We start from the raw sequence: 144,179 nt of genomic DNA on the forward strand, positions 1-144,179 counted from the left end.
TGGATATACAACTGTTGCCATTTGTCAAAACTCATAAACTAAAAAGAGTAAATTGTACTTTATTTATATTATACTTCAATTATAAAACCACCAAAAGAATCCAATTTAGCACTCTGTGGTTATCTTATGATCAGCACAGTGATAAAGCACAAAGTCCATTCCTTCAAGATAGTGTAGTGAATACAATCCATAAAAGACTGAAGTATAGGATATGGTTTTTCCAGAACCATAACAGGCTAACCTGGAGTTGAAATCCCTGGTTGGGACCAGGACCAGTAATGTATTCTTCAGGAATTTAACTTTTTTAAATTAACTCTTTTACCTTTTAGAAGGGCTGACAATACTAACAGTTCTTATTTTGCACGTCCAGTCAGCACCTCCTTTCAGCAGCAATCTGTCTTGGGGGCAAGGGGCAGTCAAAATTGTCTCCCTAGAGTTCAGTTTTCTGAAAAGTTTTTTTCCTAATTCTACATCTTCCCTGTGCCTGTGGCCAGACTCTTCTTTAACCCCTGGAGCTGAAAAGTGCAGCTTCTTTTCTACCAGGTCTTGTCTGAGCTTCTTTGCCTGTCTGACACATCTTTTACTTCAGCTGGCTCTGGCTGTGCATGCAGGCGGAGGAACGCACAGTGACATGGCAGGGTGGAGAGGTAGAAGTTCTCAGATATCTTGCTGGATTTTCTCCCATACTCTCTCCTCTCCTGTGTACTCACTGTCAGAACTACTTACTACTGCATGGCAAACACAATAGATTTCCACCCTGTCCAATACTGTCTATTTAACACTCCTCTCATCTATTAAATCTGCATTTCCTCAACATTTATTAAAGGTATAATACAAATTTTCTATTTGCCAGCTCAGATACCTCAGCATCAAGCTAATATTTTAAAATATCTAAGAGGAAGAAAACAAAAAGAAGGCAAACAAACTATTCTTTTCCTAAAATTTGCAATCTTAGAGAGAACTATTAAATAATTCTCTGGGTTTACTACAGTAACTGCCCCCTCCCTTCATCTCAGTTACATCCCACTCCAGCAGGATCATCTTCTCCCTTAAAGAAAATCATGCCTAAAGTAAAATAAAATGCTTAACTTTCAGAAGTTATACATATTTTAATCCTTTAGGTAAATTGTCTCAAGACTATTTCCATTAAGTACACTTTGAAAGAAGAGATCATCATGGCAATGGTGAATTTTAGAAATCAACTGCTCAGACCCATTAAAAGTCCATTGTCTGATCTACCTGTCTCAAATGCATGTATACACTTATTCATCTTTTTAAGCAAAATGTCAGACAGATTTTTTTGTACTATTAACCAATGGAAGTTGCAATTCTCATTTACATACAGTTGTTTTAGAGGTTCACATTCCATGTAGAAAATCATTTTGAAATTTTTATCCTCTGACCATTCATTAAAAACAAAAGAATTTACTTACCTTTAAAGGGCAAAAGTTTAGTATATATTTTAAAACAATTACTTCAAATAAAAACTTTAACTTGAAGCCTATTTCCTCCTTAGTCACTTTTTCAAGTAAAGTTAATAAAAATTTTTTAAGTTAATTGGCACTACTATTATCCTTCCCTACATTTAAAAATTCAGGTATCTATTTAAATCACACTGGTTTTGTAAAATCTGTAAATTTACACATTTTCTACAAGGAACATTAGCTCCAAGAACATTAAAGCTTTTTCATCTCTGCTGTTACCACTTTCCACTTCTAAAAGCCCTGGTTGCTATAAAATGCTTGCCTGGCAATTTAGCAACTGCTCATATATTGAGGATTCAAGGCAATTTTCAAGATATCCCGAATTTGGTATGTTATAATCTTCAGGGCAACCATTTGAGACACCTATCCAGGCCTCTGTGTGAATATCAGACTTCCCCTCCCTTCAGGGTTCCAACTCCATTTTGCTGATAATAAAGAGAAATAATAAATAAACTAGACTAAAACAACAAAAAAAGAGGCAAGAAACATAAGATACTACCATGTTCCCAAAATGGGCAAAAACTACAAAGGTTTGGTAAACAGCACTAATGCTAGCACAGTATGGGAGAAGATGCAGCATTATTTGCAGAGGCTTTTCACTTGCTTCTAAGTTCCATCTAGGGGTGCAGTTGCTGGTGGCACTTTCCATGCAGGTAGGATCCCCCTATACCAGAGAAAGTACCTGAATTGTTGCTAAAATACTGCACTTTTATTCTCAAACTCACATCACCTTTTGGGAAATTTGAATAATGTGGGTGTTTTCCATGAAGGCAATGTTTACAAACATTGAGCCCTCTCAGTTCTTAACCAGAACTTGCCACAAGTCAGGACAGGGAGCAGAGTCAGTGTCCTGGTGTTTCTGGGTAGTAGTACTTCATCCTCTCATGTTCTGGTGTCCTGGAAACCCCATCTCCCCTTGGTGACTCTTCCCACCACCTTGGTGGGAAACTTGGTGACCTCCTTCAACCTACAGACTCTGATATTTTTTTCTCTCATTTCTTTATTCTGGATTCTTCTTTGCCTGCTTCTTTTCTTCTTCTTAGAATGCTTATTAATTTGCATACTAAACCTCTGTCTGATGCCACTCCAGTAAAATTCTGGGGAAATGTTGGCCTCTTCTATTTCTCAAAAATACTTCTGGTGACTCCCCTAGTTGTGCTTCATATATTCTCCTACAATCAACTTTCTTGGCTCTTATAGCATTTTGTATTCCCCCCTTCTCCTATATACTGATATCTCCTATCACAAAAACTATGCTATCATTGCCAACAGGAAGCATCTCTGCTAACATCACTGCCTTCCAATTAGATCATGCTCAGACCCATTGCTGAAGGTCTTGTGACGAGCAAACTGAAGATGTGCACTTCCTTCACTGCTAAAGCAGCCAATGTGATTGCTTGGAGAAAATCTTGGGCTCACTTCAGTTAATATCTGACATTCTCAGTAGTCCACCTTTATGAGCTCCTTTAGTGCTTCTCTTATATCTACAACTCTAGCATGATGTCAGTGGTTCCAGAGCCAAGACATAATCTGAATGGCTGATATCACACTATACTTATATTCAGTCCTGTCCTAAGTTGGCCTCAGTCCTTGACACATTTCCTTGATCTCTCTACTCCAAATATAAGTTCTTTGCTAATAGGCTTCTCATCCATCATGAAAAACAGAATCATGGTGGATCTTCTTCCCATCAGTCTTCTGGACATGTCTAAATTCCAGCTGTAAAAATACCTTAGGCTCATACCAGTATATCCGGATGCAATTCATACTAATTAGAAGCACTGTTAAGTGTAAACACTTGAGGATGCTGGGAAGATAGCGACGGAGTAAGATGGAGCGGATACTAGCTCCTGTACTCATGGGTGAAAATCCTGGCAGATCTATGGAGAAACAGCACAATAAACCATCGGTTACCCAGCATTTATGAAATTAAAAGACCAGAGATTGTGACCGACGCTGAAACACCAGACGGCAGCAGAGTCAGCTACCGGAGCTGGGTCTCACGCGGCCCCTGTACTGCCGCCAGAGCAACAGGCCTGGGAGCCGGGGCCTCAGGTACGGAAGCCGGACACTCCAAGCCCCTGTGACGGTCCTGGGAGACAGAGGAGTCAGGAACCAGAGCGGGGACACCCTTGTGCCGATGCCATAGCTACTAGCCTGGGCAACGGAAGGGTCAGTTGCAGGAGCTGGGACATCAAAGGCCCCTGGGACGCCGCCATAGAGACAGGCCTGGACCCTGAGGAGCCAGCTACGGGAGCCGGGAAGCTCTCAAATCCTGTGTCGCTGCCATAGCAACAGGACTGGACGCCTGGGAGTCGGGTACGGAAGCCGGGACTCTCCAAACCCCTGTGACGCAGCTGAGGAGCCAGCTACGGGAGCCGGGAAGCTCTCAAATCCTGTGCCGCTGCCATAGCGACGGGACTGGACTCCGGGGAGTCAGGTACGGAAACTGGGACTCTCCAAACCCCTGTGACGCAGCTGAGGAGACAGCTACGGGAGCCGGGAAGATCTCAAATCCTGGGCCGCTGCCATAGCGACAGGACTGGACGCCGGGGAGTCAGGTACAGAAGCCTGGACACTCCAAACCCCTGAGACAGCCCGGGGTGGCAGAGGATCCCTCTACGGGAACTGGGAGGGTCACAACCCCTGTGCTGCTGCCATAGCAAGGGGATTGGACACTGGGGAATCAGGTACGGGAGTTGGGACTTTCTAAGCCTCTGTGCCACTGCCATAGAGACAGGACTAGACGCCGGGGAGTCAGGTACGGAAACCAGGACACTCAAAGCCCCTGTGACGGCCCTGGGCGGCAGAGAGAGCCAGATACGGGAGCCAGGACATTCCCAGCCTCTGTGCCACTGCCCTAGTAACGGGCCTGGGTGCTTGAGGAGGCGGCTACTAGAGCCGGGACATTCAGCAGTGATAGGCGACCAACACAGAGACCAGTGCGAGGACCAGCGTGAGTGTAGGTGGAGACGAAGAACATCAAGAAACTTCAAGGAGTCTGTACCACTGAACTTCACAAGGAACATACCACAGAAGTTTACACCATAAAACCAGTGTTTCAGAACAGATCAATTTTGGAAGCAGAGACTAACAAGAAGAGTCTCAAACAATGAGAAGACAAAGAAACAATCCCCAAATGAAAGAAAAAGCAGAAACTTCAGAAAGAATGTTAGATGAAATAGACGCTGATCAACTATCAGACAGGGAATTCAAAGCACTGGTTATTACGAAGTTCAAAGAGCTCAAAGAGCTCACAGTGAGCTACCAGAAACTACAGGGAAATTATAATGATCTCTCTGCAAACTACAGCAACATCAAAAAGGAAATGGAAACCATCAGCAAGAGACAAGAGGAAATGAAGAATACAATTTCCGAATTGAAGTACACAGTAGAAAGTTTCCAAAGTAGGATAGATGAAGCGGAGGATAGGATTAGTGAGTTGGAGGACAGGGTAGAAAGCATCTCACAGAAAGAGCAAGAAAATGAAAAGAGGCTCAGAAAGAATGAAGAGGGATTAAGAGAAATGCAAGACAATATGAAACGTAATAATATACGAATAATAGGAATACCAGAAGGAGAAGAAGAAGAACAAGGGATAGAAAACGTATTTGAACGAGTAATGAGAGAAAATTTTCCTAATTTGATAAGAGAAAAAGTCTCACAAATCCAGGAATCACAGAGAGTCCCAATCAAGAGGAACCCAAGGAGGCCCACCTCAAGACACATCATCATCAAAATGGCAAAATTCCAAGACAAAGAGAGAATCTTAAAGGCAGCAAGGGAGAAAAAAGAAATAACATACAAGGGAGCCCCAATAAAGTTAGCTACCGACTTCTCAATGGAAACACTTCAAGCAAGAAGAGAATGGCAAGAAATATTTCAAGTAATGAGAACCAGAGGCCTACAACCAAGGCTACTTTACCCAGCAAGGCTCTCAATCAAGATAGAAGGCCAAATAAAGAGCTTCCAAGACAAAAGAAGTCTAAAAGAATATGCCTCCACCAAACCAGCTCTACAAGAAATACTAAAAGGACTGCTTTAAGGGAAGGAAGGATAAGAGGGAGACAGAGAGGAACACAGGTACAAAAATGGCAATGAATAAGTACCTATCAATAATAACCTTAAACGTAAATGGATTAAATTCTCCAATCAAAAGACACAGAATAGCTCAATGGATAAGAAAGCATGACCCACACATATGCTGCCTACAAGAGACTCACCTCAGGACAAAAGACCATCACAGACTAAAAGTGAAAGGCTGGAAACAAGTTTTCCAAGCAAACAGACAAGAAAAAAAGCTGGGGTAGCAATTCTCATATCAGAAAAAATAGACTTCAAAAAAAGGCTGTAAAGAGAGACCCAGAAGGTCACTTCATTATACTCAAGGGAAGAATCCACCAAGAAGACATTAACATTGTAAACATATATGCACCAAACATAGGGGCACCCAAATATATCAAGAAAATCTTAGAGGACTTCAAGAAAGATATTGACAGCAACACAATCATAGTAGGGGATTTGAACACCCCACTATCAAAAATGGACAGATCTTCCAAACAAATTATCAAAAAAGATATTGTGGCATTAAACAACACCCTAGATGAAATGGACTTAACTGATATATATAGAGCCCTTCATCCCAAAGAAGCTAAATACACATTCTTTTCAAATGTACATGGAACATTCTCAAAGATAGACCACATGATAGGACACAAAAGGAGCCTCAACAAATTCAAGAAAATTGAAATCATACCAAGCATCTTCTCTGACCACAAGGCACTGAAATTAGAAACCAACCCCAAAGAAAAAAACCCAAAACACCCAAAAACATGGAGACTGAATGGTATGCTATTAAACAATGAATGGGTCAAGAATGAAATTAGGGAAGAAATCAAAACATTTCTGGAAACAAATGAAAATGATCGCACAACAACCCAAAACTTATGGGACACAGCGAAGGCAGTCCTGAGAGGGAAGTTTATAGCAATACAGGCCTACCTAAAGAATATAGAAACATTTCAAACAAACAACCTAACCCTACGCCTGCAAGAACTTGAGGAACAACAACAAAGACAGCCCAGAGCAAGCAGAAGGAAGGAAATAACCAAGATTAGAGCAGAATTAAATGACATAGAAACTAAAAGCACAATTTTAAGGATCAATGAATCCAGGAGTTGGTTCTTTGAGAAGATAAACAAAATAGACAAGCCTTTAAGTAGGCTCATCAAGAAAAGAAGAGAGAGGACACAAATAAACACAATCAGAAATGAAAAAGGAGAGATTACAACTGATACCACAGAAATAGAAGAGATTGTAAGAAATTACTATGAAGAACTGTATGCCAAGAAATTTGAAAACCTAGGGGAAATGGACACATTTCTAGAAAAATACAATCTTCCAAAACTCAGTGAAAAAGAAGCAGAAAATCTAAATTCACCAATAACAGCAAAAGAAATTGAAGCAGTAATCAAAAAACTCCCATCACACAAAAGCCCCGGACCAGATGGTTTCACAGGAGAATTCTACAAAGCATTTAAGGAAGAGCTAACCCCTATTCTCCACAGACTATTTCAAAAAATTCAGAAGAATGGAAAACTCCCAAATTCTTTTTATGAAGCCAGCATCATCTTAATTCCAAAACCAGATAGAGACACAACAAAGAAAGAAAACTTCAGGCCAATATCGCTGATGAACATAGATGCTAAAATCCTCAACAAAATATTGGCAAATCGCATCCAACAACATATCAAAAAGATCATACACCATGATCAAGTAGGATTCATCCCAGGAATGCAAGGATGGTTCAATATTCGCAAATCAGTAAATGTAATACATCACATAAACAAAAGCAAAGACAAAAATCACATGGTCATATCAATAGATGCAGAAAAAGCTTTCGATAAGGTACAACACCCATTTATGATAAAAACACTCAGCAAAGTGGGAATACAAGGAGCATTTCTCAAAATAATAAAGGCCATATATGAGAGACCTACAGCCAATATCATACTCAACGGGAAAAAACTAAAAGCTTTTCCACTAAGATCAGGAACAAGACAAGGTTGTCCACTTTCACCACTTCTATTCAATATAGTATTGGAAGTTTTAGCCACAGCGATCAGGCAAGAAAAGGAAATAAAAGGCATCCAAATAGGAAAGGAGGAAACAAAACTGTCACTGTTTGCAGATGACATGATAGTGTACATGGAAAATCCTATAGACTCTACCCAAAAACTCCTCAAACTAATTGATGAGTTTGGCAAAACAGCTGGTTATAAAGCCAATATCCAGAAATCAAAGGCATTTTTGTATACCAACAGTGAATCAGCAGAAGCAGAAATAAAGAGAAAAATCCCATTTGATATAGCAAAAAGAAAAATAAAATATCTGGGAATAAACCTAACCAAGGAGGTAAAAAACCTGTATGCAGAAAACTACACAGCCCTGAAGAACGAAATCAAGGAAGACACAAACAAATGGAAACATATACCTTGTTCATGGATTGGAAGAATTAACATTATCAAAATGTCCATACTACCCAAAGCAATATACAGATTCAATGCAATACCTATTAAAGTACCAATGGCATATTTCACAGACATAGAACAAACACTTCGAAAATTTATATGGAACCATAAACGAGCTCGAATAGCAGCTGCTCTTTTGAGAAAGAAGAACAAAGTAGGGGGGATCACAATACCTGATATCAAACTGTATTACAAGGCCACTGTAATCAAAACAGCCTGGTACTGGCATAAAAACAGGCACATAGACCAATGGAACAGAACAGAGAGCCCAGAAATCAACCCAACTCTCTACAGTCAATTAATATTCGACAAAGGGGGGCAGTAACATAAAATGGAGTAAAGATAGCCTCTTCAACAAATGGTGTTGGGAGAACTGGACAGGTACATGCAAAAAAATGAAACTTGAGCACAGACTTACACCATACACCAAAATAAATTCAAGGTGGATAAAAGACTTAAATGTAAGTCATAATACCATTAAAGTCCTAGAGGAGAACATTGGCAAGAAAATCTCAGATATTTCACGCAGCAACTTCTTTACTGATATGTCCCCTAGAGCAAGGAATGTAAAGGAAAGAATAAACAAATGGGATCTCATCAAAATAAAAAGCTTCTGCATGGCTAAAGAAAACAGTATTAAATTAGCAAGACAACCAACTGTATGGGAAAACATATTTGCCAATGATACCTCAGACAAAGGTTTAATCTCCAAAATATACAAAGAACTTACACGACTCCACTCTAAGAAGACACCCAACCCAATTAGAAAATGGGAAAAGGACTTGAACAAACACTTCTCCAAGGAGGACATACAGAACATTCAGAGACACATGAAGAGATGCTCAATATCATTAGCTATCAGAGAGATGCAAATTAAAACCACAATGAGATACCACTTTACACCAGTCAGGATGGCTATCATAAACAAAGCAACAAACAACAAATGTTGGAGGGGTTGTGGGGAAACGGGGTCCTTAGTTCACTGTTGGTGGGAGTGCAGACTGGTACAACCATTATGGAAAACAGTATGGATTTTTCTCAGAAAAATAAAAATCGACCTGCCTTTTGACCCAGCAATTCCACTGCTAGGATTATATCCTAAGAATCCTAAAACATCAATATCAAAGAACCTATGCACCACAATGTTCATAGCAGCACAATTTACAATAGCCAAGAGTTGGAAGCAACCTAGGTGCCCATCAGTAAATGAATGGATCAAAAAATTGTGGTACATATACACAATGGAATTCTATGCTGCAGAGAGAAAGAAGGAGCTACTACCCTTTGCAACAACATGGATGGAACTGGAAAGCATTATGCTGAGTGAAATAGGCCAGGTGCTGAAAGACAAATACCATATGATCTCACCTTTAACAGGAAGCTAAACAACAAAACAAACAAGTAAGCAGAAAAAAAAACCCCAAAAAACAAAGACACTGAAATAGAGAACAAGGGGATAGCGACCAGAGGGGAGAAGGAAGGGGAAGTTAAGGGGAAAAAGGGGGAGGGATTTGGAGGAACAAATAGGAAGGACACAGGGACGAGAACTAAGGGGGGGGGGAGGAAATGGGAGGGAGGTGGGGAGCAAGGGGCAGGGGAGGCTGGGATGGGAAAAATAGACAAAAAACTGTACTTGAAAAATAACTAAATAAAATTAAAAAAAAAGTGTAAACACTTAATTTGTTCTGTAAAAATTTTGCCTTCAACATTTCCTTAATTCTTTAAATTTTTTGTTGGAATATTTTTTAACTGGCAGAAAAGATGATATACTACATCCTAAAATAACATTGTTTCCTTCTGTGTCATTTCATTCATGAGAAAAAAATTAATTCCTGGTCAGGGCCACTGTTTGTGTGATTTGCAATTTCTCATGTCTGCATGGATTGTTTAGGGACTCTGGTGTCCTCTCACATCCCAAAGATTTACATGTTCAGTTAACTGGTGTGTCTACATTGTCCCAATCTAAATGAGTGTAGGTGTGTGTGAGAGGTCCTGTGTTGGAAGGGTGTACTGTCTAAGGTGGATCCCACCTTGTGCCCTGAGCTCCCAGATAAAGTTTCAGTTGCCCATGACCCTGCACTACAATAAGCAGGTTAGAAAGTTGCCATCTGACTTGCTTATATCAATCTTTCTTAAATGTATATACTGCTCACATTTATTTTAGTGGTTAATATTAGAAGGTTATTTAGGTCTTTATTTAGCAGTTTGATGATGTTTTGTGATCAGAAATATGCTGTAGGAATTTAACTTTTTTACATAAATTAACTTATGATAAAATTGATGTTGTTAAGTCATTTTGCTTAAACTCAGCTTCCAAGAACATATTGACAATGTTAAGTGAGGACTTATTGTATAGGGTTCCCATATAACCCCCACCCAGTTTCCCCTGGTGTTAACATATCACATTACCTTGTTATATTTGTCACAACTAAGAAACCAACTTATATATTTTACTATTCACTAAAAAAAGATTTCATTCAGATATCACTAATTTTTTCTACTACCTTACTTTTTCTCTTCAAGGACCTAACGAAGAGTTGTCTCCTTTGGTCTGTCATCATTCCTCAGTCTTTCATTGTCCCTTTAATATTTTTAAAGATTTTCAAATTTATTTTTAGAGAAAGGGAGGGAGGGAGAGGGAGAGAAACATCAATGTGTGGTTGCCTCTTGTGCACCCCCCAGTTGGACACCTGGCCCAGAACCCAGGCATGTGCCTTGACTGGGAATCAAACTGGTGACCCTTTGGTTTGCAGGCTGGCACTCAATCCACTGAGCCACACCAGCCAGGGTTGTCCCTTTTATTTTAAATGGCTGAAATATTTTATGGCAGTTTTATGGAAATAGTCTGAGTCTAGATACTAAAGGTTATTGGAACTAAAGGTCATTGGAACTATATCTTCCCACTAATTCTTAAAAGAAAGGTTTCCCAATAAAGAGAGGAGCAAGAAAGCTCCAGAATGTTGCTTTATAGTAAAACAAAAACACATTATAAACGTATTTCTGAGGTTAGACTCCCTGCTACCAGTAGACAGTCTGTCCACAATGCTGGGGAGTCTCCCCCATTGGCCAAAACAGTGGTGGGGGAGATTCTTACACTGAGCATGCAGAAGGCTAGAAATATCGATGGATAGGACCTCAGCAGGAACCACTAGCAAGATAATTGGATAAAGATAAAAGCCCTTTGCCCCCATTCCAGTACCAGATTGGGGGTGGGAGCAGGGGAAGGCAGGCACATGCAACTTAGAAGTCAAAATGGCACAGGGGGAGGTGCTGGACCAGAGGGACCTGTCAGTCTAGCCTAGGGAATGAAGGGATAGGTTGGGTAATGGTACAACCTGGAAAGTGTGGAAGTGTGGGAACTTGGTCATTTTAAGAAAGTACCTGGCCCATCCCATGCACAAGCACATATAATTCCAGGGAAACACAGAGGCTTTCTCTTACTTGTGGCTGATTTGGGCTCCTGACTTGCTGTCTTGTGATCTGTACTCACCTCTTCTCTCCATGGGCCACATGGCCTTAGTAACCAATGGCCTGAGGAGGGAGTCTCTCACCTGATGATATGCTAGCTGTTGCATTCACATGCTCTCCAGGAGTACATGACCTTGTGGCCCTAGGAGCTGCATTGCCCATGCCATGCAGGCTCCACACATAGGTTCCAGGAAGGAGCATGAAATGAATAGCAGCTGATAACAAGCTAAGCTAACTGGATGAGGATCATGACTGCCTTGCAGTCACCTGCGGACTCCAAAGGATTATACTTTACATTGGAACGGGAACTCTGGACACTGATTTTGTCATGGCCTTGCTGAGGATAGTTGGATATTTTCCATAGCAGAAAGAGGAGATGGGCTTTGAGACAGAAGTCCACCATTCTTCCAGATTGCACAACACCTGAATAAAACCTCTTTCCTTTTGCACAATCATCTGGCACATGAGTTTGACTTTCATAGCAACAGGCAGCCAGACCTCTGTTTTTTCTCTGTTAATATTCAGTACATTTCCTTACTACTTGAAAACAGGCAACCTTTTCAGAGGCCACAAACAAATATCTCTATACTTTATTTATACCCTTTGGTCTGTTGACTAGCTTGTAATTGTGAGCCAGGGGCTCCCCAGATATTACTGTTTTGCAGTCAGTACTGTGGATGCAAAGTGCAACATCCATACCTAGCTGTGTACCCAACACTATTCTGAACTTCCCACACCATCCCAGTTCTGATTAAAGTGGCAATATGTCTGGTTGAAAAAGGCAACCCTCAGGCTTCCTTGCAGATATGTGTGGCCAAGTAACATCATTCTGGCCAATTAGATGTAAGCAGAAGTCTACTAGATGAGGTTTCTGAGAAAGCTAGCACTTTCCTGATTTTAAAAAAAAATGAGGATCCCTGGCTGTTGTGGCTCAGTGGACTGAGTACCAGCCTGTGAACCAAAGGGTCACTGGTTCTATTCCTACTCAGGGCATATGCCTGGGTTACTGGCCAGGTCCCCAAGTAGGGGGTGTGCAAGAGGCAACCACACATTGATGTTTCCCTCCCTCTCTTTCTCCCCCCCTTCCCTTCTCTCTAAAAATAATAAAATCTTTAAAAAGAGGAGCAGCTGCCATGTGGCTTGCATACACAATTCCCTCTCTTTTCTGCATAAAACGTAAACTAGAAAAAGTACAATAAATTAGGAGCAAAGTTATCCAACATATGCATAATGGGATTTTCTGAAGAAGAAAATTAATGGAAAAGAACAGAAGTATAAAGATATAATTGGCAACCATCAAAATGCTCTCCATATACATGATTCTGTTTCTGATGGTTGCCAGATGGGAAGGGGGTGTAGGGGAATGAGTGAAGAGGTAAGGGAATTAAGACGTACAAATTGGTAATTACAGAATAGCCATGGGGATGTAAAGTGCAGTATAGGAAATGAGGTAGCCAAAGAACCTACATATGACCCGTGGACATGAACAATGGTATGGGCATTGCTTAAGGGAGTGGTGGGTGCTGCATGGAGGGGGGCAAAGGGAGAAAAATTGGGACAACTGCAATAGCAAAATCAATAAAATATAATTTCAAAAAGAAAAAATGTAAACTCAAGGCTTGGAGAAAAAGCAGTCAATTTGTAAGCACAAGGATATTAAAGGACAGTAAGCAGGAAGCAGAAGCAGCACCTCACATCAGCTCCAGAGTGCCTATCTCCAGACTTCTTGTTACATGAGAATAACACATAAAGTAACATAAAAATAAAACACTTTACTTAAGTCTATATTTGTCAGGTTTAAGTGACATGTAATCAATGTAATCATATGAATAAACACAGCCATACTTGCAACTGACCCAGTACTACCACAGACAGTGATAGTTAATAACCACTCTAAATAATCTCTGAGAAATCAAGATGAGAAAAAAAGCCAGAATGTTGGAGACAGACAATATTTCACATTTGAAAATGGACATAAGGACCTCCAAGAATTCTAAACCCAATTCTCACTAAATAAATTCACATTTCTAAAGGACTTTGCTTGATGCTCTTCAGGTTGAAAACTTCACATAATTTTAGCAACTTACTGAGCCAAATGAATGATTAAAACCAAGGTACACTGCAGCTTAGAAACACTCTCTCTTCTGGTATTGACAGCCATTCTTGAAGCACACTGTTGTTGTGGGAAGAACAAGTCTGCCATGTGTAATGCTCTCCAAAGTGAAAAAAGTTCTGTGTGAGTTTGTGGCTTGTGATGGCAACAGAAATAGAAGGCTAGATCCGTGATCCAGCTGATAACAATACTTTCAGTGTGCAGGCATTGGTTAAATTCTTTTAAGTACATTATCTCATTTGATGCTCACAATGTCCCAGTGAGGTGAATATTATAATTATACCCATTTTACAGATAAGGAAACTGAAGCACAGAGAAATCAAATAACTTGCTCAAGAAGACTGGCTTAGGAAGAGCTTCTTATCCCTAATTCAGAAAACTTTAGAAATTTATCCTTTGATTGGTTCCCTCTTTGCAGCACTAGGACACTGCTACAAACCCTAACTCCTTAAAAATTGTCTTCTCATGCTAGTGGTCACTGGCATTTTGAACTTATACAGAATCAACATTCCCTCCACATCTCATGTAACAAATGTGTATACAAAATGGAAATCAGCAAAGCTCTAGTCCTTGATATTTCAACATTAAGACAAATAATTTTTGCTTTCATTCTTTGAATAGGTGGGTACCAGCATCATTCTTTCAGTGTAGTCAAACTTATTTCTGTTCTTCCTAGTATTTATCTATTAGACTGTTATCTTTGTTTTCTGCCTCAGATCCCAAATAGGTTAGATGCAATAAGTAAGAGGGGTATATGGCTGTAGGTTGTAAAAAATCATCCTTAGAAAGGCTTAATCAAATAGAGGTTTATGTTTTTCACACAAGAATTCTGGTGGTAGGTGGCTGCTAACAATCTTTCACTGATGCCATTGTGATTCTCTTGAACACACGACCCATGGTTTCTCTAGCTTCAGGTATCATGTCCACAATCAAGGCAGGCATTAGAGAGGAAGAGGCAACATCAGCCAAATTTGTCCCCTTTTCTCAAAAAAGCAAAACATTTCCTAGAAACTTCCCAATAAGCTTGTGTTTACATCTTATTTGAAAAAAGTCACAATTGCCACTCTAGCTCAGCATGATTGGAAATATGCATATTTAGGTTTACCAGCCTCTGAGGAAGAAGCAGGCAAGGGAGAATAAGGTTGGAAATAAAAGTGGAGGTAACCAACCCAGTGTCTGACACAGACTGCATGCTTATTTGTTCTTAATGAATACCATGAAAATAATATGATTCTCTCATAATGAAGTAGATAACTGAACTGACCTTGAAAGTCAATACTTCTACTTATGCACATTTACTGGTGATGTTTGGGCCATGAATATGAGTCCTGACATTCAACCCCAAAGTACAAGAGAAACGCCAACTCAAATGTCTAGTATCAAGCAAGCTCTGACACAGGCAGAGCTTGGAAGAAGTCTCTCCCAAATTCACAATAAGGAAAAACATTGAGAGAACAAAAGTGCAATATTTTTTCTTAGCCTTACAGAACAAACTGCTAGCAAAAATGTGAAGAGTCAAGTGAGTATAAAGAATCACAGCAGAGATCAGAATAACTAAGGCAGAAACTGCTGGAGACAATTATTTGTAGGAATACTTAAAGGTGTTGATGAATTGCTTGTGGCTGGGTGTGACCTAGGCTAGGGGTTGAAAACTCCTGGGGGACCAGTCTTGGGGGCAGGCCTACACTATCTTGGGTTTTGCCTCCAGAAATCCCACCAAGTTCTCACAGTGAAGATCTGAGAAAAATTCCCTCTCATTCCTTCTAGAAGGTGGGAAAAGCAACGCTTTTGAAATATACCCTGTGTTTTGCATAATAAAGACCTGTTTTCCAAAAGAAATATATTACCAGAGCCCTTCATGAGAGAATTTGTAACAAGTAGATCTACTTTGCAAGAAATATTCAAAGTTATTCCAAGAGAAGTAAAATGGCATAAATCATAAACTCAAATCTAGGCCCAGGCTGGGTAGTTACACTGGTTAGAGCATCATCCTGATATGTCAAGGCCGTGGGTTTGATACCTGGCCAAGGTAGCACATACTAGAACCAATCAATGAATACATAAATAAGTAGAACAAAAATTGCCATTTCTCTCTTTCCTCCCTCCCTTCCTATCTCACTCTCAATAATCAATAAATAAAAATTTTGAAAAGAAATTCAAATCTAATAGATAAAGTAAATGCTTTGAGAAGGGCTAAATGAAGGTAAAATAAAGTCTTACTTTCTTAATCTTAATTGACCTAATAGATATAATAGCAACAATGTATTGGTGACTATAGTATATGTATAAATGAAATTAAATGACAGGAGAAACAGGAGAGAGGAATCAGCAACATTCTGTTATGAGCTACATGCACTACCAATGAAGCAGTATAGTCTTATTTGAAAAGAAACTTAAATTATCCTAAGAGAAGATAGAACACAGAATCATATTAAAACCAAAGAAGGCAGGAAAGAAAGATTATCAATAACTTTAAACGTGAATAGAATAGTCTAAACACGTGAGTTAAAAGATAAAGACTGTCAAGAATTAGTTAGGGGACTTCTGGTCAAGATGGTGGCATAGGTAAACATGGCTCACTTCACACAACTACATCAAAATCACAACTAAAGTATAGAACAACCATCCCTCAGGACCATCAGAAATCAAATTGAATGGAATTTTGACAATTATGGAACTAAACAAACCACATCCACACAGACTGGTAAGAGGGGCAGAGGCATGAAATGGGCTGGTCCCACACCCATGTGTAGTGGATAAAAATTCAAGAGGGATATCTCAGGAGCAAGGAATCCCAGCCCCACACCAGGCCACCCATCCTAGGGTTTCAGTGCCAGGAAGATAAGTCTCCACAACTTCTGGCTGCCGAAAAACAGCAGGGATTTAGTCAGTGGAAGTGTAACCAGAAAAGACACCAGTGTTCTGGCTGCGTGTCACTATCAAACCCAATAAGCAATGACAGCAATTGAATCTTTATGGGTGCTTTATTCAGATGGCCGGCAATCTGAGAAGACGGTGGGTTCATAACCTAACAGACCATCTTGCCTTCTCTTTCCAGGCCAGACATTTTATACCAGGGAATAAACAAGGTGTGGTGAGGGCTTTGAGATTCAGGGGGGATTAGGTGATAGAAGCTGCAACATTCCTGTCCTGGGCAGTCACCTGTTCCCAGGGGTGGTGGTCATCTGTCTTTCTCTGGAACACAAAGGCCCAGATGCCTCCAATTGTCCCTAGGAGGTAATCTTTAGCAATACCAGAGGAGGTCAGCTGTTTTCCCAGGAGCCAGAATGGGCCTTATCTTTGGTTTCTGAAACAAAAGCTTTAATATACATATTACTTGCAAGACATAACTTTTTACCTTAAGCTAAATTTTTCTAAGTCTTGAGTCCCCTATCAGAAGAAACTTCCAGAGTCCTAAGCAGTTCCCCTTATCAAACCCACACATGAACTTACTCAGACTCACTTCCTCTGAGCCCCAGAACTGGGATAGTAGATTGAAAGGTACCAGAGGCACACAGGGAAAAACTGAAGTGTCTGGTACTAAGGTGAGAGATGAGGGATAGCTTTCTTGCAAACAGAAAGGTGGACAGAGGCCATTGTTCCCTTTCCAAACATGCTTCCCACAGGAACACAGAGCCAGATGGCCTGTGCCATACCTGAGACTCCATCAACCTGGCTGCTCTCTTTGCCCCACCCTGGAGATTCCCTGAGGGTCTGCCCCACCCAACTTATGGGACTACCCAAGCTGTTAACAGTGGCTTCTCCATGTGAATGGCTGATCTTGTCTCATGCTTCACAGCTTCCTAAATTCTCTCAAACAAGCAACAGCCAACCTCAGTGAGCCCCAACTCCCCAGTGTCTCTTGCTAAGTGCTAGCCCAGGCCCAGTACTAGCAGTAGCCAGCCTAGATTCACAGGCTTTGCCTGGAAATCTCTTAGCCCTGCACGAGTAGCAGCCATCTCAAATTGCTTTATTTTAGGCAGGGTGGCCATGGGCAGAACACAGGTTGGTGTTGACCTTGGCCTGCACCATCCAGGAAACCCCAGAGTCTGCACACCCAGTGGACAGCTACTGACCATGTTGGAGCAACACTACCCTGCCCCTGCACAGGTGATCCTCCATGGCAGGCAGAGGTTGATGGTCAACAGTGACAGCTAGTCTTTGCAGCTGAGTGGTCTGGCTAAATTCTTCCCATTGACCTGCTAACAGGAATCAGGACTCAACTACAGGAGGAAGGTATACTTAGCCCCCATGAAGGGTGCACCTTGGGTACCTAGCTTGGGTGATAGGAGAGGCTGTGCCACTGGGCCCTACAGGACGTCTACTATATTAGGCTATACAACCTAGACTGGGAGTCAAAGCAGCTCTGCCTAATACATAGAAACACACACAAGGAGGTTGTCAAAATGGGGAGACAAGGAAACATGGCCCAAATGAAAGAAAAGAAGAAAATTCCAGAAAAAGAACTAAACAAAATGGGGATGAGAAATGAAAGAATAGATCAAACTTCAGAAAAATAAATAAACAAGATGGAGATAAGCAATCATTCAGTTGCAGAACTCAAAACCCTGGTTATAAGGATGCTCAAGAACTTTGTGAGGATCTCAACAGCATAAAAAAGATCCATTCAGAAATTAAGGATACACTAATCGAAATAAAGAACAATTTACAGGGAAACAATAGTAGAGTGGATGAAGCCAAGAATCAAATCAATTATTTGGAACATAAGGAAGCAAAAACAACCAATGAGAACAACAAGAAGAAAAAAGAATCCAAAACATGAGGATAGTGTAAGCAACCTCTGGGACAATTTCAAGAGGTCCAAGACTCATATCGTAGGGGTGTTAGAAGGAGAAAAAGCAAGAAATTGGAAATCTATTTCAAAAAATAATGAAAGAAAATTTCTCTAATTTGGTGAAGGAAATAGACATGCAAGTCCAGGAAGCACAGAGATTCCCAAACAAGATGGATGCAAGGAGGCTCACTCCACGACATATCGTAATTAAAATGCCAAAGGTTAAAGATAAAAAGAGATTCTTAGAGGCAGTGTGAGAAAAGCAGTGAGGTACCTACAGGAGAGTTCCTATAAGACTGTCAGCTGATTTCTCAAAAGAAACTTTGCAGTTTAGAAGGGATTGGCAAGAAATATTCTAAGTCATGAAAAATGGGGACTTAGAGCCATGATTGCTGTACCCAGTAAAGCTATCATTTAGAATAGAAGAACAGATAAAGAGCTTCCCAGAGAATAAAAAAAACTAAAGGAGTTCATCATTACCAAACCATTATTATATGAAATGTTAAAGGGAATTACTTAAGAAAAATAAGATTAAAACTATGAACAATAAATTGGCAGTAAATACATATCTATAAACAACTGAATCTGAAAAACAAACTAAGCAAACAAGAATAGGGACAGAATCATGGACACGGAGAGAATTTTGATGCTTGCCAGATTGGGGGGATGTGCTGGGGTAATGGGTGAAGAAGTGAGGGTATTGAAAGGTACAAATTGGTAGTTACAGAACAGCTATGGGGATGTAATACAGTGTAGGAAATGGAGTAGCCAATGAACTTATATGCATGACCTATGGACATGAACAAAGGTGTGGGGATTGGATGAGGGAGGGTGGGATGTTGGGTAGAGGGAAGCAAAGCAGGAAAAATTGGGACAACTGTAATAGTATGATTAATAAAATATAATTTTAAAAAATTAACAACTTAGTTAAGAAAGAGTCCTAGCTGGTGTAGCTCAGTGGATTGAGTGCTCACCTGTGAAACAAAGTGTCACTGGTTCAATTCCCAGTCAGGGTACATGCCTGGGTTGCAGGACAGGTCCCCAGGAGGTGGCACATGTGAGGCAACCACACATTCACGTTTCTCTCCCTCTCTTTCTCTCTCCCTCCACCTCTGTCTAAAACTAAATAAATAAATAAAATCAGTTAAGAAGAAAGGTGGAGACTGTGAAAATGGATTTAAAAATAAGACAAAACTATATCTTGTTTCTAAGAAACTCACTTTAAATATAAAGGCAGGTTAAAAATTAAAAGACAGAGATAAACCATGCTAACCTTAATCAAAAGAAAGCTGGAGTAGTTATATTCATTTTAGATGAAGCAGACTTCAGTGAAACAAAAATTATCAGGGATTACTGGCTGGTGTAGCTCAGTGGATTGAGCGCGGGCTTGCGAACCAAACAATCGTGGTTCGATTCCCAGTCAGGGCACATTCCTGGGTTGCAGGCCGGTTCCCTGCAGGCCAGTTCCCAGCAGGGGATGCACAAAAGGCAACCATACATTGATGTTTCTCTCCCTCTCTTCTTCCCTTCCCCTCTAAAGATAAATAAATAAAATCTTAAAAAAAAGAAAAATTATCAGGGATTAAAGTGGGGCATTACATTACAATAAAGAGGTCAATTCTCTAAGAAGATATAAAAATGCTTACTGTACATGCAGCCAGCAACAGAGTATGAAAATACATGAGGCAAAAGCTGATAGAACTACAAGGAGAAATAGAGAACTCTATTGTTATGTTTGGAGAGTTCAATACCCCTCTTTCAGTAATTGATAAATTGAGCAGGAAGAAAATCAGTAAGAATACAGTTAAACTGAACAGTTCTAGCAATCAACTTATCTGAGTGACACTTATATAGTATTTAATCCAACATCAACAGTATACATATTTCTCTTATATTCACATAAAACATTCATCAAGATAGACCACATTCTGGTCTATAAAACATACCTTAAAACTGAAGCAATAGAAATCATACAATGTCCACTTTAAGACCACAGTGGAATTAAACTAGAAATAAATAACAGAAAGATAACTAGGAAATCCCCAAATATTTGGAGATTAAACAGTGTATTTCTAAAAGCACATGGATCAAAGGAGAAGTTTTCAAAAATTAAAATAGTTTAAAATAGATTGAAAATACAACTTATTACATTTTGTGGGGTGCAGAAAAATCATTGGTTAAAAGGGGATTTATATGTCAGCAAAGAACAATTGGAATTTGAAATTAAAAACAGGATACCTTTCCTAGCAGCACCAAAAAAAGGAGATATTTAGACATGAACTTCACAAAATATGTACAGATTCTATACGAGGAACACTAAAAAACCTTGATGAAAGAAATAAAAGAAAATCTAAATGGAGAGATAGTTCATATTCATAGATAGGAAGAGTCAATATTGTTAAGATGTCACTTCTTCCCAACTTGAGCTATAGATTCAATTTAGTCTCAGTCAGTAGCCCAGAAAGTTATTTTGTGGATATTGACAAACTGATTCTAAAGTTTACACAGAAACACAGAAGACTCAGAATAGCAAACACAATATTGAAGAAGAACAAAGTCAGAGCACTGACACTACCCAATTTTAAGATTTATTTTAAAGCTACAATAACCAAGACAGTGTAGTATTAATGAAGGAAAAGGAATAGACAAATAGATCAATGAACAGAATAGATAAACCAGAATTAGACCCATAGAAATATAGCCAAATGATATTTTCCAAAGGAGCAAGGACAATTCAATGAAGAAATAACAGTCTTTTTTTAAAAATGGAACTGGAATGATTGGATATCCATATGCAAAAGAAGAAGAAGAATAAGAAGAAGAAGAAGGAGGAGGAGGAGGAGGAGGAGGAGGAGGAGGAGAAGAAGAAGAAGGAGGAGGAGGAGGAGAATAAGAATAATCTAGACATAAATCTTATATTTTCTTAAAAATTAACTTGAAATGGATCATAGACCTATATGTAAAATATAAAGCTATAAATTTCTAAGAGATAATACATGAGGAAGTCTAGGTTAACTTAGGTTACAGGTAATTTTTTGGATATAATACAAAGAGTATAATCCAGAAAGTAGAAAATGGATAAGTTGGACTTTAATTAAAAGTAAAAACTTCTGCTCGTGAATCAAAAGACTAGCTAGAGTCTGAAAGAAAATATTTACCAAACACAACATAATAAAGGGCTGGTGTCCAAAATATACAAAGAACTATTAAAACTCATCAATAAGAAAATAATCCAATTAAAAAGTGGGAAAAAATCTGGACGGTAAAGAAAAGGAACTATCAGAAATAGAAACAAAGAAAACAATCCAATTTACAATAATAATAATAATAATAATAATAATCCTAGGAATAAATTTAACCAAGGAGGTAAAAGACCTGTACTCAAAAACTTAGAAGACGCTGAAGAAAAAAAATTAAAGAAGATGCAAATTAGTGGAAGTATATGCTGTGTCCATGGAAAGAAAGAATTAACATGTTTAAAATGCCCATATTACCCAAAGCAATGTATACATTCAATGCAATTCCTATAAAAATACCAATGGTGCATTTCACAGAACTAGGAAAAATATTCCAAAAATTTATATGGAACCACAAAAGACCCTGAAATAGCCTCAGCAATCTTGAGAAAGAAGAACAAAATTAGAGTTATCATGCTACCTGACATCAAACTATACTACTAGACCATGGTAATCACAACAGCATGATACTGGCATTAAAACAGATCTACAGATAAATGGAACAAAATAGAGCATCCAGAAATTAATCCACGCTTTTATGGTTAATTAATATTTGACAAAAGAGGCAAGAACATACAATGGGGTACAGATAGTCTCTTCAATAAATGGTGTTGGAAAAATTGGACAGATATGTGCAAAAAATGAAAGGAGACCACCTCCTTACACCATACAAAAAATAAACCCCAAATGGATTAAAAACTTAAATATTAGACCTAGAAGAAACCATAAAAATCCTAGAAGAAAATAGGGACAGTAAAATCTTTGGCATTTGTCATAGCAATATTCTTTCTGATATATTTCCTTGGGTAAGAGAAAAAAAGAAAAAATAAACATATGGGATTACATCAAACTAAAAAGTTTCGCACAACAAAAGTAAACATCAACAAAACAAAAGACTACCTACTGAATGGGAGAACATATTCGCCAGTAATACATCCCTTAAGGATTTAATATCCAAAATATATAAAGGACTTAAATGACTCAAACCAAGAATGAGAAACCCTATTTAAAAAGTGGGTAAAGGAACTGAATAGACAATTCTCTAAAGAGGAAACACAGATGGTCAATAGACATATAAAAAGATGCTGAATATTGTTATAAAACACACCCGGGGAAGGGTGAATGATATACTAATACAGAATGGACCCATGCCTTGTGCTCCGGGGGTCCCCCCCTCCACCATACTATCTTCACCTTTCCTGCCACCAGGGAAAGACGTCTCTCAGTGACAGACACTGGTGAAAAAGAAAGGGATTACTTATTTAAAAAGTTATACAGACTTAGAGCAATGACTTGATGTCCTCATTAAAGTACTAAAGTCCTTTAGAATATCCACAAACACACACAGTCCTTCCTTCTCCCTTTGCCCAGTCCAGGGTACTGTATCTCAGGAAAAAAAGTAGAAGTCCATGGCTCAGGTAGCCCCTCGATTCCTGGCACCATCAACTGTATCACCGCTGCAATCTCCAGTTATTCCAAACCATGTGGCACCTTCTCATGGCCCACCAACAGAGTCCTTTCACCCCTTTTCTTTCCAGCAAGATCTCTCCCGCTTCCTAAGCCACATGGCAAGAGAGAGCACCCCAAAGCTGCTGGTCTGACTTTCACCAAAGCCACATAATCCCCACCCTCCAGCATCGCTGCTGCGCCTGGGTTTAAAGCCCAGGGCAAACCTTCCTCTGTAGTCCCATTTCTGACTCCTCCCACAATCAGTTGCACCTGCCAGCATTCCCATATTTTTCCAGCCTTTCTTGGCTGCCAAAGTAAGTCCGGGCAGTTGTGGCCCCATGGCGTGAAGCCCATAATCTCCAAACTCATACAGCCATGCTGTACCTGTTACATCCTGGGTGGAAGTCACTCCCATCCTCCTGGCTCAAAGCATGGCCACAGCTATTTAACATATCCATGAAACCAGTTAAAACTTACAGATATTTTAAATGACCATGTCTGAGGTTAGTTGCACAACTGTTGCTATGCAAAACAACTCTCAATGGCTCTGCTCCATGTGTCCCATCCCCCAGTTCAGACCTGCGGGGGTGAGGACATCCCATATATTTTTAATATTTCCTGGACACCCTGAGTCCTGGATCCCATTACAAATTCCTACTTGGGGCCCCCCTGGCTGCACCCTGTTATAATGTCACTAATCATAAGACAAATGCACATGAAAACCACAATAAGATATCACCTCACGCCTGTCAGAATGGCTATCATCAATAAGTCCACAAATGACAAGTGTTGGTGAGAATGTGTAGAAAAGGGGACCCTTGTACACTCTTGGTGGGAATGCAGACCGGTGCAGCCACTGTGGAAAACAGTATAAAGTCCTCAACATATTAAAAATGTAACTGCCTTATGACCCAGTGGTTTCACTTTTGAGAATATAGTTGAACAAATCCAAAAGCACTGACTTGAAAGAATATATGCACACCTATGTTCATTGTGGTGCTATTTACAATAGCCAAGATTTGGAAGCAGCCCAAGTGCCTGCCCATAAGCAGATGAGTGGACAAAAAGCTGTGATACGTTTATACAATGATATATTACTCAGCTAGAAAAAAGAACGAAATCTTACCTTTCATGACAGCATGGATAGACCTTGAGGGTATTATGCTAAGTGAAATAAACCAGTGAGAGAAAGACAAATACCATATGATTTCACTTATATGTGGAAGCTAATGAACAAAATAAACACTCATAGAAACAGAGAACAGGCTGACAGCTGTCAGAGGGGAGGAGATTCTGGAGCTGGGTTAAGTACGTAACTGGATTAGGAAAAAAATTTAAAGGCACAGACAACAGTATGGTGATTACCAGAGCAAAAGAGGGGTGGGGGCAGGTAGAAGAGGATAAATGAGGGATAACTGGTGATGGAAAGAGACTAGACTTTGGATGGTAAACATACTATATATAGATGATGTATTATAGAATTGTATACTTGAAACTTACAAAATTCTATTAACCAATGTCACCCCAATAAATTTAATTAAAATGATCTGAACAGAGACTATATAAAATAAGACATGTAGATGGCTAATAAGCATATAATAATGTTCAACATAATAAGTCATTAGGAAGTTGCAAATTAAAGCACCAATCAGATTGTACTACACACCAAAAGAACTGCCAAAATTCAAAACACTGACAACACAAAATGCTTATGAGGATATGGAACAACATGAACTCTCACTCACTGTTGGTAGAAATGCAAAACAGTACAGTAACTTTGAAAGACAGTTTGCAGGTTCTTATAGAACTAAACATACTGTTACCATATGACCCAGCAACCATTTTCCTTGGCATTTACCCAATGGAATTGAACACTTATGTTCACAGGCACGTTCATAGCAGCTTTATTCATAATTGACAAAAACTGGAGGCAACCAAAATGTTCTTCAATAGGTGAATGGATAAACAAACCATGATACATCAGACAACATAATATCATTCCTCAATAAAATTAAATGCACTATCAAATAATGAAAAGACATGGGGAAACGTTAAATGCATATTATTAAGTGAAAGAAGCCAATATTAAACTGTTATGTACTGTATGATTCCAGCTTATATGATATTATGGAAAAGGCAAATCTATGGAGGCAGAAAAAACTCATTGGTTGCCATGGATTAGGGGGTTGAGCTAACAACAAAATAGGTGGAATACAGGGGATTTTTAGGGTGATGGAAGGATTCTATATGATCCTGTAAGGTAGATGCATGACAAAGCTTTCGTCCAAACCCATACACTATACAACACAAGGAAGGAAACTTAACATAAACTATGGACTTTGGTTAATGATAATATATCAATATTAGCTTATCAATGGTAACAACTGTACCACAACAATGCAAGATACTAACGATAGATGAAATAGGGAGGGAGGTGACAGGGAACTGACCTGGGGGCTCTATCTTTTCAATTTTTCTGTAAGTCTAAAATTGTTCTAAAACATAAAGACAATTTCTTTTTTTTCTTTTTAAATTGATTTAAAAGAGAGGAAGGGAAAGAGATAAACAGACAAAAATAAACATCAACTTATGTTCCACCCATATATGCATTCATTGATTGCTTCTTCTATGTGCCCTGATCAGGGCAACCTTGGCATATTGGGACAATGCTCCAACTAACTGAGTTACCTGTCCAGGGCCTATTTTTCTAATATCTAGTTAAAAGGAGAGGTCACAGTGAGGCAAAATTATCATAGAATATGTCATAAAACAAGTGAGGCTTTAGCTGTGTCCTAGAGGGTATATGTACGACTTCTGGAGTTAGAAAGGACAAGATATTTCAGATAGGATTGAGGCCTGAAAAAGATTCGGAGGGCTCAACTTGAGAAGGAGCAGGGAATATAACACAGAACAAATCAATGCAAAGACAACAGGCAGCAATTTGATGATTGCTAAAAGCCATGTCAAGGCTAGAATTGCTGAAGCATCATTTCAATATAGATAAATATAAGCATGGAAGTGGACTTGACCAGGGCTGTGTCCTCTATACATATTCATTCCTTCAATAAATATTGAAATATTGCACAAGCACCTACTATGTCCCAAACATTGTGTTGTAGTAGGCATTGGGGACAATTACTAACCAAAAGAAACAAAAATTTCTATTCTCATTAAGCTTACATTCCAGCAAGAGGAAACAGACAGAACCTGCCTTGGTCTTTTCAAGAAACAGCAAAGAAGCCAGTATGGTTAGAATGGAATGAAGGAGAGAGGTAGAAGATGAGATAGAGGAGAAAATAGAGGCCAGTATGTGAAGGGCATAGAGGCCAAAATAGATCAAAACTTAGAGTTTTACCGTAAGACATTCAGGGAACAATTAGAGGGTTTTGAGTGGCAAAGTGACTTGATTAACACCTGAGTTAGGTCACTCTCTCTTCTGTGTTGAGAATAGATTAAGAGTGATTGCAGGTAGACCAGAGAGGTTGGTACAGTAACACAGATAAGAGACGATGGGGTCTCAAACCATAGCTTTAGCAGTTCAACTAATGAGAAATAAATTGCAGACTCTAAAAGGGTTTGCTGATGGATTAGATGTGTGAGAGAAAGACAGGGTCAAAATGAATCCATTTTTCCTGGCTGGTGTAGCTCCATGGATTGAGTGTGGGCCTGCAAAGAAAAGGATCGCGGTTCAATTCCCTGTCAGGGCATATGCTTGGGTTGCAGGCCAGTTCCCAGCAGGTGACACACTAAAGGCAACTATACATTGATATTTCTCTCCCTCTTTCCTTCCCTTCCCCTCTAAAGATAAATAAATAATATCTTAAAAAAAAGAATCCGTTTTAGGCCTGAGCAAGTAATTCAAAGAAGGAGTTTCCTGTAACTGAAAGAAAAATATGGGAAGAGCAGGCTCACAAGCAGGAATGTGCCCATGTCTGAATTCAGTGGAGCTGTCTTAAAAGGGGGCATTTCAAGAGCTAAAGATCAAAGAGAGACTGAGATGCAAAGGTAAGGGGGGAAGACCAAGTCACAGTACATGCAGGTACCAAGGATAGGCACGTTGATTCACCAAACAGTTCCTAAAATCAACCACTTTGTATGTGCCAGTTACACAAAGGTAAATAAGACATCTTTCTTGCCTGGAAGGAAAACACAATCCAGTGAGGAAAACAGAAATATAAATAAGTGATTCAATACATTAAGCATCATAGTAGAGGTATTCAACATTTACTGAGTCCCTGCTATATCAAGCAGTATGGTGAGGAAGCAGGGGTTAAGACTAAAGTTCTATAAGAGCACAAAAGAAATTCTTGCAAAAATGTTTGTAAAGACATTTGCAAGGGTTTTCACCATGGTGTGACATCAGGGAGTTAGTAACCTAGACACCCATCCCTAGGATAATGTATCAGTAAAAACTATGGAATATTCAGCAGCAGTTAGAAGTGAAAAACCAGGTATAAACACAGCAATGTGGATTATTAGCTCAAGGACATAGTGTTGAGTGGAAACAGATTTACAGTATAATGTCATCTCTGTAAATGTAAAAGGCATACATAAAACACTGCATGTCTTAAATTATCAAGAATATGTATCAAGTTGCAGTTTGTGTCTAGAAAAAGAATGAGAGTGGAGAATAGAAAAGTCAAGGAAAGATAATATTAACAACATAAAATAATATAAATAAGAGAAGGGCCTTGCAGGGCCCGATGATGACAATGTTCTGAGAATTGAAAAGCAAAGTTAACCCATCTCTCTGCACCTGGGGTAAAATAATGAACTAACAGGAATCCAGCTGATAATCCTCAGGAGAAGCGTATTTCTGGGGGGGCCAGGAAGGGAGAGGAGAAATAGGAAGTCATGAAAGTGCATTAAAGTGTCAGGGAACAACACCCGGTTTAATGGGGCTTGTGGTTGTGAAAACCTGATAATCGAAATCCTTGGGTAAAGTGAACACATCCAAAAGGGGAGGGATTTGGAGGAACAAGTATGAAGGACACAAGGACAAGAACTAAGTGGGGTGGAAATGGGAGGGAGGTGGGGAGCACAGGGCAGGTTGGGCTGGGCTGGGAGAAATAGACAGAAAACTGTACTTGAAAAATAAGTAAATAAATTTTTTTAAAAAGTGAACACATCCTACACTTGGAAAGTATTATCATTCTCATTGATCTAGCCCCTTTTATACCATTGGGGTTAAAGATCATGCTGTGCTCCCATTCAACCTATTGTAAGATTTGTCTAGGTCAGTCTTGTCTAGGTCTCTACATCTCGTGATTATTCCAGAAACGCTAGTCCAACAAGTCATTCCTGCTTACTATGGTCTCAAGGATTGTAGCCCTTGATCCACTACTATTAAAGTAACAGTGCTGCTCTGGCTAGGAATGGGGTAGAAAGGAAACTGGAGGTTGAAGGATGCTTCTCATTCTGGGGCACCTGCCTGGGACTGTTCACCTTGTTGCCACGAACTCAGTGCTGCCAGTTCACTCTCACTGGTCATATTCCAGGTGGAGTCTATTTCAGCTCTGACCACCCCCCCCCATGCTGGATCCTGTCCCACTATCATAGGTGTACCTATCCTTCATAGCTCTTATTACAGTTGCAATTTCACATTAACTTTTCTGATCATTTGATTTATGTCCATGTAGGCCTCTGAGATTCAAGTTCAATGCTGACAGTCTTTTTTTCCCCTCTTGTTCACCAAGGTTTCATTAGCACTTAGCAGTGCCTGGCATATGATAGTGGCTCAATAACATCTCGGTTGGATACAAGCTTCCAAGAAAAACCTAGGTTAAAGTGGGTACAATTACACTGCAGAAGCGAGGAGAAAGTTGGGGTTTTCTGTGGAGGGGAAGGGGAAAGAGCTGCAAGGAAAGAGATGCATGGAACCCTATGGGTCACATGACTGCTATAAAAATTGCCCCCCTCACTGTTTGGTACAGGGTGGGCATAAGTAAAACAGTAGGGAAATAAACTGATCAACTGTATGTAAATTAACAAATGTTTAACACATTCTTTTTTTTTTTTTGGTATGTCAAGTAAAACTATGAAACTAAATTGATGGAAGGGAAGAATATGAGTCAATGCTGGGTCTGCGGAAGGACTAACATTTCCAGAGGTCACAATCCACTGCCCCTCAGAGGGTATAGGATATATCCACAGGACAGCCTAAAATATCTTGGGGAGGGGCGGCATTACTCTCACCTTTCGCTTGTAAGAAGCACAAAAGCCTGGGTCACTTAGGTTGCCACTGTTACTAGTTCATAGTCTTCAATATAATTCCTCACCTTTATTCCTGTACCCACACTCCACCTCCACCTCAATTAGGCTTGGTCTCACTTACAAAACAAAACAACAAAAATCCTCGAAACCAAGCCAGCCAGAACTCTGAGAAGTGAATGCTTATGATCGCTCTGGCAGGCCCCTTCCCACGCCTCCTTTTGCCCTTCTACAAGAATGGGCACTCTAGCCTTCGCCCGGGAACGCAGGCGGCCCGACCTCCACCAGCCGTAGGACTTGTCGGCGACCTTCCCGCCATCCCGAATTCCTAGTGATCAGAGCACCCAAGCCCACACGCCTAGGGCCGGACCTACCCACCCTACCCGATTCTCCGGAGAGCGCACGCGTGCGCTCCACGACCCGGGAGGAGAGAGGGGGCGGGGCTGAGCTGGGTCCAAAGCCTTGGGGGTGGGGCGGCGTCCCTCACGTGATGCAGTTTCACTGTTTACACGCGGAACCGCTAGAGGAATTGGCCTCAGCTAGGCGTTCTGCTCCGTTTCGGTTTCACTTCCGGTGAAGGGTAGTCTCAGAGCTGGCGGTGAGCCGACGTTTAGAGCAGGAGGTGGCGGCGGCGGCGGCGGCGGCGGCGGCAGCGGCGGCGGCGGCGGCGGCGGCGGCGGCTGGGCCTTGAGCTCCCGCAGCCCACCTCTCCTGGGCGGGCTCCTGGCGCCAGCAGGGCTGTCGAGAAGATGGAGGAGCTGGTGGTGGAAGTGCGGGGCTCCAATGGTGCTTTCTACAAGGTACTTCGGTCTAGGGCAGGCCCCATCTTCTCTCTTTCCCTCCCTTTTCTTGTTGGCCTCGGTGGGAGGCAGGCCTGAGGCCCTGTTCCCCAGCGCTGCGCCAGGGGAGCCAGGGCGCGCTAGGCGGGATGTTGTTTGGGAGGGAAGGACTAGACCTGGGGCCTGTAGGAAAGCACTGGAGCCCCTCTTCTTCCTGCTAGAGACCCTGGATCCTACCAGAATGGGAAGCGGGAAAGGAGAGGGCAACCTTTCGGGGGCCGAGACTCTCCAGAAAGAGCTGGGGATAGACGAGGGCCAGCTGCAGGTTGGATATCTCTGAAAGGAGGGCCCGTATCGGCCGGAAGTGACTGCGAGGGCTTATTTGTCTTTTCCTAAATATCCTCTCCCAGTGGTATCCAGGCCCGACATGTGGGTAGTTGCTTAGGAGCGGGGTCGCATCTGTCCCTGCCTCCTGCCTTGCAAAGAGGGTTTGAGATCTCCTTTGGCTTCTTTTTCTGTCCAGCATTGGGACTTCCGAGAGCTCCACTGTTTTGGTAGTAAAAAGCTGTAATCAATATCACATTACAATGGAAACTGATTTTTAGTGGTTTCTCTTTATCTATTTCAGACATTTTAGATCGAAAAGTTGCAGGAAGACACTGACATATCTGAGTAATGCATTAAGAACTTGGTAATCTTGAATATTCTTGTACCACCTCCCTTGTTATAAGATGTGGGAAAATTCAGGAATAAAGGTGCTTCAGCTTCTAAAATCATTAGCAACTTTACTACTTAAAAAACAAATTTTTAACCCTCCAAAGACCTGAATATATGCCATGAAACTTCAGAAAATCAACTGAATGTTATTACTGGGGAATTTTTTTTAAGTGAGTGAAAATTATTGTTTTCTGCTCTCAAGTACTTAACTCTGCTCTGAAAGCACAGTGTTGCAGTGGACTATTGTTGAAGTTTTAAATAGGCCTGATGGTTTTACTGTTTTTCTTTTTTAAGTTATACCACTGCATATCAACTAATATCTTACATTTTCAAAAGAAGATTAAAAATATTTTGATGTATCAGTAGTGCATTTGTTGGTACATACTAACTCTAGATCTGGTAATCTATAAATTATTGTTTCCTGTTCAGTGCCCCTCCATAACTTCTGCAAGTAATGTCTCACCTTACTACAGTCTTGGCAATAGAAGGTGTGTGTGTCAGGAAGCATGGAAATTAGCTGTTGCCATTGTCCAACAAGATTCTTAAATTTATTATAGAAGAACTTAAATGTTTCAGATGAGACTGGTTTGGCTGAAGGAAAATAAACAATTGATTTAACTCTATATGTGTTTACCAATTATAATGGAAATATTTGAAGATCAATATATTTTGTAAGTGAGTAAAGTATATAAACTTCTACACTTTTGGCAAAAAGATTAAACCTTTTGCTATAAAAAGAGGAAGAAATAACCCAGCATTTATGTTCATTTTTAAGTTTCACCAGTATAAAATTTTTTCCGTTGACCCTGCAGTCATAATTTTGGTTGCATTTATTTTGGTGATCCTTAATTTCTGCTAGTTTGTGTAGTATCATTCTGGTTCCAAGATTGGTAGTTTGTTGGGGTTTTTTTGTTATTGTTGTTTTGTTTTTACCAGATTTGTGGTGCTAAGCATTAATAAATAACAGCAGGGGCTAATGGTTGCACAGTAGTCTAACCTTGATAATTAGCTTAGATTGGATGCCAGTCTTTGTCTTGTAGTGGAGTTTGCTTCCTATAGAGTGCAGATAGCACATCCTGCTCTTGAAGGATTTATCCACCTCTTGCAGCAACCTATGCTTTGTTCCTGTGATTTTGCTTTCAAAGTGATTGAAATATAAGAAATGCTATCAATCCCTCTGCTTGTTGCTTAACAAAGTTGCTTAATTTGAAGTTAAATAAAAAGTATATGTTGTCCTGTACTTCCCTGAGGGGAAATATGAACAAAATGTGTGTAAGGAAATTGCTGTTATATTTATTTAAATAGATTTAATTTTAAGAAAACCTCAAATGCTCTGTATTGGTGAAAAAATACCTTCTATAATAAAAAACATTTGAACTTTTACAGGACTCATTGCTATGAGCTACAAAAGTAAAGCAAAACTGAATTAAGTTGCTTGTCCAGTGGGAATTAGCAGACAAGATGGAAAATAAAGACCAATAAAAAATGAACTATAGTGGCAAAATGATAGAAAAGTCTTTAAAAATTAACTCAAACGACTTCAGTGTAACTGAATTCAGACTTTGATTTGTCTAACAGAACCATGATATTGCAAGGGACAATTCTTCATCTTCTGGGCCCATGATACAGTGTTGCCATATACACTGGATAGAGTATGTACTGGGAACAGTTGAATTATTCTTCTAAAAAATAAGCTTAGATTGCAGAATTAACAGAACCATGAAGCCTAAACCCTAAGATTGTAACAGTTCATTTCTGTTTTTCACTCTGGTGTTTGTTCTTAAAAACTGGGAAGTTAGAATTATTAATTGTCAAAGTCACTACTATTATGCTTAGGTATTTGACTTAGAAAAATTAGTCACAAGTACAATTTATAGAGCCTTATGTTATTTAAAACATGAAAACACTTGAATAATACCTAGCAAAATCTTTTCAAAGCAGCTCCTAAATAAGTAATGCTGAAATAAGGTCTTTATTCTAGGGGCATCTGCCTAAAATAGTATAGTGGGGATTTTATTGTTATTGTTGATATTTTTTTGACTCAGTTATGTGTTTAGAATGGTAATGAATTAACTCCATTTTAGATGTAGAATGTAAGTCATTCCAATGTAAAAAAGATTCCTAGGTTTTGTATACTAGTATGAAAATTACTAAAGAAGTGTAAGTCATATGTTAGAAACATAAGATACAATACCTTGCCCTGGCCAGTGTGGCTCAATTGGGTGTGGTTCCACAAACCGAAAAGTTGCCAGTTCAATTCCCAGTCAGTCCACATGCCTGGGTGGCAGGTTCAGTCCCTGGTCAGGATGTGTACGGAAGGCAGCCAGTCAATGTTTCTCTTTCACATCAGTGTTTCTCTCCCATTCTTTCTCCTTCCCTTCCCCCTCTCTAAAATAAAAAATAAAATTGAATTTTAAAAATAATACAAAAAATTTTTGTTTTCTGAACATATACTAATATATGTAATATATAAATATATTACATTTTTATTGTTAGATTATATTTTAATATATTTTGTGTTTTTAGATTTGGTATCTGAGGATAGACTTTAATTTAGTGAGTAGTAATATGGAACTAGCAGCTAAATATGAGAAAATCTACAATCAAAATTTTTTAATGAAGACATAAGTAATCCAAAATGTTATATCAACTACATAGCCTGCTAGAAATCACTGTTTTACTAAACTTGTATAAGGCACTGTTCATATTTCCTCTGAAGTCATTAGACCTAACTTTGCATACAGGTGATATTCTGTACTTTGAGGAAGTGCATTATTCAGGTCAACCACATGTTCTTTTTCCGCAGATTCTAAATGACCTTTTTAGTGTTTAGTACGTTTGTAGAAGTATTATTTTTCCCCTTCTAAAATATGCATTTTCCAAGTTCATACACAAATATTCTGAAAATCTCCAGATAATTAAACACAGAATTCAGTGATATACCGCTGGCTGGGATGTTCATTTGGTTAAAGTGTTGTCCCATGCACCAAAAGGTTGAGGGGTTGATCCCCATCTGGGCACATACCTAGGTAGCAGATTCAGTTCCTTGTCAGGGTGGTACAAGAGCCTGATCCATGTTTTTCTTATATTGACATTTATCTCTCCCCTTCCTCTCTCCCTAAAAAAAAAATTTAATCAACATATCCTTGGGTGAAGGTTTAATTTTAAAAATTCGGTGATATAGCCCTGACTGGGTTGGCTCAGTGGATTGAGCACTGGGTTGCAAAGCAGTGGGTCACTGGTTTGATTCCCAGTCAGGGCACATGCCCGGGTTGTAGGCCAGGTCCCCAGGAGCTGCACAAGAGGTGGTAACCACACGGTGATGTTTTTCTCCCTCTCTTCCCCTATCTCTGTAAAAATAAATAAATAAACTTTTTTAAAAAAATCAGTGATAATAATATTTGGGTTTCTCATTCCTGCCCACTATGGGAATGTAGTCCTGAGATGATTACAGTCATGTTTATCATAGCTATTAACAGGTGCTGAGAGCCTTTTAGGTACCAGGCACTGTTTTAGGCACATTCCCTCTGTTAATCTAATCTTCTCCCACATCCTAAGGTACTGTCATTATTCCCATTTTACAGATGAGTATGTAGATATACAGACAGATCAGGTAAGTGACTTACTGTTGTGTGTCAGAGCTAGTAAGGATCAGATCCATGATTTGAGATCAGGTAGTCTGATTTCCTGAAATGATGAAATTTAGCTTGAAGAAATGAGTTGGATTTGATTCCCTGCCCATTTTTGACTTCATTGTAATCTTTAATTGCATTTATTATTGTATCACTTCCTTAGTGCTCTATAAGTGCAATTACAGTTATTTGCCATTTTTTACTGTTGGTACAATGATGTGAAATATAATAAAATGGTTAACTAATGTATCAGCCTCCTCTTTATTTTTTTAAAGATTTTATTTATTTTTAGAGAGAGGGGAAGGGAGGGAGAAAGAGGGGGAGAGATTTTGTCATTGTCTGGTTGCCTCTCGCACACCTCATACTGGGGACCCAGTCTGCATCCCAGGCATGTGCCCTGACTGGGAATTGAACCAACGACCCTGTGGTTTGCAGGCCAGTGCTCAGCCCACTGAGCCACACTAGCCAGGGCTCTCAGCAGGCTTTTTATTAACTGTTGCACTTTGACATATGTTATACTGTAATTCTTCATATGAATGCCTATTAAGGAAAGGTAAAGTTAGAAATTTTTGACCCTGTTCTGAAATTGACTTTTGTTACATTGGGAGCACACAAGAACTGAAATATTCAAAAGTTAGAATATATACACAAAGAAAAATTAATAATCCTTTTAATGTTCTCTCTGCACTTGTGTGTTGTCTTTGGTTCAGGGTGAACCAGAAAGACTCTTTTCCTCAAAATTTATGGTAAATGCCCAGGTGAAGTCAAGTATTCCTAGATACACAATGTAGTTGGAAGGGCTGTTGATGAGGTTTATTGTACTTTTCTTTTTTTTTTTTTTAAGATTTTACTTATTTATCTTTAGAGGGGAAGGGAAGGAGATAGGGAGAGAAATATCAATGTATGGTTGGTTGCCTCTCGGGAGTCCCCTGCTGGGAACTGGCCTGCAAACTAGTCATGTGCCCTGACTGGGAATCGAACCGTGGTACTCTGGTTCGCAGGCCAGCACTCAATCCACTGAGCTACACCAGCCAGGGCCTTGCTTTTCTGTTTTCATTGTTCATTCCCTTATTTGGTTAGTTTCCATATACAGAGGGTGACAAAGCAGTAACTCATTTTATATATGAGGTCTTGGGTTTAAATCACATTTTATACCATATGTCTCTCTTCTCTATATCTTACAGGTTTTTTTCTGAAGGATTATTTTGCAATGCTTTAAGTTTTCTCTAATGAGAATAATCATTGCACTACGTGTGCTGTCTTAAGTGATAATGTAGCGGTTGTGTTTATTGGTGGTCAGGGGCTTATTTTGAAATTTCTATGACAGCCTCTCTTGTGATCAGTGACTCATATTTATAAGAGAGTTTACTATAAACTAAAGGATGTGACATAGTAGAGGAGGAAGAGTTCACCAAAAAAGGGATGGATTTTCTTTTTAGTTTCATCAATCTGGTAATGTAATGTTTTAATTGGGTTTCTAGTCATTATACACTTTAGTAAGTATGGTTTTTCTGATTGCCTTTTTGGGCCAGTTACCAATAAGTTGGGAATCTCATAATTACTTTTGGTGTCCCGTTTATTCCCCCAGATAAGGAGCCTGTGTCTGTGTTTAGCTACACTTTAGCATCTTTCTAAGACCCCAAAGATTTGCATTACATTTTTCTTTTCTCAGAGTCAAAATAATGTTTCAGTTTGTAGTATCGTTGAGGAAACAGTAATTTCTTTTTATATTTCAATTTTTTTAATTTTTAAAAATGATTTTATTGACATACAATTTCCTCAAATGCAAGAGCCTTTATGGTTCTGTATTTTTTATAAAAATATGCTCCTCTGGGCTTTATTTCTGTTATTTAATGCCAACTATGTGCCAGGCATTGTGCTAGGCAGGGGACATGTGTGATTTCATTATAGCAACCTTAGAATGTAGATCCAGTCCCCCTGTATCCATTTGTTACCTGCAGATGAGGAATCTGAGGACCAAAGACCACTTCTTGGAGAGCCCCATAGCTGTGCTGTGGTAAAACCAAGATTTTGAACCTAGGTCTCATTCACAGCACAATTCTTAACCACTAAGTTTATTGACCTTTACAAGAAGAGCCCTAGCTCTCATTCAGTACAGCTTCCTTTGTGTATTCATTGAAACCCCTTCAATTTGCCTTCTTCGGTAACCTCTCAGAAGTCCCCTCCCCAAAACCAGCTTGACTGACTTCTCCCCAAATGCCAACTTTGCTTGTTACAGATAGGTAGGGATCACAACAAAATGTAGTTCTCCAAGTTGGTGATGGGTGGGGTGATAGTGCTCTGGAAGTGGTCAGGAATGAAGAGTATGAATGTTGGGGTAATGAAGGGGCTGAGACAAAAGGAAGGGTATTGGAGAAAGTATAATAAGAAATAAGAAGATGGGACCCTTGTTGGAAGTGACAGTTTAGTAAAAGGCCTTAGAAGTCATAGGAGACAGTTGTTCTTGGTGTAAGTACATGCCAGGAGAAGCCAATAAGTTTTTTTTTTTATTCCATGTATTACAAAAACAATGAGAAGGTATTACGTGCCTTCTGTATTTACTTAATATGCACTGACTCAAAAAAGACTGATTTTGGAGCAGCCATGCAAACATCCATATACACATAAGCCTCATTTACTCAAAGGCAGTGGCCCTGGTAGGCTGTGATGATTACTCAAACCATTTCTGACACTGTGTCCAGAATTGGTTTCAGAGCCTTCAAAAGTTTTTTTGTTTGTTTAGTTTAAATAGTCACAAGAGTTGTAGATCTTCCTCCTTTGAGGGAATGTTTGATTTAGGAAATGGACAAATGTGGTAAATGAGTATGATTAAACTGTGCAGTAACTTCTTGGCAAATAAAAAATATAGCACTGAAGTTATGAGACTAATTTTCAGAGTACTTTTAAGGTTATTTTGAAAACAGTCCCTGGCATCTGTAAATATTTTAAATCAGTGTCATCCATTGGAACTTTCTGAGATGATGGAAATAGTTTCTGCTCGCACTGTCCACTACAGTAGGCACTAAGCCATGTGTGACCAGTAAGCACTTGAAATGGGGCAAGTATGAGTGGGAGACTGATTTTTAATTTAATTTAATTCAGTTTATTTAAATATAGTCACATATGGCCAGTGGCTGCTTTGGTGGACAGCACAGTTTTACACAAGGGGAGTACTATTGGCAAGATACCTGATTTAACAACAGTAGTTCTTCACCCAGCTGTAATAGGTTCTGTTAACTAACTAGTGGGTTTCTATATCCGGACTCTCCAGTATGGATTGAAAACAGTACAGATACTGATATGAAAAAAATCTGTGTAAGTGGACCCATGCAATTAAAATCTATGCTTTTTTTAAATTAAAGATTTCATTTATTTTTAGTGAGAGGGAAAGGGAGAGAAAGATAGGGAGAGAAATATCAATGTGTGGTTGCTCTTCATGCATCCCCTGTTGGGGACCTGGCCTGCAACCCAGGCATGTGCCCTGACTAACAGTCGAGCTGGCAACCCTTTGCTTTGCAGTCCGGTGCTCAATCCACAGAGCCACATCATCCAGGGCTAAAATCTATGTTGTTTAAGGGTCAACTGTACTTCCAAGACATGCAAACAAAATTTGAGAGAAGGGTGAGGATGGAGGCAGTATCCCTTCTTGGTAAATAAGAGATCAACTCCCAATAAGAGTTTTGATTTTAGTTCTTATCCCACCCATCAAAAGCAGATTGTTAATTTGTTATTAGTGTCATGTGAATAGAGAAAAATGGGGGAGAGGGATCTGTTCTTCCCATTTTCCATAATTTTGGGGATTTACTTGATAAATCTAAGAGCAACCACTTCCTGCAGAATTAACTCTGAATCAAGCCATTCTGTTCCTGAAATAATAGAAGGAAAAGAACCCCTTAAAACACTGAGGCCGTGAACCCTTATGAAGTCTAGTATATCCTGAAAAGTCATGATCACTCTCAGTATGCTGTAGAAATTGTTCATGATTTAAATATCTCAGGGTAAACATAAGCAAGATCAAAGTAATAGGAAGAAAATATGGATCCCCCCTTAAACTGGCAACTATAAACCTTTACGCATGTGTTTAAGTTAGAAATAATAATATAACCATGTTGGGTATAGCAGAGCACCTAGATTCCATTTTAAGTCCATCTTGGACTCACAAGAAAACTTCCTTTAGTATAGCTTTGCATTTATTTTTTAAAAAAACATAATTGCAGGAGTTTGGTATCTCTATTTATGTATCTTCAATATAAATGTTTTCCAGGGCCCTGCCTCACTTGCCATTATTTTTGTTAGGAGCAGCTAATTAATACTTGCCTGATAAGTTTTCGTTTTGTGTATTTGGTTGTTTCAGTTTCTTTTTTTTAATATATTTTATTAATTATGCCATTACAGTTCTATTTCCCCCTTCAATCCCTTCCACCCTGCACACCCCCTGCCCCAACATCCCCCCCTTTAGTTTATGACCACGTGTCTCAAGTTCTTTAGATTCTATATTTCCCATACTATTCTTGCCCTCCCCCCTATTTTCTACCTACCACTATGCTACTTATTTTCTGTACCTTCTCCCCCCTTCTCCTTCTCCCACTCCCCTGTTGCTAACCCTCCATGTGATCTTCATTTCTATGGTTCTGCTCCTGGTCTAGCTGTTCTCTTAGTTTGCTTTTGTTTTAGGTGTGGTTCTTAATAACTGTTGAGTTTGCTGTCCTTTCACTGTTCATCTTTTTAATCTTCTTTTCCTTAGGTAAGTCCCTTTAACATTTCATATAATAAGGGCTTGGTGATGATGAACTCCTTGAATTTGATCTTATCTGAGAAGCAGTTTATCTGTCCTTCCATTCTAAATGAAAGTTTTGCTGGATAGAATTCTTAAAAAACATTCTCTAACTTCCAGCCTTTAAAGATATTTGCATTGAATCACTTGTTTTGTACATTTATTGTGCACCTACTATATACCAGAAATCGTGCCGGTTAGTGAGGATACAGAAGTTAAAGAATGGTCTTAATCTAAACTAGTTATGTTCCCAATATCCAAATTAATCAGGGTTTACCACTGTTTTCTTCTAAGATTTTCACACTTCTTTCTTTTTAAATTTTTTATTGTTGTTCAAGTACACTTGTCTCTATTTTCTCTTCCCTCTACTACTTTCCCTTGCCCCATTCACATATACCTCCCACACTCAATCCTACTCTCCTTTGGCTTTGTCCATGGGTCCTTTATATATGTTCCTTGACAACCCTGCCCCTTCTCTCCCCTTTATCTCCCTCAAAATAAATAACTGACAGTAACCAGAGTCAAAGGGGAGGCCCTTTGACTCTGGTTACTGTCAGTTATTTATTACAATGCCTGTGGTTTTATTTTACTTCTTCGTTTTGTTGATTAAGTTCCACTTACAGGTGAGATCATATGGTATTTGTCTTTCACTGAGTGGCTATTTCACTTAGCATGATACTCTCCAGTTCCATCCATGCTGTCGTGAAGGGTAGGAGCTCCTTTCTTTCTGCTGCATAGTATTTCATCATGTAAATGTACCACAGTTTTCTGATCCATTCATTTACTGATGGGCACTTAGGTTTCTTCCAGCACTTGGCTTTAACAAATTCTGCTGTTATGAAGATTGGGGTGCATAGGTTCTTTTGAATTGGTGTTTCAGGACTCTTAGTATAATCCCGGCAGTGGAGTTGCTGAGTCAAAAGGAGTTCCATTTTCAGTTTTTTGAGGGAATTTCATACTATTTTCCACAGTGGTTGCACCAGTCTGCATTCCCACCAACACTGCACTAAGGTTCCCTTTTCTCCACGACTTAATCAGCACTTGTTTGTTGATTTGTTTATGATGGCCATTCTGACCAGTGTGAGGGGGTATCTCATTGTGATTTTAATTTGCATCTATCTAATGGCTAGAGATGCTGAGCTTCATTTCATATGTCTCTGGGCCCTCTGTATGTTCTTGGAAAAGTGTCTTTTCAGGTCTTTGCCCATTTTTCAATTGGATTGTTTGTCTTCCTGGAGTGGAGTGGTGGGAATTCTCTATATATTTTGGAGATCAAACCCTTGTCTGAGGTAACATTGGCAAGTATATTTTCCCATATGTTTGGTTCCCTTTTCATTTCACTGATGTTTTCTTTAGCTGTATTGAAGCTTTTAATTTTGATGCAGTCCCATTTGTTTATTCTTTCCTTTATGTCCCTTGCTTTAGGGACATATTGAAGAAGATATTGGTGCATGGAATATTTGGGATTTTCCTGCCCATGTTCTCTTCTAGGACTTTTATGGTGTCACAGGTTATATTTAAGTCTTTTATCCATCTTGAGTTTGTTTTGGTGTATGGTGTAAGTTTGTGGTTGAATCTCATTTTTTTGCATATACCGTATTTTTCGAACAGCAAGACACACTCCCCCTTCCCAAATTTTGGAGGAAAATGGAGGTGCGTCTTGTAGTCCAGTTGTAGCTTTATATTAACATTGGTGAAATATTATGTTATTTATGTTATTGATGTGGACACCTGCTTGCAGTGCCCGCGGCATCATGGATGAGATATAAGACAAATTCACATGGACTACTGAGTCCTGTGGAGGAAAAGGGATGGCACAGCTACTCCCTCAAGGGGAGAGCACTGCACTCGCTTACCTAGACAGACTTTTATTGGGTTTAATTTGCGCAGGAATACAGGTACATCCCTTTAATCATTGTCAGGTAGTAAGGATCAAACAGTAGATAGCATACAAAGAACTATTAGGGCTTCTTCTGAGTCAGGGTCTATCAGCTAAAAGGCTACAAAACTTTGGGAAACAAATTCATTTCCTGCTCTAACCTTTTTCATTTAACTAAGGGCATTCTTAGCAAAGCAGGTTCCATAGGATTTTACATCTTCTTTCTCAGGCCTGATCTCCCGGGGAGCCCGCCCTGTTCTAGGACAGGGCTGCACTGCCCTCTGTCATTGTTTCAGGCTTAAGTCAAGCAGAGGAGGCAGGATAGCCAAGAAATTAGGAGACTTCTTGCAGACAGAATGAGGACTCAGGCTTTGCCAAAGTTGAGGGGCGAGGGTCCATCACCCCCTTTCTCCATAGCCCCCCAAGTCCTTCCCTGGGGCCTCCATATGATCATGCCTGTCTTAGGTCGTTCCCCCCCTTGGGGAATCTTACCCATCATTGGCAACTGATCGAGCATCTTTCAAGGATGAAGGAACAGAAGCTGCGCTTCTGCCAGGGAGATAAGCTTGGTCTCCTTAGTGGCTTATGGTCCAAAGGTTGCTCACTCAGCCTTAGCCATGGGTGGGGGGGTTACAGCTCCTGAAACCAGGCAGGGCTGTTCCCAACATATTATTAAATATTTTGCCACATTTTTTGCTTCAATTTGTTCTTCTATTTTCCTCTAAAACCTAGGTGCATGTTATGGTCCAAAAAATACGGTTGCTATCCAGCTCTCCCAACACCATTTGTTGAAGAGACTATTTTTACTCCATTTTATGCTCTGCCTACTTTGCAGCATATAAATTTACCATAAAAATATGGGTTTATTTCTGGGCTCTCTATTCTGTTCTATTAATCTATGCGTCTGTTCTCATGCCAGGATCAGACTGCTTTGAATATTGTGGCCTTGTAATACAGTTTGAGCTCAGGTATTGTAAAATCCTCCTACTTTGTCCTTCTTTCTCAAAATTGCTTAAGCTATTCAGGGTCGTTTATGGTTGCATATAAACTTCTGAAATATTTTTTCTATATCTGTAAAATATGTCCTTGACATTTTAATAGGAATTACCTTGAATGGATAAACTGCTTTGGGTAATATGGACAGTTCGATTATGTTAACTCTTCCAATCCATGAACATGGTATAAGCTTCCATTTATTTGTCTCTTCCTTAATTTTTTTCACTGTTGTGTAGTTTTCTGAGGACAGGTCTTTTACTTCCTTGGTTAGCTTTATTCCTAGGTAATTTTTTTCTTTGTTGATATAGCAAATGAGAGTTTTTTTCTGATTTCTGTTTTTGATATTTTGTTGTTGGTGTACAAAAATGCCTCTGATTTCTAAATATTGACTATGTATCCTGCTGTTTTGCCAAATTCACTTATTAGGTCGAGTACTTTTTAGGTGGAGTCCATAGGGTTTTCAATGTATGCTATCGTGTCACCTGCAAACAATAACAGTTTTCCTTCCCCTTTCCATTTTGGATGCTTTTATTTCTTTTTCTTGTCTGATTGCTGTTGCTAGGACTTCCAATACTATGTTGAATAGAAGTGGTGAGAGTGGACATGCTTGTTTTGTTGTCATCTTAGTGGGAAATCATTTAGTTTTTGCCTGTTGAGTATGATGTTGGCTGTAAGTTTCTCATATGTGGCCCTTATTATGTTGTGGCATGCTCCCTACTTTGCTGAGTCTTTTCATCATAAATGGGTGCTATACCTTTTCAAATGGTTTTTCTGCATCTATTGATATGATCATGTGGTTTTTGTCTTTCCTTTTGTTTATGTGATGTATTATGTTTATTGATTTGTGAATATTGGACCATCCTTGCATCTCTGGAACCAGTGCCACTGGATCATGTTGTATGAGCTTTTTAATGTATTGCTGGATATGGTTTATCAATAATTTGCTGTGAATTTTAGCGTTTAGGTTCATCAGAGATATTGGCCTGTAGTTTTCTTTCTTTGTTGTGTCTTTATCTGATTTTGGGTTTAGGATAATGCTGACTTCATAAAAAGAGTTTGGGAGTCTTCCATCTTTTTGGATTTTTTGGAATAGTCAGAAGGCTAGCTATCAACATTTCATTAAATATTTTGTGAAATTCTCCTGTGAAACCATCTCTTTTGGAGTTTTTGTGTACCAGGAATTTTTTTTTTTATGACTGCCTCAATTTTACCAGCTGTTATCAGTCTGGTCCTTCTTTCTGCATCTTCTTGATTCAATTTTGGAAGATAGCATTTTTCTAGAAATTTGTCCATTTCACTTAGGTTTTCAAATTTTGTGGCATATAGTTGTTTGTACTAATTTCTTACAATGCTTTGTATTTCTGTGATATCAGTTATAATCTCTCCTCTTCCATTTCTGATTTTATTTATTTGGGTTCTCTTTTTTCCTTGATGAGTGAAAGGCTTGTAGAATTTGTTTGTTTGTTTGTTTGTTTGTTTGTTTTTTTACCCTTATTGAAGAACCACCTCCTGGATTTATTGATCCTTTGAGTTGTTCTTTTAGTCTTTATGTCATTTAAATCTGCTCTCATATTGATTATTTTCTTCTACTAGCTCTGGGCTTTGTTTGTTGTTGTTCCTTCAGTTCTAGTAGATGTAGGGTTAGGTTGCTTATTTGAAATGTTTCTATCTTTTTCAGATAGGCCTGTAGTGCTGTGAATTTCACTCTCAGATCTTCTTTTGCTATGACCCATCGGGTTTTTTTTTAATATATATTTTTTAAATTTAATTTATTTACCTTTAGAAGGGAAGGGAAGGGAAGGAGAGAAATATCAATGTATGGTTGCTTCTGGTGCATTCCCTGCTGGGAACTGGCCCCTGCTGGGAACTGCCCTGCAACCCAGGCACGTGCCCTGACTGGGAATCAAACTGCGATCTTTTAGTTCGTAGGCCTGCGCTCAATCCACTGAGCTACACCAGCCAGGGCTGTCCCATAGGTTTTGGATTGTTGTGTGTTCATTCTCATTCGTTTCCAGAAACTTTTGACTTCTTCCTTTATCTCATTATTAAATGATTCATTGTTTAATAGCATGCTTTTCAGTCTCCATGAGTCTGAACTTTTATGTGTTTCTTTTCCTTTAGGCTTGTTTTTAGTTTCAAGACCTTATGCTTGACATGATTTCAATTTTCTTGAATTTTTGAGATTTGTTTTGTGTCCTAGCATGTGGTCTATCTTTGAAAATGTTCCATGTGGATTTGAAAAGAATGTCTATATTACTTTTTTGGGATGAAAGCTTCTATATATTTGTATTAGTTAAGTCCATTAAATCTAATGCATCATTCAGTTCCACAGTATCCTCGTCGATATTGTGGTGAAAGATCTATGGATTGTTGATAGTGGGGTGTTAAAATCCTCTTCTATAATTTTGTTGCTATCTGTATCTTTCTTGATGTTCTCCAAGAATTTCCTTATATATTTGGGTGCTCCAGTGTTAGCTGCATATATGTTTACAATATGTATGTATGTCTTGATGGATTCTTTCCTTGAGTATCATGAAGTTTTCTTCTGTGTCTCTCTTTTTTTTCAAAAGATTTTATTTATTTATTTTTAGAGGGGAAAGGAGGGAGAGGGGGAGAGAAATAGCAATGTACGGTTGCTTCCTATGTGTCCCCTGATGGGAACTGACCAGCAACCCAGGCATGTGCCCTGACTGGGAATCAAACCGTGGTTGTTTGGTTCCCAGGCCTGCGCTCAATCCACTGAGCTACACCATCCAGGGCTCTTCTGTGTCTCTTTTTATAGCCTTTGTTTTGATGTCTATTTTGTCTGGTATAAGTATTGCTACCTTGGCTTTTCTTTATCTGCATCTTTGTGTGGAATATTTTTTCAGCCCTTCACTTTCAGTTTGTAGATATTTGTTGAGAGTGGGTCTCTTGTAGGCAACATAAATGTGGGTCATGTTTTCTTATCCGTTCAAGTTACCCTGTGTCTTTTGATTGGAGCATTAAACCATTTACATTTTAGGTTATTATTGACAGGTACTTGTTCACTGCCATTTACTGCCTTTTGTACTTGTGTTCCTCTCTCTCTCACTCTTTTTCTTACTCTTTTTAAGCAGTCCCTTTAGTATATCTTGCAGTGCTAGTTTGGTGGAGATTATTCTTTAAGCCTTCTCTTGTCCGGGAAGCTCCTTATTTGGCCTTCCATTTTAATTCAGAGCCTTGCTGGATAGAGTAGTCTTGGTTACAGTCATTTGTTTTTCATTACTTGGAATATTTCTTGCCATTCCCTTCTGACTTGGAGCGTTTCCATTGAGAAGTCAGCAGTTAGTCTTACCAGGGCTCCCTTGTATGTTACTTCCTGTTTCTCCCTTGCTACCTATAAGGTTCCCTTTTTGACTTGGAATTTTGCCATTTAAATTATGATGGGTTTTGGAGTTGGCCTCTTTGTGTTCCTCTTGATTGGGACCCTCTGTGCTTCCTGGATTTGTGTGACTTTCTCATCAAATTAGAGACATTTTTCCATCATTACTTTTTCAAACAGGTTTTCTCTTCCTTCTTTGACTTCTCCTTCTGGTATCCCTATTATATGAATATTACTACATTCCATGTTGTCCTGCAATTCCCTTAACTGCTCTTTATTCTTTTTGAGTCTTTTTTTCTTTCCTTGTTCTTTCTGAGAGTTTTTCTCTATCTTGTCTTCCACCTCACTGATTCTAACCTCTGCTTCATATAGCCTGATTTTGATTCCTTCTGCTGTGTTCATCAACTCAGAAATTATATTTTTCATTTCCTCTCGGTTCTTGTTGATAGTTTCTTTGTCATTTTTGATGCTGATACAGTTTTCAGTAAGTTCCCTGTAGCTTCTCTGTAGCTTTTGGTAATTCTCACTGTGTTCATTGAGCTTCCTTATAACCATTGTTTTGAACTTAGTATATGATAGTTTACTTTCCTTTATTTCATTTAGTCCTTTTCTGAGGATTTCTCCTTTCCATTTGATTGGTGAATGTTTCTTTGTCTTTCCATTGTTTGTTAGACTTCTTGTTTGCTTCTGCTTCTTAAAGTGATATGTTCTGGCACCTTCTCTTTGTGGTGTGGACTTCTAAGGTAGAAAACCTGTGAGAGTCAGTGGTGCAGTCTCATTGATCTCCTGAACTTGGTGCTCTTGTGGTGCCTTTATGCCATTTATTTGGCTTCTTTCTGGATGTAATTGGTTTTTGGTTGTTGTTGGGTACTTCTCTCCATCTTTTTGACTGATATTCACTCTGCCTACCATGTATTATGTGCTGTTGTGCTGGTGCTGCCAGAACAAAACAGCTCAGTCCAGGAAGCAAACCCACACAGACAAAAATATCTCCCTTCCACAATCCCACTATCACCTGTAAATGACCCAGTATTAATAAGGATGTAAGGAGATTAAGAGTATTATAAGAAAGAGTAAATATGAGATGAACTACTTAATGAAAATTAAGGGAGGATAGAGGGAAGAGGTCCAATAAGAGGTGGGAGTCAGAGCAATGCAAATAGAGAAAGTAAAATTTACATCATGAATATAAAAGGGTATGGGGAAGCCAGAATATGCTCAAACTTGATGGACAAGAAATGAATGTTAGAAAGCTATACAGGAAAGAAAATATCACCAATTATGTAGAAGACTACAGTGGATTTTATCTCAGTAGCCTTTAGTATTTACCACTGTTTTTTCTTTCTGGATCAACCTTTGGTGATGTCAGATGTTGACCCTGTCTGATCTTAGGCAGCCTGTTCCAAGACTGCCAGGGATCTACTATCTGTGGCTGTTTCCTTCAGTTGTAAATCTAGTCACTCAGCAGTCACCCTAAATCCTCATAGGGTGGGGCAGAATCCCTCTTGGGGTTGAGTCCATTATTTCCCCTTACCCTGCTGCTACTTGGAGGGGATTGGTCTGCATGAGCACATGGCTGCTGCCATGTGGGGGATGACTCAGCACCAGATTCCTCCAGGCTACTCTCTCAGCTTTCTCCCCAAAGCTTTTGTCCCTAATCTCTCCTCAGACGTCTTTAGCCCACTCTGCTCCCACCTTTGACACTGCCCAGGGTAAGTGGCTGCAAAGATAATTTGTGCGTTGGCCCTTTAAACAGCTCTTGGCATCTCCAGTCATCCATCTCTGGCACAGAGAGCAACCCTGCTGCTTTTTGCCACTGGTTATCTGTGTACTTTTTGGGCTCTGGTGCTCTAGGCTGGGGATCCCAGCTTAGGGTTTAAACCCCAGACTTCTCAGGGGGATCCAACCAGTTGCTTAATTATCCCTCTGGCTCTGCTGCCTGTGGGTGCCCAGCCAGCCCTTTAGAGTCTCCACTGCACTCCTTACCAAACAGGTTGAGCTGAAGCTGAGTATTCTGTCTGTCCAAGTTCATAAGGCTTTTCTCTCACTATTGTTCAGTTGTTTCTTCTGGGTGATTTCTCCACAATTTAGTTTTAATTCCAGATTGGTCCTAGGATGAAGTTAGTGTGACTTCCATTCACTCCTCTGCCATCTTGCCGCAGCTGAGTTCCTTTCTCTTACATTTAGGTCTCTGATGTATTCTCTTAGTTAATTTCTGTGTATGGTATGAGGTAACGGTCAAATTTTATTCTTTTATATATGGATATCCAGTGGTCGAGTTTGTTGAAAACAGTATTCTTTTTCCTATTAAAACATCTTGGCTTTCTTGTCTACAAAGGATTTATTTCTACTACACCCATTTCTCCAATTCTAAGCCTTTGTTCCTGCTGCCTTTTATGCCTTGAATGCCTCCCCATCCTTTGCTCTCTTTTGTTATGCTAATTATTTCTTTTAAAGTTTGATAGGAGCCTGACCTTCTTGTGGGTCTTCCCCGATCAACACATACACACACCTTCCCTCCAACACATAACTTTCCTCCACATCTAGCATAGGGACCCCTTAGACAATGATTCACTTAATAACTGTTCATTGAGTTTTTACTAGGCACTCTGAAGTCCAACAGTACATAAAATAAAACCTGTTATCTACCCTGCTCCTGACCCCAGAAGTTTGCTGTTAGTGGGAAAATGGGCAATAATAATAAAATGTAGTAAATTCATAGTAGGGATAAACATAGGATGCTGTAAGAATGCAGAGGACAGAATTTCACTTAGTCTTCAGGGTTTTCTCATAGGAGGTGAGATCTGAACCAAAACCTAAAAAGGCCAGTAGGAAATTTGGAAAGAAGGAACATTTACAAAGAGAGGCCCAAGTATTTTAGCATTGCTGGATCAGAACCTCCAAGGATGTTAAAGATGAAGCTTGGAGAGATGAGTAGTGGGACCAGGTGATAAAGTGCCTTTTACAGCCAGAGAAGGAGTTTGTCCACAATCCTTGCAGGCACATAAAAACCCTGTGAAAGAAGAAAAACATGTGCAGAACAAATTTGAGTAAGAAGCTTAAATCTTGCCCTGGCTGGTGTAGCTCAGTGGATTGAGCATGGGCCTGTGAAGCAAAGGGTTGCTGGTTCGATTCCCAGTCAGGGCACATGCCTGGGTTGCAGGCCAGGTCCCCAGTAGGGGACACATGAGAGGCAACCACACACTGATGTTTCCCACCCTTTCTCCTCCCCTTCCCCTCTCTAGAAATAAATAAGTAAAATATGTTTAAAAAAAGAAGCTTAAGTCTCTTAAGCCATTATAAAATGAATTAAGATATAAACGTGTCTTTATGCTTTATTCTACTTTAATTGTCAAAACAAAACCAAAACCTCCTGCACCTGCTAAAAAACAACTTTACAGAATTACGGACAGCATGCTGGTGAACAAAGTCTTGATAATTAGTGATTTCTTGTGTTATGTCATTGTATAGAATTACAGACTTTGTGCTGATTAAAGAATTGTCTGTAATGAGCTATCACTTTTGTTATGTCTTTCTGTAGATTATTGGCAATTATATTACAAGATTTAAAAGATTTAAACCTCTGTACTTTATATTACTACTTTTTTCTCCAAGTGCCTCTGAGATTGAAAATTTAATTAAAATGTGGTAATTGGACTTTTTAGCCACATTAGCAGCAATATTGTTGTTAAAGAAAATGTAGTATACTTGTGTATACATAGATTTTCAGCTATATTTAGTAATTTATACTAAAATTTTACTAAGGAGAAAAAGATAGGTTACAACAGATCTATACAAGTTGACATACAGCTCTGGAACAAGTTTTATAGTTTCAAATAATTGTAGCCTAAAGTATGCCTTCAGCTTTGCACTCACTACCAGCATCGTAAGTTTCATTTACTGTGTCTCTCCCTCTGTCTGCCTCTCCTTCCCCTCTCCTATTATGTACAGAACTCTGGAGCACTTTGTTCATGTTTTGTTTTAACTAATCAATATTTCTAGGGCCTAGCACATAGTACGTGTCTTCATATAGGTGTGATTCACAAATGAATTATCCCCACAAAGTTACAAACTTTCATTTGAAACTCCATTATATTCTTAAACATGAAATGTTTGGTATCTGTAAAATTTTTAAAAAACGATCTTCAGGTTTAGAAGTTAATTTAACTTTTTTTTTTACAGGCATTTGTAAAGGATGTTCATGAAGATTCAATAACAGTTGCATTTGAAAACAAGTAAGTGTCTTGATATAATTTTAGGTTCGGGTTCTTTTATATTTTATGCTAATTATTCTTTTTACTCCTCATTAAAAAAATTAAGCCTAGTTTGAGTGTTTTCCAGGAGTGGATCTTCATGTTACTAACCAGGAAGTTCCTAAACAGTTCCACATTAAACCAATGGAAAAACTGTTCCAAGACACCTCAGAGATCCTGTTTGTATAATTTTGATCCTTACATCTCAGTTTCCTTGAATGTGAAAAAAGAAACCAGCTCCTTGTGTATTAGTAACTGAGAGTTTGTATAGGAATATTTGTAATTGTTAAAAGATTAAAGTGAATGGATTCATGGGTATTAAAAATTGGCATGAATTTTATAACATTAAATCTAAAATCAGTGGTATTAGTTTTCTATTATGTTTTTTTTAACTTTATTTTTATTGTATTGCAGATGTCCCCATTTTCCCCTCTTTTGCCCACCTCCACACAGTCTTTGCTCCCCTTCCCTCAGGCCATCACTTAGTATATTTTATTGGAAATAATCATGTTTACCCATTAACTTATATTTTATCTTTTTCTTATATTTATAATCAATAGTAGTGGTAACTGAAATTTTTTGCTTTCTTCTGCTAGATGCATAAATAAACATAGGCCTAAGAACATTAGCTATATGAAAGCATCAATAATATCCATATTCACATTTTATTGGGGGAGACCAGTCTCGACTAAAATTTTTTATTATTATAGTCCACATTCTGTACCAGTTTCAGATGTACAGCAAAGTGGCCAGGAAATCACACACTTTACAGAGCGGTCCCTCCAGTGTCCCAAGGACCCACTTGGCTGCACACAGTCATTATGACACTGTATTCCCTATGCTACAATCCATATCTCTATGACTATCCTACAACTACCAATTTATATTGATTAATTCCTTCACTCTTTTCGTGCAGTGCTCCTACCCCTTCCCTTCTGACAAACTGTCATTCTGTTCTCTGTATTTATGTTGACTAAAATTTTTGATTGCTAATAAAAGGCTATTTTCAGAGTAGCCATTCAAGATTGTAAAGTATAATAAACTCCTTTGCCAAAGTATAGATGTGGTCATAATCTTAATGAATCTTAATTTTACTGAACTCTGAAGAATCCTCAACAATTATAATATTTTGGCTCTTATGTACCAAGGGAATTAATAGTATAACAAAAGCAAATTACAAATTTATAGAGAGAAGAAATAGATTAGTGATTGCTTAGAAATGGGGGAATAGGGAGCCACAGCTAAAGACTATAATGTTTTTGAGGTAATGAATATGTTCTAAAATTAGCTGGTAACAGTTGTACATATCTTTTAATATACTTAAAACCATTAAGTTTTACATACACTTAAGTGGCTAGATTATATGGTATGTGAATATGTCAATAAATTTGTTAAAATATAGTATCTGAGCCCTGGCTGGTGTAGCTCAGTGGATTGAGCACGGACCTGCGAACCAGACAATCGCGGTTCGATTCCCAGTCAGGGCACATGCCTGGGTTGCAGACCAGTTCCCTGCAGGCCAGTTCCCAGCAGGGGACGCTCGAAAGGCAACCATACATTGATGTTTCTCTCCCTCTCTCCTTCCCTTCCCCTCTAAAAATAAATAAATAAAATATTTAAAAAAATATGTATATAGTATCTGGAGCCCTGGCTGGTGTGGCTTCGTAGATTGAGTGCTGGCCTGTGAACCAAAGGGTCACCTGTTTGATTCCCAGTCAGGGCATATGCCTAGGTTTTGGGCCAGGTCCCCAGTAGGGTTCGCGTGAGAGGCAGTCACACACATTGATTTTTCTCTTCCTCTCTCTGTGCCTTTACCCTCTCTAAAATATAAATAAATAAAATACTTAAAAATATATAAAAATAATAGTATCTGGCCCAGACACACTGTAGTTAGATTGTTTGCAGATTCTTTTACCTACGAATAGAACAAAGTAGAGTCCTATGATGCATGAAATACACTTAGGGGGATAGAGATAAAAATGATTTAGTGTATCCGACCCTACTCTTAGCTCTAGACTAATAATTTCTGTCCAAATTACAGAATACCTCTCTCTGAATAGAGCCTATAGTTCCAAATCTGCCTCTTTGTTTTTTCTGGTATCTATATTTATACTCTACACAACAGCATCACACCTCTTATGGACAAATCTTTGATAACTTGGAGAGTAATTTTTTTTCTTGTAATTATACTCTTTACCACTTGTTCCCATCACTAGGTAAACAGTTTCCCCTAAAAGAGTTACCAAAGTTATCTTTATTTGCCACTCTTAGTTTTTCCTGTAGTCCCTAATCTAGAGTATTAACACTAAGCAGTCATTTTCTCTTCATTTAAGAATATCTTTGTTTACATACTGATTTATCACATCAGCTCTCTTATTTTCAATCAGATTTCTACTATAAACATGAAATTATTATGTCTTTGGACCTCCCTCCTACTTCTCTCATATACCATAGCTGTATAAATGTTTCTCTTCAAATGATCTGTCATGTGTGGAATTTGAAATAAACTTTTTCCTTGAGTTCATGAAATATGTTTGAGAGTCAACACTGGGTTTAAGCATATCACCAGGATTTGGTAGGTCCCTACCAAAGTAGTCTCTTTGCCCTTCTTTGTTTTCTTTTTGTTTTTCTTTTTAAAAAACCCTAATATTTTATAAAACTTCAGGCTATATTTACCCTTTCTTTTAATTAAAACTTCCTATTACAGTGATACCAAATTATTTTAGATGCCTGTTTTTTTTACCTTCCCTACTCCACATTTTTTTTTATTGGTTGAGTTTTTAGAGGGGAGGAGAGAGAAAGAAAGAAACTTTGATTTTTTTCCCCACTTACTTATACATTTATTTGTTGATTCTTGCCCTGACCAGGGTTCAAACCTGCAATCTTGGCATACAGGGACCATGTTCTATCAACTGAGCTACCTGGCCAGGGCCTTCACATTTTTTGAATAAAGAATTTGAATTTTTATCTTTGTACATGTAAGACTTAAAAATAATCGTTCCTTATTTGAACTAAGAAAATAATACTGTGTATTATTATTTGCTTTACCGACCAAATTTATCAGTGAATTTGTAACATGTTAAAAGATGAAAGATTTGTATGTTCTGAACAGAAGCAGAGGATGTAACATGTTAAAGTCACTATTTTTTCAGTTAAGTTTAAAAAGGCTTTTCTGAGGTAAAGGCAGTTTTTTTTTTGTTTGTTTTATAGTTTTCAAGTGTGTATAATTCAGGGAAAGAGTTCAATCTAATATAGGCCCTAATCAGATTTCCACAAATTCTGACTGACTTACCGACCCTCCTGTCTTATATAATAGCTCTTCTTTTTTTTAAAAAAATGCACTTTTTTCTGTAGGATTTTACTAAGAAAGCTCTTTAGTTAAAAACAAGCAAAATAAAAATGCAGATGACTGCTCTAGCAGTTGAATCCTCCAGTGTTTTTGCAAAGATTCTCTTTTAGTGTTTCATATCATTGTGTATATAATAGAATAATTTGGGGTTTTTCAAAATTGTATCATGTCATTTTAAATTAAAGACATAGTTAACTTAACCAAACTCCTATAGGCTGTCTCCACTGGGTTTCGGTGGTTTAGAAGACCCCCACCAAGGCCAGTGCATGCTGGTAGGTCATACTGATCAGCAGTCAGCTATCCATGGCAAGAATTGACCACCTCGTGGGATCTAAAATTTAAATGGGGAAAAGTGAGTTCTGAATTGCTAATGTGCTGACTGCCCCATTTTGCTTGGGAATTAGGGGGCATTTAGTGCCAGTTTTTGTGGTAACTGGAATGTGGTTAAAATTCCTTTGCAAGTAGAAGTCTGGTGATGATATTACTAACACTTAATGATACTAACATATTTAATTTAAGCATCAAAGGACATTGCTGTTGTGGCTTTACATTTAGAACTCTTAGAGGTTGGAATTATTGAAAAAAAGGCTCATTTGGGAAATTATAATGTTGATCTGTTATGTTTAGAGAAATATTCCAAATAAAAAACTACAAGGCTGTTGTGCTGCATGCAGACTTTGTTGAAGTGTCTCTATGTTGCCCTTAAGCCCTACTTCCCAAAATACTGACAGTTTTAAAGCATTTGCTTCTTTAAATCAGATTATCAGAGGGTCATACCTAACCATAGTTGATGGTATCATGGTCATTGTTTCCATTAAACCGAAAAGCTGGTTAAATAATCGTGTGTTTGTTTATTTGCAGCTGGCAGCCAGAGAGGCAGATTCCATTCCATGACGTGAGATTTCCACCACCTGTAGGTTATAATAAAGATATAAATGAAAGTGATGAAGTTGAGGTAAGTTTCTCATGTCATCAAGTTATTAAACACTGAAGTAATGGGAGCATTTAAATTGCCTATGCCTTTTGTACCCCTTTAAAACTGCCTTGATAATTTTAGCTGTGATGGATATCAGCCTTTGACTGAGCTGTCTTAATAATGATTCGAAATAATGCATAATGCTTAAATTTGGCTGCCTGAGCAGCAGTCTGGGCATGTCTTAGAAAGTCACCACTCATTTCTTTTGCCCACTATTACTTATTTTTTCACTTTCCTCAATCTCTGAATCTTTGGATTAGGAAAATTAGTCTTATAAAGGAAAAAAATCATGACTCTGTAATAGAGCTTCATCATAGGATTTGTTTAAGTAGTAGTAAATCCTCCTGGTATATTTTTAAAAAGTCATCTATGAGTTTTAGTATGTACACATATAGGTAAAACATCTTTTCACAGGGTATGCTGTGAACCAACAGCTCATGTGCCATTGATGTGTTTGACTGAAAAGTGCTGTGGAGATGTAACATAATTAACAGAAACATTGTGTTAGTGCTTTAGCTAGTTAATGAAAATTTGGGGTTGGGTGGACTTTAGGCACTTGGGTCCAGTTTATATTATAATTGGTCTCTGTAATTTCCTCTCTTTCCTCCCCTGTCACACACTCTGTTTTAAGCTGCTTCTTTCTTCACAATGCCTTGTTAGTAGTTGCAACTTTATGAATATTTGTGGTATTAAGGAAGCGGCTAAGTAGACATTTGTACAGGTAAGGTTAAATGTACTAGGTATTTGAATTCTTATTTTCTGTGCTAGGTACAGACGATGCAGTGAAACAGAAGAGTCCCCTGCCTTTGATGAGGTCACATTCTAATGAGGATTGCTAACATGGCAGGTGTAAGTCCTAGGAAGAAAAATAAGTAAGAGGATAGAAGGTGATATAGGGGCAGGAGTGCTGTTTTGGACAGTGCTCAGAGAAGTTTTCTGGATATTTAGGTCTCTGTTTTTTCTCTACAATTTGAAATCAGAAATAGATTAAAGTACTATTTATTTACTAAAAACGTACTCAGTATCTACTAGGTGTAAGGAACTGGGCTCAGTTTTGTGAGGGATCCCAGTAAGGAACTAAACACTATTTATACTTGAAGACCTTTAGATATTCATTTTCTTCAGGAGACTACAAGCTCCCTGAAGGCAGGAATCAGGACTTTTGGTCTGTCTATATTAGGAATGTTCATAATAGTGTTTGGTTGGATAAAGGGAACTTTTTCTCAGTTGTATCACATGACAGGCGGTGTGACCAATGAGTCACTGTTGCTAGGTTGACCTCATACAATATTGCCTAATATAGCAGGTTATTGCTCTGGCTAGAGCAGAGTGGAAAGGAAATGATGGTAGCAAGAGGGAAAGGTAGGTTAAATTAAGTTTTATTTATTCACTGTGTGATATATCCATTAATTTTAAGTTATGAAAGAGGTAAGACACCAGGTCTTTTGGTCAGTATGTATCAGAAATTCTCATAATATTAACAGATAGAGGGGCTTTTTTTTTCTCCAACTTAGTCACAGACAGGTGGGGACCAATGAGACACCGTTGCAGGGATGACCTCTTTGTTTTACGTAACAATTACCAGGTTATTTCTCTGGCTTGAGCAGAGTTGTTGTTGGGGGAAGAGGGAAAGGTAGGTCGGGTTAAGTTGTATTTAGTCACACATGTTACTATTAACTTCAGTTGTAAAAGGAAGATAAGAGTTGGGGCTTTGAGTTGCTTGTTAGCCTTAGGCTTTGTACTTCTCTCTGATTGCTCCTCCTCACCCCCCCTTGTCCTCCTTGCTTCTTCTTTCTGCTTCTGATTATTACTGTTTCTCTATGTATACTATATTAACTTTGATTTGCTAGTGTTTTCACAAAAGGTTCCATGCTGTACATCGTAAATGAACTTTGAAGTGGTCACGAGAGAGAGAGTGGTTAGAAGAACTGATGCACAGTGTGTGAGAGCAGGAAGGTGGTATCCTGAGCATTGCCAACATGGAGTTGTCTGTTTTAGTGGAGAGGGTACAAGTGACCAGCAAGTGACCAAGGATCTGTTCATTTAGTCCCTAGGAGACATGAATGCCAGGATGGTATTTTTAGTGGGCTGTGAGTAGTATGCAGCCTTACCCATTTAGTGACCATGCAGCCAGGTGTAGGCCCAGATCAGGGACTTCCAATTATTTGCTTATTAGACTAAAAAAAAAGTTTGTACATTTTTAGATATATATTTTTTGACTTTCAAAGTACTGAAGAAAAGTATGCCCAGGTTTATGAATAGTCAGCTTATTGCTGAATTAAAACAGATAAATAGAAAAGATCGTTTTACAGGGCTCTCTCAGGTAATCAGGTAGTTTCTGATTATGTAGCTCTGTCTAGCTGTAGGGGTATCATCTAGTTTAAGGATACATCATATGGGTTTGAAAGACACCTAAGGTCATTTAAAAAAATTTTCCTCAATGTCTTATCTATAAATTTCTGAATGATGTTAATCATGAAATATTCTGTTGTAATCTTTGTGTAGGTTTATTCCAGAGCAAATGAAAAAGAGCCTTGCTGTTGGTGGTTAGCTAAAGTGAGGATGATAAAGGGTGAGGTAGGAAAATGCATATTTAACATTTTTTCCTATACTGTATCTCTTTACTAAACTCAGGTACAACAATTCAGCCTGGATTTGTATTTTAAAGAAATAAATAACTTGAGTCATTTTATTAAACTGTTCTCTCTACATGTTTAGTATGTTTCATGTGTTTCAGTTAATTGATCAAATACAGTTTTTATACTCTCTAGAGAATTAAAAACATGCTGAATAGGTGTAGCTTATTGCTCTTACTTTAAACACTATGACCAGGAATGAATTTTATTTATTTCTCTCAGTTTTACGTGATTGAATATGCAGCATGTGATGCTACGTACAACGAAATTGTCACAATTGAACGTCTGCGATCAGTTAATCCCAACAAACCTGCCACAAAAGATACTTTTCATAAAATCAAATTGGACGTGCCAGAAGACTTACGACAAATGTAAGTTGATGTGCAAGAAATGCTGAGAATTTACAGGTGATAGGCAATTAGTTTATAAGAATAAACATTTTAAAATAAAAATAAAATTTAAAATTTAGTGAAAATGGTTTGCAAAATGTGTCCAGTTATATAACTAAACCAGCATTGCACTTGTTTAAACCTACTTGTCTGGATACCTGGCTAATGTACATTTATTTTCTAAAATAAATTAACTTTGTTCACAGGCTTTTAAGATTTTGAACTGATTAATACAGATTTTGTCATAAGTCACAAATCAAATTCTAGACAGTGAAGATTACTCCAGGTTTTTTTCCCTTTTAACTAATATTTTCAAATAAATATGTAATATATGTAATAACTAGAGCTAATGAAGCTTCAAAAGGTCATCTCTATCTTTTTTTTTTTTTTACAGGGACATGTTTGGGGGCTGTGTGTCAGCAGGGAGACCTGCATGTGGTGTGCATGGCTGTGAGAGGTGGGGTTGTGGCATCCACCAATGCGAGCAACAAATGGTCGGAAACTTTCAGGAGTTTAAGATGGAACTTTATTGGCCAAAGTTTTACCTGCGCAGGGGCGAACTCTCGAGGTGTCCGGAGACACAGTGCCAAAATGGCTGCAAATGAGAGTTGCGCCTGGCGCTTACAGCCTAGGGTTTTTATTGGGGTGAGCAAGCAAGCAAGCAAGCAAGCAAATACAGAAGCAGACGTAGCTATTAGCAGTTGGCTATCTCGAGAGAACACACATGGCTATGCTCTCTGCTTGCAACAATGGATACTTTTCTGCAAAGACAAGGTCATGCACAAGGCGGTTATCTTGTTCAGCACTCTTTGTACTTTCTGTACTTTCTGTCTTCCTTGCTGAGTCAGTCTGGAGCCTGCCTCGGGTTCCTCTTGGCTACTTTTACCTAATTCCGGGCCTAACAGGGTCAGTGCTGGCACATGTGTGTGGCTGGGCTGAGGACTCTTCATTTGTTCCTGCCCATCCTCCCTGAAGGTTCAGTGGGATGAACAGGGAAGGTCCCAGGCCAGGAGCTGCAGGCATGGGGCAGTGGGCAAGGGCAGGCAGAGATATGGGGGCATCTCTTCCTCCCCCATCAACTTCCCACCTCCAGGCCCTCTGACTAGGAGATGGTCACAGTCCCTACCTGAAGGGAAGGGAGGAGTGTGAGTGCGTGTGTGTGCATGTGTGTGTCTTTGGCATCCTCTTTTTTTTTTTAGTTGTATTTTTTCCCATTACCATTTAGTCCCCTTTCACCCTCCTCCCCCACTGCAATCACCACACTATTATCTATGTCCAGGAATCCTTTTTCCAAAGATCATCTCTATCTTGATTTGGTGTAAGGCTGAAAAGACTTTTTAGTTAAAAGATTTTTAAAGATTGTGTCCAAGGGTTGTAGTAAGTTTGATTTGGGCTTGCTGCACTTTAAACATTAATGTGCAGTTCAAAATGCATAGGAATCTTGCATTTTGATTATAGATATTTCATAGGCATGTACATTTTTGTGCCTTCTGATTCATGTATATTTCCTTCTCTTCCTTAAACTGGTCAGCAGTTTTTCTTTATAAAAGAAGAAAAACAAAACAAAAGGAAGGAACAACAAAACAAAATTGGGTCCCCTGTACCCTATCTCCAACAGTTTTCCACAGTTAACTCAACAATATTACTTACTTATATTTAATTGAAATGAGGAAGCCTGCAAAGGAAGAATGCCTTCCCTAAATATATCACTGTTGGTAATCTAAGAACATCCATAATCCCTTAAGAATATAATTTTTTTCCTTTATAATCTCAAGTGCTTGATTAAGTTGAGTGTTTCAGAGGTTCACAGCAAAAGAACTAAACCTTTAAATAGATATATATCTTGCATAAATCACCACATTTAATATGAGTCCACAATTCTAAGTACAGATCTTTATGCCAGTAGTTGATAATCATTCATCTTAATTTCACAATGGATATTTATTTTATTTTTAGGTGTGCCAAAGAATCGGCACATAAGGACTTTAAAAAGGCAGTTGGAGCATTTTCTGTAACTTATGATCCAGAAAATTATCAGCTTGTCATTTTGGTGAGTATTTTTGACTTATTTTGGTGTTCATCATTTAGGGCATTTGCTTTAATAATAATAACGGTGTTAATTTATATCTTTTAGTCTGTCAGTGAAGTCACCTCAAAGCGAGCACACATGCTGATTGACATGCACTTTCGTAGTCTGCGAACTAAGCTGTCTCTGATACTGAGAAATGAAGAGGCCAGTAAGCAGTTAGAGGTATGTGGCTTTCCCTAGTGCTGCTTGTAATGGTATCTAGAATGGTAACTGTTCAGTTACAAAACTTAAATAAGGGCAGATTGTTCTTTATTTAGTGTTTGTTAGCAGTTCCTTATATTTTATATTTAAAAAATTAAATCAGGCCAAACATAATAATACTAAAGTTTTTGAGCATGAGAATTGAAAATTAAACACCAGTTATGTATATTAAGGAACTTCTGAAACTTGCTTTTACTAGAAGTTCATCAAAGCTGCTAATAAAATATTACACATTATCATTAAACTACTTGAGAGTATTTAAATATCAAATCATCATTCTTTTTTAAAAAGATATTGTTTATCTTTAGAGGGGAAGGGAAGGAGAAAAGGAGAGAAATATTAATGTATGGTTGCCTTTCTTGTATCCCCTGCTGGGAACTGGCCTGCAACCCAGGCATGTGCCCTAACTGGGAATCGAACCTTGATCCTTTGGTTTGCAGGCCTGCGCTCAGTGCACCGAGCTACACCAGCCAGGGCTCAAATCATATTCTTTTCATTATTTATGTTTATCTCTGTTTAAAAGGATATATATCTTCTTTATTCTAATCAGTTGTCACTCTTTAAAACTCCTGTCTTCAGATTCCTGCCAGAAGCTATTTCTCTAACTTACTATTTCATCTCTCAAGGTGAATTTGATCTACATTTATTAATCCTTCAATAATTTCCATCACCATACATTCGTTTTCATTGATAACTATCTAGTACTTCCATCCATTACCGAAGAAACTAAGTTCAAAAAAAGGGGGGAAGTTTCTGGTTCACAGGCTTGCGCTCAATCCACTGAGCTACACCAGCCAGGGCAAAAAAAGGGGGGGGGTTTCAAACTGCATTTTAAGAGAGAAAATAGTCAAGGTTGTATTCTTGTAAAATCCTGTGAAACTTGCCCCCTTCCAGTTTGATGTGTACTTTCTAAACTCTTAGCAAGGGAGGAGACACTTGAATCTTCTGTTGGTATATCTCTTTTCGCTACTTTGCTTTCCTTATGGCCATGGAAGTCTGTTAAATAGGTTTTTGCTCTCATTCTTTCTTAATGCCCTTGTGTTCATAATTTGATGGTTTCTTTAGTAGTGATTATCTCATAACTTTCAGTTCAAAACAACCTCCTTAATTCTCATTATGAGTATGATGGAAATATACTCATATGCCTCTTCTTAGGCATCTTAGACATCTAATTCTTAAATGAATTGTTGTACCTTAGGCTTATCATGTATCAGTGCATTATCAATGAAAATAATAAACTAGGTGAATGAACCTGAACTAAAAAAAAAAATTCTTGTTTTTAAAGATTGTATTCATTTTTAGAGAGAGGGGAAGAGAAGGAGAGAAATATCAATGTGCAGTTGGCTCAGTTGCTTCTCTCACACCCCAATACTGGGGATGTGGTCTGCAACCCAGGCATGTGCCCTGATTGGGAATTGAACCGGTGACCCTTTGGTTTGCAGCCTGTGCTCAATCCACTGAGCTACACCAGCCAGAGCTAAAAAAAAAAGTTCTTAAAATCCTACAAATATTTGATAAATTCTGTTAATCTAACTTACACAAAAAGGTATTATACTTTTTTAAGTATATTTTATTGGTTATGCTATTACTGTTGTCCAGATTTCTTTCTCCTCTTTATTCCCCTCAGACCAACATTCTCTACCCCCTTCATTCACATCCTTGGGTTGTACATATAACTTCTTTCACTTCTCCTTTGCCTACATTATTCTTAACCTGCCCCTGTGTATTTTATACTTACCAATTATGGTGCTTATTCCCTGTAACTTTTCCCCTGATATCCCCCATCCCCGCTCCCTTCTCACTGATAACCCTCCATGTGATTTCCATTCCTGTGATTCTGCTCTTGTTCTAGTTGTTTGCTTAGTTTGTTTTTGTGTTTTAGGTTCAGTTTTTGATAGTTATGAGTTTGTTGTCATTTTACTGTTCATATTTTTCATCTTTTTCTTAGATAAGTCCCTTTAACATTTCCTATAATAAGGGCTTGGTGATGATGAACTCCTTGAACTTGACCTTATCTGAGAAGCACTTTATCTGCCTTTCCATTCTAAATGAAAGCTTTGCTGGATAGAGCAATCTTGGATGTAGGTCCTTGCCTTTCCTAACTTGGAATACTTCTTTCCAGCCCCCTCTTGCCTGCAAGGTTTCTTTTGAGAAATCAGCTGATAGTCTTATGGGCACTCCTTTGTATATAACTGTCTCCTTTTCTCTTGCTGCTTTTAAAATTCTCTCCTCATCTCTAATCTTATGTAATGTAATTATGGTGACCTCAGTGTGTTCCTCCTTAGGTCCAACCTCTTTGGATATCTCTGAGCTTCCTGGACTTCCTGGAAGTCTGTTTCCTTCACCAGATTGAGGAAGTTCTTCTTCATTATTTCTTCAAATATGTTTTCAATTTCTTGTTCTTCCATTTCTCCTTTTGGCACCCCTGTGATTCCGATGTTGGAATTTTTTAAGTTGTCCCAGAGGTTCCTAAGCCTGTCCTCATTTTTCTTTTTTTTGAATTCTTGAATCATTCTGTTCTGGTAGAATGTTTTTTTCTTCCTTCTCTTCCATATCCTTGATTTGAGTCCTGGTTTCTTTCCTTTCACTGTTGGTTCTCCATGTATTTTCTTCTTTATTTCACTTTCCACATCCTTCACATTTCCCTCTATTTTGCGTTGCACTCAATCATTTCTGTGAGTGTCCTCATTACCAGTGTTTTGAACTGTGCATCTGATAGGTTGGCTCTCTCTTCATCATGTAGTTTTATTTTTGGACTTTGAACTCTTCTTTCATTTGAGCCAAATGTTTTTGACTTAGCACACCTGTTATGTTGTAAGGGGAGGAGCCATAGGTATTGGCCAGGGTGTGGCAACCCAAGTCATTGCATTGTGGCATGGTATGTGGCCCCATATACCATGCCACAGGTCTGAGAGGGAACAGTGCCGCTTGCTGGGATCTCAGCAGGCTTTCAGTCACTTCCTCTTTTACCCACAAGCAAATTGGGCCCTTCTGGTGCTGATTCCCGGGTGGGTGGGTTTGTGTATGTTCTACAACCCCTGTGGATCTCTGCAATAAACTCTCTCATGGAGCTTCAAATTTCTCCTGCTGTCACAAACCCCACTGGTTTTTACAGCCAGAGGTTTTGAGGTTTTCTTTTCCTGCACTAGAACTCTGGTTTGCACAGTTTGTGTCATTCCCCAGTTGTTCCTCCCCGTTTATCTGCATCATACCTCATTTTAGGTGGTAAGAGCATATGTAAGATAAGTTGTAAATCTTTCACATTCTTTAATTATTTAATTTAATTACTATACCAACACTTTTATTGTTATTCAAGTACAGTTGTCTCCATTTTCCCTCCAAGGCTGTCCCCCATTAGTCACACCAAGCCCCACCTCCCACCCTCAATCCTACTCCCCTTTGGTTTGTCCATGAGTCCTTTATATATGTTCCTTCATGACCCTTCCCCTTTTATCTCCTGTTATCCCCATTCCCCCTCTCCTCTGGTTACTATCAGTTTGTTCTTTATTTCAATGTCTCTGGTTATATTTTTGTTTACTTTGTTTTATTTATTAGGTCCTATTACTTATAGGTGAGATCATATGGTATTTATTGATACATTTAAAAACTTTTTAGCATATGTATGTATTTTATTTTTAAGTATATTTTATTGATTATACTATTAGAGTTTTCTCAACTTCCCCTTTATTCTCCCTCCCCCGTACCCCCTGCACCCCCCAACTCTCCAGCATTCCCCCCCCTTATCATGTTCATGGGTTGTACTTTTATAAGTTCTTTGGCTTCTCTGTTTCCTATACCATTCTTAACCTTTCCCCATCTATTTTATGCCTCCTAATTATGCTTTTTTAAAAAAGATTTTATTTATCTTTAGAGGGGAAGAGAAGGAGAGAAGGAAAGAAATATCAATGTATGGTTCCCTCTTGTGGGTCCCCTGGTGGGAACTGGCCTGCAACCCAGGCATGTGCCCTGACTGGGAATTGAACAGCGATCCTCTGGTTCGCAGACCCGTGCTCAATCCAGTAAGCTACACCAGCCAGGGCTCTAATTATGCTTCTTATTCCCTGTACCTTTACCCCCTGTTCTTTTCCTCCCCCTCCCCACTGAAAACCCTCCATGTCATTTTCATTTTTATGATTCTAGTTCTGTTCTAGTTGTTTGCTTAGTATTTGTTTTTTTTTTTAGCTTCAGTTGTTGATAGTTGTGAATTTCTTGTCATTTTGCTGTTAATAGTTTTTGATCATCTTCAGTTTCTTAGATAGGTCCCTTTGTCATTTCATATCATAAGGGCTTGGTGATCATGAACTCCTTTAACTTGACCTTATCTGGGAAGCACTTTATCTGCTCTTCCATTCTAGATGATAGCTCGCTGGATAGAGTCATCTTGGATGTAGGTCCTTCGAATGACTTGGAATACTTCTTTCCAGCCCCTTCTTGCTTGCAAGGTTTCTTTTGAGAAATCAGCTGATAGTCTTATAAGCACTCATTTGTAGGTAACTCTCTCCTTTTCTCTTGCTGCTTTTAAGATTCTCTCCATATCTTTAATCTTGGGTATTGTAATGATGTGTTTTGGTGTATTCTTCCTTGGGTCCAAATTCTTTGGGACTCTGAGCTTCCTAGACTTCCTGGAAGTCTATTTCTTTTGCCAGATTGGGGAAGTTTTCCTTCATTATTTGTTCAAATAAGTTTTTAATGTCTTATTATTGTTCTTCTCCTGAACCACCTATAATTCAGATGTTGGAGCATTTAAAGTTGTCCTGGAGGTTCCTAAGTCTTTCTTCAATTGTTTGAATTCTCATTTCTTCATTCTCTTTGAGTTGGATATTTATGTGTTCCCTTTGTTCCATATCCGTGATTTGAGTTGTGGTTTCCTTCCTGTCACTGTTGGTTCCCTGAATATTTTGCTTTATTTCACTTTGGGTGTCCTTCATTTGTTCTTTCATTTTTTAAACAAGCTCAATCAGTTCTGTGAGCATCTTGGTTACTAATGTTTTGAATTCCATATCAGATGGGTTGGCTATCTCCTCATAGCTTAGCTTTTATCCGGAGTTTTGCTCTGTTTTTTCTTCTAGGCCATATTTCTTTGCCTAAGCATACCTGTTAAGTTGTAAGGGGGCAGGGCCTTAGGTATTCTACAGGGTAGGGCAAACCTCTGACGTGCTGTGGTGCTGTCTGTTGGGGAGGAGTCAAAGGAAACAATGCTGCTAGCTTACTGGGCTCTAGCTCCACTTTCCAAGAAACGCTACTGTGAGACTGGGAGTGAGTCTCACCATGGCAACCCCTACCATAGTCCATAGTCAGCTCTGAGTCTCAGTTTTCCTTTCAGTCAGCCCTACCTGCACGGTCTACCGCCTTGCTGCAGGTTTTCTCTGCCAGCCCCATCCACACATTCTGTGGCCTCGCCCCATGTTCTCCATCCACCGGTCTGCTCGTCTCCCTCCTACCAGTTGGTTGATTGTTTCTTTAATTCCTTGGTTGTCGGAGTTTCATGCAGTTTGATTTTCTGGCACTTGTGGTTACCCTATAGACCCCAACAAAAACTACTTAACTTAATAAATGTTTTTGGCAAAACAGCAAGATACAAAGTCCATATTTAGAAATAAAAGCCATTTCTGTACACCAATAATGAAATGTGAGAAATATAAATCAAGGGGAAAATCCCATTTGCTACACGAACAAGAAAAATAAAGTACCTAGGAATAAACCTAACCAAGGATATAGAAGACGTGTACTCAGAAAATCACAGAAGACTAAAGAAGGATATTGAGGAAGACACAAATAAATGGAAACATATACCATGTTCATGGAAGTTCATGTTCATGGTTGTTTATTGTTTTTAGATTAGTTGTTATCCTCCTTTTGGTTCTGCAAGGAAGTGAACGGTTTCTACCTACACCTCCATCTTAGCCAGAACTCTTAAAAGCTTGGAGATCAAACCATTGTACGAGGTATCATTGGCAAATATATTTTCCCATACATTTGGTTCCCTTTTCATTTTAATACTGTTTTCTTTAGATGTGCAGAAGCTTTTAATTTTGATGAAGTCATGTTTATTTATTCTTTCATTAATGTCCCTTGCTCAAGGGACATATCAATGAAAATATTGCTACATGGAATATCTGAGGTTTTCCTGCGTATGTTCTCCTTTAGGAGAACATGGTGTCATGACTTACATTTAAGTCTTTATCCACCTTGAATTTATTTTGTGTTGGTGTAAGTTGGTGCTTAAGTTTCATTTTTTGCATGTAGCTGTCCATCTTTCCCTACACAATCGGTTGAGAAGCTGTTTTTACTCCATTTTATGATTCTGCCCTCTCTGGTGAATATTAATTGACCATATACATGGGTTTATTTCTGGGCTCTGTCCTCTATTCCATTCATCTGTTTCTGTTCCTTTGCTAGTACCAGACTTGGGTTTGTTTGTTTGTTTTGGGGGGGGAAGGAGAAAGAGTGGAAGAGAAGCATCAATGTGTGGTTGCCTCTCATGTGTCCCCTAGTGGGGACCTGGCCTGCAACCCAGGCTATGTGCTCTGACTGAGAATCGAAACGGTGACCCTTTGCTTCACAGGCCCGTGATCAATCCACTGAGCTACACCAGCCAGAGCCCAGACTTGTTTTGATTACAGTGGCATTGTAGTATACTTTGATATCAGGTATTGTGATCTCTCCTACTTAGTACTTCTTTCCCAGAATTGATGTGACTGTTCGAGATTGTTTATGGTTCCATGTAAATGTTTGAAATGTATGTTCTATATCTGTGAAATATGTCATTGGCATTTTAATAGGAATTACCTTGAATCTATAAACCACTTTGGGTAGTATGGACATTTTGAGGATGATTACTCTTCCACTCCATGAACATGGTATATGTTTCCATTTATTTGTGTCTTCCTCAGTATCTTTCTTTAGTCTTCTGTGGTTTTCTGAGTACACGTCTTCTATATCCTTGGTTAGGTTTATTCCTAGGTACTTTATTTTTCTTGTTCGTGTAGCAAATGGGATTTTCCCCTTGATTTATATTTCTCACATTTCATTATTGGTGTACAGAAATGGCTTTTATTTCTAAATATGGACTTTGTATCTTGCTGTTTTGCCAAAAACATTTATTAGGTTAAGTAGTTTTTGTTGGAGTCTATAGGGTTTTCTACATATACCATCATGCCATCTGTAATCAATGACACTTTTACTTTGTCCTTTCCAATGTGGATGCCTGTAGATTCTTTATCTTGTCTGATCTCTGTGGCTAGGACTTCCAATGCTATTTGGAATATAAGTGGTGAGAGTAGAAATCTTGTTAAAGTCTTGTTCTTGACTTTAGTGGAAAAACTTTTAGTTTTTGCCCATTGAGTATGATGTTGGCTGTAGGCTTCTCGTATGTACCCCTTTTTAGGTTGCAGAATGCTCCCTCTACTCCCACTTTGCTGAATGCCTTAATCACAAATACATGCTGTACCTTACCCAAAATTTTTTTTGCCTCTGTTGATATGATCTTGTGATTTTTTTCTTTCCTATTGTTTATGCGGTACATTACATTTATTAATTTGAGGATATTGTACCATTCTTGCATGCCTGGGACGAATCCCACTTGTTCATGATGTATGATCTTTTTAATGTATTGCTGGATGCCGTTTGCCAATATTTCATTGAGGATTTTTTCATCTGTTGTCATCGTTGATATTGGCCTGTAGTGTTCTTTTGTTCTACTATCTATATCTGGTTTTGGGATTAGGATGATGCTGGCCTCATGAAAAGAGTTTGGAAGTCTCCCCTCTTCTTGGATTTTTTGGAATAGTCTGAGAGGGATAGTGGTTAGTTCTTAATTAAATGTTTTGTGAAATTCTCCTGTGAAACTGACTGGCCCAGGGCTTTTGTGTGTTGGGAGTGTTTTCATTACTGCTTCAATTTCACCAGCTGACATCGGTCTGTTTAGGATTTCTGCTGCTTTTTGATAGAGTTTGCAAGATTATGTATTTCTAGATAATCATGCGTTTCAACCATATTTTCAAATTTCTTGACATGTATTTCTTCACATTAGTTTCTTACAACCCTTTCTATTTCTGTTGGATGAGTTGTAATCTCTCTTCTTTCATTTCTGATTGTGCTTATTTGGGTCTTCTCTCTGTTTTTCTTGATCAGTCTGGTGAAAGCCTTGTCAGTTTTGTTTTATCTTTTCAGACAACCAGCGCTTGGATTTATTGATCCTTTGAATTGTCCTTTTAGTTCTATGTCATCTAATTGTGCTATGATAATGATTATTTCTTTCCTTCTGCTTCCTCTGGGCTTTGTTTATTTTTTGTTCCTCCACTTCTTACAGTGGAGGATCATCTTTAGGTAGGGTTAGATTTGTTGTTGTTTTTTTAAATATTTCTCTCTTTTTTATGTAGGCCTGTATCACCATGAATTACCCTCTTAGGACTGCCTTCATCATGTCCCATAGATTTTGGAATGTTGTGAATTCATTTTAATTTCTTTCCAGAAACTTTGACTTTTTTCTTAATCTCATTTTTTAAATATGTTTTATTGATTATGCCATTACAGTTCTATTTCCCTTCTTCATTCCCCTCCACTCTGCACACCCCCTCTCCCACCATTCTCCACCTTTAGGTCATGTCCCTGTGTCACAAATTTTTTAGATTTTATATTTCCCATACTATTCTTGCTGCTCCCTCCCCACTATTTTCTACCTACTGTCTGTGCTACTTATTTTCTGTACTTTCTTCTTCATTCTCCTCCTCCCACTCCCCAATTGCTAACCCCCCATGTGATCTCCATTTCTGTGGTTCCACTCCTGATATAGCTGTCCTCTTAGTTTGCTTTTGTTTTAGGTATGGTTGTTAATAACTGAGTTTGCTGTCCTTTCACTGTTTGTCTTTTTTATCTTCTTTTTCTTAGGTAAGTCCCGTTAACATTTCATATAATAAGGGCTTCGTGATGACAAACTCCTTGAACTTGACCTTATCTGAGAAGCACTTTATCTGCCCTTGCATTCTAAATGAAAGCTTTGCTGGATAGAGCAGTCTTCGTTGTAGGCCTTTGGATTTCATGACTTGGAATACTTCTTTCCAGCCCCTTCTTCCCTATAAGGTCTCTTTTGAGAAATCAGCTGACAATCTGATTGGAACTCCTTTGTAGGTGACTGTCCCCTTAGCTCTTGCTGCTTCTAGAATTGTCTCCTTCATTTTAATCTTGGGTAATGTAATGATGATGTGCCTTGGTGTGTTCCTCCTTGGATGTACCTTCTTTGGGACTCTCTGAGCTTCTTGGATTTCCTGGAAGTCTATTTCCTTTGCCAGATTGGGGAAGTTTTCCTTTTTTATTTTTTCAAATAAGTTTTCCACTTGTTGCTCTTCCTCTTCCCCTTCTGATACCCCTATAAATTGAATGTTGGAAGGTTTAGAGATGTCCTGGAGGTTCCTAAGCCTCTCCTAATTTTTTTGAATTCTTGTTTCTTCATTCTTTTCTGTTTGGTCATTTTTTTCCTCCTTCTGGTTCATTCCTTTGATTTGAGTCCCAGTTTCCTTTCCATCATTATTAGTTTCCTGTGCATTTCCCTTCATTTCAATTAGTTTAGCCTTCATTTGTTCCTCTAATTTGTGAGTAAAATCAACCAGTTCTATGAGTGTCCTGATCACCAGTGTTTTGAACTGTGCATCTGATAGGTTGGCTATCTCTTGGTCACTTAGAAGTGTTGGCTCTGGGGCTTTGAGCTGTTCTCAAGCCATAATATTTTGATCTTTTCACGCCTGTTACATATGAGGGACAGAGCCTTAGGTGTTCACCAGGGTGGAGTCACCAGGTTGCTGGGTTGTGATGCTGTATGTGGTGGCAGGGTCAGAGAGGGGCAATGGCATGTGTTCTGCTCTCTCTTAGATTTCGGTCCCCTCTGCTGCTTCCTGCAAGTGAACTGGGGCCCCCAGTGCTGGCTGCTGTGTGTGTATGGGCCTGTGCACCCTCTAGGACCCTGTGGGTCTATCCAACAAACTCTCTGTGAGCCTGGAAGCTTCTCCTGGCACTTTGACCATGAAAGTTTATCCAATTGGTGTTTTTAGTCTTCAATTCCCGTTGCTGGGGCTCTAGCCTACGTGGTCTGTCTCACTGCTCGCTCCTTCGCCTGGTTTATCTGCCTTTGAATGTGTGACTGCAGTCAGCCAGCCGCCTTGCGCCCCCACTGGGTCTTTCTGTTGCCACCCCACACCTGGGATCTGCCAACCACCGCCTGTGTGCCTGGGTCGGTCTGGCCACGTCTTCCTGCCTGACCTGCTCCACCAGCTGCTGACACCGCCCCTCCTAGTCTGGCTGAATGGTTCATTGTTGTCAGACTTCCGTACAGTTCAATTTTCTGTGTTTTGATTGCGTTTTTGTTACTAAAATTTTGCCGTGTTTATACTTGGTTGTGCAAGGAGGCAGAGTGTTTCCACCTGTGCCTCCATCTTGGCTGGGAGTCTTAATCTCATTCTTGACCCCTTCGTTGTTTAATAGCATGCTGTTCAGTCTCCATGAGTTTTGAGTGTTGTTGAGTTTTTTTCCCTTGAGGTTTGTTTCTACTTTCAGTCCCTTGTGGTCAGAGAAAATTTCAATTTTCTTGAATTTTTTGAGGCTTGTTTTGTATCCTATCATATGGTCTATCTTTCAAAATGTTCCATGTGCACTTCAAAAGAATGTATATTTTCCTTTTTTGTGACGAAAGGTTCTTTGTATCAGGTAAGTCCATTCGGTCTGGGGCATTGGTCAGTGTCACAATATCCTTGTTGATAATCGTGTTTGGAAGATCTGTCGAATGTTGATAGTGGGGTATGAAAATCTACTGTAAATGTGTTGCTTTCTGTATCTTTCTTGAAGTCTTCCAGGATTTTCCTTTTTGGGTGTGTTGGGGACATACATGGTTATAATTTTTATGCCTTCTTGATGGATTCTTCCCTTGAGTATTATGAAGTGTCCTTCTGTGTCTCTTTTTATGGCATTTGTTTTGAAGTCTGTTTTGTCTAAGTATTGCTACCCAAGCTTGTTTTCTTTTATTTTCCCTGTGCATTTGCCTCAAATGTTTTTACCAACTCTTCACTTTCAGTCTGTGTAGGTCTTTTGTTCTTGGTGGGTCTCTTATAGGTAGCATATGTGTGGGTCCTGATTTCTTATCCATTCAGCTACCCTGTGTCTTTTGATTGAAGCATTTAATGCATTAACATTTAAGGTTATTATTGATAGGTACTTATTCATTGCCATTTTTCCTCCTTGTACCAGTGTTCTCTATCTCACTGTTTTTCCTCCTCTTCTTAAAGCACCTCCTTTAGCATATGTTGCAGTACTGGTTTGGTAGAGCTGTATTCTTTTAGCCTTATTTTGTCTGGGAAACTCCTTATTTTGCCTTCCATTTTAATTGAGTGGCTTACTGGCCGGAGCAGTGTTGGTTTAGGGCTTTCCTTTACTTGGAATATTTCTTTATATTTTCCTTTTTATTTATTTTTTTAAAATTTAATGCTTGTCGACTTACAGTTTTCTGTCTTTTACTCCCATCCCAAACCACTCCTCCAGTGCTCCTCATCTCCTCCCATTTGCATGCTTCTTAGTTTTTTTCCATGTGTCCTTTACACTTGTTTCTGTAAATCCTTCCCCTTTCCCCTGAAATTCTCTCCCCTCTGGTCACTGTCCGCTTATTTTCTATTTCAGTGTCTTTTGTTATATTTTGCTTGCTTGTTTGTTTTGTTGTTTAGATTCCTGTTAAAAGTGAGATTATATGGTACTTGTGTTTCACTGCCTGAATTATTTCACACAGCATAATGCTTTCCAATTCCCTCCATGTTGCAAAGGAGAGGAACTCCTTCTTTCTTTCTGTTGTATAGAATTTCATTGTGTAAATGTACCATAGCTTTTTGATCCATTCACTTAACTGACAGAAACCTAGGTTGCTTCCAGTACTTGGCTGTTGTAAATTGTGCTGCTGTGAACATTGGGGTGCATAACTTATTTTGGATTGGTGTTTCAGGGTTCTTAGGATATAATCCCAGCAGTGGCATTGCTGGGTCAAAAGGCAGGTCCACTTTTTGTTTTCTGAGAAAATCCCATACTGTTTTCCATAGTGATTGTACCACTCTGCAATCTCACCAACAATGAATTAGGGTCCCCTTTTACCAACAACATTTCCAACACTTGTTCTTTGTTGCTTTGTTTATGATGGCCATTCTGAGGAGTGTAAAGTGGTATCTCATTGTGGTTTTAATTTGCATCTCTCTGAGAGCTAGTGATATTGAGCATCTTTTCATGTGTCTTTGGATCTTCTGTATGCCCTCCTTGGAGAAATGTCTGTTCAAGTCCTTTGCCCATTTTTTAATTGGGTTGCTTGTCTTCCTAAAGTGGAGTTGTGTAAGTTCTTTGTATATTTTGGAAATGAAACCCTTGTCTCAGGTATAATTAGCGAATATGTTTTCCCATACAGTTGGTTCCATTTTATTTTAATACTGTTTATTTTAGCCGTGCAGAAGCTTTTTATTTTGATGAGATCCCATTTGTTTATTTTTTTCTTTTTGTGTCTTGCTCTAGGGGACATATCAGTAAAAATATTGCTGTGTGAAATATCTGAGACTTTCCTGCCTATGTTCTCCTCTAGGATTTTAATAGTGTCTCGGCTTACATTTAAGTCTTTTGTCCACCTTGAATTTATTTTTGTGTATGATGTAAGTTGATGCTCAAGCTTCATTTTTTTGCACACAGCTGTCCAAGTTCTCCCAACACCATTTGTTGAAGAGGTTATTTTTAGTCCATTTTATGTTATTGCCCCCTTTGTCGAATATTAATTGCCCGTAGAGACTTGGATTTATTTCTGGGCTCTCTGTTCTGTTCCATTGGTCTATATGCCTGTTTTTATGCCAGTACCAGGCTGTTTTGATTACAATGGCCTTGTAATACAGTTTTGTATCAGGTATTGTGATTCCTCCTACTTTGTTCTTCTTTCTCAAAATTGCAGCTGTTATTCGGGGTCATTTATGGTTCCATATAAATTTTTGATGTGTTTGTTCTATGTCTGTGAAATATGCCATTGGTACTTTAATAGGTATTGCATTGAATCTGTAAATTGTTTTGTGTAGTATGGACATTTTGATGATGTTAGTTCTTCCTTTCCATGAACATGCTCTATGTTTCCATTTGTTTGTGTCTTCCTTGATTTCTTTCTTCAGTGCTGTGTAGTTTCCTGCATACAGGTCTTTTACCTCTTTGGTTAGGTTTATTCCTAGGTACTTTATTTTTCTTTTTGCTATATCAAATGTGATTTTTTTCTTGATTTCTGCTTCTGCCGATTCCTTGTTAGTATACAAAAATGCCTTTGATTTCTGGATATTGACTTTGTATCATGCTGTTTCGCCAAATTTATTTATTGGGTCATGCAGTTTTGGGTTAGAGTTTACAGGATTTTCCATATACACTGCCATGTCATGTGCAAACAGTGAGTTTTGTTTCCTCCTTTCCGATTTGGATGGCTTTTATTTCCTTTTCTTCTCTGATCACTGTGGCTGAAACTTCCAATGCTTTATTGAATAGAAGTAGTGAAAGTGGACATCCTTGTCTTGTTCCTGATCTTAGTGGAAAAGATTTTAGTTTTTCCCCGTTTAACAAGATTTTGCCTGTAGGATTCGCATATATGCCCTTTTTATATTGAGGAATGTTCTCTCCATTCCTATTTTGCTGAGTGTTTTTATCATAAATGTGTGTTATACCTTATCAAAAGCTTTTCCCGCATCAATTGATATAATCGTGTGATTTTTGTCTTTGCGCTTGTTTATATGATGTATTACATTTACTGGTTTGCGAATATTGTCCCAACCTTGCATCTCTGAGTATGAATCCCACTTGATCATGGTGTATGATTTTTTTAATGTATTGTTGGATGCCATTTGCCAATATTTTGGTGACGGTTTTAGTGTCTGTGTTCATCAGTGATATTGGCCTGAAGTTTTTTGTTGTTGTTGTGTGTTTATCTGGTTTTTGGATTAGGATGGTTTTGGGCTTCATAGAAAGAGTTTGGGAGTCTTCGATCATTTTGGATATTTTGGGATAGTCTGTGAAGTATACGTGTTAGCTCTTTCTTAAATGCTTTGAAGAATTCTCCTGTGAAAATATCTGGTCCAGTGATTTTGTTTGATGAGAGTTTTTTTGTTTGTTGTTTTCATATTTTTTATTTATTTATCTTTGGGGGGAAAGGAGAGGAGGAGAGAAATATCAGTGTATAGCTGCCTGTCATGTATCCCCTGCTGGGAACTGTCCTGCAACCCAGGCATTTGCCTTGACTAGGAATCCAACTGCAATACTCTAGTCCATAGGCCTGAGCTCAATCCACTAAGCTATACCAGCCAGGGCGGGAGTTTTTTTTATTACTGCTTGAATTTCATTTGCTGTTATTGGTCTGTTCAGGCTTTCTGCTTCTTCTTCATTGAGTTTTGGAAGATTTTTTCTAGAAATGTGTCCATTTCCCCTAGGTTTTCAAATTTCTTGGCATACAGTTCTTCATAGTAATTTTTTAACAGTCCCTTCTATTTCTGTGGTATCAGTTGTAATCTCTCCTTTTTCATTTCTGATTGTGTTTATTTGTGTCCTCTCTCTTTTTTTGTTGATAAGCCTGCTTAAAGGCTTCTTAATTTTGTTTATCTTTTCAAAAAAACCCCTCCTGGATTTATTGATCCTTAGAATTGTGCTTTTAGTCTCTATGTCATTTAATTCTGCTCTGATCTTGGTTATTTTCCACTTTCTTGGTTTCTTCTACTTTGTCTGGATTGTCTTTGTTGTTGTTCCTCGAGTTTCTCTAGGCGTTGTATTAGGTTGTTTGTTTGAAATATTTCGATCTTTTTTAGGTAGGCCTGTATTCCTATATACTTCCTTTTTAGTACTGTCTCCACTGTGTCCCATAAGTTTTGGGTTGTCATGAATTCATTTTCACTTGTTTTCAGAAACTTTCTGATTTCTTCCCTAATTTCATTCTTGATCCATTAGTTGTTTAATAGCATGGTATTCAATGTCAATGATTTTTGGGGTTTTTTTGTTTTTTTTTCCTTTGGGGTTGGTTTCCAGTTTCAGTCCCATGTGTTTGGAGAAAATGCTTGGTGTGCTTTCAGTTTTCTTGAATTTGTTGAGGCTTGTTTTTTTTTTTCTATCATGTGATCTGTCTTTGAAATTATTCCGTGTGTATTCAGAAAGAATGTGTATTTCACATTTTCAGGAAGGCTCTCTCTGTATATATATTAATTAAGTCCATTCCATCTAGGGCAGTGCTTAATGCCACCATAACTTTGTTGATACTATGTTTGGGAAAATATGTCTATTTTTGTCAGTGGTGTTTTGCAATCTTTTAGTATAATTGTGTAGCTGTCAATATCTTTCTTGAAGTCCTCTGATTTTCTTTATATACTTGGGTGTTCCTATGTTGGGTCCATATATATTTACAATGTTTGTGTCTTGGTGGATTCTTCCCTTGAGTGTTATGAAGTAACCTTCTGGGTCTCTCTTTATGGCACTTTTTTTAAAATTCTATTTTGTGTGATATGAGAATTGCTACCCTGGGTTTTTTTTTTCCTGTTCCTTTGCTTGGAAAATTGGTTTCCAGCACTTCACTTTCCATCTGTGTAGCTCTTTTGTCCACAGATGGATTCTTGTAGGCAGTATATGTGTGGGTCATGCTTTCTTATCCATTCAGCTATTCTGTGTCTTTTGATTGGAGCATTTAATCCATTTACGTTTAAGGTTATTATTGATAGGTACTTATTCATTGCCATTTTTGTACCTGTGTTCCTCTCTGTCTCTCTCTTTTCCTTCCTTTCCGTAAAGCATTTCCTTTAGCATCCCTTGCAGAGCTGGTTTGGTGGAGGTATATTCTTTTAGACATTTTTGTCTTGGAAGCTCTTTATTTGATCTTCTATCTTGATTGAGAGCATTGCTGGGTAAAGTAGCCTTGGTTGCAGGCCTCTGGTTCTCATTACTTGGAATATTTCTTGCCATTCTGTTCTGGTTTGGAGCGTTTTCATAGAGAAGTCAGCAGCTAACCTTATTGGAGTTCCCTTTTATGTTACTTCCTTTTTCTCCCTTGCTGCCCTTAAGATTCACTCTTTATGTTGGAATTTTGCCATTTTAATGATGATGTATCTTGAAGTGGGCCTCTTTGTGTTCCTCTTGATTGGGACTTTCTGTGATTTTTGAATTTGTGTGACTTTTTCCCTCATGAAATTAGGGAAGTTTCCCTCATTACTTTTTCAATAGGTTTTCTATCCCTGGTTCTTCTTCTCATTCTGGTATTCCTATTTTTTGGATATTGTTACATTTCATATTGTCTTGCATTTCTATTAATCCCTCTTTATTTTTTCTAAGCCTATTTTCTTTTTCTTATTCTTTCTGGGTGTTTTTTTACACTTTGTCTTCCAGCTCACTGATCAGATCTTTTGCGTCATGGATCCTGCTTTGTTACCTTCCACTGTGTTCTTCAGTTCAGAAATTGTATTCTTCATTTCCTGTTGGCCCTTGCTGATAGTTTCTATTTCCTTTTTCATGTTGATATAGTTTGCAGTGAGTTTATTATAGTTCTCTTGTAGTTCCTGGTAGCTTATTGTGAGCTCCTTGAACTTCCTGATAACCAGTGCTTTGAATTCAGTATTTGGTAGTTGACTTGCCTCTATTTCATCTAGCATTTTTTCTGAGGCTTCCTCCTTTCCTTTGATTTGGGGATTCTTTGTTTCCCCATTGTTTGTGAGACTCTTCTTGTTAGCTTCAGCTTGTTAAATTGATTTGTTCTGGCTTATTTGGTTTATGGTGTGAAATTCTGTGGTATAATACCTGTGAGTTTTGGTTGCGTAGTTTCCTTGATCTCCCAAGCTCACTTTGTTTTGGGCTGTCCTTTAACTTGGCTCTGTGTTTGTCTTTGGATTTTGGTTGTTTTCGGTTTTTCTTTTGTTGGTTCTTCTCACCAGCTGGTTAACTGATGGTCCTCTGTAGTCCCCTTTTTTAATTTGTTGTGCTGGTGAGGGCAGGTTGTGTTGAAGCTAGTTCTTCCGTGTGTACAAGGTTTTGAGGATTGTCTTTTGCTGTTGTTCAGTTGTTTATACTGTGTAGGTTTCTCCATTATTGAGTAGTATTTCCAGATAGATGTTGGATTGAGGTTTGTGTGATTTCTACTCCCTCCTTCACCTTCTTCTGTTGTTAATCTGTTGGTAGTTCCTTTGTTGTTGGGTTTCCTCTTCCAGTGGGTATCCTGGTGTTCACCTCTTCCACCTACTTTTTGTGTGTGTGTGATCAATTGGAGGGTGAGACAAAATGGTTTATGACAGCAGGAGAGTATTCTATGATATTTCCACTAGCAGCCAGTAGAGAAGATATAGGAGATGTTTAGGCTATGTATTGTGTTAACTGTAATCTTCAACCCAACTTGCCACTTTTAAGAAATGATGGACAGAAGATAAGACTCTCGTTTAGGAGTGAAGGCTTGTGAGGTGGATCTGGAAAGCAGTGTGGTTGTAGGAGGTCAGATTCTGAGGTAAGGTGAGAATAAAAGATAGTAAATAGGTGTAGTGTGTGAGAGAATAGAGTTAACCACTACAGTAATAGAGATCAGGAGACTGTGAAGTGGCCTAATATCTGGGTGGGGTTTTGTGAAGTATTTACAAGTGCATAGAGCAGCTATTATTTACAATAATATTAGAGCAACAATTATATGACAGAATCTATGTGATCTGAATAACATGAATAGGGAGTATAGACCTTTGAGTAGTGTGCTAAAGGAACACAGGTGAGGTGAAGTATAGAAAATTAGCAATACACTGTGGAGGAGAGAACAGGGGGGAAACCTTTCAAATGACACAATATAACCAGCCAAGACAAAGAAGCCTATACAGAAAGAGGAGGAATATAAAGATAGTATTAAAATAAAAGATGTAAGAAAAATGAAAAAATAATACAAATATGCAATAACTTGTGGCTTCTCTGCTATAGCAAAGTGAGAGTTGTTTCTCTTTCTCTGCTGTTGGGATTCCTCCCTTTTGGGTCCAACTCTGGTGTTGTCATAGTTCCAAGTTTCTTGTCTCTCTTGTGGGAGAAAAAAAAGGCAGGAGAAGGGAGGAAGAAGCTGTAAGTTTGGAAAGAAAGGAAGAAGGGATAATACAAGGAAAGGAAAGGGTGGGAAAAGATATTGAAAGATAAAACAATAATAAAATTAAAAATTAAAAGAATACTTAAAAAAAAAAACAAGCAAACAAATAAAAACAACACACTTCTTGTTTGTTTCCAGCTGGTGAAACCATTTTTTCTGGTCTTGCTGCCTTCAGCAGGCCAAGGGCCTTTTTCCCTTCTCAGTATGTACCCAGCCAGTCTCTTGAGCACTCTCCAAAGAGCTAGCCTGGCGCCTCTCCCCAGCTCTCCAGGGCATGGATCTAGGTCCTCTTCAGGGCACTCTTTCCCAGGGAGTCATCGCTGTGGGCTGGGGTGCGGGTATGTGCGCTCTTGGCCAGGCTTCTCTGGTCATGCAGGCTTGGGCACAAACCCTTGCCAGTGCTATGGGGGAACACATGGCCTTCCGCCACACCTCAGGATCGCTGCCAGGCTGGGTGGGGCCTCTGCCAAGGGGCTTTTGCAGAAGGATCCCTCAAACAGTTCACTTTTTGAGAGGTTCCTTCCACTTAAGCCTGCCTAGCACAGCCCATTTCTCCAGCCAGACTGGTGATTATCAGAGTCGAAACCCGACACTGGGTCTCTCAATTCCCCAAAGCTGGAGACCACAGAGTCTGCGGGTGATCATGGCCCTTTTTCCTTATTCCCCTCTCTGCAGCCTCAAGCAACCAGGTCTCTCTTAGTGTTGCCCAAACCTTGCTTGCCCATAGAGGGAGGGAGCTGATGACCCTGCTCTCTCTTAAGGACCCAGCGGCAGGCCTGGGGCTCCCAAAGAGTCCATGGTAGATCTGCTGGGCGCAATCTGAGGCTGCTGTCACTCCTGTCTTTGCTTTGGTCCCTGATACCCTACTGTCCTGCAGCCGTCTCCTTACCATCTGGTTTTTCAGTGTCCAGTACAATATCTGGTCTCTTATTTTCATATATGCTGGGGAACTGTTGACTGTTTGCTCTGTTCCTCCGTAGATCGGCCAGGTTTTTCTCCCATGTGTAGGGGGAGATAGAATCCACTCCATCCTACTCCATCGCCATCTTCAAGATCCACTTGGAATATTTCTTGCTATTTCCTTCTGCCTTGTATTTCTGTTTAGAAATCAGCTGCTAGCCTTATCAGAGCTCCCTTTTATGTTACCCTACTTCCTGTTTCTCCCTTGCTACCTTTAAGATTCTCTCTTTGTCTTTAAAATTTGTCATTGAAATTACAGTGTGTCTTGGAGTGGACCTCTTTGGGTTCATCTTAATTGGGACCCTCTGTGCTTTCTGTGGTTGGCGTGGCTTTCCCCCTCTCTGGGTTAGCACAGTTTTCTGTCACTAGTTTTTCAAACAGGTTTTCTATTTTTTGCTCCTTTTCTTCTCCTTCTGAGATTGCTATGATTCAAATTTGTTGTTTTTCATGTTGTCCTGACGTTCCGTGAAGCAGTCTTCATATTATTTTAGTCTTTTTTTGTGCAGCTGGTCTAGGCATATTTCTTTCTACCTCGTCTTCCAGATTAGTAATTCAGTCCTCTCCTTCATGCAGGCTGATTGTAATTCTTTCTAGTGTATTTTTTATTACAGATATTGTATTCTTCACTTTTTTTGGTTCTTTTTTAAAATTTCTATTTCCTTTTTCATACTGCTGTATTTCACAGTGAGTTTCTTTTAGTTGTCAGGGAGTTCTTTGAGTATCCTTATAACCATTCTTTTGAATTCTGTATCTGATAGTTTGCTTGCTTCCATTTCATTTAGCTCTTTAACTGGGGATTCTTCCATTCCTTTCCATTGTGGATTCTTACTTTGTCTCCCCATTTTAGGTAATGCTTTGTTTGTTTCTGCAATTCCAGATGCTCTCCTTTGCCAGCTCTCTGCATAGGGTCAACTTCTGTAGTAGGAGTTCTGTGTGACTCAGTCGTGCAGTCTCTTTGATCTCCTTGTGTGAATGCTCCAGGGTTGTCCTTTCTTTTGTTTGTGTTTGCTCTCTTGCTGTACTTGGGCTTTACCTGCTAGTGGCTTCTTTGTTGGTGGGTTCTCCTCTCCAACAGGTTTATTGGTTTTCACAACTCCCACTTTGTCTTGTCTGCTGTTGTACAGGTATTGGTTAACAAAGCAGTATTATCAGACCACCAAACCTATGCCAGCAAAAAGAACCCTCCTATTGCAACACCTGTCTCAACCACAATTGAACTAAAATTAATAAAGGTGAAGGGAGATTGTGGATATTATAAGAGATGACAAAGGGAATATGAGATGACTGAAAGAGGGGGAAATGTTTTTTTGTAGTAACAGGGAGGAGAATTGTTAAGAGTTGGGATGGAACCTAGGTGAAGAAAGGGAGAGAACAAAATTTGTAACATAAGTAAAACATGAAAGGAGGATGGGAACCATGGGGTAAATAAGAGGGAAAAGGGGTATACTGTGAGGGTTGAAGTAAAATTGAAAACATACTGGACCAAGGGGAGCAAAATTGCAGAAAAACCACAGCAGCAAATACTGAATGAAGTTTAATATAGTTGGAACAGGAATAATTGTATTGTAGAAATGCAGAAACTGTATATGAGATCTCTACAGTAAAGAAAAATGATTATGAGAGCCTGGGGGAAGGAAAGCAAAAAGAGTAAGGAGTAAAGCCCAGTTTGAGAGAGGGAGAATAAAGAAGGAAAAGGAAAGAAAAACAATAGGGAGAGAGAAAACAATGAAATAAAAATTTCTTATCCAACTGATTGTTGGCAGGGCACAGATGATTTGGAGAAAGACAGCAGTAGAGTATTCTGTAGGGTTTAAAGTACCAAGTAGTGAATAAAGAGGAGTTCCTTTGGAGAAGTACAACAATAACCATGATATTTCACCCAACTAGCCACTATTTATTAAAAAAGGTGAAAAAGAAATGACTTATTAGAAGGGAAAAAGAATGTGAGTTGACATTGAAAAGCAGAGCACTTAGGAGAGTTTAGATGGATAAGAAATAGTGAGATTAAGGGATAGAAACTTAGCATACTATGCAAGAGAGTAAAGTTAGCTACAGCATTAATAAGGCTCAGGAAGATGGTGAAATGGATTAAGACCAGGGAAGGATACTATATGGCATTTGGAATAACAGTAGTGTGATAAGAAATATATAATCTGAATAAAAATAATAAAAAGTATAAGACCAAGAGTAGTGTGTAATTTGGAATATGAGTGAAGTGAAAGAAGAAAAATTAAAATGCAATATGAAAGGGAGAACAAAAAACAAATCAAACAACAAAAACAACCTACATAAACAGAAGGAAGAGAAAAAAAACATGCAAGTTCTGAAAGGTAGCAAAGTGAAATTTGTCTCAGCCGTTGTTTTCCTTCTGACTTCTTTCTGGATCCCTCTGGTTTGCTCACAGCTCTAGGTCTTATTGTCTTAGTCTCACAAAAGAAGAAAAGAAAAGAAAGCCTTCTGCTGATTTTACACTTGTCAAACCAATTTTGCATGTCTTCCCAGTTTCTGCAGGCAGAGGGGGACTGGGCTCTACTCAGTCATTTCCTTTTCCTGTGGTTCAGCAAGGATGTGGGCTCAGTCTGGGCTACAACAACCACAGGTGCCTTTTTCCCAGCCCACTCCCTCAAGAGCACTGTGCTGCATGTGCTCTGTCCACTCTGTGCATTTGCACCAGGCTGACTGATAATCCCCCTCATTTTGTGAACCTTTGATTAGTCCATAAGGTGGGCTGAGTGGGAGCAAATCCCACCTCCCTTCCACCTTTGTTGTCCTGGCCTCCGAGCCTAGGAAGTCCCTGCTTGGATGTTCAGTCCTTTTTCTTGAGAAAATTCCCCTTGGGTGCTGCCTGCTGCTCCCAACAAAAGCCTGACTTTCCACACAGTCCAACTCTCCGACCAGCCCAGTGTCACTCTGGGTCACAACCAGTTGTGGTCCATCTCTTCTCCTACCTCCAAGTGTCACCCCACTCATTCCCCAGTGTTAGGTCAGAGTAGCTCAAGAAACCAGACAGATGCAGCAAGCCAAGGAGCAGAGTTTATTAGCTGGGAATAAAAGAGGAAAGTGTAGCTAACTAAGGAGGTTGGGGAGCCAACCAAGGGAGGATAAGACTTGCTAGGCTGTTCTTAGGGCAGGGTTTTTGAGTGCCAAAACCTGGGAAGTGCCACCCCTGCTTGGGGTGTCAGGGTCTGATTGACTAAAGCTAGTTGCTGGGTACCATTTCTGCTGACCTATGTTCTTGATACATCTTGTCAGACCTCAGTTTAAAGCTGCATCCTGTTATGCCAGATAGGCTGACCCCAGACCCCAATTCTTAGCCGAGCATCTCTTTGTTCTGGGTAGGACCCGCAGGCAGTTTCCCAGGCAGGCATTTTCCCAGGCTACAGTTTCCCACAGTGTAGTTTTCCTGCCTGGTGATCTTCCATTCCTCCCAAGCCTACCTAGGTCTGTCACCCAGTTTCTCTGGTACAGCCAGTGACCCCTGCCCCAGCCAACGACTGCCATCCCAGCCAGTGACTGCCATCCCAGCCCACTTACACCACCAGCTGTGTGTTTCTTACTGCCTCTTTATCCCCACAGTGACTTTACATATCCAGGTCTCTCCTGTCACGGGTCTGTGACTTCCCCACCTTGGGAGGGGAGAGAGGCAGTAGGCTACTATCACTGACCCGATTCTACTTCAATGCCTCCATGGCAGTCATGGCTTTTGGTGCATGGCTCAGGGACTTTCCCATCAGCCTACAAAATCTCCTTACTGCCCATTTTTAAGCATCCTCTGCACACTTTGGCTTCCAGAATTCATATCAGCTGGTATCCTGTTGGCTGTTACCTCTTTTCTTCGGAAGGTTGGCTAGGTGTCCCATTTGGGTACACGAGCAAGATGGCTCAACTCCCACCTGCCTTGCCACCATCTTCCTCCCCCTCACCCTGTACCAACAGTTTTTATGAATCCCTTTCCTCAGGTTGGGAGATGAGGCTGGTGGATGTCATTGTAATGTCAAAACTACATCAAAGGGATGTCTAGGCCACAGTATCTAGAAATAAGTTATATATATATACATGGCACTGTTTCCAGAATATCTATTGCTATATATACCAATATCCTTTAATAAAAATGAAGTTAATATAATTTTTTAGAGATGGTATTTATTTACTAATTTATTTTTTACTTAAAAAACGTTGTGTTTTTTTCAGACCCAGTGAACTGGTTTTTATTTGGGAACATGTGATCTTCCTAATCACTATGATATTGATGTCATTAGTTAACTAAGTCAGCCTTGCAAATACATTTTCAAAAGTTACCTTGGAAAATTGTCAACAAGCCCTTTCCAGTTAACAAAAATATATCAAATAGCATTGACCTTCAGTAACCTAAAAAGAGCTTATGCTGTGTGTGGATGTTATTTTTCTAAAACTTGCCACTTTCCAACTTGCCGTTTTCTAAAACTTGAAACTAATTTATAGGCGTCTGGTACATAGGGTCAAGATAATGTACGTAGCTGGCTTAAATACAGTTGTCTCAGTACTTGATAAAGCATATTAATCAGATACACATTTCTCTTCAGAGTTCAAGGCAGCTTGCTTCAAGATTTCATGAACAATTTATTGTACGAGAAGATCTGATGGGTCTAGCGATTGGTACTCATGGTGCTAATATTCAGCAAGCTAGAAAAGTACCTGGGGTCACTGCTATTGATCTAGATGAAGATACCTGTACATTTCATATTTATGGAGAGGTAAATATTTGACTAAACAGTTTTTCCCCCTAAAATAAAAGCTAGTGTTTCAGATGGCTCATATTTTGGCTTATATCTTTTTCCCCTTTTTAATAGGATCAGGATGCAGTGAAAAAAGCTAGAAGCTTTCTTGAATTTGCTGAAGATGTCATACAAGTTCCAAGGAACTTAGTAGGTGAGTCAAAAATTGCTGTTGACGTACACTAAAAATACAAAAGTTAGGTAAATTATTTACAACTATATGATTACTTTTCCCCCCAGATGTGCAGATTTTACTTTTTTATTGTTGTGCAGTTACAGTTGTCCCCCTTTTTTTCCCCATTACTTTATCCTTTTCTACCCACCCCTCTTCCCACATTCAGTCTTCCCCCTCCCATTGTCCTCATAGTCCTTTTCCATGGGTCCTTTATACATGTTCCTTGACTTGACCCTTCCATTTTAACTTACTTAATTGAAGCTTAATCTTTGATATATGGTCTGCTGCTACAGTGTACAGCAAATATTTGATAAATACGATACTTAAAGATTACATTTAGAAAGTATACAAAATATAATTCAAACCTACTTGTGCCAAGAGAGATACATTTTACATAGCCTCTTCATTGTATATTTTATGTATATTAAAACTGAAAATGTGTTTTTCACAGTAAATGGCATTTGAGGGCCTTTATAATTTGGAGTAGGTTGATATTTGATGCCTTTAATGGAGCTAATAGCATTCTTAATTATCTCATAGTTGAAAATCTGAATGTAGGTTACTTAAATGTAGTAACTTTCAAAGCTGTAAGTAACTCCTAGTGTCTCTGGGCCTTTCTACAACTTGAATGGTAATGTTTTCTCCACCTATCCCCCACTCCCGTCCAGTTTTGCAATGATTAGCTTATTCTCTGTGTCTGTGGGTCTGTTTATGTTTAGTTTTGTTTTGTTTTCTTCAGGTTCCATATATAAGTGAAATTATACAGTATTTGTCCTTCTCTAACTTATTTCACTTAGCATAATACCCTCTAGGTCCATATATGTTATCGTAAATATAACAGGATGCCATTCTTTTTAACAACTGAGTAATATTTCATTTGTGTGTGTGTGTGACATGAATATTTATCCATTCATTTGTCAATAGAAACTTAGGTTGCTTTCATATCATAGCTGTTGTAAGTAATGCTGCAATGAAAATAGGGGTGCATATATCTTTTTGAATTAGTGTTTGTTTTGTTTTGTTTTGTTTTGTTTTGTTTTGTTTTGTTTTGTTTTGTTTTGTTTTCAGATAAATACCCAGAAGTGGTATTGCTGGGTCTTAAGGCACTTTGAGTTTTAATTTTTTGAGGAAATTCCATACTGCTTACAACAGTGGCTACACCAGTCTGCATTCCCACCAACAGTGCACTAGGGTTCCCCTTTCTCCATATCTTCACTAACACTTGTTTGCTGATTTTTTTTATTGATTATGCTGTTATAGTTGTTCTATTCCCCCCTTCATTCCCCTCCACCCTATCCCCCCATCCCCACCATTACCCCCCCTTTAGTTTATGACCATGTGTCTCAAGTCCTTTAGATTCTATATTTCCCATGCTATTCTTGCCCCCCATCTATTTTCTATCTACTGTCTATGCTACTTATTTTCTGTACCTTCTCCCCCCCTTCTCCTCCTCCCACTCCCCTGTTGCTAACCCTCCTTGAGATCTTCATTTCTATGTTTCCACTCCTGATCTAGCTGTCCTTTTAGTTTGCTTTTGTTTTAGGTGTGGTTGTTAATAACTGTGAGTTTGTTGTCCTTTCACTGTTCATGTTTCTTTAACTTCTTTTTCTTAGATAAGTCCCTTTAACATTTCATATAATAAGGGCTTGGTGATGATGAACTCCTTGAATTTGATCTTATCTGAGAAGCACTTTATCTGTCCTTCCATTCTAAATGAAAGTTTTGCTGGATAGAGCAATCTTGGTTGTAGGTCTTTGGATTTCATGACTTGGAATACCTCTTTCCAGCCCCTTCTTGCCTGGAAGGTCTCTTTTGAGAAATCTGCCGACAGTCTGATGGGGACTCCTTTGTAGGTGACTGTCCCCTTAGCTCTTGCTGCTTCTAGGATTCTCTCCTTCATTTTAATTTTGGCTAATGTAATGATGATGTGCCTTGGTGTGTTCCTTCTTGGGTCCAACTTCTTTGGTACTCTCTGAGCTTCCTGGATTTCCTGGAAGTCTATTTCCTTTGCCAGATTGGGGAAATTCTCCTTTATTATTTGTTCAAATAAGTTTTCCACTGGTGGCTGTGCCTTTCCCCCTTCTGGTACCCCTATAATTCGGATGTTGGAGCGTTTAAAGATGTCCTGGAGGTTCCTAAGACTCTCCTCATTTCTTTGAATTCTTGCTTCTTGACTCTTTTCTGTTTGGCCATTATTTGCTTTCTTCTGGTCCACTCCATTGATTTGAGTCCCAGTTTCCTTTTCATTGCTATTGGTGTCCTGTGCAATTCCATTCATTTCAATTAGTTTCGCCTTCATATATTTGTCTAATTTGTCGGTATAATCAACCAGTTCTTTGAGGATCCTGATGACCAGTGTTTTAAACTGTGCGTCTGAGAGTTTTGCTATTTCTTCATCGCTTAGATCTATGGCCTCTGGGGCTTTGAGATATTCTTGCGACATTTTTGGTCTGTTCGCGCCCTTTAAGTGTGAGAAGCGGTGCCTTGGACTCCCAGGTCGCTGGGTTGTGACGCTGTATGTGGGGGCGTGGTCAGAGCGGGGAAATGGTGGCACCCTCTGCTATTTCTCACAGCTGGGTGAGGAACAGCGCCTTAGGTGGTTCACCTGGGCCGGGCCACTCAGAGTCGCTGGGTTATGACGCTGTATGTGGAGGTGGGGTCAGAGCAGGGAAATGGCGGTGCCCTCCACAGCCGCTAGCCGTGGGGACCCGCCGGCCCGGCCCAACACGCAGCACCTCTCCCCCGCTGTCTCCCCCCGCGGTAGCTTGCCTGGTGGCTCGCTCAGTCGCTCACTAGGTCCAACCCTGCGCCTGGATTCCGCGCGTCTGGATTCCGCGCCTGAGTCCGGCTGACAGAGACCTCCTGTGCAATCCCGCTTCACCAGCCGCTGGTTTCACCCCTTTCAGCCCAGTCAGGCTGAAGAATTTGTTGTTAACGGACTTCCGAAAAGTTCAATTTTCCGTGTTCTGGCTGTGTTTTCTGTTGCTAATATTTAGTTGTCTCTAAACTTGGTTGTGTGAGAAGGCACAGCACATCCACCTATGCCTCCATCTTGGCGGAAGTTGTTTGCTGATTTTTTTGATGATAGCCATTCTCACAGATGTGATGTGATATCTTACTGTGGTTTTGATTTGCATTTCTCTGACAATTAGAGATGTTGAACATGTTTTCATATGATTGTTAGTCATTTATATGTCCTCTTTAGAGAAACCCGTTGAAGTCTTCTGCTCATTTTTCATTGGATTTTTCATATTTTGATGGTAGGTTGAATGAGTCTCTTATATATTGTGGCTATTAACCCCTTACCATATAATATCATTTGCAAATAACTTATCCCATTCAGTAGGTTGTCTTTTAATTTTCTTGATGGTTTCCTTAGCCATCTATGGTCATTCTTCATTTTGACTTTTCTTTCATGACCATGATGAGTAGTACCAGCAACTATCTGGGAACTGTTCACCAATACTCTCAAACACTGCAGATACCTTTAGTAGAATGTATCAAGGTGCAGTTTTGTCAAGAACACTACCTGTGTTTTGAATATATAAGTAAAATTTGGACATACTACCTATACCATTTTTAAAACTTTATACCGTAACTAGTTATAAAAAGTAAGTCATACCCTTTGGAAAGTTTAAAAATGAAAACATAAGATCTTCCTATACATTTCATTCACAGTTTCAGTCCTGCTTAGTCTGCTTTTTGTCAGCATAAAATTATAACCATCTTCCTATACCATTTAAAAAACACTTGGAACAATATTTTTCTCCAAAGAAAATTAGTTGTATTGAAGAAACAGTATAGGTACTAGTGAAATAATGCATAATTATTCACTCAAGTATATACTATAGACAACTAAAGAACATGACTATATAGTGTTATTGAGGTAACTTGCACACCAGTTGTGCACACTACCTGATTACTTTAGAGGGGTGTTATGAATGGTATTTATTTTTCTCTTTTTTACAGTTTGTCAAGCAATATTTAACAATTAGAAACTTACTGTGTCAAATTCATTAAAGTGCATTTTGGATATAGCATGATGATGGGGGAAAGTTCTTGGGTATTGTAGTTTGATCTAGATTTCAATTTTACTTGTCAGTAGCTGTTTCACCTTAGCAACTGACTTAGCCCTCCTGACTTTTTTTTCTTCACCTCTAAAAAAATGTGATAATAGTGTCCACCACACAGGGGTGTTGTGGTGATTATGTAGGAATATTTAGATATTTAGGTATCAATATATAGATATATATTACTTAAGCTGAGGGCATAGTAGGGGACTCTAAATGTTAGTTCTTTTCCTGTCCCCTTATTCAAAATAATTCCATCCAGTTTAGTAGAGCAGAAGTATACTAAACTGTCCATTGGGATTTTGAAATAACTGTGGAATGTAGAATTGCATTATTTGCTATTAAACATAGAAGCAACCTGTGGTCATAGAGAAGAAGGTTCCAGAACTGACCTTTCACCAGAAAACCTCCTGATGTACAATCAGCCTGCTTTTTGTTTTCCTTCTAGTAAGTAAAATGAGATTATCTACTTCAACACTAAGAATGTTAGGAGTTTTCAGAAATAATTCTTATATAATACAATTTGGCAAGTCAGATCTTTAGGAGACGTCTAATAAGTATTGCATTGATGTGGATCCTGGCCGGTAGGATCCATGTGTATTGTGGTTGATACGAACAAATACACATGGACAACAGAACTCCTGTGGAGAAAAAGGGACAGCATGGTCACTCTCTAGGAGAGAGAGGGTGAGAGGGCCCCAGCCCCTGCCTGAACAGGCTTTTATTGCTTTTCTGGGGACATTACATGGAGGATGGTCCTCATTTACTATGCACAAGTTTGCTGCAGGTGATTACCTTTTACAGATAACAAAGGAAAGAATGTTGCTAATTACTTCAAAGAGAAGGATGTTACAGATTGAGGGGGAAAGTGGTTGAACCTCCCATACTTGGGAGGCTTAGCACAGACTTTAGGAAGTTACAGTAAGCACTTGCTGCCTCGATTCAGGGTGAGGGAGTTTTAGCAAAGCAAGTCTCATAGCAGTCTGGGTACAGTGCAGGCCTGATTCCCCACGGGAGAACCTATCCGTGGGCATGGCTCCTGTGTGCTGGGACCTTGCTCCCCACTGGTTTTCCAGGTGGAGGCTGAGCTACATTTCCATAACACCCAGAACGGCTCCATATATTGCATGAGTTTTCTTGGAGGCTCACAATGTGATTTATGATCTCTTTATTTTTTACAAACCCTTAATATGCACAGTGATTTAGCTTGCTTTTCTAAATATTTGCTTGTTCTTCACACACCTTGACAGTGAATTGGTTTAATTTTCCATCAGCGATAGTTAACATATAGTACTTAGAATAGTTAAGATATTAATGAAAACATGTGCCAAAATCTCAATTTTTTTTTTGCTGACTCATTTGGAGTATTATTCAAATCATCAATTTATGAAAATATGCATTATGGATTAAAAACAAACTGGGAAGACTCTGGGTACCTTCTCTACTCTCCCATTCCTTACATTTTTGTTTTTTTCTTTTTTAAATTATCATGTAGATTTTATATTATTTTTTATTTTATTGTTATTTCAAATCTTCCCTTGTACTCTTCCCTTGTCTTATTCCACTTTGCCTTCTTCCTGCCTTTATTTTCACTGTAAATACTATTTTCCCCATGCTATGCATTGCCAGTATTCCTTACTCTTACTATTTCTCCTCCCTCTGTTCTCTCAAAAGCATTCTTTCTCCATTAGTTCACATTCTTTTTCCCTTATATTATTCTTTTTTTATTGCTGTTTAAGTACAATTGTCTCCATTTTCCCTCCACCACTCCCCACCACCCCAGCCATCCCCACTTCCCACCCTTAATCCTACCATCTTTGGTTTTGTCTGTGTGTCCTTTATAGAGATTCCTGACAACCCTTCCCCCTTCTTTCCCCATTATCTCCTCCCACCTCCTATCTGGTTAATGTCAATTTGTTCTTAATTTCAATGCCTCTGGTTATATTTGGCTTGCTTGCTTGTTTGTTAATTAGGTTTCACTTATGGGTGAGATCATATGGTATTTGTATTTCACCGCCTGGCTTATTTCACTTAGCATAATGTTCTCCAGTTCCATCCATGCTGTTGCAAAGGGTGGTAGCTCCTTCTTTCTGATGCATAGTATTCCATTGTGTAAATGTACCATGGTTTTTTTGATCCATTCATTTACTGATGGGCCCTTAGGTTGCTTCCAGCACTTGGCTATTGTAAATTGTACTGCCATTCCTTTACATTTGAAGAGAAGAAGAACAGAAATAACTGCCGAAAGCACCTAGGTCAGGATTCCTGTTTTAGTGTTAGTTCTGATCCCTGACCACTGGTCGAAGTTATCCAGGTGAGTGAAGGTACCACATGCAGTATGAGTACTAAAGCAGTGCTGATTAGAACCACACGATCCTGTAGTGAGAAGGCATTCCCTGGAGTCTTATCTTAGACTCTCTTAAAATTAATTTTGGGCTTCCAGATATTTCCCTATTACATCTTTAGATGAGAGGGTGGGCCAAGCACATGATGAACATGGCCAGTGCAAGAGTGCTTTGGGTACTTCGGGAGAGCACTTGGAATTAGAAGTAATTTACATGTAGATTTCTAGATGCAGTAGTTATTTCGTTTCTAATGTGTCACTTTACACTAACACATGATGATGGTTATGAATTCTCACTTATATGACTGAATTTTATAAAATGAGGGAAAGAATTGAGTGCCTGATGTATTTGAGCTTTTACATTGTGTTTCTGAGTTATTTTAAAGTGTGATTTCTTACTCTGTGACTTATCTCTTCACCTTTTAATATACTGATATAATTTGTGATTAATGCACAGGAGTAGTATTCTGTTAATACATTGGCCTGAAGAATGCGCACTTCTGTTAGACATGTGTATAGCTGCTTAAGCCACTTAAAAACTTAGAAGAATGTTTATAAATGTGTCATATAAAATTCTAAAAAATACAGTTATATCCTGCATATGAATTTTGGTCAGTGAAAAGCACATATACTTTTTGATGCTCCCATAAGGTTATAGTGGAGCTGAAAAATTTTTGTTACCTAGTGACATCATAGTGCAATGCATTCCTCATATGTTCGTGCTGATGCCGGTGTAAACAGATCTGTGTTGACAGTCACATAAAACATAGTAATACAATGATGTATAGTGTATAATACTTGATAATAAATAACTATGATACTGGTTTATGTAGATTCTGTGCAGTACTTTGTATCACTCTTAGACTGTACTCTTTCTACTTACAAGAAAAAAGTTTGCTGTAAAACAGTATGTCATGTTATACTAGCAACAGCCTCATACATCTCATGTTTGAGTATCTTGATTGCATCATTTTTTCTTATACTTGATTAATCTATTCTTTGGACAGTAACATGCTGTACAGGCTTGTAGCCTAGAATCAATAGGTTGTACCATCTAGGTTTGTATGAGTGTACTCTGATGTTTGCACAATGACAGAATTGCCTAGCTAAGCATTTCTCAAAATATATCCCATTGTTAAGCAGTGTGTGACTGTATTTACCATAAGCAAAGAAACAGATTTAAATCAGGTACAGATAGAATTGAAATTGTCAAATAAATATGCAGATGCATTTTTATTATCTATCATTTTTCTTAATTTTTAAATAGAATTTTGAAAAAAGGAATGGTACACACTAGTGTACCAGCAAGCTTAAAGTGTACCCTTTTGTGCAAGAGAAGAGCTTGTCTTTGAACCTCCTTAAAAATTCAAAATTATCCAGTCAGTTCATGAGTATTAATCAACTCTAATACCTAAACAAAGAAGTGTATAAACAACAATGACCTGAAAAAAAGGGAAAGCTAGTTTTAACTATTTCTTTTCATTTGAAGACTGTTTTGGTCCTGCAGTTTTATATAAAATAACATGATAGTTTACAGTGGGGTGTGCTTACTGGTTTAAGATAGGTATTCTTAAAACCAAACATGAATTATTCATTTCTTAACTTAGGCAAAGTAATAGGAAAAAATGGAAAACTGATTCAGGAGATTGTGGACAAGTCAGGAGTTGTGAGGGTGAGAATTGAGGCCGAAAATGAGAAAAATATTCCACAAGAAGAGGTATGTTCTAGTGCATATATTTCTCGTTTGCCTGAGAAAAGTTTTTTATTGTTTTATTTGACATTAATTTAGAGGCCTCTGTGATATGCACATAACATGGATATAAAAATTCTGATTGTGAGACATGCCAGTTAATGATATAGTTGTAGATAATGGCCTCTGTCTATTCTCTAATGCTGTGACTTTGTATATCACTTTAACCCCTTTAAGTCTTATTTCTCAGTCTTTAAAATGAGTTATTATAATTGTAAAAAAAGTGTATTACTATCACTTAATGTTACTGGCTGAGACAAAATTGGGATACTGCTTAGGTTTTCTGGCTTTTATCCTTTGGCTTTTTTAGTTTATGTGTATAAAGTATTGTGTGGGGTGGGGGAGGTCAGGGCATATTCTTCTGTACAGTAGTAGTACAGTGTTTAAAATAAAATCCACCCAAATTGTCATAATTTTCACATATTGCCTAACCTTCTTTTCTTTTGTGAAAGGTTCTTTTGGTTGGAATGAAATGGTTTGGGGTTTTTACTTTTTACTGCATGAATTTTTCATTCTATTTTGTTTACCAAAACTGTTTATAATAATTTATATTTTTTAATATGATCATTGGTACTATAATGGAGCTAAATAAAATCTTAAAAATTGGTTCTTTTTTTCCCTTGTGTTTTATGTGTTTTACGAAGGAAATTATGCCACCAAATTCCCTACCTTCCAGTAACTCAAGGGTTGGATCTACTCCCTCAGAAGAAAAAAAACATATAGATATAAAGGAAAACAGCACTCATTTTTCTCAACCTAACAGTACAAAAGTTCAGAGGGTAAGAACTATTTGTCACTTTGAATTACACTAAAAGTAATTTCTTTTACTCAGGTGTTATAATTGGTGTTACAGGTATTTTCTCTGGTTAGGCTAATAGACTACTCATATTGTATTTTTTTTTCAAATCTGATTGCTAGCTTATGATACTACAAACCAAAGGTGATACCTACTTTTCAGTTTATTCACAGTGACAAAACTTTTGTTGTAAACATAAAATACGGGGTTGCTTTTAATGGTCACATTTTTCTTTTGAGGGTGTACTTTAATTTTTTCACGCCTTATCACTTGAAATTTTGCAGGTTGTCATAGCTCAAAATGTACCATCTGTTAGATGCATTTGTTACTACTAAAAACCATATTTTACAAACTGGTTTTCAATAGTTGAACTAATCTGACTATTTAGAAATCAGTTTGGAAGTCCTACAGTTAAAGTCCTGTGTTCAGGCTTCTGTGTACAGATCATTTCTTACAGTTAATGACATCACTTGCATTCCTTATACTGCTTTAGGTGTTAGTGGTTTCATCAATTGTAGCAGGGGAATCCCAGAAACCTAAACTTAGGTTTAGGCTTGGCAGGTAGGAAAACATTCCTTGAAAAATACATTTTAATTTTATATTTTAATGTTTATCCCCCTTGTTAAGAAAGACCACAAATGATCACCCAGGTTGGAGGCTGGCGGAGGAGTGCTTGTGGATATGTGGATTTATTGCCCCTGTGGAGAAATTTCAGATACCTTCCTGTTACTTATAAGGCCTTTCTTTCATGGTCACCTGCCCAGTATCATCTGTTACAACTCCTCCCCTTGCACTCTAGAGAAGCTTGAACCATACTGAAGTACTTTGAGGTCTCTGAACAATTATACTATCTGTTGCTTCTAGACAGATGCATATGTTTTCTCCATCTAGAGCACTCTTCCTCCTGCCACCTTGTTTTGACCTTACTCCTTATACAGTTTTCCATGGGTACTTGCCCCAGGCCACCTCCTGCTTGACTGACAAGAGCCTTTCTCCCTTCCATGCTCCAGTGAATGTACTGACCCTATTGTAGCACCTCAGCTATATTGTGGGTTCCTTGAGTGCAGCAAAGGGACCTCTGTATGGCTAATGAGAACTATTTATGGGGAAAATGTTATGACTTACAAGAGATTCAAAGCAAAAATGCCATTTTATGAAGAGAAGTACAACCTCAGGTGGATTGGATATTTCTGTCTGTTGGGCATGTCAGTTTCATGCCAGAACAGGGAATCACTTTTTCTTGGTGTCAGTATAGAAGGCCACCATTCTACTCTCACCTTTTTAAAATTTTAGTATACTATTCTGGCCTATTAGCAATATGCTTAATTTAGAGTGGTACATGGGTACAGCAGCAGTTTGGACATGTTAAAAGAAAATGTTTTAAAATTATTTGTTCCATAGTCAATCAAACTAAATCTGTAACATGGGGTTTCAAATCTTATTTTGGTTGTATATGATCCAGAGGGAAGGGCATAGCATTTTATATGACACTTCGGAAAATAGTGTGGTTAACTGTTTTGTAACAGACACAGGGGAAAAACTCAACAGTCAAAAATGTTTTTGAGAAGAAGATATGATCCATGGGTCTGATAATTTCCATAGTTCATATATATATTTGATGCAAAAAAAAGTCCATTATGAAGCCCATGATTTATCCCACCTGGTTACTCAGGTGGTCATTGCTAGTGAGAAGTAGTGCCTTTTGTATCAGATAAAGGTCACTCTTCTAACTATATTTCCTAATTGTTCAGTTTTGTTCTGCATCAACAGTCATGTTCATGTGGAAGGAAAAAATAATCCTGTTCGAGCTCTATATCCATTTAAGATGCTGTCTAGTGAATGCAGGCAAGCAACAGTAGCCCAGCAGTAGCAATATCTGTCAAATGAATCCTCTTTTTAAAAGAGTGATACTTGCTAAAGAGATAGCTTCTTGGCTTCCAACACCTAGAAACTTTGCCTAGAAAAGTATAATTATACCCCCATCATGGCCATTATATGCTTTTTTTAGTCACTTGTGAATATCAGTAACTCTGTGTGTTTCTTCAGCAAAATATTGAAATGTTCTCAACTATCAATGTCATAATAGCTAGCTGTTAGTTTGCACAACTGGCCTGTGCTTCTCTATAACGTGACAAAAAATAGTGTTTTTTTCTCATTTGTACTGATGGGCTGGAAGTATAAAATTTTAATATAGTACTTTTTAAAAAACTACCCTTATATTAAAATAGTACCATAGAAAGGAGATGAAACTTTACTTATGACTCAGCCTTTTATAATTTTCAGAGCACATTGTTGAAATATATTGCAATATTAAATTTTATGCTCATGGGTATGCCAGTTTTTTTTCCCATCACAGAATAATTGCTCAGTACATTTTAATGTATCCTAATTTTGTTTGTGTTTTGTTTGTACTCTGTTTACTTGGTTAGCAAAGTTGATTTAGTTTTTTACTTTTGTACCTTAGTATCTAATTATAAATGATTTTTTAAAAGAATTTGATTTTGGTAAAAAATTCTAGATGAATTAGAATGTTCATTTTGTTTATGCATCTCATGTTAAACCCTGTATAATTTTGAATTACATAATTTCTGATTTTGACAACATTTTAGTGTTTAAAATGTAATAACCTGATGCATAGAGGGAGTTGTTACATTGATCTGTTCTTATTAACAGTAAATGCATAAAATATACCAGCTACTTTTGTTTTCATGTATTGATTTATATTTTCAACAAACATCTGTGTACTTATTGTTTGTTACACCCTGTGCTAGAGATTTAGTCATTATTTGCATTTTTCAGATTATTCCACTATTAATTTTATAGGGTTGTTGTTGCCATTTATTTTCTAGGGTATGGTACCATTTGTTTTTGTGGGAACAAAGGACAGCATCACTAACGCCACTATTCTTTTGGATTATCACCTGAACTATTTAAAGGTGAGAATAGAAAAATCTTTCATTTTTAATTCTTTTTGCATTAAAGTATAAAAACTCCATGGTAACCTTTTAGCAGTTAAGATTCATTCTATAGATTACGATGAATGAGCTGTAAAAAGTAATAAAGTATTCACTTTGTTTAGCTTATTATATTCCTTCTATAAACACAAGTCAATTTTCATCATTATAAATTTAAGGACCAGTATCCCAATTCTCAATAAATTATGCTATTTCCCATTATTCTTCTGTTAAACCTTTACATTCGATTTAGGTAAATCCTGCAGATACATAGCTTATTCATTCAGTTGATCTTTTCTAGCTTTTATGACTTTTCTACTTGCCTTTGTTGTCTCTTTTATGTCGTTTATTAAGGAAATCCCAGTATTTCATGAAGTCTTTTTTTAAATGTGTACCCTTCATATTTTTCTCTATACTCTATTATACAAAATAGAAACGATTTGTGTCTTTTTGTAAGTGCTTATTTTAGTTAGTGTTTATAGCATTTATGCCTCCTCTAGATTGCAAAAGTGAAAGCAGCAACCAGGGGGCTACAAGTTGTAAATGGAAAGAGCATTGGATTGGCAGTTCAGCCATTTGCTTCTAGAATCTCTTCTGCCATGACCTAACTGTGTGACTTAAGGCAAGTCACTCTCCTAGACTAGATGCTTTTTAAAATTTCTTTTGGCCAAAATGTTCTGTAAGTCAATGAAATGGAGTCTTATCAGCATCACTTTTATAATTTCTTCTTTCTGTCCCTATGTATTAAAATTATATCATAACTGGCACTAAATATTTTTAAAGTAGCCCAACTCTGTTATATTTATAATGCTATCTTAAGAATTCATTGCTGATTTCTTAAATAAAATTAAACAATTTCTACCTGTATCAAAAAAGGAAGAAAATTGCAATAGTTAGACATGTCATTCATTCTTCTGGTGATCAGTTAATATTTGAAAGTGGGAAAGTTTTATCCTCCAAGGCTTTCATGGGTAGGATACTCCATTGATGTGCCTATTTGTTTTTGTTTTAAAACATGTTTATGTGTAATCTGTTGTATGTGTCTTCATATTCTTAGCTTAAATTAATTACAAAGACCTGGAGAGTTAGCGTTGCCTTGTATCAATCCCTTGTGCTTTTGACTAGTCATCTTTCTTAGATATTTTGATTTATTATTCATAAGATCTTCAATATATTTTTTTTTTTTTTTGGTTATCAACAGCTGTCCTAATGCCATTCTTTCTATCACCATATCTTTCACTTCATTGGGCCTGGTATCTTTCACCAAAAGGTGACTGCTTTGCCCCAGTGAGAAAACCTGGATTACCATTCTGTTTTTCAAGATATACATACCCATTCCATGAGCTATTACTGTACTTTTGGAGTAAGCCACTCACTTGGCTGCAGTCTCTTCTTTATCCAAGTCCTTTGTAAAACTAATTCTAGTTCTGAGCTCAGATTATACACACCCAAATCCTTACCTGCCCTTTCTTTTCTAGAAACTGCCACAACTAAGATTTTAGTAACTTACCTTTTCAAGGACTTCTCCAGTGACTGTTCAGGCAGACAGTCTCTCTGATGGCCTCTACTTGACTGAGACACCCATTACTACTATAATTACGGATCTAGCTCCCTATAATCCATAAATTAGATGTTTATAGGTAGATAAGAAGGACAGGGGTTATAATTGAGATTTTATATGGATTTGAAAGAACCCAACATATTGGAAGCACTGTGTGTAAGAATCTGTGGACCCCAGGTGTATATTTTGATGAACGAAATTTATACTATTTGTCATTCTTGTTCTAGCAGAGTTGTACTCTTTGAGGTTTGCAAGGCATGATGTAAGACCTAACTTTTTTCATCAGCTATTAAATAGTTTTCTCCCCTGTAAGAAGAATATGAGCATTTCCAGTTCATTGAAAATAATTGTTTTTAGCCCTGGCTGGTATAGCTCAGTGGATTGAGCACGGGCCTGTGAACCACACGATCACGGTTCGATTCCCAATCAGGGCACATGCCTGGGTTGCAGGCCAGTTCCCAGCAGGGGACTTACGAGAAGCAACCATACCTTGATATTTCTCTCCTTCCCTTCCCCTCTAAAGATAAGTAAATAAAATCTAAAAAAGAAAAGCAAAAAGCACCTCTAAAAAAAAGAAGATAATTGTTCTTTATATAATCACATCAAAGACCTACTGTGTAGTGTATATTCTTTGAAAACAGAAGAAACAGTACGATGTTAACTGGCAAATCTATTTCAATTCAGATAATTTACAATGTGTGATATATTTAGGGTTAGCTGGTTAAACCTTAAATGTCTGTTTTCTGTATTCATACATTGTAGAGTTGTTTTATTCGATGTCCTATCATTAAGAAGTCCCAAATCTACCATATCTGTGCTTTATTAGATTCTATTGGATAATTGTGCCAAATCAAACAACTTTAAATTCTATTAATGCTGAGTATTTTTGTTATATCTCTAATTCTGGATATCAGTAATCTGTTATTTATAGTAATTTTCTTTTTAAGAAGATCATTCAGCTTCCTGATAATTCTGTGTAACAATGTTTACTATAAATTTAGAACTGAAATTGAAATATTTCCAGTATACTTTTTATCTGATAAAAAGGAGAATGGTATTATTAAGCAAAATGTCAAATTATTTTTACTGTTATCTTGTATATTTTAAATAGGAAGTAGACCAGTTGCGTTTGGAGAGATTACAAATTGATGAGCAGTTGCGACAGATTGGAGCTAGTTCTAGACCACCACCAAATCGTACAGATAAGGAAAAAGGCTATGTGACTGATGATGGTCAAGGAATGGGTCGAGGTAGTAGACCTTACAGAAATAGGGGGCACGGCAGACGCGGTCCTGGATATACTTCAGGTACAAACTAAGCATTTTACTTAGTAACTTTATCTGTTCCTAGACTTAATAGCTGCTAATCTCTACTATTCATTAGAACCCCATTATAACAATTTCTCACTACATGGTTTCCAATTCACAGTGGGTTAAATTGTGTTGGAAGAGACATAGAGTAAAAACCTGATAATAACACATAGAGTTTAGTTTACAGGGCAGGTGTCAGTTCTGTCTATGCTCTGGGGATAAATCTGCTTAAGCCCTTGTGTGTTGACCACTTTCCTAAGGACTTTCCTGGTTTTATTACTGTATATCCAAAACTTTTTACATTTGTGTCCTGTGGCTCATTTTTTTGTCAGGCATGTGCTGGTCGTAGTGGCTGGATGGACTTTGTAAATCAGGGGCCTGCATCCTGTGGCTGATAAGGTGATTTTGTATGGCATGGCCAAAGTCAGCCCTAAGCACAATCAAGAAGTCAGCAAAGTTTTCTCTTTGCCTTCCCAGCTCTTCTGTCAGTGCTGTTTTCTTGTCTCCTACTACCTTTCCCTGAACATTGTTCCCACCTGCCACTGCCTACTGTCTTTCTTGCTCAACTGTATATCTACTATGTAACTTGCTGATGATGGTATAAGGTATAATCCATCTCACACATATTTGCATTTTAAAAAGGAACTCTTTAAGATGGAAAGCCTTCAAGATCCACAGGAATGAAGCTATAATGGTGAAGCTATAATTGGTCATTAGCTCCAACAGAGGAAAAGAGAGGTAGTAGAGTTTATATTGTGGAGTGGGGGAGAGACATACCTACTCCTAAGGCCAACCTGGAACCTAACCCCTAACCCCTCTTTCAAAAGTGTGCTCTTTTTGCTGTTGAAGTCCCACCTCACTATGGGGCTCTTTTCTTCTACTCCCATTCCTTAGGTCTTGAAACCACCCCCTCAGGCATAATGTGTTTATTACAATAATTATTTTATTAATAATAAATTATTCCATTGGGAATTGGAGGGAAGGTTGTGGACCAAGTATCAGGCAAGCATGTCCCCATTCAGCTACATCCAATCTCTGTTCCCTCAAGAGACCTTTCCTTAAGGCAATTGCCATGGCAGTCTTCTTTGCCACCCTCTCAGAAGTGACCCAGATGTGTGTATTACCCTCTGTTCCTTAGCCAAACCTTATTAAAAGGAACTCTCTTTATAGAGGTTTTGTATATCAAGGTATTGCATTTAACTGTTGTAGACAACTTTTCCTCCAAAGAGTGCAGATGGTTAAAGGAGCATAGCTGTTTAATGATGTGACATACTCAGGTTTGAACTTAGATGACTAAAACAAACCTTTTACTTTTTAAAATAGAGCAAAAAATGTTTACCAAAATTACCTCAAATATTCTAAAACCCTTTGTTTTGAATTTAAGATCATTTGTTTTATAAAACAGAAGGTGATAATACTCTTTGGAGGGCTTATAAATTGGGAAGAGTATTGGATCACCCTTGAAACGTCTCTGGAAGCTTCTGTTAACCTAACTTTTTGTTTTAAGTCAGACAATGGTATATAACTTTTAACTCTCGATAGGAACTAATTCTGAAGCATCAAATGCTTCTGAAACAGAATCTGACCACAGAGACGAACTCAGTGATTGGTCATTAGCTCCAACAGAGGAAGAGAGGGAGAACTTTCTGCGCAGAGGAGATGGACGACGACGTGGCGGTGGCGGAAGAGGACAGGGAGGAAGAGGACGTGGAGGTGGCTTCAAAGGTACAGCGGTTCTCATTTGTTGATAAGTAAAGATGAATTGTGAAAACTGCCTGAAGTTCTGTGAAAAATCTCAGTGATTAAATGGCATATTACCAAGACCTCATTTCTCTTGTACTGGTTACCATAGGAAAGGATCAGCCTTTATTCATCCAGTTATTAACAGAGTATTATTAGAGTTCCTTGTAGTTCATGTATAATATATGAATAAACACTGGTAAGTTCACCTTCTTTGTGGGTTCTAAACATAACAAACATGACATCTGATTGTTAGCTCAGATTGACCTATGACAGTTGATGCAGAATTGTAATGACTTCAAAATATTTTGGTTTTTGGTAGAATGCTATAATATTAACTGTTATATAACTGGAATCACTAGGTTGCTTATTACATTTTAGATTTAATGATTGCTCTAAGTAAATTGAGGATATATGAATAAACAGCTTCCAATAAGCATGTTAGAATCAGTAATTGTTGAACTTTTAATAATGTCTATACAGGAAATGACGATCACTCCCGAACAGATAATCGTCCACGTAATCCGAGAGAGGCAAAAGGAAGAACAGCAGATGGATCCCTCCAGGTAAACCTATGTGCCTCTTTTCACCTGAATTGTTTCAGTTACAGTAGTTTAAAATGTGTGAGTTTATTTTACTTTTTTAAAACATTTAAAGAATGTAAATTTGATATATATGAAATAATTTCCTTTCAGCATTACAGTTGCACAATCTTAGTTTTTTTTGTGCAAGTATACAAAGATTTCTCTAGGGAATATACGGTCTAAGAATTTGTGAAGACTTTGACAGCCACATTATGACTTCGATACCACATTGGTTGGTCCCTACAATTCCCCCAAGAAAAGAATAGCCCAGAATATACTGAAAGAGAGACCTAAGTAAATCCTGAGGGTCCCTCCTCCCCTGAGTAGCAGGAATAAGGTGTCCTCTTTAAGTGGAAAGTAATGAAAAGGGATCTTTTTCAAGGGTAATAATTATGATAGGCAGGCTGATGATACTCAAACCAGAACCTGCTGAATCAGTCAGCTGCTTGTTTATAGCCAGCCTCAATCTGAAACTCCCGTATCAATTGTTTATCACCTGCGCTGATCCCATTGTTAAATAATTTTGAAATTACCACTGAGCATGTCCACACACCTTTGCTGTTTTGTGTGTGTTGTATCTAATTTCATCTTACAGCAGCCCCCAAGGTAAGTCATTTAACTATTCTCTTTTACAGATAAGTAAACTGAAGTTTAGAAAGATTCAGTCCTTTGCCCAAAGTGACATAGTTACCATGTGGTGCAGTGATATTCAAACCCTGCTGCTTACAAGAACCCACATTCTCTTATACTTCCTTTTCTCTTAATTCTTAACCCAACTAGTTAGGGTTCCATTTTGACTGTGGATTGGTTTGGGACCAACACCCAAAATAGGTGAGAAATGAGATTTTAAAAGCAGAACCTTTGTGACAGAATGTTCTTTAGAATTCATAGCAGTTGTAAGTATTGTTACCTGTTGCTGGGTTGTTCAGGACCAACATAGAAAAGACCTTAGACCTAAATAAAAACGTGGATGAAGTAATATATACTTTTATGTGGCTTATGAAGATGTAAGGCATTTGTATGTACCAGTTTTGTAATTTCCTACTTAAACAGAAATGTTTGATGAACTAGGCTTTGTGATCACATTGCTTAAAAGGATGCATATTTATAATTAAAATAGTGTATCGAAAGAAAGGTAGTGTTTTCTATGTAAGTATGAGAATAGATCTAAATCAAAGCACTGAACCCTTGACACAAAACATTTAAAACACACACGAGACCCAGCACTTAAACATACTTTGAAATTACAGTGAACCATTATGGGATATATGAAACATATGTACTTAAAACAGATCAGTACTTGTCATTAGGTTCATTGGTCAATATTATCTTCCTTTTATACAGCACCTAGAACTCTGTTAGCAGTGTTTTAAGTGTTTTGTGTTGGCATTTAAAATATGATATAAATCTTAGGATGTTATTTTTTAATTTTTTAAAAGATTTTATTTATTTATTTTTAGAGAGAGGTGAAAGGAGGGAGAAAGAGAGGGAGAGCAACATCAATGCATGGTTGCCTCTCACACAACCCCTACTGGGGACCTGGCCCACAACCCAGGCACATGCCCTGACTGGGAATCAAACTGATCACCCTTTGCTTCGCAGGCTGGTATTCAATCCACTGAGCCACACCAGCCAGGGCAGAGTATTAATTTTTAAATAACATTTATCTTTACACTCTTCCTGGGATTCCAATTCCTCTACATATTAGTATCTTCAGATTTCCCTATACAATATACAATTCTTATTCTTCAGATAGGGTTCAAGTTATATGATCATCTAACTTGCCTTACTGAAATACAGACTGCTAGAATCCAGTGCTTATATTCTTCTACCAAAGACAATGGGAACCCTCAGTATAGAGAAACTTAATCACACCCATGATATTAGGTTGTAAACTAAAGGCTAGTTAATAAGTGAGTTAGTTGAGTTATTATCCTGGTAAAGTCAGAATAGGAAGGCATTAATTTGTCTCTTTTTCTCTTGCATTTCATAGTCTTTGAAGAATAACCCATTCTTTAGAATTTGAGTATTATAGCCATGTATATTTTGTAATCAGTAATAGTAATTTATTTTAACTATTTGTTTCTCACTGTTTTCTGCTTAGAAGAAGACACGGTAGGATTGTGAGTTTTTATCTAACTTTGGATGCAGTGAGATGACCAGTGTGTTCCAGTTAAAGAAGAAGAGCGTTTTAAAATCATAAACCAAATAAAGATCCTACCTGACCTAATTTCTTGCACTTCTTCTATTCTTATCCACCCCCCATTTTCTTTTTTAACATGTTAAATTTGAACTTCAGGCTTAAATTTCTTGTCAGGCCAATTACAAATTACAATAGGATATGGTCTGTATATATAACAACTATAACTTGTTTTAGATCAGAGTTGACTGCAATAATGAAAGGAGTATCCACACTAAAACATTACAGAATACCTCCAGTGAAGGTAATCGACTGCGCACGGGTAAAGATCGTAACCAGAAGAAGGAAAAGCCAGACAGCGTGGATGGTCAGCAACCACTTGTGAATGGAGTACCCTAAACTGCATAATTCTGAAGTTACATTTCCTATACTGTTTCCATAATTCTTATTCCATATAGAAAACTTTGTTAGGCCAAAGACAAATAGTAGGCAAGATGGCACAGGGTATGAAATGAACACAAATTCTGCTTAAGATTTTATTTTTCTGGTATTGGCCATATGCAGCAATTTTCAGATTTGCACCAAAAAAAAAAAAAACATGAAATATTGAAACACTGCTTTTAAGTATACTTAGCACTTCAGGACAGCATTTTAGTTTACTTTTTTAAAGAGCTGAGAAGTGATATCCTTTGTTAATTGAGATTATTTTCCTGCATAGGGTGATAGCTACTGGTACAGTTCAGATTTCCTGAATAAATAGCACTTATGATAATCATATTAGACTTCTATTTTCAGTCTCATATAGAAGTCCACGAAATACTGTGTCATTTCATGTCCTGTGTCAGTTTATGTTTTGGTCCACTTTTCTAGTATTTTAGTGGACTGTAAGATGTGTGTGATGTGACATTTGTCATTTCATTAGCAAAAAAAAAAAGTTGTATGATCTGTGCCTTTTTTATATCGGCAGGTAGGAATATTTGGATGCAGAGTTCAGGGAAGATAAGTTGGAAACACTAAATGTTAAAGATGTTGCAAACCCTGTCAAATACTAGTACTTTATAGAAGAATGCATGCTTTCCATATTTTGTTATTTGCATAAACATCAGGTTAAGCAGTATAAAGAATAAGACTTGTTTTTTTATGTTTTGTTGCACTGAAGTTGACAAATAGTGTTATTGAGAGGGATGTGTAATTTTGTCTTTATAGACAGAAGACATAATTATCTTTTCATTTGAGAGAGGCTAAAATGTTTTCAGCTAAGAACAAATTTTTTGGTTGATTGTTAGTAGGATATGCCTGCTCTTTGGCCTGATGACCAGTTTTAACTTAGAGCCTATTTTATTTTGCCCCACCCCCCATTTTGTGAAGTTATTCATACTTTAATTTCAAGCTTATTTTGCAGAGATAGGAGCGTCATTTTCATGTGTGCACAATTACTCTGTGAAGTACACATTCTTTAAGAAATATTGGAAACAGGTTAAATGTTTTGTAAACTTTGAAATATTAGGTCTAATGTATAAGCAGAATTGGAAAGCAGACTAAGATTGGTTAACAAATAACTTTTAAAAGTTTCCTTTTGTTTTCTGACATGTTGCGTTTGGTTTCGTTTTTAGTCTTTTTTTTTTTTTTAATGAGTGAACTTTACTGAGGAATAATATGTGAAGGACCTTCACTGTAAGATGTTATATTTTTCTTAAAAAATAACTCCAAGTTGGGGTACCACTGAATCTGTACAGAGCCGTATACAAACCGAAGTTCTGCCTCTGATGTATTTCGTGAGTTTGTTTCTTTGAATTTTCATTTTAGTTACTTTTCCTTGCATACAAATAAACATATAAAAATGAAAACAAACTGCACATGATTTCAAGAATATTAAAGTCTTTTAAAACTATTGCCAAACATTAATGTTGATTTCTAGTTATTTATTCTGGGAATGTATAGTATTTGAAAACAGAAATTGGTACCTTGCACACATCATCTGTAAGCTGTTTGGTTTAAAACACTGTAGATAATTAACCAAGGTAGAATGACCTTGTAATGTAACTGCTCTTGGGCAATATTCTCTGTACATATTAGCGACAACTGATTGGATTTTATGTTGACATTTGTTTGGTTATAGTGCAATATATTTTGTATGCAAGCAGTTTCAATAAAGTTTGATCTTCCTCTGCTAAATTGATGTGGATGCAATCCTTACAAATGATTGCTTTTAAAATTTTAAGGTAGGAAAATAAATCTATAGAGTGTTCTGTTATAAAGTGTAACTGTTCCCATTGGAAATTTCACATCATAGAAAGTTAGCCATTATCAACCAACTTCCAAGAAATTGATCTTGTTTAATCTTGTTTAAAAAGGTGAAAAAAATCAACAAAATGGTACAGAAGCACATTGTGCCATTACAATATGCACTAAGTCTCTTTTTTTACAAAGGCTGAATTCAGCAAGGCGCTAACTTGCTTAAATGTGAATTATTAACTTCTAAAACTGTAATTTGATTCACATGTTTTCAAATGGATTTGAAGTTGATTCATATTACGATATTTGTGCTAAATGTGTATGTTTTTTTTCAGTTCAAAGTCACGATGTTTTTAAAGTCTTATTAAAGTTTCAAAAATCTGAAGATTGTTTATCTAGATGTAAAATTTTATTAAAAAGTTGCACCTCTGAAAAAGCAAAAATTAGTCTGACAGATATTTGCTCCTGGTCTTAAATTTCTAAATACCGTATATTGAAAAAGTAATGATATGTGGGGGTGGGAGGAGGGAATTACTGTCCATGCAAAGCATATATGCCTTGCAAATAATTCTTTATGGGCCCTTAAAAGGCAAAAATATTGATGTTTGAAAATACAGTTGTCTGCATTCCCAGTTATAAGATTTCAACACATTAATTACATAGAATGTTGCTAAATCATATTGAATACACACTTTAGTCTGTATACACATAAACATACCCTGCCATTTGGAAAATACTAAAAGTGTCTATGTAAGTTAAAAAAAATTTGATGTCAATATCTCAGTATTAAAATAAATGACAAGATTGAGGTAGCATGTGCCTGAATTGGCTGTTCTGGTCATTTCAAGGTGTTAAGAGTCCAAAATAATCCATTGATGCAGGATAGTCTCCTCTAAATTAATGTTTTTTGTCTTGTTTTTACAGAAAAATTTGTGTTTTCTACTTACCTAGTTTTTCATAGTGGTACTTTTCTTTCTTTGCTACCTGATTTGCTTAGTTCTGGGCTCTTCCAGAGCCAAAAGAGCTGAGCACAGTCTGTTAAAAATGGTAAGTAGAAACTATCCTTGAATAACTTGTTTGGGTTTTCTTCATTTCACAGTAGTTTTCAGTGGTGCACGTGAACAGCCTACTGGCAGCAGTGGTCTTGAGACGCAGTTGGGCTCACTCAGAGGCATGTCTCTCATCTAATAATGATTTTAGGATTCCTGGTAGCTAGGAGTTCAGCACCCTTGTTAGAATCAGTATACTTATTTGTCTCTATTGAGCCAGTTTTCTCCATGACCATAAACAGCACCTTTTTTTCTTATAACCAACCCTCTGATCTCTCTGATAACCAGTTACTCTGAAATAGCTATTACCAGTTGGTAGACTTGATTTTTAGAAGGCTTACAGGGTACCAGCATTAAAATCTTGAGCATCTTTACCTCTGTGTTTATTTAGGGCTGTTTAAAATTTTTATTTGGAGATATTTAGTTTTCCGTTTCTTTCTCAGAACTTTCCATGATGAAACAGGAAAGTCCTTTTTTTATGCTAAGATGTTTTTTTGTTGGTGGAAGAAGCATTTTAAAAGGTCTTTGCAAATTGGTTACAGGGTTTGGTTGAAAATTGTAAGGAAGATTAAGTATCAACAGAAGATGGTTGCACAGAATCCTGGTAATTAGGGTCTATTATTATTCAGTGTCATACAGAACTTGAATGGCTAATGCTAAAAGAGGAAAAAAAAAAGAATTCCTGTGCTATTTCACTCTTGACCAGAACATAGAATAGTTTTGTGATAACTGGATAAGTCATTTCACCTCTCTAGGATTCAGTCTCTTCATGGGTTAAAAAGATGTTGCTGAGGTATCTGAAATATAAAGTTGTGTATACATTAAAAAGGTATTCATATTTTATTTGGAGAAAGCTAGAATAAGTGTTAATGAACCACCCACCTGATTTCGTTTTCTCATTAACTACTCAACATTGACTATATAGCAGACATTTGACAAGCTTTTTAGAGATACAAGCATCCTGTTTTAAGCCTTCTGAAAGCTCAGTGTTGAGTGAGATTGATTAGTCAATGGGCAGTTCCAGTATATGGTGTAGTAAGTGCTAAGATGCACAGGGTGAGTTGGGATCCTGTAGGACAAGCAGTGAAGTCAGGGGTGCTCTTGAGTCAGTCAAGGGCTTTTCAGGTAAAGTGGAATCGTAGCGATGAGGGAGGACAGATAGGAGGAGTTAGCCAGGAGAAAAAGTGCTAGGGGCATTGATCTAGGCATGAAAAAATATATTGGTGTGTTCAGGGTGACTCAGAAATAGATTTTTTAAATAATAAGTGGCATTAATTTTTTAATGAAAAAAATATTTCTGGATTTGGTAAATTATATGACATTTTTGAAATAACATGAGTTGTTTGCATGCTTGATTTTTTCTTTTCTTTTTTTAACTTGTTCAAGTACAGTTTTCCGCCTTTTTCCCCCCCACCCCTCCTCACCACCCCTATTGTCCCTCCATCGTTTCCACTCCCCCTTGTTATTGTCTGTATGTCCTTTATAATTGTTCCTATAAACCCTTCACCCTTTTCCCCCATTATCTCCTCCCCTCTCCCTGCTGATCACTGTTAGCCTGTTCTAAACTTCAGTGTCTTTGGCTATACTTTGCTTGCTTGTTCATTTTCTTGAATAGATTCCACTTAAAGGTGAGATTGTATGCACTTGTCTTTTACCGTCTGGTTTATTTTGCTTAGTATAATGCTCTCCAGTTCCATTCATGCTGTCGCAAAGAGTAGGAGCTCCTTCTTTCTGTTCTTTAGAATTCCATTGTGTAAATGTACCATAGTTTTCTTATCCATTCATTTACTGATGAGTACTTGGGTTGCTTCCAGCACTTAGCTATTGTAAATTGTGCTGCAATGAACACTGGGGTGCATAGGTTCTTTTTAGTTGGTATTTTGGGGTTCTTAGGATATAATCCTAGCAGTGGAATTGCTGGGTAAAAAGGCAGATCCACTTTTAGTTTTCTGAGAAAATTCCATACTGTTTTCCATAGTGGTTGCACCAGTCTGCAGTACCAGCAATAGTGCACTAGGGTTGGCTTTTCTCCACAACCTCTCCAACATTTGTTGTTTGTTGCGTGTTACTTTGTTTATGATGGCCATTCTAACCAGTGTGAAGTGGTATCATTGTGGTTTTAATTTACATCTATCTGATGGCTAGTGATATTGAGCATCTTTTCATATGCCTCTGGACCCTCTATATGTCCTCCTTGGAGAAGTGCCTGTTCAAGTCCTTTGCCCATTTTTTAATTAGGTTGCTTGTCTTCTTAGAGTGGAGTCATGTTAATTCTTTATATATTATGGAGATCATACCGTTCCTTGTCTGAGGTATCATTGGCAAATATGTTTTCCCTTACAGTTGGTTCTCTTTTCATTTTAAAATTTTTATTTATTTATTTTTAGAGAGGAAGGGAAGGAGAGAAGGAGGGAAATATCAATGTATCGTTGCTTCTCCTGGGTCCCCTGCTGGGAACTGGCCCCTGCTAGGAACTGGCCTGCGACCCAAGCATGTGCCCTGATTGGGGATCGAACCGCGATCGTGAGGTTCGCAGGCCCGTGCTCAATCCACCTAGCTACACCAGCCAGGGCCTCTTTTCATTTTAATGCTGTTTTCTTTAGCTGTGCAGAAGCTTTTCATTTTCATGAGATCCCCTTTGTTTATTCTTTCCTTTATCAGACATATAATTTTTTTAATTTATTTAATTATTGTTCAACTACAGTTTTCTGGTTTTTACTTCCATCCCAGCCCACCCCTCCAGTGCTCCCTGCCTCCCTCCCATTTCCACCCCCCTTAGTTGTCCATGTGTACTTTATACTAGTTCCTGTAAATCCTTCCCCTTTTCCCCCTGAAATTCCCTTCCCTCTCCCCTCTGGTTTCTGTCCCCTTGTTCTCTATTTTAGTGTTTTTGTTTTTATTTTGCTTGCTTGTTTGTTTTGTTGTTTAGCTTCCTGCTAAAGGTGAGATCATACGGTATTTGTCTTTCAACACCTGGCTTTTCATTCAGCATAATACTTTCCAGTTCCAGCCATGCTGTTGCAAAAGGTAGGAGCTCCTTCTTTCTTTCTGCTGCATAGAATTCCGTTGTGTATATGTACCATAATTTTTTTAAATTTTATTTAGTTATTTTTTAAGTACAGTTTTTTGTCTATTTCTCCCATCCCAGAGCCCCCACCGCCCCGTGCTCCCCACCTCCTTCCCATTTCCACCCCCCTTAGTTCTCGTCCCTGTGTCCTTCATATTTGTTCCTCCAAATCCCTCCCCTTTTTTTTTCCCCTTAAATTCCCTTCCCTCTCCCCTCTGGTCACTGTCCCCCTGTTCTCTATTTCAGTGTCTTTGTTTTTATTCTGCTTGCTTGTTTGTTTTGTTGTTTAGCTTCCTGTAAAAGGTGATATCATATGGTATTTGTCTTTCAACACCTGGCCTATTTCACTCAGCATAATGCTTTCCAGTTCCATCCATGTTTTTGCAAAGGGTAGTAGCTCCTTTCTCTCTGCTGCATAGAATTCCATTGCGGTATATGTACCACAATTTTTGGATCCATTCATTTACTGACGGGCACCTAGGTTGCTTCCAACTCTTGGCTATTGTAAATTGTGCTGCTATGAACATTGTGATGCATAAGTTCTTTGAAATTGATGTTTTAGCAGCAGTGGAATTGCTGGGTCAAAAGGCAGGTCGATTTTTATTTTTCTGAGAAAATTCCTTACTGTTTTCTATAATGGTTGTACCAGTCTGCAATCCCACCAACAGCAAACTAAGGTCCCCTTTTCCCCACACCCTCTCCAACATTTGTTGTTTGTTGCTTTGTTTATGATAGCCATCCTGACCAGTGTAAAGTGGTATCTCATTGTGGTTTTAATTTGCCATCTCTCTGATAGCTTAGGATATTGAGCATCTCTTCATGTGTCTCTGGATCTTCTGTATGTCCTCCTTGGAGAAGTGTCTATTCAAGTCTTTTTCCCATTTTTTCATTGGATCGGTTGGTTGTCTTCTTAGAGTGGAGTCCTGTAAGTTCTTTGTATATTTTGTACCATAATTTTTTGATCCATTCATTTACTGACGGGCACCTAGGTTGCTTCCAGCTCTTGGCTGTTGTTAATTGTGCTGCTATGAACATTGGGTGCATAGGTTCTTTTGGATTGTTTTAGTATTCTTAGGATATAATCCCAGCAGTGGAATTGCTGGATAAAAAGGCAGGTCCATTTTTAGTTTTTTTAGAAAATTCCATACTGTTTTCCACAGTGGTTGTACCAGTCTTCAATCCCACCAACAATGGATTAGGGTCCCCTCTTCTCCACAACCTCTCCAGCATTTGTTGTCTGTATATGAGCATCTTTTCATTTGTCTCTGGATCTTCTGTATGTCCTCTTTGGAGAAATGTCTGTTCAAGTCCTTTGCCCACTTTTTAATTGGGTTGCTTATCTTCTTAGAGTGGAGTCGTGTAAGTGCTTTGTATAGTTTGGAGATTAAACCCTTGTCTGAGGTATCATTGGCAAATATGTTTTCCCATACAGTTGGTTATCTTTTTATCTTAATACTCTTTTCTTTAGCCATGCAGAAGCTTTTAATTTTGATGAGATCCCATTTGTTTATTCTTTCCTTTATGTCCCTTGTTCTGGGGGACTTGTTAGTAAAAAAGTTGCTGCCTGGAATATCTGAGATTTTCTTACCAATGTTCTCCTCTAGGACTTTAATGGTGTCATGGCTTATATTTAAGTCTTTTATCCACCTTGAATTTATTTTGGTGTATGGTGTAAGTTGGTGCTCGAGTTTCATTTTTTTGCACATAGCTGTCCAGTTCTCCCAACACCATTTGTGAAGAGGTTATTATTAGTCTATTTTATGTTGCTGCCCCCTTTGTTGAATATTAATTGGCCCTAGAGATTTTGGTTTATTTCTTTGCTCTCCGTTCTGTTCCATTGGTCTATGCACCTGTTTTTTTGTGTGTGTGTTTTGTTTTGTTTTGTTTGCCAGTACCAGGCTGTTTTAATTACAGTGGCCTTGTAATACAGTTTGATATCAGGTATTGTGATCCCTCCTACTTTGTTCCTCTTTCTCAAAATTGCAGCTGCTATTCAGGGTCGTTTATGGTTTCATATAAATTTTTGAAGTGTTCTATCAGACATAGAATTTGAAGCAAGGAGTGAGAGAGGGGAACTAAAAATACTGTCAAGAAGGGCCTATGGTTCCACATTGGAGCTTAGAATTTTGGGGAGCCTTTGAAGGGTTTGAAATGGATTTGGAATTGCACTTGATGTGTAGAGGGACGGAAAGGATTGCCAAACAACTGGGACCTCTGTCAAATTGCTGGGTAACTAGCTAGCAGGAATGACCGGGCCCAAATTTAGCTTCCCAGAAAGTCACAGGTTGCTGGCATTCTATTCCCAGACAGCTCCCCTTACAAATGGTATTTAAGTCATGATTTGAGCCGGGTGCAAGGCTGTTGTCAGGGTTGTGCTGTGGAAATATAGATTCAGATTTTTTAATTTAGCTCCAAGGTGCAGCCAGCAGTGCCCCAGCCTTTGCATGTCTCTTCATGAGTGAACGGTTCTATTCTTTCTGACTCACCTTGCTTGTCTTTTTCCCTCATTAAAACCTTTTCCTTTTTACGTTATGGTGTACCATTTGCCTTCACCCCCTGCTTCATAGATAGTGCCCAACAGGCAGACTCCACTTATTCCAGCTTCACCCTTTTAGCAGCTACAAAAGGGATAGACTTAGCATAAATGGACAACATCCCTCCTAGGGCTGGTGGTGGAAAACCTAACTGAGCTGAAATCACTGGTGAACATGTTATTGCAGTGCTTATTTATGACCACGTTATGTGCCACAAAGGCCCTGGAATGTTCTCTGTGTAAGGCAGATAGAGTTTTATTCTTTGGTATCCCCTTACAAGTAAGTCAGCAAGGCATGTGAGCCCTAAGTAGGAAAAAATAGGGTCTTGAGCAAAGGGATTACTAGGTAAGGAGAGACATGGGAAAATTGGTCTGGTGGGCTGATAAGCAACCTAAGTCACTCCAAGGATGTTGCAGAAAGAAAACAAAAAATGACATTATTTAGAGTGGGCATGAAGGAGACAACTATGGAGAGCTAAAGCAAGGAGGTCCTGGATAGAGGAAGATTCCCTTTGGAGATTTAGGCTACTATTTTTCCCCACTGCCTCACCAGCAAATCTCTAAAGCTTTCTGTGTCCTTGGGAGAAGGGTACAGAGGAGGAAGCTAAGTAGTTAACCACATCTTAATGCTGCTGAAGCAAGACTCAGACACTACCCATCCCGCAGGCCTCTGCACCACCCAGGAGTATGGTTGTCTAGTCTGACTGCTAGAAGACTCTTCCAGAGTTCCTTCAAAAGCAAATTTGGCCTTGGGCCAAGTTCTCTTCCTACTTCCAGTGGATTTGCTGACTTTCTGCCCTAATCCATATATCCTGGAACATAAGTTCAGGGATGATTCAGCATAGCTGCACCTACCGTATACTGGAGCCTGAAGAATTGTTCTTAGACCTATGAAGTCCACAGTAAATTGATTTTCTTGGAAGGATTTGGAAATAATTTTACTTACAGCCAAGAGACTTGACACAATTACTGTATTTGTCCTTGGCCCCTTTAATGAGACTGTGCTCATGCTCCCTTTGTCACACTGCATAGTTGGTACAGACATGCAGGGTTTTGTCAGCCCCCCACATTACACTGACCTGCCGGGTGGGTGCAGGCATTGCCATCCTTCCTGGTGAATGCAGAGCCTCATATTTTCTAGCCTTCCAAGATTGTGGATTTGAAACTATCACAGACCAGTGCAAAGCTTATTCTACCACCAGGAGCAAATGGTAGGTTTAGTCAGTGAGTAAATCCAGTGTCATTGACCCCTGATTACAGATTATTGTGGTTTTAATAGTGGTCACCATGGAACTAAAAGCATCTGGTATATCAACAAGTGACTAAAGTGCAGCCATTACCTGCGCTTGGTGGCCCTAAACCTCCACTGTCCAGTTCTTGAGGTACTAGCCACATGTGACTGTTGAGCATTTGAAACATGGCTCATCTGAATTGAGATATGCTGTAAGTAAAATATACAACCTATTTTGAAGAGTTTGAAAAAGTATGAAAATTAACTCATATTTAGATGCCAAAATGTTAATATTTTGGAGCTTTTGTGTTAAATAACTATATATCAATAAGATTAGTTACACCTATCTTTTTATGTTTTTTAAAATAGTGACTACTAGGAAATTTAAAATTCTATGTGTAGTTCACATTATACTACTCTCGTTTTCTAGATTTCTCTAGGGAAAAAAAAAGGTAGTTTATTTTCACCTGACAGAGCATGAAGGTCACCTTGACTGTCCTGCCTCAGGCATTTTGGCCTTTCCCAGCAATATTTAATAACTAATATATCAATATAATAGTTGGGCAAGCCATTCTATTATATTGATGATACTTGAATAGCAGCATTCCTAGAAGAAAGTATTCTCACCATAATTCATGCTCTCTAAGCACAGTGTCCATATGTGGCAGGGCCTTGAATGAGGAGAGACACCAGGGCCAAGCCACTTGAGTGCCTGCCTTCAGGGCTATATGAGTAGCAGCCCAAAGAGATACTTCACAGCCTAATAAGGAAAGATGGCTGGTCTTGCAGACATTAACTACACAAAAGAGTCTTTACTAAGTCACCAGACTGGTAGCCAAATTTGGTTGGGGAATCCTGCAATAAGAAGCCACAGAAGCAATACAGGCAGCAGTAAAACAACGCCTGCTCACCCTCCAACTCACTTTGATCCCAGTCCTACATATAATACCTCTGGCAATAAGATTCTACCGATATTGGGACTGGGTCATCTCTCCACTTCTGAATGATACATGCCTTTTGCATGACAATTACTGGCCCTGGTTGGACAGATTGTCTCACTGAAGGAAAAAAGTATAACTGAAATCTAAATTCCATCCTGCAGTGCGTTGTCCCTAAACCAAATTCCATCAGATGCGTGTATCACTTATGGTCGAGTCAGGAACACAGAAATCACACTAGTAATTTTGACTGATAATTTAATGCTGAGATTAGTTAAACTGCCACTGAAGGATTGAAAGTGCACATTAGAAACATTGAGGTAACACACAGTGGGGTCTGCAGGATGCATTTACCATCCTGTGGTACATGAGGGATTGTTTTGGGATGATGAGAACCTAAAAGCACAAAAGAGTGGCTCTTAGAATTAAAACCCAGACCCCTAAGAAAGGGGCATCTTCAGTCAGTACTGGTACCTTGGTAACTCACAGGCAGACCACTAAGGAAAGGGGTGTCAGCAACTGGCTGATACAGATTTTTCTGAGGAGTCTTGATGATACTGTTTCTGAGAAAAGGGTACTATTTCTGAGAAAAGAGTAGGGGGTTGGGGATTAAGAATTGGATTCAGCTACAGTTACTAAACCATTCCTGCCAAAGTGAAGACGCATGGTCTTCCAGTCTTCCTGCAGGGGGCATCCAACCTGCGGCCTATGGGCCATATGTGGCCCAGGATGGCTATGAATGCAGCCCAACACAAAATTGTAAATTTACTTAAAACCTTTTTTTCTAATCAGTTTTCACTAGTGTTTGGGCATTTAATGTGTGACCCAAGACAACTCTTCTTCCAGTGTGGCCCAGAGATGCCAAAAAGGTTAGACACTTGTGTGAACCTCTTAACAGCAGAACCCAAGAGGCAGCACTAACAAAGGAGAAATGTGGTATGCAGAATTCCAGCCTAGCCTCACAGAGCAGCATATAGAAAGAAGGATGATATGGAACTGAGAGTCAATCAGTAGCTTAATAACTGACAAAGTGCAAGGAGACAAAAAAAATGAAAATCTTATATTCAATTGGAGTTCAGGCTAACTTCAAGAATAGGTAGCTGCCCACCCAAGAGGTACTGAGATGGCCCCATTGCCTGCTTTGCCTGAGCTACTGGCTCATTGGGGGGTCTCAATTTTGAGACTAGGTACCATACAAGGAAGCCCATTTCACTGATGGGTGAGAAATTTCAGTGGAATACTAAGCTGTCTGTTAAAATAATTGTACAACCTGTGGCATTGGCTGCTCTGCACAATGGGTGGAACTTCAAGTGGTGCTTTTGATGATAAAACATTCTGCTCCTCAGTGAATGAATATACCTATACATTGATTCATGGGTTGCTTCTAATGGCCTCACTCTTTAGTCAGGCAGATAAGCCACTCAGGATGAGACTATTAAACTCATATGCTATAGAAACTATATAACTCACCAACAAGTTCAATTAATAAGCCATATACGTATTTATCTCCTTGGAAGAACCATATCCTGAGAAAAGTAAGGCATCTGCAATGAGAAAGTCAAAAGATCCTGTTAGCCATCATACCCATGGTGACCTATTAGATCCATGTCCACACCAACTTCAGTAACAAAACCACCATGAAGGGCTGTCATTTGACATACAAAGAAACTACCATCACCCCCAGAGCCTACGCCCTTGCAGTTTCACAAGCATGTAATTTATGATGAACTTGGTCTTACCATAGAAGACACAACTGGCTTATACTGGCATATATACTTCACAGGTCCCCTGTCCCTACATAGTTTGGAGATGAGATTTGTAGGTATGGGGTTGCTGTCCATCTCCCCAAATAGCACACATAGATTTAAGGTTTTGATGGACTACCTTTGCCCCATGCCAGAGAAAAGGAGAGACTTTCAGACCATGATGCAGATTGTACATTTACGAAGGAAAAGGAAGGAAGAGGGATAGGATAGGAAGGATTTTAGACTACAGTGCAATTCCAAGTAAGTTTCAACTAGGCTGATGGGGAGTTTTTCAGCCAAAGTCACCTGTTAAGGGAGTTCTTTTACTCACAAGAGTGTATCTGCATTAGTACTCCCACTGTACTCAGTTATTGGTTGGAAGTAGTCTATAGGAAATACAACTTTTGCACAGAGTAATAGATCCAGAAGAGCAGCAACTGGGACTGTCAGATGGTTATACTCTCCACAACAGGTTGGAGTGGCACACTTGAGTGGGTGTCACATTTGTGTGGCTGCCACACTACATTATAACCCCATTCCTTTTTTGGACCTGCACTGACCATTTTGAGTTTCTGGGAAGTTTTTACTGCATGGGTAACAGAAATGCAAATGCACAACAAATTTGAAATGACACTTGGTGTCCCTTCCCATTGGGCAGAGAGCTGTGATACTGGGTTTGCCACATACTTCCTCTGCAATTTGGGGACACTGCTGTGGTTCTTATGACCATCTTACTCAATATCAATAGAATGCTTATGGTAAATGAATTGTTATCCTTGTGTCTCTGTGGAGCATTTTATACCAGGCTATAAAATAAGGCCTGATTAATTTCCGAGGGGAGCTCATGGACCCAATCTGGCTGGGCATGGATAGATCCAACCCTAGGAAGTAAGTAAAGGATTAAAAAAAAAAAAGCGAATGACCTCTGTTTTCTTAGTCCATATATGGATAGACTGTATGTGTCATTGTCATGTGAAAATAGTGGCAAGTCTCACAAACCTAGACATGTCACCTCCAACTTAATACGGCTATGAGGAATCATATCAGAATCCTACTATCAAACAGTGCCTTAGGTACTGCTTCCACCAGGCAGTGGCCTTAGCCACTGTTTGCCTTGACCTTTTCTACTTGTGTCCATTCTTTGAGATGTCTAGGCTAACAGTATGCAGAAGGTCACCTTGGATCCAACTCAAAGAAGCATTTGTGTGCTTCCCATCCACTTCCAGGACTAGTTTTTCTGTATGATAAGACAGCCTCCTTTGCTTCCCCTGCCTCTCTGTTGGACACAGGGTTACCACTTCCTGAGAGGAGTCAGTCAACTCTTTGGTAATCAAAGATCCAGTGGCCACAAGCCATATATCCCCAGCCTGTGGTGCCAGTGCCACCAGCAGGATCTCCCTTGGGGGCATTAGGGAAACAATTTGTCACTATTTTACATGACTTTTCCCCCATCAAGAGATGATTCTAAGGCTCACTTGGGAGATAGCCAGGAGTTTTACTACCAAAGACATTGATTTTTACCTCTCATTGTGTTGGATATCTTCATAGCTTTGGGTTATCTTGTGACTAGGCAATGTGCACTGTGGCCAACAGCTCTTGCTGCTTCTGGCTAAATACCTCACTGCAAGTGGAGGTATCCAAGAGCAACTATAGAAACTACCCATATGGCTCTAAACCACCTCCATCTAAGCCCTGGGATTTTTTTCTCATGGCTTGGTCTAGAGTCTATGACTAGAGCACAGATGGCAAACATAAGGCCCATGGGCCAAATCCAGACCTCCGCCTTGTTTTTATCTAGCCTGGTACCTGGTTTCTACCTGGTGGCAGTGCTGAACTCTTGCTTAACTGTTAAGGAGTAGTTACATTTATACAGTCCTAAAATTACATTTGGCTTTTGGAATGCAACCACGAGGCTGATGTGGCCTCTGGTGAAAATGAGTTTGACACCACTGGACTAGAGGTTTCAGAGAATTCTCCAGCTTTCATGATGAACTTTGGATTCACACTCAGGGCCCTTCTCATCTTACAATGTCTTCTTTGCTACAGCTACCAACTCCAGAAACCCTATTGAAAAATCTAATTTCTGACACCAGTGAGAAGGTATGTCTCACTGTGGACATATATAATAATAGAACATGAGACCATGTACCTCATCTTACTAATACTTGGGCTTGTAAATTACCCCAACGTAACCTATTCCTGTGCCCATCCTACATGACAGTGATGGGTTTTTTCACCCCCTTTCAAAGATAGAGGAAAGGGGCAAGATGAAAGGCAGGGAGGCCAGATTTTTGCAATAATGAGCCAATGCAAGAGCAGTGAGAATGGAAAAGGGTGGTATTGCTATGATCTTTAGGAGATAAAATGAGTGAGACCTGGTTATTATTACAAGTGGGGAAAAGGAGAGGAGAGAAATTAAGGTTATAATTCACAGAGTCTTGGCTTGAGTAATATTTTTCTTTTAGGGGAATGGAGATTCATTCATTCAATTAATATTTATTAAACATAAACTGTGAGTCAGGCAGTACATTTGATGCTCAAGATGCAGAAGAAAAAGATGCTAGGAGACAGAAAAATTAGTGTAACATAAAAGATAATTATGGGGCTTCCTTTCAGGATATCAGAATAGGTAAACATGGTACTCACATCTTATCACAGTCCCATCAAAACTACAACTGAACTACACCACAACCATCATGCAGAACTATCTGACCTGAAGAAAAAAAAACTGCCTGATCTGACTGAACAGAAGTCCTACAACTAAGGATATAGAGAAGGAGCCACATCAAGACTGGTAAGAGAGGCTGAGACCCTAAACAGGCTGGTCCCACACCCATGTGCAGTGGTTAAAACTTGAGAGGGATATCTCAGCCTTGGAAGTCATCCATAAGGAACAAGGGTTCTCATCCTTACACTAGAACCACCAGACCATGGTTCCAGTGTTAAGAGAAGTCCCCATAACCTCTGGCTCAGAAAACCAGTGGGGACAGGCTGAGTGAGACAGAGGGCTTCTAGAGTTCCAAGTGTTCCTTTTAAAAGTCCCACCCTCAGACTTATTCAGACTCATTTGCTTTGAGCTACAGTTCTAGGGCTGCAGCTTGAAAGGTGCCAGAGGAAGATGAGGATGAACTAAATTGTCTGGCATCAGGGCAAGGGCTGGAGGAGCAGATTTTTTTTCCAGACAGAAGTGATAGTAGAAGCCATTGTTCTTTGCTCAGCCCTTTCCCAACAGAGCCAGCAGGCAGGTACCCTATCTCAGTCTCCATCAACCTGGTTAACAAGATTCACCCAGACCTGATGATTCCCTGAGACCCTGCCCCACCTAAATTTGGGGCCCACCCAAGACATTTACTGTGGCTTTTCCATACAAATGGCCTGTCTTTGATAGATTTCCTAAACTCTATCAAACAAGCAGCATTGGATCTCAGTGTATTCCATGCCACTTGATAAGTGGCCCCAGGCATGGCACTAGCAGCAGCCAGCCTTTGTTTGAAGCTTGGCTTCTCCTGGGCCCCTTCAAATACAGCACAAGTAGCAGTCATCTGCAGATCATTTTATAGCTCATACCAGTTAGCTCTGGCTAGGATACAGGCAGCAGCTAACCTTAGTCTGCACCTTTCAGGAGGACCCAGATCTAGCACACCCTGTGGACAGCTTCAGACCATGCTAAAGCACCATCCAATAGCACACCACAAGCAACACACTCAAGGGTTGGATTCAGTGGGCACTAGATCACTGTTAAAGTGAATTGTGTGAAAGGGCTGACCTGCTCCATGGGGTCAACCCCTACAAGCAGATCCTCCACATTGGTTGTAGCCAATCCTCATAGCCAAAATTCCTGAGATAAATCTCTCCCATTGATATGACAACAATCAAGACTTAACTACAATAGGGGATGTACACAGACCACATAGTGGTGTGCACCTGGAGCACCCAGTTTGGATGACAAGGTAAGCTATGCCACTGGGTCCTATAGGGCACCTACTACCTAAGACCACTCTATGAAGACTGGGAGACATAGTAACTCTACCTAATAGATAGAAAGAAACATAGGGAGTCAGCCAAAATGAGAAGACAGAGAAATATGTATCAAATGAAAGAACAGAACAAAACCTCAGAAAACTAAACAAAATGGAAACAAGCAATCTACCAGATGCAGAATTCAAAACACTAGTTATAAGGATGCTCAGTGACCTTAGGGGAAGAGCAGATGAGCTTAGGACTTCAACAAAGAGATAGGAAACACAAAAATGGAGATAGAAAATATAAAAAAGGCTCTTTCTCTTGCGGTCCCAGGTGATTCAAGAGCCACAGGCTTTGCTATGGTCAAGTTCAAGAACCACATCATACACAACCAATCCTGAAAGTGGCACCAAAATGGCATCAAGAAACCCTGATCACAAAGATACAAATCTCTTAAGGGAGTAGACTCCAAGTTCCTGAGGAACATGCACTTTGCCAAGAAACACAACAAAAAGGGCCTGAAGAAGATGCAGGCCAACACCACCAAGGCAATGAGCAAATGTGTCAAGGCTATCAAGGACCTCATAAAGTCTAAGGATGTCAAGCCCAAGATCCTAAAGTGTGGCATCTGCAAGCTCATTTGACTTGCCTTCATCACTCATACCCACATTGCCAAAAGTTTCACAGCCTACCGATCAAAGTCTAAAGTCAAGTCTCAAACCAAGCCGTATGCTGTGGCTGTGGCTCACAGGAGTGGAGCTCCCCAATAACATCCCCAAATAAAGAAAAAGGGGAAACCTCAGAAAGAATGTTGGATGAGAAATAGAGGCAAGTTAACTATCAGATATTGAATTCAAAGCACTGGTTATCAGGAAATTCAAAGAACTCACAATGAGCTACCAGAAACTACAGGGGAGCTATAATGATCTCACCACAAACTATATCAACATAAAAAAGGAAAGAGAAACTATCAGCAAGGGACAAGAGGAAATGAAGAATACAATTTCCGAATTGAAGAACACAGTAGAAAGTTTCAAAAGCAGAACCAATGAGGTAGAAGATCAGATTAGTGAGTTGTAGGGCAAAGTAGAAAACATCTCACAGAAGAGCGAGAAAGGGAAAGGAGGCTAGGAAAGAATGAAGAGGGATTAAGGGCAATGCAAGACAATATGAAACCTAATAATATCTGAATAATAGGAATACCAGAAAGAGAAAAAGAAGAACAAGGGATAAAAAAGTATTTGAAACAGTAATGAGAGAAATTTTTCCTAACTTGATAAGAGAAATCACAGAGACTCCCAATCAAGAGGAACCCAAGGAGGCCCACTTCAAGACACATCATCCTTAAAATGGCAAAGTTCCAAGATAAAGAGAGAATCCTAAGGGCAACAAGGGAGAAAAAGGAAGTAACATGTAAGGGAGCCCCAATAAGGTTAGCTGCTGAATTCTCAATGGAAGAACTCCAAGCAAGAAGAGAATGGCAAGAAATATTCCAAGTAATGAGAACCAGAGTCTTACAACCAAGGCTACTTTACCCAGCAAGTCTCTCAATCAAGATAGAAGGCCAAATAAAGAGATTCCAAGACAAAAGAAGTCTAAAGGAATATGCCTCCACCAAACCAGCCCTACAAGAACTACTAAAAGGACTGCTTTAAGGAAAGGAAGGAAAAGAGAGAGACAGAGAGGAACACAGGTACAAAAATGGCAATGAATAAGTACCGATCAATAATAACCTTTAATGTAAATAGATTAAATGCTCCAATCAAAAGACACAGAATAGCTGAATGGATACGAAAGCATAACCCATACATATGCTGCCTACAAGAAAACCACCTCAGGACAAAAGACCATCACAGACTAAAAGTGAAAAGCTGGAATCACATTTTCCAAGCAAACGGACAAGAAAAAAAAGTTGGGGTAGCAATTCTCATATCAGACAAAATAGACTTCAAAAAAAGAGCCATAAAGAGAGACCCAGAAGGTCACTTCAATAGTACTCAAGGGAAGAATCCACCAAGAAGACATTAACATTGTAAATATATATGCACCCAACATAGGAGTACCCAAATATATCAAGAAAATCTTAGAGGACTTCAAGAAAGATGTTGACAGGAACACAATTATACTTGGGGATTTTAACACCCCACTATCAAAAATGGACACATCTTCCAAATAAAATGTCAACAAAGATATTGTGGCATTAAACACCCTAGATGAAATGAACTTAACTGATACATATAGAGCCCTTCATCCCAAAGAATCTAATTACACATTCTTTTCAAATGCACATGGAATATTTTCAAAGCTAGCCCACATGATAGGACACAAAACAAGCCTCAACAAATTCAAGAAAATTAAAATCATACCAAGCATTTTCTCTGACCATGATTGACTGAAAGTGGAAACCAACCCCAAAGGAAAAAAACCCAAAACACCCAAAATCATGAAGAATGAATAGCATGCTATTAAACAACGAGTGGGTAAGAATGAAATTAGGGAAGAAACCAAAAAGTTTCTGGAAACAAATGAAAATGAACTCACAACAACCCAAAACTTATGGGACACAGCGAAGGCAGTCCTGAGAGGGAAGTTTATAGCAATACAGGCCTACCTAAAGATAATAGAAACATTTCAAACAAACAACCTAACCCTACACCTGCAAGAACTGCAGGAACAACAACAAAGACAGCCCAGAGCAAGCAGAAAGAAGGAAATAACCAAAATCAGAGCAGAACTAAATGACACAGAGACTAAAAGCACAATTCTAAAGATCAATGAATCCAGGAGTTGGTTCTTTGAAAAGATATACAAAATAGACAAGCCTTTAAGTAGGCCCATCAAGAAAAGAAGAGAGAGGACTCAAATAAACACAATCAGAAATGAAAGAGGAGGACTTCTGTCAAGATGGAGGCATAGGTGGAAGCAATGCACCTTCTTGCACAACTAAGTTTAAAAACAATAAAATTTTAAGCAACTGCAGCCAAACCACAGAAAATTGAACTATGCGGAAGTCTGACAACAACAAACCCTTCAGCCAAACCAGTAAGAGCGGCAGAGCAAGCAGGAGAGCGTGGTCCGGCACGAAAGATCCAGCGGACTGACCTGGGCACATGACCCAAGTGCTCCAGCAGCCATGGGTGGATCCCAGGTGTGGAGAAGCATGCGGACCCACTGAGGGCACAAGACGATGGACCCACTGAGGGCTGATCCCAGTCACACATTAGCTTGCAGCTAAACTGGTGAAGGAGCTAGCAGTGAGAGGGACCACACAGACCCCAGTGGCAGGAAGTGGCGGAGGGAACCACAATTGTCTCTCTGATCCCACCCCCACATGCAGCATCACAACCAGCAACCTGGGTGGCCCTGCCCTGGTGAACAACTAAGGCTCCTCTTGTCATACGTAACAGGCACAAACAGATCAAAACATGGCTCAAGAACAACTCAGAGCCCCAGAGCCGATAAATCTAAGCAATGAAGAAATAGCCAAACTTTCAGATGCGCAGTTCAAAACACTGGTGATCAGGATGCTCACAGAACTGGTTGATTTTAGTCACAAATTAGAGGAACATATGAAGGCTGAACTAATTGAAATGAATGGAAATGCACAGGAAACCAAAAGTAATGGAAAGGAAACTGGGATTCAAATAAAGGGAGTGGACCAGAAAGAAGAAAAAAATGACCAAACAAAAAAGGATAAAGAAACATGAATTCAAATAAATGAGGAGAGGCTTAGGAAACTCCAGGACATCTTTAAATGTTCTAACTTCCTAATTATAGGGGTACCAGAAGGGGAAGACAGCCACCAGTGGAAAATTTATTTGAACAAATAATAAAGGTGAATTTCCCCAATCTGGCAAAGAAAATAGACTTCCAGGAAATCCAGGAAGCTCAGAGAGTACCAAAGAAGTTGGACCCAAGAAGGAACACACCAAGACACATCATAATTACATTATCCAAGATTAAAATGAAGGAAAGAATCCTAGAAGCACCAAGAGATAAGGGGACAGTCAGCTACAAAGGAGTGCCCATCAGACTGTCAGCTGATTTCTCAAAAGAGACTTTACAAGCAAGAAGGGGCTGGAAAGAAATAGTCCAAGTCATGAAATCCAAAGACCTACATCCAAGATTGATCTATCCACCAAAGCTTTAATTTAGAATGGAAGGGCAGATGAAGTGCTTCTCAGATAAGATCAAATTCAAGAAGTTCATCATCACCAAGCCCTTATTATATGAAATGTGAAAGGGACTTACCTAAAAAAAAGAAGATAAAAAAGATGAACAGTGAAAGGACAGCAAACTCAGTTATTAAGAACCACACCTAAAACAAAAGCAAACTAAGAGGACAGCTAGATCAGGAGCAGAACCATAGAAATGAAGATCACATGGAGGGTTAGCAACAGGGGAGTGGGAGGAGGAGAAGGGAGGAGAATGTACAGAAAATAAGTAGCACAGATGGTAGGTAGAAAATAGATAGGAGGGAGGTCAAGAATAGTATGGGAAATATAGAATCTAAAGAACTGGAGAAACGTGGTCATAAACTAAAGGGGGGCATGGTGAGGGAGGGGGTGTACAGGGTGGAGGGGAATGAAGGGGAGAAATACAACTGTAATGACATAATTAATAAAACATTTTAGAAAGAAATGAAAGAGGAGAGATTGCAACTGATACCATAGAAATAGAAGGGATTGGAAGAAATTACTATGAAGAACTGTATGCCAAGAAATTTGAAAACCTAGGGGAAATGCACAAATTTCTAGAACAATATAATCTTCCAAAACTCAATGAAAAAGAAGCAGAAAACCTGAACAGGCCAATAAAAGCAAAAGAAATTGAAGCAGTCATAAAAAAAAAAAAAACTCCATCACACAACAGCCCTGGACCAGATGGTTTCACAGGAGAATACTACAAGAAATTTAAGGAAGAGCTAACCCCTATTCTTCACAGACTATTCCAAAAAATCCAAAGGATGGAAAACTCCCAAACACCTTTTATGAAGCCAGCATCATCCTAATTCCAAAACCATTTAGAGACATAAAAAAGAAAGAAAATTTCAGGCCAATGTCGCTGATGAACATAGATGCTAAAATCCTCAACAAAATATTGGCAAATCGCATCCAACAATGTATCCAAAAGATTATATGCCATGACCAAGTGGGATTCATCCCAGGGATGCAAGGGTGGTTTAATATTCACAAATCAGTAAATGTAATACATCACATAAACAAAAGCAAAGACAAAAACCACATGATCATATCAATAGATGAGGAAAAAGCTTTTGATAATGTACAACACCCATTTATGAGAAAAACACTCAGCAAAAGGGGAATAGAGGGAACATTCCTCAATATAATAAAGCTATATATGAGAGGCCTACAGCCAATATCATACTCAATGGGAAAAAACTAAAATCTTTTCTACTAAGATCAGGAACAAGACAAGGATGACCACTTTCACCACTTCTATTCAATATAGCTTTGGAAGTTTTAGCCACAGCTATCAGGCAAGAAAAGGAAATAAAAGGCATCCAAATCAGAAAGGAGGAAACAAAACTGTCAATGTTTGCAGATAGTGTACATGGAAAATCCTATAGACTCTACCGAAAAACTGCTCAAACTAATTAATGAATTTGGCAAAACAGCAGAATACAAAGTCAATATCCAGAAATCAAAGGCATTTTTTAAAAAATTTTATTTAGTTATTTTTCAAGTACAGTTTTTTGTCTATTGTTCCCATCCCAGCCTCCCCCGCCCCTTGCTCCCCACCTCCCTCCCATTTCCACCCCCTTTAGTTCTCGTCCCTGTGTCCTTCCTATTTGTTCCTCCAAATCCCTCCCCCCTTTTCCCCTTAACTTCCCTTCCTTCTCCCCTCTGGTCACTATCCCTTGTTCTCTATTTCAGTGTCTTTGTTTTTTTTTCTGCTTGTTTGTTTGTTTTGTTGTTTAGCTTCCTGTTAAAGGTGAGATCATATGGTATTTGTCTTTCAACCCCTGGCTTATTTCGCTCAGCATAATGCTTTCCAGTTCCATCCATGTTGTTGCAAAGGGTAGTAGCTCCTTCTTTCTCTCTGCAGCATAGAATTCCATTGTGTACATGTACCACAATTTTTGGATCCATTCATTTACTGATGGGCACCTAGGTTGCTTCCAACTCTTGGCTATTGTAAATTGTGCTGCTATGAACATTGTGGTGCATAGGTTCTTTGATATTGATGTTTTAGGATTCTTAGGACATAATCCCAGCAGTGGAATTGCTGGGTCAAAAGGCAGGTCGATTTTTATTTTTCGGAGAAAATTCCATAGTTTTCCATAATGGTTGTACCAGTCTGCACTCCCACCAACAGTGAACTAAGGACCCCTTTTAACCACAACCCCTCCAACATTTGTTGTTTGTTGCTTTGTTTATGATAGCCATCCTGACTGGTGTAAAGTGGTATCTCATTGTGGATTTAATTTGCATCTCTCTGATAGCTAATGATATTGAGCATCTCTTCATGTGTCTCTGAATGTTCTGTATGTCCTCCTTGAGAAGTGTTTGCTCAAGTCCTTTTCCCATTTTCTAATTGGGTTGGGCGTCTTCTTAGAGTGGAGTCGTGTAAGTTCTTTGTATATTTTGGAGATTAAACCTTTGTCTGAGGTATCATTGGCAAATATGTTTTCCCATACAGTTGGTTGTCTTGCTAATTTAATACTGTTTGCTTTAGCCATGCAGAAGCTTTTTATTTTGATGAGATCCCATTTGTTTATTCTTTCCTTTACATTCCTTACTCTAGGGGACATATCAGTAAAGAAGTTGCTGTGTGAAATATCTGAGATTTTCTTGCCAATGTTCTCCTCTAGGACTTTAATGGTGTTATGACTTACATTTAAGTCTTTTATCCACCTTGAATTTATTTTGGTGTATGGTGTAAGTCTGTGCTCAAGTTTCATTTTTTTTGCATGTAGCTGTCCAGTTCTCCCAACACCATTTGTTGAAGAGGCTATCTTTACTCCATTTTTATGTTACTGCCCACTTTGTCGAATATTAATTGACTGTAGAGAGTTGGGTTGATTTCTGGGCTCTCTGTTCTGTTCCATTGGTCTATGTGCCTGTTTTTATGCCAGTACCAGGCTGTTTTGATTAGAGTGGCCTTGTAATACAGTTTGATATCAGGTATTGTGATTCCCCCTACTTTGTTCTTCTTTCTCAAAAGAGCAGCTGCTATTCGGGCTCGTTTATGGTTCCACATAAATTTTTGAAGTGTTTGTTCTATGTCTGTGAAATATGCCATTGGTACTTTAATAGGTATTGCATTGAATCTGTATATTGCTTTGGGTAGTATGGACATTTTGATGATGTTAATTCTTCCAATCCATGAACAAGGTATATGTTTCCATTTGTTTGTGTCTTCCTTGATTTCGTTCTTCAGGGCTGTGTAGTTTTTCTGCATACAGGTTTTTTACCTCCTTAGTTAGGTTTATTCCCAGATATTTTATTTTTCTTTTTGCTATATCAAATGGGATTTTTCTCTTTATTTCTGCTTCTGCTGATTCACTGTTGGTATACAAAAATGCCTTTGATTTCTGGATATTGACTTTGTAACCAGCTGTTTTGCCAAACTCATTAATTAGTTTGAGCAGTTTTTGGATAGTCTATAGGATTTTCCATGTACACTATCATGTCATCTGCCAACAGTGACAGTTTTGCTTCCTCCTTTCCTATTTGGATGCCTTTTATTTCCTTTTCTTGCCTGATCGCTGTGGCTAAAACTTCTAATACTATATTGAATAGAAGTGGTGAAAGTGGACAACCTTGTCTTGTTCCTGATCTTAGTAGAAAAGCTTTTAGTTTTTTCCCATTGAGTATGATATTGGCTGTAGGTCTCTCATATATGGCCTTTATTATTTTAAGAACTGCTCCCTGTATTCCCACTTTGCTGAGTGTTTTTCTCATAAATGGGTGTTGTACCTTATCAAAAGCTTTTTCCGCATCTATTGATATGATCATGTGATTTTTGTCTTTGCTTTTGTTTACGTGATGTATTACATTTACTGATTTGCGAATATTGAACCATCCTTGCATCCCTGGTATGAATCCTACTTGATCATGGTGTATGATCTTTTTGATATATTGTTGGATGCGATTTGCCAATATTTTGTTGAGGATTTTAGCATCTATGTTCATCAGCGATATTGGCCTGAAGTTTTCTTTCTTTGTTGTGTCTCTATCTGGTTTTGGAATTAAGATGATGCTGGCTTCATAAAAAGAATTTGGGAGTTTTCCATCCTTCTGGATTTTTCAGAATAGTCTGTGGAGAATAGGGGTTAGCTCTTCCTTAAATGCTTTGTAGAATTCTCCTGTGAAACCACCTGGTCTGGGGCTTTTGTGTGATGTGAGTTTTTTGATTACTGCTTCAATTTCTTTTGCTGTAATTGGTGTATTTAGATTTTCTGCTTCTTTTTCACTGAGTTTTGGAAGATTGTATTTTTCTAGAAATGTGTCCATTTCCCCTAGGTTTTCAAATTTCTTGGCATACAGTTCTTCATAGTAATTTCTTACAATCTCTTCTATTTCTATGGTATCAGTTGTAATCTCTCCTGTTTCATTTCTGATTGTGTTTATTTGTGTCCTCTCTCTTCTTTTCTTGATGAGCCTACTTAAAGGCTTGTCTATTTTGTTTATCTTCTCAAAAAACCAACTCCTGGATTCATTGATCCTTAAAATTGTGCTTTTAGTTTCTATGTCATTTAATTCTGCTCTAATCTTGGTTATTTCCTTCCTTCTGCTTGCTCTGGGCTGTCTTTGCTGTTGTTCCTTGACTTCTTGCAGGCGTACGGTTAGGTTGTTTGTTTGAAATGTTCCTATCTTCTTTAGGTAGGCCTGTATTGCTATAAACTTCCCTCTCAGGACTGCCTTTACTGTGTCCCATAAGTTTTGGGTTGTTGTGAGATCATTTTGATTGGTTTCCAGAAACGTTTTGATTTCTTCCCTAATTTCATTCTTGATCCATTTGTTGTTTAATAGCATACCATTCAGTCTCCATGTTTTTGGGTGCTTTGGGTTTTTTTCTTTGGGGTCAGTTTCTAATTTCAGTCCTTTGTGGTCAGAGAAGATCCTTGTTATGATTTCAATTTTCTTGAATTTTTTGAGGCTCGTTTTGTGTCCTATCATGTGGTCTATCTTTGAAAATGTGCCATGTGCATTTGAAAAGAATGTGTATTTAGCTACTTTGGGATGAAGGGCTCTATATATATCAGTTAAGTCCATTTCATCTAGGGTGTTGTTTAATGCCACAATATCTTTGTTGACATTTTGTTTGGAAGATCTGTCCATTTTTGATAGTGAGGTGTTCAAATCCCCTACTATAATTGTGTTCCTGTCAATATCTTTATTGAAGTCCTCTAAGATTTTCTTGATATATTTGGGTGCCCCTATGTTGGTGCATATATGTTTACAATGTTAATGTCTTCTTGGTGGATTCTTCCCTTGAGTATAATGAAGTGACCTTCTGGGTCTCTCTTTATAACCTTTTTTTTGAAGTCTATTTTGTCTGATATGAGAATTGCTACCCCAGCTTTTTTCTTGTCCGTTTGCTTGGAAAACTTGTTTCCAGCCTTTCACTTTTAGTCTGTGATGGTCTTTTGTCCTGAGGTGGGTCTCTTGTAGGCAGCATATGTGTGGGTCATGCTTTCTTATCCATTGAGCTATTCTGTGTCTTTTGATTGGAGCATTTAATCCATTTATGTTTAAGGTTATTACTGATAATTACTTATACATTGCCATTTTTGTACCTGTGTTCCTCTCTGTCTCCCTCTTATCCTTCCTTCCCTTAAAGCAGTCCTTTTAGTATTTCTTGTAGAGCTGGTTTGGTGGAGGCATATTCTTTTAGACTTCTTTTGTCTTGGAAGCTCTTTATTTGGCCTTCTATCTTGATTGAGAGCCTTGCTGGGTAAAGTAGCCTTGGTTGTAGGCCTCTGGTTCTCATTACTTGAAATATTTCTTTGCCATTCTCTTCTTGCTTGAAGTGTTTCCATAGAGAAGTCGGTAGCTAACCTTATTGGGGCTCCCTTGTATGTTATTTCTTTTTTCTCCCTTGCTGCCTTTAAGATTCTCTCTTTGTCTTGGAATTTTGCCATTTTGATGATGATGTGTCTTGAGGTGGGCCTCCTTGGGTTCCTCTTGATTGGGACTCTCTGTGATTCCTGGATTTGTGAGACTTTTTCTCTTATCAAATTAGGAAAATTTTCTCTCATTACTCGTTCAAATACGTTTTCTATCCCTTGTTCTTCTTCTTCTCCTTCTGGTATTGCTAATATTTGGATATTATTACGTTTCATATTGTCTTGCATTTCTCTTAATCCCTCTTTATTCTTTCTGAGCCTCTTTTCATTTTCTTGCTCTTTCTGTGAGATGCTTTCTACCTTGTCCTCCAACTCACTAATCCTATCCTCCGCTTCATGTATCCTACTTTGGAAACTTTCTACTGTGTACTTCAATTCGGAAATTGTATTCTTCATTTCCTCTTGTCTCTTGCTGATAGTTTCCATTTCCTTTTTGATGTTGCTGTAGTTTGCAGAGAGATCATTATAGTTCCCCTGTAGTTTCTGGTAGTTCACTGTGAGCTCTTTGAACTTCGTAATAACCAGTGCTTTGAATTCACTGTCTGATAGTTGATCAGCATCTATTTCATCTAACATTCTTTCTGAAGTTTCTGCTTTTTCTTTCATTTGGGGATTGTTTCTTTGTCTTCCCATTGTTTGAGACTCTTCTTGTTAGTCTCTGCTTCCAAAATTGATCTGTTCTGAAACACTGGTTTTATGGTGTAAACTTCTGTGGTATGTTCCTTGTGAAGTTCAGTGGTGCAGACTCCTTGAAGTTTCTTGATGTTCTTCGTCTCCACCTACACTCACGCTGGTCCTTGCGCTGGTCCCTGTGTTGGTCGCCTACCACTGCGGAATGTTCCGGCTCTAGTAGCCGCCTCCTCAAGCACCCAGGCCCATTACTACGGCAGTGGCATAGAGGCTGGGAATGTCCCGGCTCCCGTATCTGGCTCTCTCTGCCACCCAGGGCCGTCACAGGGGCTTGGAGTGTCCCGGTTTCCGTACCTGACTCCCTGGCGTCCAGTCCCGTCGGTATGGCAGCGGCACAGGATTTGAGAGCTTCCCGGCTCCAGTAGCGGGCTCCTCTGCTGAGTCACAGGGGTTTGGAGACTCTCGGCTTCCATACCTGACTCCCTGGCATCCAGTTCTGTCGCTATGGCAGTGGCACAGGATCTGCGAACGTCCCGGCTCTCGTAGCTGGCTCCTCAGGGTCCAGGATTGTCTCTATGGTGGCGTCACAGGGGCCTTTGGTGTCCCAGCTCCTGCAACTGACCCTTCCGTTGCCCAGGCCGGTAGCTATGGCATTGGCACAGGGGCCGAGAATGTCCCCACTCCTGTTCCTGACTCTTCTGTCTCCCAGGACCGTCACAGGGGCTTGGAGTGTCCGGCTCCCGTATCTGACTCCCCGGCTCCGAGGCCTGTTGCTCTGGCAGCAGCACAGGGGCCGCGTGAGACCCAGCTCCAGTAGCTGACTATGCCACCGTCTGGTGTTTCAGCGTCAGTCACAATCTCTGGTCTTTTAATTTCATAAATGCTGGGTAACCGATGGTTTACTGTGCTGTTTCTCTATAGATCTGCCAGGATTTTCACCCATGAGTACAGGAGCTAGTATCAGCTCCATCTTACTCTGTCGCCATCTTCCCAGCATCCTCTTCAAAGGCATTTTTGTATACCAACAATGAATCAGCAGAAGCAGAAATCAAGAAAAAATCCCATTTGATATAGCAAAAAGAAAAATAAAATATCTGGCAATAAACCTAACTAAGAAGGTAAAAGACCTGTGTGCAGAAAAGTGCACAACACTGAAGAAAGAAATGAAGGAAGACAGGAACAAATGGAAGCATATACCTTGTTCATGGATTGAAAGAATTAACATCCTCAAAATGTCCATACTCCCCAAAGCAATTTACAGATTCATGCAATACCTATTAAAGTACCAATGGCATATTTCACAGACATAGAACAAACACTTCAAACATTTATATGGAACCATAAATGACCCCGAATAGTTGCTGCAATTTTGAGAAAGAAGAACAAAGTAGGAGGGATCACAATACCTGATACCAAACTGTATTACAAGGCCACTGTAATCAAAACAGCCTGGTACTGGCATAAAAACAGGCACATAGACCAATGGAATAGAATAGAGAGCCCAGAAATCAACCCAACTCTCTACAGTCAATTAATATTCGACAAAGGGGATAGTAACATAAAATGGAGTAAAGATAGCCTTTTCAACCAATGGTGTTGGGAGAACTGGACAGCTACGTGCAAAAAGAAAATGAAATTTGAGCACTGACTTAACACCATACTCCAAAATTAATTCAAGGTGAATAAAAGACTTAAATATAAGCCTCGAAATCATTAATATCCTAGAGGAGAACATTGGCAGGAAAATCTGAGATATTTCACACAGCAACATTTTTACTGATATGTCCCCTAGAGGAAGGAATATAAAGGAAAAAATAAACGAATGGGATCTCATCAAAATAAAAAGCTTCTGCATGGATAAATAAAACAGTATTAAATTAAAAAGACAACCAACTGTATGGGAAAACATATTTGCCAATGATACCTCAGACAAAGATTTATTCTCCATAATATACAAAGCATTCACACAACTGCACTCTAAGAAGAAAACTAACCCATTTAAAAAATGGGTAAAGGACTTGAACAGACACTTCTCCAAGGAGGACATATAGAAGATCCAGAGTCAAATGAAAAGCTGCTCAATATCGCTAGCTGTTAGAGATATACTAATTAAAACCACAATGAGATACCATTTTACACTGGTCAGGATGGCTATCATAAACAAAGCAACAAACAACAAATGTTGGAGAGGTTGTGGAGAAAAGGGGACCTTAGTTCACTGTTGGTGGGATTGCAGACTGATACAACCATTATGGAAAACAGTATAGAATTTTCTCCGAAAAATAAAAATGCACCTGCCTTTTGACCCAGCAAATCTACTGCTGGGATTATATCTTAAGAACCCTAAAACACCAATTTCAAAGAACCTATGCACTACAGTGTTCATAGCAGCACAATTTACAATAGGCTTCCATTGTAAATTGCTTCCAATTTACAATGGAAGCAACCTAGGTACCTGTAAGTAAATGAATGGATCAAAAAATAGTGGTACATGTACACAATGGAATTCTATGCAGCACAGAGAAAGAAGGAGCTACTACCCTTTGCAACAGCATGGATGGAACTGGAAAGCATTATGCTGAGCGAAATAGGCCAGATGTTGAAAGACAAATACCATATGATGTCACCTTTAACAGGAACCTAAATAACAAAACAAACAAGCAAGCAAAATAAAAACAAAGACACTGAAATAGAGAACAGGGGTGACATCGACCAGAGGGGAGAGGGGAGGGAATTTAAGAGGAAAAAAGGGGAGGGTTTTAGAGGATGGAGTATAAAGGACACAGGGACGAGAACTGAGGTGGGTGGAAATGGGAGGGGGTTGGGGAGCATGGGGCAGGGTGGGCTGGGATGGAAGAAATAGAAAACTGTACTTGAAAAATATAAATAAAAAAGAAAAAAACAATGGCTACATAATAAGAGACAAAAAAGGATGTATCAATTCCACTTCTGAGTATATTTATCTAAGGAAACCCAAACCACTAAATCAAAAAGACATATGCATCCCTATGTTCATTGCAGCAAATTTACAATAGCTATGATACAGAAACAATCTAAGTGCCCATCAATAGATGAATAGATAAAGGAGTGATGCACATATTCAATAAAATATGACTAATTCATACAAAAGAATGAGATTTTGTCATCTGCAACAATATGGATGGACTTAGAGGGTATTGTGTTTAGTGAAATAAGTAAGACAAAGAAAGTCAAATGCTATAGGATTTCACTTATATGTGGTATGTAAAAAACAAAAACAAACAAGCAGAACAGAAACAGAGTTCATTTTGCAAGACAGAAGGAGGTTTGGGGGATGGTTGAAAAAGGTGAAGGCTTTAAGAAGTGCAAATTGGAAGTTACAGAATGGTTATGGGGATGTAAAGTACAGCATAGGGGATACAGTCACTAATATTATAATAACTATGTATGGGATCAGATAGACACTAGATTTATTCATAAGTTATATAACTGTGTAATCATTTGGTGGTACACTGAAACTAATATAATATTGTATATCAAACTCAATTAAAAATTAAAAATAAAATTTAAAAAAAATTGCAGGACAAATACGTATCATGTGCTTCCTCATATGTTACACTGAGAATGTCACAACACACTTCTGTAATGTTTCTACTAAAAGTATTAATAAGCTAAATATAATCATGTGGAAATATCAGACAAACTTAAATTGATGGAAAGTATACAAAATAAATAATTTATATTCTTCATAATTAATGAGATCATGGAAGACAAAGGAATACTGAGAAACAGTTTATGATCAAAGGATACTAAAAATACATGACAGTTAAATGCATCATATGGGATGCTGGGAAGATGGCGACGGAGTAAGATGGAGCGGACACTAGCTCCTGTACTCATGGGTGAAAATCCTGGCAGATCTATGGAGAAACAGCACAATGAACCATCGGTTACCCAGCATTTATGAAATTAAAAGACCAGAGATTGTGACCGACGCTGAAATACCAGACGGCGGCAGAGTCAGCTACCGGAGCTGGGTCTCACGCGGCCCCTGTACTGCCGCCAGAGCAACAGGCCTGGGAGCCGGGGCCTCAGGTACGGAAGCCGGACACTCCAAGCCCCTGTGACGGTCCTGGGAGACAGAGGAGTCAGGAACCAGAGCGGGGACACCCTTGTGCCGATGCCATAGCTACCAGCCTGGGCAACGGAAGGGTCAGTTGCAGGAGCTGGGACACCAAAGGCCCCTGTGACGCCGCCATAGAGACAGGCCTGGACCCTGAGGAGCCAGCTACCGGAGCCAGGATGCTCTCAAATCCTGTGCCGCTGCCATAGCGACGGGACTGGACTCCGGGGAGTCAGGTACGGAAGCCGGGACTCTCCAAACCCCTGTGACGCAGCTGAGGAGACAGCTACGGGAGCCGGGAAGATCTCAAATCCTGTGCCGCTGCCATAGCGACGGGACTGGACGTCGGGGAGTCAGGTACGGGGAGTCAGGTACGGAAGCTGGGACTCTCCAAGCCCCTGTGACGCAGCTGAGGAGCCAGCTACGGGAGCCGGGAAGCTCTCAAATCCTGTGCCGCTGCGATAGCGACGGGACTGGACTTCGGGGAGTCAGGTACGGAAGCCTGGACACTCCAAACCCCTGAGACAGCCCGGGGTGGCAGAGGATCCCTCTACGGGAACTGGGAGGGTCACAACCCCTGTGCTGCTGCCATAGCAAGGGGATTGGACACTGGGGAATCAGGTACGGGAGTTGGGACTTTCTAAGCCTCTGTGCCACTGCCATAGAGACAGGACTAGACGCCGGGGAGTCAGGTACGGAAACCAGGACACTCCAAGCCCCTGTGACGGCCCTGGGCGGCAGAGAGAGCCAGATACGGGAGCCAGGACATTCCCAGCCTCTGTGCCACTGCCCTAGTAACGGGCCTGGGTGCTTGAGGAGGCGACTACTAGAGCCGGGACATTCAGCAGTGGTAGGCGACCAACGCAGAGACCAGTGCGAGGACCAGCGTGAGTGTAGGTGGAGACGAAGAACATCAAGAAACTTCAAGGAGTCTGTACCACTGAACTTCACAAGGAACATACCACAGAAGTTTACACCATAAAACCAGTGTTTCAGAACAGATCAATTTTGGAAGCAGAGACTAACAAGAAGAGTCTCAAACAATGGGAAGACAAAGAAACAATCCCCAAATGAAAGAAAAAGCAGAAACTTCAGAAAGAATGTTAGATGCAATAGACGCTGATCAACTATCAGACAGTGAATTCAAAGCACTGGTTATTACAAAGTTCAAAGAGCTCAAAGAGCTCACAGTGAGCTACCAGAAACTACAGGGAAATTATAATGATCTCTCTGCAAACTACAGCAACATCAAAAAGGAAATGGAAACCATCAGCAAGAGACAAGAGGAAATGAAGAATACAATTTCCGAATTGAAGTACACAGTAGAAAGTTTCCAAAGTAGGATAGATGAAGCGGAGGATAGGATTAGTGAGTTGGAGGACAGGGTAGAAAGCATCTCACAGAAAGAGCAAGAAAATGAAAAGAGGCTCAGAAAGAATGAAGAGGGATTAAGAGAAATGCAAGACAATATGAAACGTAATAATATACGAATAATAGGAATACCAGAAGGAGAAAAGAAGAACAAGGGATAGAAAACGTATTTGAACGAGTAATGAGAGAAAATTTTCCTAATTTGATAAGAGAAAAGTCTCACAAATCCAGGAATCACAGAGAGTCCCAATCAAGAGGAACCCAAGGAGGCCCACCTCAAGACACATCATCATCAAAATGGCAAAATTCCAAGACAAAGAGAGAATCTTAAAGGCAGCAAGGGAGAAAAAAGAAATAACATACAAGGGAGCCCCAATAAGGTTAGCTACCGACTTCTCAATGGAAACACTTCAAGCAAGAAGAGAATGGCAAGAAATATTTCAAGTAATGAGAACCAGAGGCCTACAACCAAGGCTACTTTACCCAGCAAGGCTCTCAATCAAGATAGAAGGCCAAATAAAGAGCTTCCAAGACAAAAGAAGTCTAAAAGAATATGCCTCCACCAAACCAGCTCTACAAGAAATACTAAAAGGGACTGCTTTAAGGGAAGGAAGGATAAGAGGGAGACAGAGAGGAACACAGGTACAAAAATGGCAATGTATAAGTAATTATCAGTAATAACCTTAAACATAAATGGATTAAATGCTCCAATCAAAAGACACAGAATAGCTCAATGGATAAGAAAGCATGACCCACACATATGCTGCCTACAAGAGACCCACCTCAGGACAAAAGACCATCACAGACTAAAAGTGAAAGGCTGGAAACAAGTTTTCCAAGCAAACGGACAAGAAAAAAAAGCTGGGGTAGCAATTCTCATATCAGACAAAATAGACTTCAAAAAAAGGCTGTAAAGAGAGACCCAGAAGGTCATTTCATTATACTCAAGGGAAGAATCCACCAAGAAGACATTAACATTGTAAACATATATGCACCAAACATAGGGGCACCCAAATATATCAAGAAAATCTTAGAGGACTTCAAGAAAGATATTGAAAGCAACACAATCATAGTAGGGGATTTGAACACCCCACTATCAAAAATGGACAGATCTTCCAAACAAATTATCAAAAAAGATATTGTGGCATTAAACAACACCCTAGATGAAATGGACTTAACTGATATATATAGAGCCCTTCATCCCAAAGAAGCTAATACACATTCTTTTCAAATGTACATGGAACATTCTCAAAGATAGACCACATGATAGGACACAAAAGGAGCCTCAACAAATTCAAGAAAATTGAAATCATACCAAGCATCTTCTCTGACCACAAGGCACTGAAATTAGAAACCAACCCCAAAGAAAAAAACCCAAAGCACCCAAAAACATGGAGACTGAATGGTATGCTATTAAACAATGAATGGGTCAAGAATGAAATTAGGGGAAGAAATCAAAACATTTCTGGAAACAAATGAAAATGATCGCACAACAACCCAAAACTTATGGGACACAGCGAAGGCAGTCCTGAGAGGGAAGTTTATAGCAATACAGGCCTACCTAAAGAAGATAGAAACATTTCAAACAAACAACCTAACCCTACGCCTGCAAGAACTTGAGGAACAACAACAAAGACAGCCCAGAGCAAGCAGAAGGAAGGAAATAACCAAGATTAGAGCAGAATTAAATGACATAGAAACTAAAAGCACAATTTTAAGGATCAATGAATCCAGGAATTGGTTCTTTGAGAAGATAAACAAAATAGACAAGCCTTTAAGTAGGCTCATCAAGAAAAGAAGAGAGAGGACACAAATAAACACAATCAGAAATGAAAAAGGAGAGATTACAACTGATACCACAGAAATAGAAGAGATTGTAAGAAATTACTATGAAGAACTGTATGCCAAGAAATTTGAAAACCTAGGGGAAATGGACACATTTCTAGAAAAATACAATCTTCCAAAACTCAGTGAAAAAGAAGCAGAAAATCTAAATACACCAATTACAGCAAAAGAAATTGAAGCAGTAATCAAAAAACTCCCATCACACAAAAGCCCCGGACCAGATGGTTTCACAGGAGAATTCTACAAAGCATTTAAGGAAGAGCTAACCCCTATTCTCCACAGACTATTTCAAAAAATTCAGAAGAATGAAAACTCCCAAATTCTTTTTATGAAGCCAGCATCATCTTAATTCCAAAACCAGATAGAGACACAACAAAGAAAGAAAACTTCAGGCCAATATCGCTGATGAACATAGATGCTAAAATCCTCAACAAAATATTGGCAAATCGCATCCAACAACATATCAAAAAGATCATACACCATGATCAAGTAGGATTCATCCCAGGAATGCAAGGATGGTTCAATATTCGCAAATCAGTAAATGTAATACATCATATAAACAAAAGCAAAGACAAAAATCACATGATCATATCAATAGATGCGGAAAAAGCTTTCGATAAGGTACAACACCCATTTATGATAAAAACACTCAGCAAAGTGGGAATACAAGGAGCATTTCTCAAAATAATAAAGGCCATATATGAGAGACCTACAGCCAATATCATACTCAACGGGAAAAAACTAAAAGCTTTTCCATTAAGATCAGGAACAAGACAAGGTTGTCCACTTTCACCACTTCTATTCAATATAGTATTGGAAGTTTTAGCCACAGCGATCAGGCAAGAAAAGGAAATAAAAGGCATCCAAATAGGAAAGGAGGAAACAAAACTGTCACTGTTTGCAGATGACATGATAGTGTACATGGAAAATCCTATAGACTCTACCCAAAAACTCCTCAAACTAATTGATGAGTTTGGCAAAACAGCTGGTTATAAAGTCAATATCCAGAAATCAAAGGCATTTTTGTATACCAACAGTGAATCAGCAGAAGCAGAAATAAAGAGAAAAATCCCATTTGATATAGCAAAAGAAAAATAAAATATCTGAGAATAAACCTAACCAAGGAGGTAAAAAACCTGTATGCAGAAAACTACACAGCCCTGAAGAACGAAATCAAGGAAGACACAAACAAATGGAAACATATACCTTGTTCATGGATTGGAAGAATTAACATCATCAAAATGTCCATACTACCCAAAGCAATATACAGATTCAATGCAATACCTATTAAAGTACCAATGGCATATTTCACAGACATAGAACAAACACTTCGAAAATTTATATGGAACCATAAACGAGCTCAAATAGCAGCTGCTCTTTTGAGAAAGAAGAACAAAGTAGGGGGGGATCACAATACCTGATATCAAACTGTATTACAAGGCCACTGTAATCAAAACAGCCTGGTACTGGCATAAAAACAGGCACATAGACCAATGGAACAGAACAGAGAGCCCAGAAATCAACCCAACTCTCTACAGTCAATTAATATTCGACAAAAGGGGGCAGTAACATAAAATGGAGTAAAGATAGCCTCTTCAACAAATGGTGTTGGGAGAAGTGGACAGCTACATGCAAAAAAATGAAACTTGAGCACAGACTTACACCATACACCAAAATAAATTCAAGGTGGATAAAAGACTTAAATGTAAGTCATAACACCATTAAAGTCCTAGAGGAGAACATTGGCAAGAAAATCTCAGATATTTCACACAGCAACTTCTTTACTGATATGTCCCCTAGAGCAAGGAATGTAAGGAAAGAATAAACAAATGGGATCTCATCAAAATAAAAAGCTTCTGCATGGCTAAAGAAAACAGTATTAAATTAGCAAGACAACCAACTGTATGGGAAAACATATTTGCCAATGATACCTCAGACAAAGGTTTAATCTCTAAAATATACAAAGAACTTACACGACTCCACTCTAAGAAGACACCCAACCCAATTAGAAAATGGGAAAAGGACTTGAACAAACACTTCTCCAAGGAGGACTTACAGAACATTCAGAGACATGAAGAGATGCTCAATATCATTAGCTATCAGAGAGATGCAAATTAAATCCACAATGAGATACCACTTTACACCAGTCAGGATGGCTATCATAAACAAAGCAACAAACAACAAATGTTGGAGGGGTTGTGGTTAAAAGGGGTCCTTAGTTCACTGTTGGTGGGAGTGCAGACTGGTACAACCATTATGGAAAACAGTATGGATTTTTCTCAGAAAAATAAAAATCGACCTGCCTTTTGACCCAGCAATTCCACTGCTAGGATTATATCCTAAGAATCCTAAAACATCAATATCAAAGAACCTATGCACCACAATGTTCATAGCAGCACAATTTACAATAGCCAAGAGTTGGAAGCAACCTAGGTGCCCATCAGTAAATGAATGGATCCAAAAATTGTGGTACATATACACAATGGAATTCTATGCTGCAGAGAGAAAGAAGGAGCTAGTACCCTTTGCAACAACATGGATGGAACTGGAAAGCATTATGCTGAGTGAAATAGGCCAGGTGCTGAAAGACAAATACCATATGATCTCACCTTTAACAGGAAGCTAAACAACAAAACAAACAAGTAAGCAGAAAAAAAAACCCAAAAAACAAAGACACTGAAATAGAGAACAAGGGGATAGTGACCAGAGGGGGAGAAGGAAGGGAAGTTAAGGGGAAAAAGGGGGAGGGATTTGGAGGAACAAATAGGAAGGACACAGGGACGAGAACTAAGGGAGGGGAGGAAATGGGAGGGAGGTGGGGAGCAAGGGGCAGGGGAGGCTGGGATGGGAAAAATAGACAAAAAACTGTACTTGAAAAATAACTAAATAAAATTTAAAAAAAAATAAAAAAATAAAATAAATGCATCATATGATTCTAGAATGAATATTGAACCAGAAAATATTGTTGTATTTTGTTATAAAGGACATTATTTAAAATTGGCTATGAACAAAGTCTGTAGATTACATAATAAAAATGGTAATTTCCCAATTTTGATTATTGTACTGTGATTATATAAGAGAATATTCTATGCAATACAAAAAGTATTTAGAAACAAAGACTGATATATGTATGACCTGAAAGAAGTTTTGATTAGTAGTATAGTGGCTAAGTATGCTTAGGCCCTGGGGTTAGAGTCCTGAAACAAAATAATTCCAGAACAGCTCTTCACTACTTATGTCTAAAGTTAAAGATAAAGGGAGAATCTTAAAAGCAGCAGGAGAAAAGCAGTTAGTTAGCTACAGGGAAGTTCCCATAAGGCTGTCAGGTGATTTCTGCAAAGAAACTTCACAGGCTAGATGGGACTGACAAGAAATACTCAAAATTGTGAAAAGCAGGGACCCAGAGCCAAGATTGCTCAACCTAGCAAAGCTATCATTTAGAATCAAAGGGCAGATAAAGAGCTCCCCAGACGAGAAAAATTAAATGAGTTCATTATCACCAAATCATTATTATATGAAATACTGAAGGGACTTATGTAAGAAAAAGATCAAAATGTGAACGACAAAATGACAATAGGTACATATCTATCAATGGCTGAGTCTGAAAAACAAACTAAGCAAACAAGAACAGACAGAATCATGGATGCAAAAAGCGTTTTGATGTTTACCAGATGGAAGGGAGTATTGGAGAATGGGTGAAAAAGTGAAGGGATTAATATTTACAAACAAGAAGTTACAGGAAGTTTAACTTCACCTAATTACTGTTGTATAAACTAGAGAGTGCTCAGGCATGATTTTAGGGATTTTGTCCCCCTGAGTTCTTGTTAGAAGTGTAGTTTCTGTTGGTATTATGTGGGTTGCTCAGGAGTATTGCAGGGTTGTAGAACTGCCATGCTTTGCCTTTACAGAAAACACAAAGGCTACAGTCCAGTCCTAGTTATAGCAAGCCAAAGCTGGAAGGAACCTTCACAATCAGTCTGTCCACAGTCTGTTATCTACCGAAGAGGAAACAAAGCCTCAGATAATGCAATCCACGTGGTGGTCAAGATCTGAGTGCTCAACCTTTGTGCTTTAGCTCAATCCCTTGTTCCTTCCGGGCAGCCGTGTGGTGCCCAGACATACCATCATTTTCCACATATGCTATGACATTAGCAAGGTTTCTGTTGAGTGGCAACTGTTCATGGATCTCTCAAGTTTCTGCATAGAGACTCAGGAGAGCTTTTGTCCATTGTCTGTGTCCCAGTAGTCCTGCATCCTCTGCCAGTATCTATGAAACTGTGGTAGGCTACCTTGTAACTCACAAATACAGTAAAATCTCAGACACTTCACAGTTCCAAGCAGTAGTTTCAGGAAGCTGTTGCACTGGCTGTTGTAACTCAGTGGATTGAGTGCAGGCCTGTGAACCAAAGGACTGTGGTTTGATTCCCAGTCAGGGCGCATGCCTTGGGTTGCAGGCCAGTTCCCAGCAGGGGATTCATGAGAGGCAACCATACATTGATGTTTCTCTCCCTCTCTCCTTCCCTTCCCTTCTAAAGATAAATAAACACAGAGGATCGCGGTTCAATTCCCAGTCAGGGCACATGCCTGGGTTGCAAGCAAGTTCCCTGCAGGCCAGTTCCCAGCAGGGGACACACTAGAGGCAACCATATATTGATGTTTCTCTCCCTCTCTCCTTCCCCTCTAAAGATAAATAAATAAATAAATATTTTTAAAAAAAGATAAATAAATAAAAATCTTTTAAAAAATCTTTTAAAAAAGAAGCTGTTAATTAGTGTTTTGTGGGACAGGCATCTTCTGGTCAAATTAAATTTGGGAAAAACTGAGGCAAAATATTACAAAATATAAAAGTAAAGAAAAGCAGTTTATTTTTATCCTCATCATCATCCTTTAATAAACTAAAAAACATGAATTGTTCCTGTATGTGAGCATGGGGCAAGGTGGAATGTGCTTTCAAGAATTATTTGCATAGGAAACCTCCTCCCTTCCTTCCTCTTGTGGAATACTTATTAACTTTGTAAAGAAAAACAGCACAAAATTAGTAGAAAGCCATTTGGAAAGTCAGAGTAAAATGCAGTAAGAATAATGATGGAAATGCAGTTGAGAGGGGTAGTTTTCACATCTCTTGGAAGCTCGAATGAGGTAGGTTAACAAATATGTCAGCATCACCTACAATGCCCTTTTGCAGGTGGGCCTAAACCAAGTAATTTAATGGGATTTTGCTCAAGGGTTAAATTTTAGAGCAAGCACAGGGCTTAGAGACAATGCTAACTCTCATTTTACACATGCAGCACTGAGGCCAGGGAGGAAGAAGGCACTTAGGACCATTTAATTTATTGGTGGAAAATGATGTGATATCTAAGTGTTCTGCATCACTCTTTACTGTTCCTCACATACTCTTTGATCTCATGTTTCCTATGTTTTCATTAATTTGTAACTCAACCTTAAGGTCTCTGAAGGCAAATACCATTTTGTTCCACTTAAAAGCACCTACTACAGTGTAACAACCTATTGAATATTTAGCATATTCACTATAGTCACTGTGCACATTCAGTGCTGCCCAACACAACTCACAACTTTCTGCCATGATGGAAATGCTTCACAATCGCACTGTCCAATATAGTCATCATTATTTTATACAGACACACATGCACACACACTCAATATATGGATACTGTGATTGAGGAACTGATTTTTTGATTATGTGTAGTATTTATTAATAAAAATTTACATTTAAATAGCTCATTAGTGAATACTCTAATGAGCAACTGTAGTGACCATACATGCTGCAGTGACTGCCATAGGACCTAATCTGAGTAGGAATTAGCCATCAAAGCTGTAGTCTGAATTCCACTGAGGCCATTTTATTGATCTGTGACAAGCAGCCATGATCCTGGTGCAGATCTCAGGCCCCATTCATTCATTCATTCATTCAATAACAATTAACAAGAGCTAAAGGGGCCAGGACTTGAGTAGGAGAGAGGATGCAAGATACCCTGCCAAACATCAAAAGGGGGCGGCGCCTGGGATGGAGGGCTAGCACATGCCTGGGGCGGGTGGCACTCCTGCGTCCACTCCTGGAGGCTTCTGCATGAAGGGCTGCCAGCAGCTAGGCATCCTCTCAGCTAATCAGAAGTGGAGGCATACCTTCGAACAGGAGATGGATGAAAGGGAGGACCAGATCGAGGACCAGAGCTTTGAGAGGGGCACAGGTAAGGCTTATCAGAGGTGATGCATTGTGCATTGCAGAAAACCCTGTGGTAGGGTCGTACCTCTGTGGCAGTAGCAATCTTGGGTGCCCATCCCATCATGGCTGCCATGCCTCAGCTCAGTTGGCAGGCATCTATGTGCGACCTTGGAGCTAAGAGGCGCTAGTCTCCATTGAAGATATGTGTTCACAATGGCTTGGCCCTGTTCTTGCTCCCCATCTGTGTTATAATGCAGCTGTGCTACTTACCTGGGTTTTGGTGAGTGTCCTCCCTGGGCAGGGTGGGAGGCCAGCACAGTAGGGGTGTCCAGGCACCCTAAGGCATCTATCCACAAGCTTGCCTGACCACCTCCCCTCTGCCCTACAGTCTTCTCTCTCTCCTGGTCTCCTCTCATACCTCTGACACCTCACAGAACCCCTCAGAAAGCCCTTCTGTGCCTAACTGTCCTTCACCAAATACTGGTCCTTTACCTCCCCTGCGGTTATAGAAAAATGGAGGTGAAATATACAGAATATAAAATTAACAATTTTACAATAGACAATTCTGTGGTATGTAGTATATCTATACATTGTGCAGCCACCTTCAAAATATTTTCATCACTCCAAATGAAAATCCACACC

The 144,179-nt window shown here is 38.9% G+C and overlaps 1 protein-coding gene across 8 annotated transcripts; it reads left to right on the forward strand.

Moving 5' to 3' along the window:
- The first annotated feature begins 29,917 nt into the window (after window positions 1-29,917).
- Window positions 29,918-105,514, forward strand: FMR1 (fragile X messenger ribonucleoprotein 1). 8 transcript variants are annotated; one of them, XM_037148539.2, is made up of 16 exons: window positions 29,918-30,085; window positions 49,588-49,640; window positions 53,869-53,962; window positions 56,489-56,560; window positions 56,842-56,990; window positions 58,965-59,058; window positions 59,143-59,259; window positions 82,933-83,103; window positions 83,200-83,278; window positions 91,321-91,430; window positions 92,108-92,242; window positions 95,109-95,195; window positions 97,886-98,081; window positions 99,663-99,809; window positions 100,308-100,390; window positions 102,786-105,513. In XM_037148539.2, exons 1-16 carry the CDS (start codon window positions 30,035-30,037, stop codon window positions 102,945-102,947), a joined length of 1,800 nt encoding a protein of 599 aa, XP_037004434.1. In that variant the 5' UTR covers window positions 29,918-30,034; the 3' UTR covers window positions 102,948-105,513. The 8 variants fall into 8 exon arrangements, with proteins under 8 accessions (XP_037004434.1, XP_053513460.1, XP_037004437.1 ...); XM_037148542.2 differs by having other exon boundaries at window positions 29,919-30,085; window positions 102,837-105,514; XM_037148544.2 differs by having other exon boundaries at window positions 29,919-30,085; window positions 99,702-99,809; window positions 102,837-105,514.
- Window positions 105,515-144,179: the final 38,665 nt, after the last annotated feature.

The sequence above is a fragment of the Artibeus jamaicensis genome, unplaced genomic scaffold (assembly GCF_021234435.1).
Source record: "Artibeus jamaicensis isolate MK-2021 breed Jamaican fruit bat unplaced genomic scaffold, CSHL_Jam_final scaffold_461, whole genome shotgun sequence".
NCBI lineage: Eukaryota > Metazoa > Chordata > Mammalia > Chiroptera > Phyllostomidae > Artibeus > Artibeus jamaicensis.

Excerpts from the sequence above, each read along its gene's own strand:
- FMR1 (XM_037148538.2), top strand. The coding sequence starts at position 30,035 with ATGGAGGAGCTGGTGGTGGAAGTGCGGGGCTCCAATGGTGCTTTCTAC. Across the intron at positions 56,991-58,964 it reads CCAGAAGACTTACGACAAAT|GTGTGCCAAAGAATCGGCAC; the intron begins GTAAGTTGATGT and ends TTTTATTTTTAG. Across the intron at positions 83,104-83,199 it reads CATTTCATATTTATGGAGAG|GATCAGGATGCAGTGAAAAA; the intron begins GTAAATATTTGA and ends CCTTTTTAATAG.